The following is a 143,447-nucleotide window of genomic DNA, read 5'->3' as shown; positions in this document are numbered from 1 at the left end:
CTGGAGGTGTTCAAGGGGAGATTGGACGTGGCACTTGGTGCCATGGTCTAGTCATGAGGTCTGTTGGGACAGGTTGGACTTGATGATCCTTGGGGTCTCTTCCAACCTTAGTTATACTGTGATACTGTGATGCTAAGGCTGCTTTTCCTACCTAGCTCAGAAAAAGCAGTTCTCAAATAATTTCTATTGTGTTGAGACTGAAGACAGTGATTGAAAACCTCTTTGCAAATACATTTTTGTTGAGCTGGCAAAAGACAACACAAGGACACTCTGAAACTGCTTTATATTTTGCCACTGGTAGGAGATGGAGTTGTTTAGGAAAGAAGATTACTCAACAGGCAACTTACCCACATGCTGTCTCTGCTCACTACAATTACATACTCTGCCACATATATCACCTTGTCCAGAACAACTGTCTGCATACAAGTTAACAGCAAAACCACTCCCAAAGCTGTTGTGAGAAAGGAAAACAATGCCCACATTGTATGTTGTAATTCTTTCCTATCAGTCACTGGCTTGCACTTCATGCTTATTATTCATGGAAGGGGTCATAGGATGGACCATCTTTCCTCTTTTATGCAGGACTGTTTAGGTTTCTGGTCACAGATTATGCATATGAAAGGTTTTTGTTTATAAACCCATTATGTAAACTCCTCTGTATGATTCTCTTCCCATTTACATAAAGCTTAGATTGCTGTAACACAGCAATTCTGCTCATCTAGCCTGAATAGAACAGAATAAACCAGGCTGGAAGAGACCTTCAAGATCATCTTGTCCAACACATCATCCAACACCATCTAATCAACTAAACCAAGCACCCTGTCAAGTCTCATCCTGAACACCTCCAGTGATGGTGACTCTACCTCCTCTTTGGGCAGCACATTCCAATGGGCAATCACTCTCTCTCTGTAGAATTTCTTCCTAACCTCCAGCCTAAGCCTCCCCTGGTGCAGCTTGTGACTGTGCCCTCTTGTTCTGATGCTGGTTGCCTGGGAGAAGAGACCAACCCCCACTTGGTTATATCCTCCCTTCAGATAGTTGTAGACAGCAATAAGGTCTCCTCTGAGCTTCCTCTTCTCCAGGCTAAGCAACCCCTGCTCTGCTCTGCTCTGCTCTGCTCTGCTCTGCTCTGCTCTGCTCTGCTCTATTCTATTCTATTCTATTCTATTCTATTCTATTCTATTCTATTCTATTCTATTCTATTCTATCTCTGAAGAAAGTACATAGGGAACAGAAATTACTGAATCTTGGATGGATGTTTATCAAACCACATGACATCCTCTTCATAAGATCAGTTCTCTGCCTAGTGCCCAGTCATTTCTTGCATGACCTGCATATACTGGTCATTTTGATATGTTTTTTCCCTACATTACTGGTCCACACTGTGATCTTTTGTTGCATTATTGATGGTAACCTTTTCCCTGCCTGCTGTCTTGTTAGTCAGCCATTGTTTTGACCTCCTGGCCTTTGTTATCCAGGAGGAAAATGTCAGTGGACAAACTCCTAGCTTGTTTGGTGCCCCTTCAAGAATGCTGCTCTTGTTTTGTGAGGGTTTTTTTTTTTCTACCTGAGGTAATTTATAGCAACTGCCACCCTTGAAAGTGCAGCACACAAAGGTGAGCTTATAATTATGGCTAAAGGCAGATCCCTGAAATGTTGAGCTTTGCCTTAGTGTTGTGGTTTGCATCAGAATTACAAATGAGGAAAGTATGGGATGGAGGAGCAACAAAACAGCTGCAGGAGCCCATAACCAACTAACCAACCAACTGACCAGCACAGTCCCCCCCCACCGGCCTGACCCAACACATGCTCAGAGACATGCAAAGACCAAAGCTTTCTCTGGAGAAATGCTTGTGGAGGGATGGCAGCTAGCATTTGTCTTGTTCCAGAGGTTTGATTGAGGTTTGGTTTCCTCTTTTTTGGGTGTTTCTTTTCCTCCATGGCAAGTGTGTGATTGCCTGATGCTCACCAGTGCTCCTTGTGAGGTAGCTGCCAATCTGCTAGGAATTCCAGATCAGAATAATAATTGCAGGATTAGCCTGGCTCTGCTGGATGTTGTTACTTTCCTAGTGTTTCCCTTGGGCTTTGTTAGAAGTCTTTTGTGAGTACTTTGCTTAGATGGGGAGATGAAAACAAATACTTGTTTTGCTCTTCCAGCAATCCTCAGCTAGGAGAAGGGCTAGGACTATTAAATTTTCTACCTGGACACATTTCCACTCATTTACTGTTGCCATTTTCCACTAAGCACTTTATTGTAATGAATATTACCGAAGGATCTGGGGCCTGATCACTAGAACTGGCAATGAATATTTGGAGCTGGTCTAACTGCTGCTGCTTGTTGACTCCAGTAATTTTGGATCATGCTCAAAGTGCTCTCTCAAGTCATTCAGTGTCTGCTCCTCTTTCCAGTGAAATCTCATCTTGGTGTAACAGATGCTGAGGGCTGTTTGAAGAGTGAGGCTGGAAAGCAGTGAAGGGGAAAGGGACCTTGGGATCCTGGTGGGTGGAAGGATGACCATGAGCCAACAACGTGCTCTTGTAGCCAGGAAGGCCACTGCCATTCTGGGGTGGATTAGAAGGGGTGTGATCAGTAGGTCGAGAGGCTCTCCTCCCACTCTGCTCTGCACTGGTGAGGCCACATCTGGAATATTGTGTCCAGTTCTGTGCCCCTCAGTTAAAGGAAAAAACAAAATGTATATATATAAAAGGGATCAGGAGTGGTTTAGCCTGGAGAAGAGGAGGCTCAGGGGAGACCTTATTGCTCTCTACAACTGCATGAAGGGAGGTTGTAGCCAGGTGGGGATTGGTCTTTTCTTCACAGAAAGAGAGATTGCCCATTGGAATGTGCTGCCCAGGGAGGTGGTGGAGTCACCATCACTGGAAGTGTTTAAAAAGAGACTGGATGAGGCACTTGTTGCCATGGTTTAGTTGATTAGATGGTGTTGGGTGATAGGTTGGACTCAGTGATCTTGAAGGTCTTTTCCAACCTGGTTAGTTGTGTATAATTCCATAAAGACAGTGAGCTACTTGAAAGAGTCCAGCACAGAGCCATGAGGGTAGTTAGGGGAGTGGAACATCTTCCATACGAGGACAGGCTGAGGGAGCTGAGGGCTCTTTAGCTTGGAGAACAGGAGACTGAGAGGAGACCTCACCAATGTTTATAAATATGTAAAGGGTGAGTCCTGAGAGGATGGAGCCAGGCTTAGCTGGGTGGTGCCCAGCGACAGGACAAGGGGCAATGGTGGATGTTGAGGCATAGGAAGTTTCATGTAAATATGAGGAAAAATTTTTTCACTGTGAAGGTGACAGAGCACTGGAACAGGCTGCCCAGGTGGGGTGTGTGGAGTCTCCCTCTCTGGAGATACTCAAAACTCAGCTGGATGCATTCCTGTGTGATCTGGTGCAGGTGATCCTGCTCAGGCAGGGGGGTTGGACTGGATGATCTTTCGAGGTCCCTTCCAGCCCCTGAAATCCTGTGATTCTGTGAAAAGGAGGAACTGAGTTATTTGTCAGGAGATCTGATAGAGAAGGAAGAGAATAATGCTGTGGGAAAGAAGATGTAATCTTAAATATTTACTGCTCCGTCGTCGCTGTCTCAGGGCTGATTTAATATGGCATGAGGAAAAAAAAATAATAGTAAACTGTACCCAACACACTTTCATTTTATATGAAAAAATAAATTTAGCTGCAATCCAGCAAATGTTTAGGAAAGTAACAGATATTGTCTTGGATAAAGAACCTGAGATCAATATCGCTAACTTGTTTAAAAGGAGCTAAAGTTGTCCTTTTATTATATGTTATAAATAATATTGTCCTCAGGATTGTGTCCTCAGGCAAACAGATCAGGAACTCTTTTGAGGAGCAGAATTTGAGTTCAGTGTGTTCAAGATTTTGCAGCCTGTGTCTGAGTGCATTGCCCTGGAAATGTGTCCAGTTCTGGGCCCCTCAGTTTAAGAAGGACATTGAGACGCTTGAACGTGTCCAGAGAAGGGCCAATGAGGCTGGGGAGAGGCCTCGAGCACAGCCCTGTGAGGAGAGGGTGAGGGAGCTGGGGTTGTTTAGCCTGCAGAAGAGGAGGCTCAGGGGAGATCTTATTGCTATCTACAACTACCTCAAGGGAGGTTGTAGCCAGGTGGGGGTTGGTCTCTTCTCCCAGGCAACCAACACCAGAAGAAGAGGACACAGTCTCAAGCTGCACCAGGGGAAGTTTAGGCTGGAGGTGAGGAGAAAGTTCTTCCCAGAGAGAGCTGTTGGCCATTGGAATGGTCTGCCCAGGGAGGTGGTGGAGTCACCATCCCTGGAGGTGTTCAAGAGGGGATTAGATGTGTCACATCAGCCATGGTTTAATAGTCCTGAGGTGTTGGGTGACAGGTTGTACTTGATGATCTTCGAGGTTTCTTCCAACCTTGGTGATTCGGTGATTCTGTGTACCAGCCTGACTGCTTAAAGAGCATGGGCAGTTTTCAGGCAGGGTAGAAGTGAAGAAGTTGTGATTTGTTCCCCCATAAACCCTGCTTCAGGTGTAACAATGTTTGAGCAGGCAGTGACCAGCCTAAGCCAGGGTAGTGTTCCAAGAGCAAAAAAGAGAGAAAGCTGCAAAACCCAGCTTGGATAACTCTCAGAGATGAAGCACAGCTTCTCATTAGCTATTCTCTGTTATCTGTTTGGTATATGCTGACATTGGTGTAAGGACCTATCTGGGATCTGTGTGGATGCTGTTACGTCCCCATTCCCCAGATCTTTGTCTTTGTGGCTTTAGTTTGTCAATTAGACTTACATATAAAATGCCAAGAGCACCTTTTGTTACTATTTTTTTAGCAGTGCTCTGTCTCTGACTGTCCAGGCTGCCTTCTGAAGGGAGCTAATTAGAAACATAGCTCTAGGGGCAAGGATTAGAGAGAAAAGACTCTCAATGAGGGTCTGTGCTGAAGCAGGAGAATAGTGGTCAGTAAAGGAAAATCAAAGCAATATGATATTTTCCCCTGACTCTTGTTTCTGTTGTCTTCCAAGGGGTCCTACCATGAAAAGCTTACTCAAACACTCATGCATCTAAGATCTCATGTGTCCCTACATGCAAGTGCAAAGTGAAAGAAAACCCCATAACCCTACTGAATAGTTATGTTAAAGGTTGTTTAAAGCCTAATAATAATTTAAATAACCTGGAAAGTTACAAATATATGCACCATTAGAAGATGCTTATTTGGCCTCAGTTGTTGTGTGGATATAGATCAGTGAGCATCAGCTTCATTATTTCTGGTTAGTCATAGAAATCCACCAAAACCCCTGAATTGTAGCATGAAAAGACCCAAGCCTAGGGTTTAGGTTGTGCTTAAGGCAAGAGCTCAGCATCTCTGTAGGGCTTAAATTCTCCTGCCCTTGTGAATTCTTCCCCAAATTGCTGTCCTGGATTTGCTGATAAGGCCAAGGTTGGTCCTTTGTCAGAGCTGAACCACCAGTCTCTGCTGGGGCTTGCTTCCAGGAGGGACCACCACCATCCCGGTCCTCCAGCACGGTTGGCTGCTCAGGAATGCAGCAGTGAATTAGCATCAGGGGGCTGAAGCTGTTGCTGCCCATAGCTGTCTGCTCCACCCCCCTGGTGGTAAACCAGCTTTGATGTCAGGATACCTGAAAATGCAGTGCTGAAAAGTGGGGTGAGTTTAGGAGTTGATTCATGAGTGGATCAGACATCCCTGCCTTGGGGGCAGCAACATCTGCTAGGCAGGTGGGCAGGAAGGCAGGGAGTGGTAGCAGCCTCAGCTGTCCAACTTTCGTCTGCTGCTGCACGTCTATCAGAGCCCTGCAGTCACAGGTTGCCCTTGATTAAAATGTCCTTCCCAGGCTGAGAGTTGCTGCTTGTCGTTCTCAGTGGCACAGGCGTTCACAGAATCAAAGTCCTGGCTTTGCTCAACATACAGCCACAGGCCTGTGGCAAAAGCAGACTCTTCCTACCAGATGAGCCTGGGCTGTGCGATGCCTCCCGCAGCCCTCCTATCCCATCCCATCCCATCCCATCCCATCCTATCCCATCCTATCCCATCCTATCCCATCCTATCCTATCCTATCCTATCCTATCCCATCCCATCCCATCCCATCCCATCCCATCCCATCCCATCCCATCCCATCCCATCCCATCCCATCCCATCCCATCCCATCCCATCCCATCCCATCCCATCCCATCCTATTCTATTGCTAGAAGCCCTTCTAAACAGTCCCTCCCCAGCCTTCCTGCAGGCTCCCCTTCAGGTATTGAAATTCAGCTTTAATGTCTCCACAGAGTTGTCTTCTCTCCAGGCTGAGCAACCTGGAGAGGTGCAGCAAAAGTCTATTACTAAAGCGGAAGCCGCTGAAAGCTGTCAGTTGTGCTTGACCAGCCTCTCAAATTCAAGTAAAGAAGCAGCTGATTTGCCTGCTGAAATTTCTTCTTCCTTTTGCAAACCCTCTAAATGACAGTGGGATTGTTTGGTTTCAGCTAAACAAAACTACTAACTAGATTGTTTCATCATCCTCAATTTATTGAATCATTGTGCTTCTAGTGAGTGCAAGCAAGGTTTGATCATGCATAGCTCAGGACAGCATCTGTTTAATGTGGGAGCTGGCATGGGTTTGTGCCAAGTGTTATTTTAGATTTAATTAGGTATTTTGTTTCTGTACAAAAGGCAAGATGTGAATAAAGGTCATCAGATAGTTAATCTGTTTCTAGCTCTCTGAAGTAAGCATTAGTGTTGTATTAGTCAGATACAGTGGTGGGTGTGTTCTTACTTGACCTATGGCTCTCCTTACTCCTTTCCTTCCAGCCAGGGTCTCTCTCTTATTCTGCATGAGGTTAGTAGGTGAAGGTAACTAAAACAGATCACAGAATCATAGAATTGTTAGGAAGGGACCTCAAGGATCATCCAGCTCCAACCCCCCTGCCACAGGCAAGGACACCTCACACTAGATGAGGTTTGTCAGAGCCAGTCCAGCTTGGCCATAAAAACCTCCAGGGATGAGGCTTCTACCACCTCCCTGGGCAACCTGTGCCAGTGTCTCACCACCCTCATGGATGGAACTTCTTCCTAACATCCAAGATGGTATCTCCTGTGTGCTTGCATGCAGTTTAGGGTGGAGAAGGCACTACAGCCATGGACAGACTTGCACTAGTCCCCTGGCAGACTCCCCTGAACCTCTTTTCCACTTGGACCTTGCTACACAGCATGTCCCAACATACTGTAATGAGGAATTAAGATCCCCAACTATGATCTGCCTTGGAAGGAGAGCGTGGAAGAGCAAAAGCACTGCCAGTCCCAAGTCCCAGAGTGCTTGGATTTCTGCTTTGTTTCTTCCCAGCTGGTTCTTCCCTGGCTCCTGTTGAGCTTTATATTCTGTTCAGCTTCTGCTGTAAGAACTGTTACTGAGGGGATGTAAATGAAGTTGTCAACCAAATGTTTTCATCTCATCACCTTTGAAGCTTCACTATTTCTTATGTTCCATCATTATTTTCTCCTTTATTTTTTTTTTCTCCTTCAGATCTGTTATCCTAAGCTTGTGCCTCAGGGAAGGGTTAAAATAACGTGTTGACTTCTGGAGTTCCTATCTCTTTTCTCTCTCTGCAGACCACAAACAGGAGTTGGAGAGCCAGGCAGGGTGCATGGAGCTGTCAGACTGATCTGGGTTCCCTTCTTTGACTTTGAACCATGTCTGTTGGAGCCTGGTCTTGGACTACACCTCTCTGGTGCCCAGAGTGCAGGCAGTGCTGAATGGCACACCACAGCCTCACCTCCAGTCTTGGGCTGCTTTGCCATCATGGTCTCAGTTTCCCTACTAATAATTCCTGGTTTTAAACAGCCTATCTTGTGATGCTAAGCCAACATTCTCTACAGTGACTTTAGGATTTCCTACTAGTACTACCTAGTTCAGAGCCACAACAGCACAGGTGCTCTGGGTTGCTGTTTCCATGTGTTTCAGGAGGCAATTGCCCATGCAACACTTAGCTAGCAAGAGGGTTATAATATGCTAACATGCAGGTCTTTTGCCATTCTTTGCCACTAGCTCAGGTTTGGTTCACCTGAATGATTTTCTCACAGACAGTGTTTGGCACTTCACTGTCTTCTCAGGTAACTGATTTATGCAGACACCAGGGATGTAGAAGTTAACTGGAAAAACATGTTTAATTGAGGACAGAATGTAACATTTTGGGCTCAAAAAAGGGCCATAAAAATGATCAGAGGGCTGGAGCACCTCTCCCATGAAGAAGGGCTGAGAGCTGGGGTGGTTCAGTCTGGAGAAGGCTCCAGGGAGACCTTATTGGAGCTTTTCAATACTTAAAGAGCAAGGAAGATGGGAAAGATCTTTTAGCAGAGCCTGTTGCAACAGAACAAGAATGATGGTTTTAAGCTAAAAGAAAGAACATTCATACTAGAGATAAGGAAGAAGTTTTTAACAGTGAGGGTGGTGAAACACTAGCACAAGTTGCCCAGAGAGGTGGTGGATGCCTCAACCCTGGAAACATTCAAGGTCAGGCTTGATGGGGCTCTGAGCAACCTGCAGTAGGTGAAGATGTCCCTGCAGACTGTAGAGTGGTTAGAGCAGATGACCTTTAAAGGTGCTTTCCAAGCCAAGCCATTGTATGAGCCTAAGCTACATAAGCAGGAGGAACATAAGCAGGAGCTACCTTCAGGAAGGTAGTTGTGGAGCAGAGCTTTCAAAACTTAGGAAGGAGCATGATGATACCCCACGCAGGCAGAAAAGCACACATCCTTCAGATGGCTCAGTCATTGTTGTGGTGTCTTGGAAATAGTATGGGTGTTTCTGCTAAGCACTCTCTGTCATTAAATACTGTAAGCTCTTTGCATTATTAATTGCTCTCACATTCAGTGAAGCAGGAAAACAGCCAGAGGTGCATAAGCTTAATTCCCAGTCCCCTTATATAATTTAACTAGTGCTCAGTGACCTTTAACTGGGGAATGATTTGTCAAAAGCCTTTTCAAAATCCATTTTGGTTTTTATATGACATCCATACTTTCAGTTATGCCTGAGGTTTGCCCAAGCTTAGAGGAAGGTCAAAACATGATATGGAGCAGATCACCTTGCTTCTAGCCACACTCAAAGAAATAGAATAGATCAATAAAGCACGTTGAAGCCGTTGTAATCCAGATTTTGGACATTCTTATTGCAGGTATTAACAGAAAATGTTTTCCTGAGCATGAGTGGCTGCAACAGCTGCTGGCACACAGTGCCTGAGAGCTTTCCCTGCTTGCAGGTATCATGCCTAGTTCAAAAATGGGTGGTTCAGGTGGAAGTCTTAATATATGCCTTCTTATGGTCAGTTTGGTAGGAGAAGTGAGTCTAAACCCTGATCCACCCTTCAACCTCAACCTTTAGTGGAAGCTTAGGAATTTATCACTGAGATGTACCTCTGTAGTCCTGAGGGGACAATCACCTCCTCCCCCCCCCCCCTGTTAATGTAAAGTATCAAATTATCTAAACTCTGTCAGTTTGAAGATGCTGGTGGGCAAATAACAGATAAATCATAACAAAATAGAGTGAGTGATTGGCCATTGGAATGTGCTGTCCAGGGAGGTGGTGGAGTCACCATCACTGGAGGTGTTTAGGAAGAGACTGGCTGGGGTGCTTGATGCCATGGTTTAGTTGATTAGGTGGTGTTAGGTGATAGGTTGGACACGAGGATCTTGAAGGTCTCTTCCAACCTGGTCTATTCCTCTTCCCATTCCTCTTCCCATTCCTCTTCCCATTCCTCTTCCCATTCCTCTTCCCATTCCTCTTCCCATTCCTCTTCCCATTCCTCTTCCCATTCCTCTTCCCATTCCTCTTCCCATTCCTCTTCCCATTCCTCTTCCCATTCCTCTTCCCATTCCTCTTCCCATTCCTCTTCCCATTCCTCTTCCCATTCCTCTTCCCATTCCTCTTCCCATTCCTCTTCCCATTCCTCTTCCCATTCCTCTTCCCATTCCTCTTCCCATTCCTCTTCCCATTCCTCTTCCCATTCTAATTAAACTTGCTAAAGTGCCATCAGTAGTCCAAGGATCAGAATTCATTGCTTTTGTTTAGACAAAAGCAACCCCCAAATCTTTTGTGTATTCCAGAGCAAGACATTCCCCAGGGGAAAAAAGAGAATCCAGACAGGGCTTAATGCTGGACTTCTTGTGGCATATTTCCTATCATAATAATGAACATTTCCTACTGTCACCTGTTGTATTTTCTGGCTATTCACCTTTTATCTACATAATTCTTCAAGGGTAAGTTCAGGAAATCAATATAGAAGCAACAAAAAAGGAACAACTTTTTTTTTTTTCTATCTTTTTTGAAACACAAGTTTGCTTGGTTTGAGTGGACCCTGTTATAAAATATGGTCCATGTGCCATGCATTTGGAACTATCTCCTAGACTGATCATGGGTCAAAGAAATGGAGAAGAGAATATAAATGTGGGCAAGAGGGATTGAAGAAGTTTTAGGGAAACTATTCCATCATACCTTGTTCATGTAAGAAAGAGAACCACCAGTGTGAAATATTTGCAATATAGTGAAACTTACCTAACCCCCACCCCAGTTTTTAGATGAACTGAATTTTTCTGTAGATGTTCTTCCAATTCCCTTTTTTTTGATGCTCAAAGCACTTTTGGAGATCCCTCCCAAGCCAGACCTCTCTGTGACTCTCAGGACAGTAATTCAGATTTGCCTGCATTTCATAGAAGACCAGGACTGAGGAGTCAGCAAAACAAATGACTAACATCTGATTAAAATAGCTGAGATAAAGCTTCTATAGGACTGGATATTTGTTTATGGTGTTCCTAGCCTAAAGTGTTTTACTGAGCACTGACATGTTGGGTATCTTGTGTTGTAGGGTCATGTGCTAGTTTCCTACACCTCTAGTAATTAAAGGTGCAAGAGGTCGATAAAGCAGTGAAGTTACTCCTGCCAAGCGAGGATGTTTTCCAGGGCAGTTGCTACAGTTAGTTATGGTATTTAATGTCTTAAGGGTTCAAGCTTCCAGAAGAGCATGTGAGTCTAACTATTGTCTACCCCAACTTCTTTCTGAGAGCACAAGAAACTCCACAAAATGGAAAAGTCAACCAGGCCCCTTGAGCACGTGGGCTGTTTGCAGGAAGTTTAATGCATTTTCCTCTTCTCCACTTCATCCCATTAATCTCAGTCTTATTTCTCATTACTTCTTGACATTTAGTCCTTACACATACAAGTATTTAATCCTAATGGATGCCCAAAGGGTGAAGCATTGTATGCCAACGTGTGGTCTCAGACCTTGAGGGTACATAAAGGGAGCACGATTCTGTCCTGCCTCAGCAGACAACGAGCACATGCAATCTTTTCCTCTGTGTGTGGTGTGCTGGGAACAAATTCCACAACTTTTATATTTGAGTTCTAAGGCCCAAGGCTAAATTTACAGTACTGACAGTTGCTATAGATCTAGTGTTGTTTGTGGAGTGATCTGACTTGCTCTGGAGCCTGCTGACATGGACCTCTAGCTGACGTTTCTGAAGTTAATTTCCTGAGTAAAGTCTCGAAATAGCTGCTAGAGCCATACAGTAACTTCCACAGAGGTTTTAACTTGCAATGAATTTGTCACATTTTGGAGACATTCCTAAAACAAATGCCACCTAGGTTTTACATGGTGGAATGGAATGGAATGGAATTAAACAGGTTGGAAGAGACCTTTGAGGTCATTGAGTTCAACCTATCATCCAACACCACCTAATCAACTAAACCATGGCACCAAGCACCCAAGCCAGTCTCTTCCTAAACACCTCCAGTGATGGTGACTCCACCACCTCCCTGGGCAGCACATTCCAATGGCCAATCTCTCTTTCTATGAAGAACTTTTTCCTAACATCCAGCCTAAGCCGCCCCTGGTGCAGCTTGAGACTGTGTCCTCTTGTTCTGGTGTTGTCACATCCAAAACACGTGCCTGGAAATGGACACACTTCAACTAGAGGAAACAAATACAGAGAAAGAAAGGACTTGTTGTTCACCAGTTAATAATAAATTGAGCTGCAAAACTTCAGTACTTACAAACAAAAAAGGGCACCACATTTTCTACTCTTTATTGCTGCTCCACTGAAAATCTTCAAGTAAGTCCTTCTTAATCACTCTTCTTTCTGCCCTTATTAGCACCCATAGCAGATAGAAATGAAGCTGTTAAGTGCTGGAAAGAAAAGAGCAGCAAAACCTTTTCTGTTGAAGTCACCACTGAGAGAATGCTTCCCTTTTAAAGCACATCCAAGCATAACTGCAGTCTCTTTCTCAACAGAAGAGAGACTTTTAATTGGAAAGACTTCATTTAACTGTGCCCTATTAGAGGGTGATTTGCTGTTTTCCAGTATATATTTAGAGGGACTTGTACTGTGGTAAAAGTTTGTAGTGTGTTTTGGTTTGGTTTGGGGTTTTTTTTTTGGGTAATATTATTTTTATTCTCATCCAGAAAAACTGGTTAGGCCACATCTTGAGTCCTGTGTCCAGTTCTGGGCCCCTCAGTTTAGGAAGGATGTTGAGTTGCTGGTAGGTGTCCAGAGAAGGGCAACAAAGCTGGGGAGGGGTTTGGAGCACAGCCCTATGAGGAGAGGCTGAGGGAGCTGGGGTTGCTTAGCCTGGAGAAGAGGAGGCTCAGGGCAGACCTTATTGTTCTCTACAGCTACCTGAAGGGAGGTTGTAGCCAGGTGGGGAGTGGTCTCTTCTTCCAGGCAAGCAGCACCAGAAGAAGAGGACACAGTCTCAAGCTGTGCCAGGGGAAGTTTAGGCTGGCGGTGAGGAGAAAGTTCTTCCCAGAGAGAGTTGTTAGCCATTGGAATGTGCTGCCCAGGGAGGTGGTGGCGTCACCATCCCTGTAGGTGTTCAAGAGGGGATTGGACGTGGCACTTGGTGCCATGGTCTAGTGGGCGTGAGGTCTTGGGTGACAGGTTGGACTTGATGATCTTTGAGGTCTTTTCCAACCTTATTAATTCTATGATTCTATAATCCTTCCCTTTCCTTTTTTTCCCTGAATTGGGCATAAATAGTTCCACCTAAACAAAAAGTCTGAGCAGTACTCCTTGTTTCAGGATGTCTGTGGAACAAGATCTGCATCTGTGCTTTATTTTTGCTCTAATGCAGCTTTTACATGTTGACTTTCTGGCTCTGGGCCATGTTAGAAAGCTGATTTGTCTCTTAGGTGCAACACAGCAGCAGTGTCTCAAACAGAAGCTAAAAGCATATCGCTGCTAAACAATCAAGTGTTCTCTGTTAACAGAAGCAGTCTGAAGCCCTTCATCCAATTTAAGTGATACCTGTAATAGAAGTTCTCAGTATGGCCATTGGAGCCTGAATCACACAGGATGAAAGCACCTTAAAATGGTGAACTAATATAGCTGCTTGGGACTGCAAGAAGGAGAAATTAATAAGAGACCATGGGATCAAGGCTGGCTAGCTGTGATTGAAAATTAGAAGTGTTGAGCACTGTGTGATTTCTTTGGTGTAAATGGAATGAAAGCAATTTTGAAAGCTTAACAAGTCTGTCTCCCTGTTGCTCTTTGTAATTCAAAGCAAGTGTCTTTGCTGGTAGTTTCTGCTGGAGTCTCCTGAAACTCCAATAGTTAGGGAGAAAAATGCTTTTTGTTTTCTCAACTCTAATATTTCTTTCTTCTTATTCCTTCTTAACATGGGAGTCAGGGTTAATTTTAGAGAGGAAATGCAATTTGAATTGGATAAGCAGTGGCATCTAGGTCACCTGGCATCTAGAAACTCTGCAGAATGCCTTGGAGGTCTCTTTTTGAGATACCTGGGGGAACATGCCTCTGTTTCTGGCTAGTCTGGGTGCATGGCTTTCCTTTTGGTGGAGTTGGGATGCAGTTGGAGCATGGGCATGGAACCTGCAATTGACTTCTTCAAATTATGCCTTGTTCTGAAGTGCATTGCAACATGCTCTGTCCACTCATCTATGTGATACATGAATTTAAGAAGCAAGTATCTCTGGGGTAGCCTAACTTCTGTCTCCTTAAATGCTGCATGCCTTTTTGGTCTATTGCATTCTACAAGGGCAGGAAGAGGAAACCTGACCTTTTCCCAAGATGATATATTGATTGTCCTGGTGCCATTGGACTGATGGATGATGTAGGATCAGAAGTAGGACTGCTGTGAGGCAGGTTTTCACAAACTTACAGTTTGCAGGCGGTGAAAGATAGGCAAAATACAAATGGTTCAGGTACTTAACTCCTGTATCTGCTGATACAACCTCTATATGGTTGATAGATGTGATGCAGCACCTATGTGATACCTATGGCCAAATGGAACAACAGCTGAGAGTGAAAGATACCTGAAAGGATTGGAAATGGACTGGACTCCAGTGCCTAGGTGCATATGGTTGATATCTCTGGAGGTGTTTAAGAAAAGCCTGGATGAGGCACTTAGTGCCATGGTCTGGTTGATTAGTTAGGGTTGGGTGATCAGTTGGACTTGGTGATCTTGGAGATCTCTTCCAACCTGGTTGAGTCTGTGAATTCCTCTCAAAGTGGAGAGAATTTAACAGTGACTTCCTGACCCTTTACTTTGCTAAGCTTACAATGACAGGTTCTGCTCTACTCTTCCCTTACTGGTAGTGTAGTCTGCTGGTACTTGTTTTATAAAGTCATCAAGGCCAAACCTGGGGATAACATTTTCCCTGCCACCATTACAAGGGAAGGATAGCTAGGCTGACACACTTTAACTTTTGCATAATTCATACTCAGAACTCTAATTTCTGTAACAGAAGAGTTTCATGATGCATTGGTTTGCAGGTCACAAAGAGGAGCTGTGCACTCTGTAAAGTATCCTGTTGCTTTCCTGAACACAAGTGTAAGTGAATAAACAGGAAAACATCAGGCTGGCAACAGTGAGGTTGCCAGGAGTTGTTAAAACAAATGTCTTTTTGGTTCCATGGTATGTAAGATGGAATGAAGCTGGAGGTGGGGAGATTCAGGCTGGATGTGAGGAGGAAGTTCTTCACCATGAGAGTGGTGAAGCCCTGGAATGGGTTGTCCAGGGAGGTGGTTGAGGCCCCATCCCTGGAGGTGTTTAAGCCCAGGCTGGATGAGGCTCTGGCCAGCCTGCTCTAGTGCGGGGTGTCCTTGCCAATGGCAGGGGGGTTGGAACTAGATGATCCTGTGGTCCCTTCCAACCTTGACTGATGCTAAGATCCACCTTAGAAAATGACAGCTGCCACAGCTGATAAAAATGCAAAAGTTATGGTACAGAAAAAAAGGTCTTAAGTTACCTTAGCACTTAAACAGCAGTTACCTACTGACCAAAAATCACTGCCTGCCACAAAGGGGTAGTAGATTTTGAGTGCATTGACAACCAGTAATTTACACTGTTGTGCAGCCAAAGCAAATCATCCCATTTTATTTTCAGAGAAAACCTCTCTAAATGGATGCCTATTATCAAATTAATGCTTTTATACCGAAATAAAACCAGCAAATACATTGCTTCACTAAGCACAATAGCGTTTTCCTCCTTAAGTCAAGATGAATGTATGGTAGTGAATGGGAGATGTGAGCTGCTAATGCATCACTTAGGTTCCAGCAGGGTCTTAAGTGATAAGGACTTAGTCTTGCAAGACTCAGTGAAAATGGAGGAAAGGCATTTTTATCTGTGACAAAAAATGAGTATGCTTTTGGTCAAACTCTTATTGTGAGGAGGGCTCCTGCAAGGCACAACAGGCACAAAGCAGCCTAAAGTCATCAGGCAGGAAATTTAGATTTGCCAGGGCCCCAAGAAAATTCAGGCAGAAACTTACTTCCAGACCTAGTAAGGTGAAGCTGAACTACTCAGATAAGAGAATGCTACTTGGAATAGTACCTCAGTAATTCTGCTTGCCAATCAGATCCTGGGCTGCATCAAGAGAAGTGTGGGCAGCAGGTCAAGGGAGGTGATTCTCTCCCTCTGCTCAGCTCTGGTGAGACCCCACCTGGATTACTGCCTCCAGTTCTGGAGCCCCTATTACAAGAGGGATATGGAGGTGCTGGAGTGTGTCCAGAGCAGGGCCACGAGGATGAGCAGAGGGCTGGAGCACCTCTCCTATGAGGACAGACTGAAAGAGTTGGGGCTGTTCAGCCTGGAGAAGTGAAGGCTCCGAGGTGACCTAATTGTGGCCTTCCAGTATCTGAAGGGGGCTACAAGAAGGCTGGGGAGGGACTTCTCAGGATCTCAGGTAGTGATAGGACTAGGGGGAATGGAATGAAGATGGAGGTGGGGAGATTCAGACTGGACATGAGGAGGAATTTCTTCACCATGAGAGTGGTGAAGCCCTGGAATGGTTTGTCTAGGGAGGTGGTTGGGGCCCCATCCCTGGAGGCATTTAAGCCCAGGCTGGATGAGGCTCTGGCCAGGCTGCTCTAGTGTGAGGTGTCCCTGCCCATGGCAGGGGGGTTGGAACTAGATGATCCTTGTGGTCCCTTCCAGCCCTGACTTGATTCTATGATTAGGTGTGCATTCAATGGCAATTGTTGGTGTTCTGCTTCCTCCAAACCCCTCTCCCCTGAACCTTCTTTGTACTCTCCACTCTTTATTTTTAATTAGTTCTCTTCTTTGGTCCTAACATGTAGGAGAATTAAGCCAGGCACTCCAGGCTGCTAGTAAGATCAAAATCTGTAAAATGAAATGGAGGATGGTAAGGAAACTTTGTCTGAACACTAAACAAAGGGAAATAATTATGATGGAGATCATAACAATGAGTCCTCAATTACCACAGCAGTCTGGCCACAAAACTATAAAAAGGGTGGTGGTGGGGGAAATAAAATCCAACCTAATATTTCTCATTTTAATGATTTTAATTAAACTGTGTCCTTTTTAAGTACTGCTGTCAATTTTACCACTAGGTTTATAAATCCTCGCTTTGGGCCTCAATCTGCTTTCAGATCAGGAGATGCTGTGTCCACACAGGTTTCTGTGGATTTACTTCAAAATGCCTTTGATGTAGGAGAGGTCTTTTGCCTCTTGTGGAGTCTGAAACAAACATAATACGAAGAAAGCAAGAGCTGAAAGCAAGCAGCTGCAAAACAATGGACAACAATGGAGCCCCTATTACAAGAGGGATATGGACAGGCTGGAACATGTCCAGAGAAGGGCTACAAGGATGAGCAGAGGGTTGGAGCACCTCTCCTGTGAGGACAGACTGAAAGAGTTGGGGCTGTTAACTCTGGAGAAAAGAAGGCTCTGAGGTGACTTTATTGTGGCCTTCCAGTATCTGAAGGGGGCTACAAGAAGGCTGGGGAAGGACTTCTCAGGATCTCAGGGAGTGATAGGACTAGGGAGAATGGAATGAAGCTGGAGGTGGGGAGATTCAGACTGGATGTGAGGAGGGAAAGTTCTTCACCATGAGAGTGATGAAGCCCTGGAATGGGTTGCCCAGGGAGGTGGTTGGGGCCCCATCCCTGGAGGTGTTTAAGACCAGGCTGGAAGAGGCTCTGGCCAGGCTGCTCTAGTGTGAGGTGTCCCTGCCCCTGGCAGGGGGGTTGGAGCTAGATGATCCTTGTGGTCCCTTCCAACCATGACTGATTCTATGATTCTGTGACTTATCAATGAGCCTGGGGTTTAGGTGCTACAATTAAACAAATTCAATTTCTATACCTTCCCTTAGTGTGTCTGTGGGGATGTTTGGTTTAGGGCTGTAGACATTAGTAATCTGTGAAGCTCACTGGAACTGGGTTGTGCTAGAGTTGTGCCTGGGACCCAGAAATGGTTATTTGCAAAACAAACTAAACAATATTAAGGACAAGAAAAGCAGTGCAGTAACATTTGATGCAAGCTATCCTGCTGGGCATTTTTTTCTTTTGATTGGAAACTTTTGAATTCAGGAAAAGAAAAGTTGTCCCCAGCACAGCCTAGAGATGAAAAAGTCATTCCTTCAAGTCCTTATTGTGTATTCTAAGACAAAGATCACATATTGGTTTGCTTATTTTCACTAACTGAGTCTCCACAGCATATGGAAAGCCTAAGCCATATAAAGCTAACTTTGACCAGCTCTAGAACAGAGTCATCTCTTCAGAGTGTGACTGTAGTGACAGGTTTCACAAAGGAAATGGAAGAGGCAGGAAGAGAAGGAAGCAAAAGGCCCACAGGAGCTGCTGGTCATTGAACCACAGCTACCTGTGTAGAAATTTAATTAGAGTGCTGTCACGGCCACAGTTGATTGTGTAAAGTTGCTACCCAATCTTCATTGATTTAAGAAGGACATTGAGACACTTGAACGTGTCCAGAGAAGGGCAATGAGGCTGGGGAGAGGCCTCGAGCACAGCCCTGTGAGGAGAGGCTGAGGGAGCTGGGATTGCTTAGCCTGGAGAAGAGGAGGCTCAGGGGTGACCTTATTGCTGTCTACAACTACCTGAAGGGAGGTTGTAGCCAGGAGGGGGTTGGTCTCTTCTCCCAGGCAACCAGCACCAGAACAAGAGGACACAGTCTCAAGCTGCACCAGGGGAAGTTTAGGCTGGAGGTGAGGAGAAAGTTCTTGACAGAGAGAGTTGTTAGCCATTGGAATGTGCTGCCCAGGGAGGTGGTGGAGTCCCCATCCCTGGAGGTGTTCAAGAGGGGATTGGATGTGGCACTTGGTGCCATGGTTTAGTCATGAGGTCTGTGGTGCCAGGTTGGACTTGCTGATCTTTGAGGTCTCTTCCAACCTTGGTGATTCTGTGATTTAGAAAAGAGCAACTTCTGGTTTAGGAAAACTCTTACTCTCTGCAGGGGTTTTGTTATACTCCTTTCATAATCTTTACTCACATAAAGCCACATTTAATTTCATGTTTTTTCTCTTTATCTTATGTTACAATCTTGCTAATGGAAACTTCAGACCTGCACAGCCTCCTCTATATTTGTGCCTTTTGGAATAGTTGGATTTTTTCCCTCTTTCTCCCTAGGAGTTTAAAAGTGACACCATCTTTCCCTTGCATCAGTGCTGAAAAAGCACGTTCTGACTGAGGTGCAACTGCAGACTTGAGTAATGACTTAATACCCACCCTCATCTCCTCTTGTATTACCAGAAGAATAATGTAATTGAACTATAACATCATTTTGGAAACTTATCAGTGGGATTAAAGGCAGACCAGACACATTTTGGCTGGTGTGTGACTTTCAGAGCTACTTCACACGCTGCAGAAAGTTATTAACAGGTTAGAGCAGCTATGGGATATATTTTAAAGGAAAGCTAACTGTATAATTATTTGGCTTTGAAGCTGCTGCTGGTGTCAACTGTCTAGCATTAATCTCAACACTGCATTGAAGCAGAATGGAGGTGGCTTTGCGGTCTTCCTTTGTCCTACAGCTAGAAGTACTCATGCCAGTATTGTCTGATATCACTGTTAACACACACACACACAAATCACTGCCTGCCATAGGAAAAATAACAATTAACAAAAGAAAAGAGGCCCAGCCAAGCTTATGAGAGGATTCCTTGTCAAAAGCTATCCACAGGACACGAGATTAGAAGTGCTTACTGCCGTGTCCTTATCGCAAAGGTTGTGCTTTAACACTTCCCTATTCAGCAAAAAAAACCCCCAACCCAGCACTGGCATCCCATGCAACAGCAGCAAGGTGACCACACAGCTTAGCCTTTTGCTCTGGTCATTCATATGTGGCCCCAATTCCCTGGCACAATAGATATTTCCATATCTTAGCTTACTGTGGTTGTTAACACAATAACCCCATGCAGAGCTACAGGCTGGGGTTGGAGTGGCTGGAGAGCTGCCAAACAGAAAGGGACCTGGGGGTGCTGATTGACAGCCACCCAAACATGAGCCAGCAGTGTGCCCAGGTAGCCAAGATGGGAGCTGGGGTTGTTTAGCCTGGAGAAGAGGAGGCTCAGGGGAGACCTCATTGCTCTCTACAACTACCTGAAGGAAGGTTGTAGCCGGGTGGGGGTTGGTCTCTTCTCCCAGACAATCAGCACCAGAACAAGAGGACACAGTCTCAAGCTGCACCAGGGGAAGTTTAGGCTGGAGGTGAGGAGAAAGTTCTTCATGGAGAGAGTTGTTAGCCCACGGAGATGGTGGAGTCACCATCCTTGGAAGTGTTCAAGAGGGGATTGGATGTGGCACTTGGTGCCATGGTCTAATAGTCCTGAGGTGTTGGGTGACAGGTTGGACTTGATGATCTTTGAGGTCTCTTCCAACCTTGGTGATTCTGTGAATTTCAGAGTTGCTGAATGTTTTGACCTCAGTTGCAGTGAAGTTTATCCTCTCTCTTTGTGTTCTATACTGGTATAATCTTCCTTCTCTTTTGGCATGCTGCTGGGTTTGGAGAGACAATCTCAAGTACCAAATAATCAAGAGCTGGGAATAGGGCCATGACAATTAAATGTTCTTCCTGCTATGCCATAAATTAGGGAAGAGGATTCTCCAAAGAAGACAATATTAATCTTAACATGAAGTGGAGGTAAAACTGAAAGGAACCCAACATGTACAGCATTGCTTGATTACCTATAAAGATAATGAATAATTCTGTAACCTCTTCAGTTTGATTTTAAGTATGCTTCAATCTGTGCTGGACACAGAGCTGCTAACAGCAAAGTCAAAACAGGTAGAACTGCTTCCTCATGGACCTGAAATCTTTTTTGACCTGTCATTGGTGATGTACAGTGAGATGCAGAAAGAAGACTTGAGTGTGAGGCATCTCTCAGTGGATGGTGAGGAATGCAGGCATGTTTTGTGTTATGCTTATGTTGTTATAGGGGCCCCATAAAATGTTAGTCTCCCACACTTAGAATCATAGAATCAGTAAGGTTGGAAAAGACCTCAGAGATCATCAAGTCCAATCTGTCACCCAAGACCTCAGGACTACTAAACCATGGCTTCCAGTGCCACATCCAATCCCTTTTTGAACATCTCCAGGTAGTTGTAGAGAGCAATAAGGTCTCCTCTGAGCCTCTTCTCCAGGATAAGCAACCCCATTTCCCTCAGCCTCTTCTTGTAGGGCTTGTGCTCAAGATCTCTCCCCAACCTCATTGCCCTTCTCTAGACACGTTCAAGAGTCTCAGTGTCCTTCTTAAATTGAGGGGCCCAGAACTTGACACAGTGCTCAAGGTATGGCTTAACCAGTGCAGAGTACAGGGGGACAATGACTTCCCTGCTCCTGCTGGCCACACTATTGCTGATGGAGGCCAGGATGCCATTGGCCTTAATCACATAGAGAATCAGTTCAGAAGCTATACATTGAATAGTAGGCTTGAAATGGGAATTGTTGTCCACTGGCCTGCTTTCCATTTTGCTGTTTAAGTAGACCTGGGGAGAATGAAGCTTTAAGCAGCAGATCAGTTCTGCAAAGTAATTTTGGAAGATATTAGGTTTTAGATCTGACCTGTTCCAGTGTCTTACCACCCTCAGTGTAAAGAATTTCTTCCTAATACCCAGTCTAATCTATGCACTGTTGTGAAACTCATTAGAAAGCTGGGCTAGTTCTCAAAGCTAGCTCCTTTGCTTGGCTGAGAGAGAGGCATGCAGCAACAACTTGTTTCTTCTGAAATTCCTTGTATTTCCCAGGGTCTTCTAGTCCCAGGTATGAGCAACTTGTACCTAGCCATGTTTATATGGATATTTTTTTGCCATCCAAGGGAAGCATCTTGAGTTTTTCTGCCTTAAGATTTTCTGCCAAATTCTGTCCCTCACTGTGTCACAATAATAAATAGTGTTAATTTTATGTATCTAGAGAGAAGCTTGCCATGGACAGGACCTAGCTAGCATCACTTGAGTACACACAATTACTTCAACTGATAGTTAACAACCATGGGAAATGCTTCTTCTAGAGAGAGGAAGCTTAAAAATAACCACTGACCTCTGCCTCTCCATCTGGCTGCACTTGGTATAAAGCTGGGCTGTGAAATGCCAGATAAGCAGAGGGACTACAGCACCTTTTGTTGTGAGAGCCTTTTATTGCCCAGAAGGATTATGTGGATGAGTCTGAAAAGCAGAGAAGCTCAGGGACAGGTCAGAGAGACAAGTACAACACAGGGAAATGCTGCAGTTTTTTCAAGTTCCTTCAAAGCCTCTTTTACACTTTTCCTGATGGTGTTTCCTTGTTTATCAACATTTTGACTGCCCAAAGACATGCCTGGGCCAGTATATTTGGCAGGCCACTGGCTTTACTTTACTGCTAGGTGTTACACAGATGGATGATCCTGTTTCTTGTTTCTGTTATACTGCCATTATCTGACCCTGGGTAGTGGTAAGGGGACCTCAAAGCTGTAAGTTTACCCCACCTAGATGACTCCTTTTACCCTCCTTGGGGTAGTTCATCTACTAAAAGCCTCATTCTGCCACCACCTCTTCTGGAGCAGCTTGCAATTTATCCCTCATTGATGTGTGTTGCACATCTTAAATGGGTTGGTAGGTAATCATTATCTTGAAGTGGCAGGTGGTAATTGCTGTATTAAAATTCTGTGTAGCTTATTTGCCATGCAGGACTGCAGCAGAATTGTGTGTACCTTGCCAGCAAGTTGATTAGAGATGCCTTAGGCATCATCTTTTCCCCATTTTTAGCAAATTAATCATGCATAGTTTTCACATTAACTTAAAACAGGGCAAGGGGTCAAAAGGAGATGGTTCTTGCAGCACACTCTGTGTGTCCTGTATCATTTTATGAGCCCAGTATGACCTCAGCCTGCCTCTGGTGACCCACACCTGAAAGAAGAAGTGAAGTATTGTATCAGATCCATTTTCTCCAGGCAGGGTTTCTATTCCTTGTGGAGAAGATGTAAATGAAAGAGAGCTGTTGGAACTGCTAAGCATTCATGCTGACCTTGCCAGTGCTGCAATGGTGATGAGAACATACCTTAGAACATGTCATGGTGACACCCTTCTCCTACATTAGGATGGTCAAAATGAATAGGAGAGGATAGGATAGAATAAGATAGAATAGAACAGTGTTAACCAGGTTGGAAGACACCTTCAAGATCATAGAGTCCAACCCATCATCCAACACCACCTAATCAACTAAACCATGGCACCAAGCACCCCATCCAGTCTCCTTCTAAACACCTCCAGTGATGGTGACTCCACCATCTCCCTGGGCAGCACATTCCAATGGGCAATCTCTCTTTCTGTGAAGAACTTCTTCCTAACATCCAGCCTGGTGCACTGCAAGGAAGTTGAGCTAGATGTCTAGTTCTGGGCCTCTCAGTTTAGGAAAGATGTTGAGTTGCTAGAATGTGTCCAGAGAAGGGCAACAAAACTGGGGAGGGGTTTGGAGCACAAGCCCTATGAGGAGAGGCTGAGGGAGCTGGGGTTGCTTAGCCTGGAGAAGAGGAGGCTCAGGGCAGACTTCATTGCTGTCTACAACTACCTGAAGGGAGGTTGTAGCCAGGTGGGGGTTGGTCTCTTCTCCCAGGCAACCAGCACCAGAACAAGAGGACACAGTCTCAAGCTGCACCAGGGGAGGTTTAGGCTGGATGTTAGGAAGAAATTCTTCATAGAAAGAGTGATTGGCCATTGGAATGTGCTGCCCAGGGAGGTGGTGGAGTCACCATCACTGGAGGTGTTTAGGAAGAGACTTGATGGGGTGCTTGGTGCCATGGTTTAGTTGATTAGGTAGTGTTGGATGATAGGTTTGACTTAATGATCTCAAAGGCCTCTTCCAACCTGTTCTGTTCTATTCTGTTCTGTTCTATAACTTTAAAGGTCCTTTCCAACCCAAACCTTTCTATGATTATAGCATCCTAAATAGCTGCTTTTGAATATCTTACAATACCTGGAGGAAGAGACAAAGGACAACATAGGCTATAGTAGTCACCCATCTTTACACAGGTGATGGCAATAATTCTAGTGAAGCAGTGACAGTCTTGCTCAGCTTCCCATGCTATGAGGAAGGCTTTGGTCCTGATCCAGCAGTAGGGCTACATGAGGAAGCATGTTGATTTATTTTCCATAACATTGGGTCCAGATGGGTTTGAAGAACTGACCAAGTCTTGATGTGTTAAACTATAGGTGGGAGAGACACCTGCCACGTTGGTGAACTGGTATGGATGGACAGTGACAATGGAGTAGCCACAGCTATATGAATACCCAGGGTGAAGAGGTACCAGGGCGTACAGAAGAAGGTCTGAGGCATTTCTGTTGTGTAAGTTGGTTTACATTTGTAAATTAAATCCCTGCCTTTAAGGGTTTTCAGCCTAAATCCTACTGAGGTACGTGGAACCACATGGCAGATTAAAGTTAAGCGTAAGAGGCGCTGGGCACGCTGTGGGACTCATGATGTTAGCTGTGAATACAGGAAAGGAGAAGTGGCAGGTGGTAAAAATAGAACTCTCAGGATCCTCCCATGGTCCAGAGTGATTTGGAGGCTATAAATTGGTTTCTCAATTTTAAAACCAGAGTGAAGAATGCCCTCATGCTTGTTACTCACAAGGGGAAGGTCTAAGACAGCTACCAAACTTTTACACTAGAATACCTGACACGTACTCTAAAATAAGTTTGCTGTTTAGAATTCACTAGCCTCTAGTGAGTTTTCACATCAGAGAGTGATGTCACAAGCACAAGATTAGGGTGAAAGCTATGAAATAAGCATCTGAAGCAACCTGCATGTTACTAATGAGCATACTGAACTCAACAGACAAAGAAGGGTGGACTGGTCTGTCGCTGTAGGGTCAGGGCGACGACCACAGCAATGAGGATAAAACGCAAGCAGAATCTAGAGGGAGAGCCCAGACCAGAAGACCAAAGACTCCCCTCAAGCAACTCATGTTTGTATCTCTGCTCTTAGTGTGGCTGCATGGGATTGGTTAACAAGCTCTTCTTAAGACTCTTACTGGCTAGTGATACTCTTTAAGTCAGCACACCTGACTCCTGTCTCATCTGCTATAGTTACTCGTTCAGCTAGCGCAGGTGGTTCCGATCTCATCTCACAGTTTCTCGGCCCAGGGGACTTTCCAGATTCTCATGGGAACACAGATTCATCACAGTCCCCCACACTGGTTTCCATTTAAAACAAAACAAATTGCTTGATAACTGTGTGAAAATAAAGTGATGGGTACCACCAGCATCTCTGCAGTTGGATGCTGAGATCAGGCAGTGATTACCTCATAGGGTGAGGCTCTGGAATGAGTGTAGCTAACTCCCACAGCCCTGGCTGTGCGGGTTTCTGTCTGCACTACTGTGCAGAAAGCAAATGTGCCAATTGCTTTGCTCTTTCTTTCCTGCAGCTTGTGGTGATATGATAAATAAATTTACTGTGTTCCTGATTGCTTCTGCCAGCTGGTAGAGTTACTTTTGCACTGGAGGTGGTTTATATTATAAGGTTCAGTGTTTTCTTGATGGCTCATGACAGAGGTTGTCATCCAGCCAAAGCATATTTCTTTGAACAACTGGATGCAAGAATCTGCTTGTGGACCTTCATCCCTGTCTCCTCCCAAGAAAACATGAGGCTTTACTCTTTTTCCTTTAAATCTGGCTTCTCCATTTTTCACCTGTAACTTTTGTGCTGGGAGTAAGAGCAAGCTGGGGTCAGAGTGGCTGGAGAGCAGCCAGGCGAAGAGGGACCTGGGGGTACTGGTTGATAGTAGGCTGAACATGAGCCTGCAGTGTGCCCAGGCAGCCAAGAATGCCAATGGCATCCTGGCCTGGATCAGGAACAGTGTGGCCAGCAGGAGCAGGGAAACCATTCTGCCCCTGTACTCAGCACTGGTTAGGCCACACCTTGAGTCCTCTGTCCAGTTCTGGGCTTAGTTTAGGAAAGATGTTGAGTTGCTGGAATGTGTCCAAAGAAGGGCAACAAAGCTGGGGAGGGGTTTGGAGCACAAGCCCTATGAGGAGAGGCTGAGGGAACTGGGGTTGTTTAGCCTGGAGAAGAGGAGGCTCAGAAGAGACCTTCTTGCTCTCTACAACTACCTGAAGGGAGGTTGTAGCCAAGTGGGGGTTGATTAGGTGGTGTTGGATGATAGGTTGGACACAATGATCTTGAAGGTCTCTTCCAACCTGGTCTGGTCTATTCTATTCTATTCTATTCTATTCTATTCTATTCTGAGTTACCCATTTCAGTGTACAAATGCTACTTGTTTCATAAAAAGCATCTGGCAAATTTAGATTGATCCATGAAGCCTGTCTGAATGCTTCTTTGTTGTTTGTTTTGGGGTTTTGCCTTCCCCCCCCCCCCCCCCCCCCCCCCCCCCCCCCCTTTTTTTTAAAGTTGATTTTGGATGTACATTGAGAAAGTTCATGGCTGAGAATCTCTTGAAGTGGAGCTTTTTATGCCTGGAAAACTCCACTTGAATAAGCAGGAGTTTAAGATCTCTGTGAGAATTGAACACCATTTAGATAGTGCCTTAAAGACAGCAAAAAGGTATCTCTTGAAGGGTAATATCTGCTCTTTAGACAGTCTCTGGTGTGAAGTAATTGAACAAAGAACCTATGAATTATAAGAAATGAAACAACCATGGTGTTGGGAGGAGGAGAGGGGGTGGTGAAATTCCTGATTTGTATTCTGACATCCAAATTGCTCCATTTTTAGAACCATGTCTAAGAGCAGAGTTGGCTCACATAAACTTGCCTTACAAAAGGGCATGAGCAGAAGGTAACCACACTGAAGTACCTGTCTACGGTTTCTAAGCGTAGTGTGTGAGTCTCTCACTCTCTCAATGTGCCACTTCTTCCTAGCTACAGCTCAGGCTGGCTCAGGCAGGTTTTGACTTCCAGAGAGTGAAACACTACTGATCTGAGGTTTTGCTGAGGGGATTGGTTTGAAATATTTAAGCACTACAAAGGTTTCTGACCTAAATGAACAGTGTAAGCGGCCCAGGGGTCTCCTTTACCTTTGGCTTGCCTTCCCCCCCACCTCCCCCCCCCCCCAATCTGGACAAGACTTAATGTAATCATCATAACGTGCTGTAATCTGTCTCTCAGAGGTCCCATTCAGAAACTTATCTTCCTCATCTTTGGCATTTAAGCCTGACCACTACTTCCTGAGCAGTTTAAAAAAGGAAGTGTTGGGATATTCATAGTTTGAGTGCATACAGATGTCAAATGGCTGTGTGAATGATATTCAGTGTAATAGAGAGGGAAAAAAACCATGTGTAGTAGAAATGAGTGCTCAGGGTTGGACTGGTTCGAGGGTTATTGTTTGGGTTTGGGGTTTTTTTTGTTTCCTTAAAGTTGTTGAAAAAGACATCTTAGTAAAAACCCTCTAAACTGAAACCAAGGAATTTCATAGAATCATAGAATCAATAAGGTTGGAAGAGACCTCAAAGATCATCAAGTCCAACCTGTCACCCAACACCCTATGACTACTAAACCACGGCACCAAGTGCCACATCCAGTCCCCTCTTGAACATCTCCAGTGACAGTGACTCCACCACCTCCCTGGGCAGCCCATTCCAATGGCTAACAGCTCTCTCTGTGCAGAACTTTCTCCTCACCTCCAGCCTAAACTTCCCCTGGCACAGCTTGAGACTGTGTCCGCTTGTTCTGGTGATGGTTGCCTGGGAGAAGAGACGAACCGCCTCCTGGCTACAACCTCCCTTCAGGTAGTTGTAGACAGCAAGAAGGTCTCCCCTGAGCCTCCAGGCTAAGCAACCCCATCTCTCTCAGCCTCTCCTCATAGGGCTTGTGCTTGAGTCCTCTCCCCAGCCTCATTGCCCTTCTCTGGACACGTTCAAGAGTCTCAATGTCCTTCTTAAATTGAGTGGCCCAGAACTGAACACATTACTCAAGGTGTGGCCTAACCAGTGCTGAGTCCAGGGGCACAATGACTTCCCTGCTCCTGCTGGCCACACTATTGTTGATGCAGGCCATTTCAAGAGCACAGTGCTGGAGATTTTGAAAGGATGAATGGATGGTCTAGAGCAAAAGAAAAAAAATCAAGCAAAAATAACCCCTTTTTTCTTTTTTCCTCCAGACCTGAAGTATGTTTGAAAATGACTTTTGCAAATTCACTCTGGAGATGTAGTCTGGCCATTAAAATAGTGATAGTGCAGATGTAGCTTTGCATCTTGGAGGTCTTGGAACTGCAGCTGCAGGCAAATGGTGTGTGTAGAGGGACCCAGTCTGCCAGGCCTTGAAGAACTGCTGTGGTGGTGGCACTGAGATGGTGCACAGGAGAGATAACCAAAAAATGCATCTTTCCTATCAAAATAGGTTGGACACAATAATCTCAAAGGTTTCTTCCAACCTGGTTAATTCTGTTCTATTCTAAAAGAAATGCTTCTAGAACACAAAGGTGACTAACACTGGCTGAGAATTAACCACAGACCTTTAGCCTCCCTGTTTTCCACTAGAAAAAAACCTTTTGTGTTTTATCTGTCTCTTAACTTCTAGTTGAAAGTGCACCAAGGGAACACATCAGGTTGTCATGGCAAGGCTGCAACACAAAGGAGCATACAACTAATTGATTAAATTCTTCAACCTGGAAGAATGGTGAGATCCTTTAGTTACAATGTTTGTTTCTCCAGTTTTCTTGCCCTGCTCAGCCTCCCTACTGTGTGTGAATACTCATTCCAGAACTGGGCCAAACCATGATGTCATTAACGTTTTGGAGATGTAGATGGAGGCAAAAGCTTGATGGGATGAGGCTGCAAAACGTCCAAAAGCAGTGGTGCTGCATTCTGCCTCAGTGGAGGAGTCACTCTGAAGGTTGCTTTTTATTGTGAAACCAGTTGTGTTTGTTTTCTGTCTGCACTGACTTTGGAAGCTAACCCAAAGGTGGGTTTTGTGTCTGAAGAGGCTTTGTTGGTACACACACTGGGGACAGGAGAGAATGCAGAGATAAACACGCAACAACTGAATTGTGCAACTGAATGGTCGTGACTCTGGGTTGTTCCAGCATCTCTGTGCCTTGCCTCAAGTGAGTTTTACTACACAGTCTCTGTCCTCAGAGTCTGTAGCACAGAATTTTGTTGCACTTGATGCATCTGTTAAATGGCTCCCAGCTTCCTTTATGTGTTCTTCCAAAAGGGAAGAGAACAGAACAGAACAGGAAGGGGGGGGGGGGGGAATCAAAAGGAAAAGTTTTATTGAAGGATAGAAAGAAAGGAGGATTTAAAAAAAATGGAAAGAAAGAAACTGGCATTTGTTACTTGGCTGTTCATGTTAATCCTCTTTAACACACACACACACACACACACACGTGACTTCTGCTGGAAAACCTCTCACATATTTCAATCTGCCGCGGAGCAGTGTGCTTAGTGACAGTCATAAGTACCTTTTAAACTCTCTAAGCAGTTTCTAGTCCCTCTCAGTGTCACTCACTGATTCTGTAGGCTGGCAGAGAGGCACTGCTCAGAGATCCAGAATGAAATGATAAATACTGACCCTACTTCTCTGTATTGCAAATATTCTGCTGTAACCGCTACTGGTGGTTCAAAATGACATGTCAGAAATTGATCTGTAGCATCTGAAGCTGGTTTTCAAAGGAGAAGGTTTCCTTTCAAAGTGGAATTTAATGATTTGCAGCATGTATCATAGAATCAATAAGGTTGGAAAAGACGTCAAAGATCAGCAAGTCCAACCTGTCACCCAACACCTCAGGACTACTAAACCATGGCACTGAGTGCCACATCCAATCCTCTCTTGCACACCTCCAGGGATGGTGACTCCACCACCTCCCTGGGCAGCACATTCCAATGGCTAACAACTCTCTCTGCGAGGAACTTTCTCCTCACCTCCAGCCTAAACTTCCCTTGGAGCAGCTTGAGACTGTGTCCTCTTGTTCTGGTGCTGGTTGCCTGGGAGAAGAGACCAAATCCCTCCTGGCTGCAACCTCCCTTCAGGTAGTTGTAGACAGCAATAAGGTCTGCCCTGAGCCTCCTCTTCTCCAGGCTAAGCAACCCCAGCTCCCTCAGCCTCTCCTCGCAGGGCTTGTGCTCAAGGCCTCTCCCCAGCCTCATTGCCCTTCTCTGGACACATTCAGGAGTCTCAATGTCCTTCTCAAATTGAGGGGCCCAGAACTGAACACAGTACTCAAGGTGTGACCTAACCAGTGCTGAGTGCCACCAAATGAAAACAACCCCCCAGGAATTCCCCGATTTCAGTTGTTGAGGTACTTTAGAGGAACTACTACAAGTCCTGAAAGGGCAAAGCAGAGCGCAACTATGAAGCCTCTCCTATTTGAGTGACCACAGGAGGTAATAAAAAAAACCCCAACCAACCAAAACCCAGAGATGTAGTGCAATAGATCATTTTGTCTCTTGCATTGCCAAAGTTGGAGGAGGTTCATACATTGTCAGCTGTTGTAAGTACCAGATTAATTTTAGATGCCTCAAGGAGCTGGATTTTACTGCCATATATGCCCACAGCTACAGGCACGGGGTTATTGAAGTTGTTTTTTTCTGTAGTGAAAGGTACCTTTAATGGTTTATGAGGGCTGATAGAGAGCTCTTTCACAAGTAATTATGGCTCATGAGGCCTGATAGTATGGAGAAACTATATGGCAATAGTTTTAGACCTTAAGATTGAACTCTTACCCTTGGTGATTCAGAAAACCAAAAGCTAGAAAAGAAAGGAAATGTTCAGGTTTGGGTTTGGAGTTTTTTTCCCCACAATTGATTTTTCTGTATTATCTAAGCACCAGGACTGAAAAGAAAGAACAGCTAACTGCTTGAAGTGCTGAGCTGGAGTGGAATTTATTTCTGCCTCTTTGGTGGTATCAGACTCTCTCGACACGTGCTTAAATTTTTATCCTAGTGATACTAATGAACTTTCCTGATGATTCCTTTGGTATTGTAAGAAATGAAATAGGTAATTGTCTGGAAACACTAAAGTAATTTACCACTTCACAGATCTCAGAATCACAGAATACATCTGGTTGGAAAAGACCTCAACGTACCTCCAGTCCAACCCTTGTCCCAGCACCGAAGGGTCAACACTAAACCATGTCTCTAAGGGCCATGTCCACACTCCACCTGAACACCTCCGGGCATGGTAACTCCACCACTGCCCTAGGCAGACCACTCCAATGTTTGAGAACCCTTTCAGTGAAGAAGTATCTACTAATATCTAGCCTACACCTCCAGTGGCACAGCTTGTAACCATTCCTCTAGCCCTGTCAGCAAGCAGCTGCTGGCCCCCCTCCTTGCTCCAACTTCCCTTCAGGTAATCATCAACTGCGAGAGCTTGGATTTTGCTGTGTGGAAACGCTTCAGTTAAACTGGTTGCCAATGAAGTTTGTAAACCTGTGGAAACTGGATGAAGGGTAAAACACAGAAAATAGATCTGAAAAGGAGAATCTATTTTTTGAGGTGAGTGTGGGATGAGTTGTCATGAATGGATGAGTTGTCATGAATATGCACGAGGATGTATTTTGTCATGCCAAGGTGTTATCCTTAAATCAAATGTTGATTAACTGATCTGACAGAATGTTCTTCCTCCCTGATTTTCAACTTCCAGCTAAGGTTAGGGTGCAATAGCAATTTTAATGCTCTGTTTTAAAAAAGGTAAGTGTATTAGTGACGGCTTCATGCACAACTTCTTTGTTCACTGGAAAGGTCGTCTGTAAGATTCACGTGCGTGTGTGGATTTTGCTTTGTGAAATGATGCAGTGAGAGTGGCTAAAAAAGCATAAACAGAGAGGAAAAAATAGTCCCTTGGGAATGTGACCCTGAGAAGTCCTGGTCCACAAATCCTACTGCTGCTAAAATTCTGATGGCAGGTAGTAAAACTCAGTGTGAACTGTATTTGAAATGATGCTTTAAACCAAAGAAGTAACAGGAAAGCAGTTTATGGCTGCACCTAGACAAACCTTCTGCCAGGTGATACTGGGAAGGCAAAGCTTATAAAGGGACAATGTATGAATGGAAGCATGCAAGCAGGCTGGGGGAGTGGCCATCAGTTTATGCACACAAGTGCATTTTCAACATAATTAGCTGTCTAATTGAGCATTATAATTTAACTGACACATTTAAACATGTAATTTATTTGAACGTGCACTGCTTGTAAGCTGTTTGCAATGTTTTGCTCCTCAGGATAGTGTCAGACTCTCCAAGATTAAAATATCCCCCCCTGGTTAACAGAAAAAGAATCAAGAATAATGTACAGAGGAGCCCTCAGTACCAATAAATGTCCATAATTTCAGGCCAGAAGAGGAGCATGGAAGCAAAAAAGCAGCACCTTAACTTTAAAGATCAGTGATGTACCGCACACAGCTGAGGGAGCTGGGATTGTTTAGCCTGGAGAAGAGAAGGCTCAGGAGTGACCTCATTGCCCTCTACAACTACCTGAAAGGTGGTTGTAGCCAGGAAGGGGTTGGTCTCTTCTCCCAGGCAACCAGCACTTTCAGAACAAGGGGACACAGTCTCAAGCTGCGCCAGGGGAGGTTTAGACTCGAAGTGAGGAGAAAGTTCTTCACCGAGCGAGTCGTTCGTCATTGGAATGTGCTGCCCAGGGAGGTGGTGGAGTCCCCATCCCTGGAGGTGTTCAAGAGGGGATTGGACGTGGCACTTGGTGCCATGGTCTAGTCATGAGGTCTGTGGAGACAGGTTGGACTCAATGATCCTTGGGGTCTCTTCCAACCTTAGTTATACTGTGATACTGTAACAGATTGTTGTTCTCAGATTGCTGTGCAAAGCTGACTAGTTTGGCTGGCAGCTGGTAGGAAGGAAGTTTTGGTAACCCAGAGGTTTAAACTACACTTCTGTCTTCTCTGGAGGAAAGAAGGTGTCCCTTTCTTGGTGTGGCAGACGCTGCCATTAGGTTTATGCAGGAGCTGCACTGCGAAGCTGTAGCTGAGGAACTTCGCTGAGGTGATCACTGAAATAGAACTGCTTGTTTTTTCCATTCACTCTGGCTGTGCTGGAGTGACACTGGTGCCTGCCTGCCATTTTGGCTGCTGTTTTTGTCTTGCCCTCCTCAAAACAATGCCTCAGGTATGGAAGGCTGTTTTCATAACCGAAGAGGGGCAAGGGCATCAGTCCCCAGCTCTGTGAAAGCACAACAACTGATTGCAGAGGAAAGAGCCAAAAGTCCTCTCATTCATGCATTCAGGCCCCAATGCAGATTTGAGTTCATTCTTTTTTTTTTCCTTTTTAATTTCAGGCTGCATTTGCCAAACAAAATAATTGCAAGTCTCCTTTTAACCCAGTAAACTTTTGTGCTGTTACACCTCATTATATATTTGGTAGTGCTGAGCTTCAAATCTGCTGCTTCAATTACAGAAACTGCCAACTGACACATGGAAATCCAGGATATAAAGGCTGAGGCATTCCTGCTTTTTTAGCTTTGGAATTACTTTTGCATACTCTGACAGTTCCCCTTATAAACTGAGTCAGTGATAACTACAGTTATGGAATGCAAGACAACCAATGCAAAATTCTACTGCCAAAATAGAGAAGGAGGCAACTTCTTCAAACCAGAGGTCTGGCTTTTCTCCCTACCTTTCTCTCTGCTCTCCACCCTCCTGAGTCAGTGATTATCAAATTGTTGTCCACACAACTTGAGTCCTGTGTCCAGTTCTGGGCCCCTCAGTTTAGGAAAGATGTTGACTTGCTGGAAGGTGTCCAGAGAAGGGCAACAAAGCTGGGGAGGGCTTTGGAGCACAGCCCTGTGAGGAGAGGCTGAGGGAGCTGGGGTTGCTTAGCCTGGAGAAGAGGAGGCTCAGAAGAGACCTTATTGCTCTGTACAATACCTGAAGGGAGGTTGTAGCCAGGTGGGAGTTGGTCTTTTCTCCCAGGCAACCAGCACCAGAACAAGAGGCCACAGTCTCAAGCTGTGCCAGGGGAGATTTAGGCTGGATGTTAGGAAGAAGTTCTTCCCAGAAAGAGTGATTGGCCATTGGAATGTGCTGCCCAGGGAGGTGGTGGAGTCACCGTAACTGGAGGTGTTTAGGAAGAGACTGGCTGGGGTGCTTGGTGCCATGGTTTAGTTGATTAGATGGTGTTGGATGCTAGGTTGGACTCAACGATCTCAAAGATCTCTTCCAACCTGGTTCGGTTCGGTTCGGTTCGGTTCGGTTCGGTTCTGTTCTGTTCTGTTCTGTTCTGTTCTGTTCTATTCTATTCTATGTCTGTATTGCTTTCAGTAAAGGAAATGTGGCTCTTTTCCCCAGTTTTTCTGAATGGGTTTAATATATTGAAGTCAGGTGATTATTACTAAAAGATAGATGATTAGCATGATCTCTCTGCTTAGACAATTCTCCTGTCCAGTTAAACATTCCCATCCATTTATTTATTTATTTGTGTATTTATTTATAGGCTAAATTATGACATAAATGAAAGTCTGCATTGTGCAACCTGAATAGAAAGTGACGCAGGAGTGGCTTAAGTTATCAGCTTAAATTCCTCTGGTAGTGTGACCTGTTCTCTGATAAGTGTTCACGCAGTTTACAGTGCAGCATCATTCTGTACTCCCTCTTCAAGCCTTCTGCATGCAGGAGGAGTCTCTTTTACAGGGAGGTGTTGTGCTGCCACAAAATGACTGTTGTTAACTTCATGAGCTGGTTTTACTCAAGTACAATTTGGACTTTGACTCATAGGCTGGTGGTGTACCCTGTAAGGAAGAGATCTATATACTCAGGGTTGTATACTTAAGGGGAAGGTCCCTTCTGTGTGTGAGAGGGTTAGGCAGTGTCCAGAATTTGCTTTTGCTCTGGAGACAGCTGAATAGATGTACTTTCTATGTATTGCCTCCAAATTTCAGCAGCATGTGAGAGAGAGGATTAGGTCTCTCTCATTCCATTGAACCTCTCTCTGTCACTCTCCTTGCAGTGAGGGACCTGGCCCCTCTGGAAAAGTGTCAGCAATACTGATTAGATAGTTTTATTTGAAGGCAGGAGTCCTCAAACTGTGCTTTTATAGAGTCCCCTCAACTCTCCTTGAAGTGCAAGCAAGATAGTAGCAAGGAAGAATAAAGCATTGTAGTTAATGTTTGTTTACTTGTAAAAGAGCCTATGATAAAAGTGAAGGCATTTGGGAGAAGAGCTTTTTTAATCCTTGGACTAGATTAAATGAGGGGGGGATGGAAAAAGGCTGAAACTGGTGCATTACACACAGAAGGGGGTGAGCTGGTGACTGTTTGTAAGCTTAGATGTGAAGTGTGGATTTGAAATGCGCTACTTTCTGTTGTCCTGGGGACTTGACTTCTGAGGCACTGGGTAACCCATTCCTCCCCACAAATGTGGTGATGGGGAAGAGGGCAGATTTCTGACATGGTAGCTGTTTTGGACACAACTGTAAAGTCTATGGCAGACAAGACAGAGACACCCTCCTTGTGCCCATGCTCCACATGTGTCTGCTTGTGGTGGTTTGAGCCTTAACTGGGACTGAAGAGCTCAGAAGGGGACATGGCAGAGAAGCAGGGGAACCAGCGGCAGTCCTTGTCCAGGCAAAAGGCAGAGTCCAAGGGACCTAATGGCTGCAGTATCCTCCTTTTTATAGCCTTGCTGGGCAGGGAGGGGGAGTGGAACAAACTTTAGTTTCCCAGGGGGAAAACACTCTCCAGGGAGGGCAAAAGCTCTCACAAGCTTTCCCCCCCTGCTTCCAGGATGGACGTAGCCCATCACACTGCTGTACATTGTTTTCTTACCAATGTCACAAAACATGACAAAATGTCTATGCTTCAACAGACAGGGCCTCTGAAGAATATATTGTGAATGTGGAAAAGAGGAACTTCACTTTCAAAGAAGAAACAGAGGCTGACCTCAGCACGGAGATGCTTTTCTCTCTTGAAATGTGGGGGTAATATATGGAGCTGCACCGGTAGGAATTGCTGAAGTGCCTTGGCAGTGCTTCAAAAGAGTGCCCTTTCTGATGGAGTTTTTAATACTTCAAGAAGACATAGCATGCACATTTAGATGCCAATAAAATGATTCCCTGTAGGATCCATAGGCTGCATTTCAATGCTGAATTATGATGACAGTGTGAACGATTGACCACCAGCCGCCACCGAAGCATTCCTGCCCACACGTGCTTTTGCTTTTCTGCAGCTGGATCTCTTCTTGTGGTAGAATCTGTCACCACTTCAACTCTTAATTGAGATGCTTCTGTCAGACTCTCTCAGTGCATATATTGTACCATTGCTTTTGATGCTAAAGAACCCCTTAACCACCTGGCAGTTTATTGACTGCAGCATGACCTTATTGCATTCATGACCTGCAAGAGGCCACAGCCAAGACTTGTTCAGTCTCCAGACAAAAAACTCCTACATTAAATGAACCAGAAGTGAAATCTATAGATGCACCTATTACTGCATCTGGCAATTGAGGGAGGAATGAGAAGGGAACTAAAAATCCCATTACAATTATTCTTGGGTAAGAATGTAGTTTTCTGTTTCAGAAAACCCAAATAACTTAGAATGTATTCTCCATCTAGTCTAAGTTGTATGCAACAGGGAGGGGAATGAGCTTGCTAAACCTAACAGGAAAGAAGGGTGACCTTCTGCTTAGGGTGAGAATAAGGGACTGGAGTTCAGATTGAGGCAAGTGAACTGACAGATTTCCCCATAGAATTGTTAGTAAATTAAAAGTCATTGTGCCCCTGTACTCAGCACTGGTTAGGCCATACCTTGAATACTGAGTCCAGTTCTGGGTCCCTCAGTTTAAGAAGGACATTGAGAGTCTTGAAGGTGTCTAGAGAAGGGCAACGAGGCTGGGGAGAGGCCTCGAGCACAAGCCCTACAAGGAGAGGCTGAGGGAGCTGGGGTGGCTTAGTCTGGAGAAGAGGAGGCTCAGGGGAGACCTTATTGCTGTCTACAACTACCTGAAGGGAGTTTGTAGACAGGTGGGGGCTGGTCTCTTCTCCAATGCAACCATCACCAGAACAAGCGGACACAGTCTCAAGTTGCACCAGGGGAAGCTTAGGCTGGAGGTGAGGAAAAGTTCTTCTCAGAGAGAGCTGTTAGCCATTGGAATGTGCTGCTCAGGGATGTGGTGGAGTCACCATCCCTGGAGGTGTTAAAAAAGGGACTGAATGTGGCACTTGGTGGCATGGTCTCATAGTCATGAGGTGATGGGTGGCAGGTTGGACTTGATGATCTCTGAGGTCTTTTCCAACCTTATTGATTCTATGAAATGAAATCGTTGCTTAAGTTCTTGAAACTTCCCTTTCCTAGGTTTTGGAGAGATGATTTTGGTAACAATTCAGTGGTTGAATCTGTCACACCTGGGAACTGGGGTGAGTATCTTTAATCCTTTTTGGATTGAAAAATACTTGATTCATAGTGGAAAAATGTGACTCTCATCACTACCTGGTCAGACACAGGGATAAGACAAATGCCTCAGGGTCCTGTTTCTTGTATGCATGACGCTGTGTAAATTGTATGAATAATACAACAAAAGCTAATTGAGAATAATTAAATAGCTGAGCCCAAATTGTTATAATCTAGGCAGCTATAGAATCATAGAATCAATAAGGTTGGAAAAGACCTCAAAGATCAGCAAGTCCAACCTGCCACCCAACACCTCAGGACTACTAAACCATGGCACCAAGTGCCATGTCCAATCCCCTCTTGAACACCTCCCGGGATGGTGACTCCTCCACCTCCCTGGGCAGCACATTCCAATGGCTAACAGCTTTCTCAGTGAAGAACTTTCTCTTCACCTCTAGCCTAAACCTCCCCATGTGCAGCTTGAGACTGTGTCCTCTTGTTCTGGTGCTGGTTGCCTGGGAGAAGAGACCACCCCCCACCTGGCTACAACCTCCCTTCAGGTAGTTGTAGACAGCAATAAGGTCTCCCCTGAACCTCCTCTTAATTTGGGTTTTATTTTTATATCATAATCTTTTTAGCTAGTGTAAGGAGTTCTCATCAGGAAGAGAGAAGTGAGCTAGGGAAGAAAATGTTCTTGGTGCTGTTTCTATCTCTGGCTTGGTTTTCTAAAGTGGTCATAGAATCATAAGGTTGGAAAAGACCTCAAAGATCATCAAGTCCAACCTGTCACCCAACACCTCAGGACTACTCAACCATGGCTTCATGATTTATTATTATTATTTTTATTTTAACTAGCACTGATCAATTCTGTTCACATCCCCAGCCTACCCTGAGACACCTCAAGTAAAATTCTCCCTCCATGAAGCCAACAGCAGTCTGGCCATTGTACCAGGTATCTGGAACAAGCAGGTTGGATGGAAAATTACTCTGAGGTCTTGATTTCTTGAAAGCTGTGAGCTATCTCAAAGTTTGCATCCAAAAGCCTAAGGAACAATAACACAGTGACTCTGAACATGGTTGTCTCATTCTGCTGCTGAGTAATGCAAACACATAAAACTCAAGAATAATATTTATGTACAGCATTGCTTTGGTTCTGACTGCATATATCCTGAATATGAAAAACGAGGTGGTATAAAACACAGCCACGTCTTCACACACACAGGGCTTCAGTAAGAATTGGCTTTGCCTCATATGGAGCTTGCTTTCCTGGCACCAGGTGCCAGTGATTCTTGTCCAGTTCAAAAAGCACAACAAACTAACTAAAAAACAAAAATCAACATTACAGTGTCAAAATATTTAACTGAAATCATCGTGCCTTTGGAAACAAAGCTTTAATTGTGTGTGTTGGGGGGAAAGTAGGAGACAAGAGACAAGGAGAGAAGAGACGAGAAGAGACAAGACTAGAGGAGGTTGGATCAAGATCATTGAGTCCGACCCATCATCCAACACCACCTAATCAACTAAACCATGGAACCAAGCACCCTATCAAGTCTCCTCCTAAACACCTACAATGATGGTGACTCCACCACCTCCCCAGGCAGCCCATTCCAATGGGCAATCACTCTTTCTCTGTAGAATTTCTTCCTAACATCCAGCCTAAACCTCCCCTGGTGCAGCTTGAGACTGTGTCCTCTTTTTCTGGTGCTGGTTGTCTGGGAGAAGAGACCAACCCCCACCTGGCTACAACCTCCCTTCTGGTAGTTGTAGACAGCAATAAGGTCTCCTCTGAGCCTCCTCTTCTCCAGGCTAAGCAACCCCAGCTCCCTCAGCCTCTCTTCATAGGGCTTGTGTTCCAAACCCCTCACCAGCTTTGTTGTCTTTCTCTGGATTTCTGGGATTTCATTTATTCCTTTATTTCCCAGATTAAAATTGACAGCAGACTATCAGCAGATTGGAAACAGGGAAGCTTTCTGAAATATTTGTCTTCTAAACTGCTCTATCACTGCCTGCAGTCTTCCTGGAACCAGGTTTATAGCTGCCTTTTGTTGGAAGCTTTGGTCTGAAAGTAGAAACAAGATCACTTGACTTGGTTTTGGATTTCTTATTGGTGCTTGTCTTATTTTTAAAGCCTCTGAGCTGGATGTCTATTTCATCCCTCCTCAACTTTTGTTTTTCTTCTAAATATCTTCTTTGTATCCAGCACGAAGTGGAATGCAAAATAATGGAGCAGTTTGTGAATCTCTGACTGCAGAACAAGGCTCCCCCCGACATTCTCGCCAGTTCCATTTTTAACTGAAGCTTTGACCTGCAGTAGAGACAATAACAAATTGCTGTATTCTTCTCCCACTTCATAACTCAAAGACCTACCCCAAGCTGCTGAGGTGGTTGTGTGCTTCATGATTATACAATTCTCACTGAACTCCCAGTGACACCTTAGTTCTTAAGTTGCTTACAGGTTATTTAATCCATACACACACCCCCCCTCCCCCCAGCCTAGTTAAACTCCCTCTCAATACTACAACAGGATCAGAAAATCCCCAGCCAAGACTTTTGAGTGCTAGATTATCTACATGAAACAAATACTTTTAGGTATTTTGCTCTCCTTTGACATTTGAAACCAGACTCCTGCCTTCCTACGGGGCTGCTTTCCGAGGCTCACAAACAGCTTGGCATTATAGAGAGAAGACTCAGCTCAGTTTTCTAAACAACTTTTTTCATGCCATGCCACCCACACAAAGCAGTTTGGGGCTTTCCTCGCCTCTTCAGTCTTGATATACTTCCCTTTTTTTTTTTTTTTCCTTATTCCCATGTCTCCAGTCAGTGTGGCAATGTGTGGCCTGGAGGCTTGGCTTCTGACTCCTTGGATTTGCTCGATGCAATAAGCTGATATACAATGCCTGGAAGGATTGTCAAGGTATGCTCACTACACTTAGAAATTAAGGGTATTTTGTGGGCTTGAGAAGTGGAAGCTCGAGTCCAGGCTTGAATTTGAAGTCCTTGACTTTGCTCTGTGTGTTGTAGTGTTCCCATAAAGGGGAATGTTTGAGTGTGTGCCTGTTTAGTAGCATTCCCTGAGGGAAATATCAAATTGTAGCTTCTTTGGAAGTGGAGATATAACTGGGTCTAAGTATTTAGCACAAGGAGATATAACTGTGTCTAAGTATTTAGCACAAGCACTACTAGTGTGGAAAAGAAGACACTGCAGTACCATTATTCCCTGTGAGGCTTCAAGATTTTATTTGCTGGAGTATTGTGGTGCAGCTGGCAGGAAGGTTGTGTTGAACACACCTCTGAAAAGTTCCAGCAGCCCAGCTGGTCCTGGTTGCCAGAGCCCATGATGGTGGCAGGCAACCAGCATGAGGAGCTGACTCCTACAGTAAACAGTTCATCTCTTTGCAGGGTGTAGATTTAGGAGGACTTGAGGGGTTGCTGATGAGGGTCTCTCTTAGAAAGAAGCAGTGGAGAGGTAATTTGAGGCTGATGGTGGGATTCAGATGGAAACCATTTCACAGTGATGATCTTAGTGATGCTTTAAAATGTGTTCAGAGGAAAAGGTCTATGAATTGGGAAGGGGGGAGGGGGGCACCAACCCACAGAAAAAGAATAAAAGGCTGTGCACAATGCTGCCTGCCATTAGAGGGTGAAGTTTTGTTTTCAGAGCATCAAATAATTTCATCAGTCTAAAGAAGAATGCACCTTCTACCTTTTGTTCTGCTTTCAGAGTGGATTGTTATGGAAGAACAGGGCAGTTCTGAGTGTTGGGCAGGGTAAGCCCTGAGCTCTCCAGAAGAGCTCTCTGAGAAGACAGAGGGCTGAGTGTTGTGGTTGCATAGTGATACCATGCTCCTTGCTCTGTGCTGAATAATTCAGAGGAAAGTGCCTGATGGGCTACAAACATTCAGAACAGGCTTTGTAAGTATGCTGTGTAAAGGTGGGCAGCAGAGAGCACTGTGCCTTCTCCAGCTCTGTGCCCTCCTGGGAGCTAGGCTCAGGTGATAAAGAACACTCATGAAATCGTCAAAACATAACAAACAATACCCCAACCCCAAACAAGTATTCCCCTATCCTGAATGGAAGGGATAATTGGACCACAAAAGAGGCAAGCACCCTTTTCCCTGCGTGGGAGAGCTTTAGTAGCTATGTCCAAGGGGCAAGCACACATTCTTCTGGCTAGTGGTCAAAAGAAATTTGAAAGCCATTATACTGTCCAGTGTTTTTGCTGAATAGCTGATGCAGACAGCTGGATTGCTGGGAGCTGCCTCAGGATTGTCTGGGAGGTTACTGAGCTTTTGATTTGGTCTTGGAAGCATCTTCCCGTGTAAGTAAAGGGTAAGCATTAGTTAGGAATGATAATCTTCAATCGTTAGATGCTTTAAGATGGTCATGTGTTTCTTCATGAAACAGCCCTTGAAAATTAAAGATCATCAGCCCAACCCAGTTCTGTGGTTAATGGGTTTTTTCCTGGTTTAATTTCAGCTAGGCACTCGTTTCAGTTTTTTTTCATCCTCATATTGAAAGGTGCGGTGGGGAAAATAATCCTGTGGGTCGCACCAGCTACTCGTGGCTTTACATGCAACTGGTGCCGTGAAAACCGGCTCGTTTTGGATTCTGGGGAGACCAGAGGAGGTCCTGCCTGCAGTCGATCTGTGCTGTCACCTCTGGCGTGTGGTGGAGGGGGAAGTCACTTCCCAGAAAGGCTGGGCACACGGTGCAGTGACAACAGCAGTGTGAGCCGTACAGAGAAGTGAGGAAGGAGATGGAGGGAGAAGCAGCATGTGCTCAGAAACTAGGCAAGCTCTACCAGCTTGTAGTCAAAACCTGCAATCACTTTGGATTTTGCCTGTGTGCATTTAAAGCAGATAAGCTGCTTTCATACCTTCTTTTATCTCAGTGCAAATTATTATAGGCAAGTTATAACTGCAAAGATGAGGCTTTAAGAACACTGAAGGTTTACAGCCACCGTGTGCTAATACTCCAGGATCTTTCTCACATGAATTTGAAAGCACAATAGTGCTCTGAGCTCAGTCATTCCTTTTCAAATGATAAGATGTTTTACCTTTTATCTTTTCAGCCCCTCAATCCTGGGTCCTAATTAAGCAGTAACTGTAAAAGCAGTAACGGCAGTAATCATTTCTCTTTGCACTGATCTGATCTGAAGCCACGAGCAGCTGCAATAGTTATGCTAGGAAGGACTTTTCCCCTTCGGCATCTGTTGCACAGGCTGTCCCTCAATTAGGTTACAAGTGCTTGAAGGCTTTCGATTTGTGCTCTGTTTTCTGAGAACGCTTCTCTTTTTAGCAGTTTAATGTCTCAGGTTTGAATTTGAATGGGCGGGCTGGGAAACAAAAGTATTTATGCACCTGATTACCTCTTTATCTGGTGAGATAAGCTCTACAAAAAGCACCACCCCCTCTTTCTGACTCCGGAGCCACTGGAGATCCCACGCTCTGGGGTGTTGTCCTCCTCCTGCACACGAGGTGGCTGCAAATCTTAGCAGCAGTTTTTAAGGGGAAGTGTGGTTGACACATTGCTTACCAACATCCCAGAAACCACGCCGCCTGTGTGGGAATGACCCTTCCGTGGAAATAACCCCGGGTTTTTCCTTAGGCTGATTGAGGTGTGTTGCCGGGCAACTCGGGGTGACAAGGGGGCTGTGTTTATCCTTTCGGCATCGACAGGTCCCTGTAGAGATTTCCCTGTGGATTTCCAGGGAAGTAACATAGACATGAAAGAGGCTGATCAGCTGCGGCGCAAGAAGTTAAGCCTCGAAAAGTTCACTTTCGTTAAGAGGAGTTAGTGGAGAAAGAAATTGGATTGGACCCAGGGATGACGAATCCTGTTTGATTTCTTTCCCCCTTGCTCTCTGACGAGCTTTGTGTTTCGGCAGGCTTTTGTTTCTGGCTCTGAGTCGCTTTAAAAAAATTTGGGAGTGTGTCTCAGGGGTGTCAGGGGTGATGTACTCAGCCCGATTGGCTGGGCTTGCTCGCAAGTGCTTTGTTCTTCCTACCACCCTCAGGTCGGTTGTGCAACATGCCCATACTGTTAAAAAGAAAGGGGGGGAAGGGGGAAAGGAGAGAAAAAAAGAAATGCTGAGTAATGCCAGAGGTTTCTCAAATGGCTGATGCAAACCTGGAGAATTTGCATCATCATTCAGCTGGAGTAACTTGGTATGACAAGAGCTTAAATACAAGTCCACGCGGAAGCTGAGCTGGTTTCCAAAGCTAGGGCAGTACCAGCTGGCAGTGTGAAAGCGCAGGTGTTCCTGAGCTGGGCTCGCATCACGGTGAAGCCCCAGATACGTTTCAGGAGCTTGCTACCTGTGTGTTAAGAGCAGCTGGAAAGATAAGAAAGCAGGAGACTTCAATAGCTGGTTACACAGAGAGGGGAGGGTGGGGGGGTGGGGGAAAATCCTTGAGTTTCTGCTGCAAACTTTTTTTTTTGTTGTTGTTGCCCGTGCTTGCCGTTGGTGTGCTGGTGGCACTGTAGCATGCTCAGGAAAGCTGCTGTGACCACGGTCTCTAATGGAAGCTACTTGCAGGGGCAAGCTAATGGCAGGTTGCCCTCTATGGACAGCGGACAGCCAGCCCAGGAGGGAAAAGTTGTGCTGAAGAAGAAAGTGACACTTTTGAGGGGGATATCCATCATAATTGGCACTATCATTGGAGCTGGCATCTTCATCTCTCCCAAAGGCATTCTGAAGAACACAGGCAGCGTGGGCATGTCCTTGACTGTCTGGACAGTGTGTGGTATCCTTTCGCTCTTCGGTAAGTCCCTTAAAAGTTTCTAATTGGTCCAGAGGGGTGGCCAGTGGATTCTTGCTGTTATTTTGTCTGATTTTGCTATTGGGTAGCAAGGCACAGTGTGGAGCTTGAGGACCAATAGGGCTACAGAAGTTTTGCTCTGCGTGATAGGTTGCATGGAGGGCACAGATGTTTGCAACCGCTGTGTCCCCAGAGCCTGCTCTGTAAGGACTGGAAGCATAAATTGGTGTTCCTTATGGCTCCCTGAAACAATCAGGAAGAGCAACTGTCCATTTTATGGTGCACGGTGTGCTGTATGTAAAATGCTTTTCTTCTGGCTGTAAGAAGCAGTCCAAGGTTTGCTTGTAAGGCCCCTGGCAAATGGAGGCGCCGGTCAGTCCACTCAGACACCACCAAAGTGTTCAGACAGCTTGACCTAGTTCCCCAGAAGCTAGAGCAAGGTCTGAGAGGAATAATTCCCACTGGACATAAGCTGTGTTGGCATGAAAGGGAGAAAAATAATAACATGAATAAACCCTCTTCCCATTCTTGTTACTGCTCTTTACTTTGTTCCTTGCTCGTGGTGTTGCCTGGAAAGATTGCACTGCAAAAAACAATGTGGTGGAAGCAAAGTTGTGATGCAGGTTTCGTTGCTGGCATGCCTGTGGTGACAGTTTTTACTCATTTGGTGTGTTTTGGAGAGTACTGAATTCTGGGGAGTACCAGTTTATTTGTTCTGTGCACAAAGCCCCAATTCAGAGTGGAGAACCCCACCCTGGCCTCTGCGGGCCAGAGGGTCCATTGACCTCCTTAATGAGTTAATCTCATGGAAGCTGAAGAGCTAACATGAAATATTGGCTTGATTTAAACCAGAAATGATTTGTTTTCTGGCAGGAGAGAAGGAGGACAAACAGGGACTAACACGTGTCTGCTTAATAGGTGGAACATGCAAATGTCACCCTGTGTAAATTGGCTCTGAGCTTAAAAGAAACACAAACTGTTTGCAGACTAAGCCCACCCAAGCAAAACAGACAGCCCAGGCAAGTTAGGATCTGTTTTGGTCAGATGTTAACTGGATTGGTACAGTGTGCAGCATAATCTCTTGTACAAATGTGGAGGTCCTGCCTGTAATCAAAAGTGCCCTCTAAACCAAGACACAGTCTGTAACCCTCTCAGAAGATCTTGGTCTTTACATTTAATCAAACTAAAAGTTTTTTTCTCAAGCATTGCATTTCTGATGTGAACTTTAATAGGAGTAATTTTCTGGCTCTGTAGCAAAGTCTGCAGGAGAATAATTAAAATCTGGTTTATTAGATAGGATTTCTAGGTCATTTTATTCAGATCTCAAGTTATGAAGAAGCCTTGTAATATGGCCCAGAAAAAGATGATATCCCTCTGAATGGGCCTGCTATGATTATTTCCATTCCCTGTGTGACTTAATTACAACCAAATCACAGGCAAGGTTCACTTAAGGTCTTGCTTAGGCTGTGTGTGTGACATGTATCAAAACACAATGCATTCTCATCCTGAACCTCAGCACAGGAGGCTGGCAAAAGGAAACTCGCCAATAGTTTGTGTTCCTGGTTTTTGTTTGGTTTGGTGTTTCATTTTCGGTGTGACTGTAAGGATTCCTTTAAGTACATGTGCAGGTGAAATGAGGAATAGTAGATACAAGCTGCCCTGCTTTTGGAAAGCCTCAAACAGAGCATGTGAACAAGGATGGAGTTGATGAGGATGAGGTACAACTTCAATGGGCCTGCACATGCTACGTGGTTTGGATAACTGTGGGCTGCAAGGACCTGAGCTGAAAGGAATTCATGGATGTTGCTGGTGGTAACTTTACAGGATGCAGTGTTCACAGACTTTGTTACTATTTAAATCTGGTTTCTCAGGCTCTTCTAAAGGAGCTGCCTCCATTTATTAGATGTGGTACATGCAGCCCACCCATGAAGCTGAGAATCCACTGACAGTGTGACTGGGTGATGGCTTGTGAAGCAACGGCAGCAGATAAGTGCATGGGTGAAGGAGGTTTCATGCAGGTCCTTGTAGTTGCAGTGTGCTTGTTGCCCGCTCTGTAGTGGCAGAGGTCATGCATTGTGCATTGTAGGAGCTGCTTCTTGCTGAGAATGTCACTAGCACATGCTTCAGCATGGCCTGAACCACTTCTACATGAACTGATGCAGCAACATGATGAAGATCTGGGGGTTATTTTAGTCAGTGAAAACGATGTGTGGTTGGTTGAAATTTCCCCCCTGCAACGTTAGCTTTGCCAGAAGCAAATGCCAGCTGTATTTACAGGCAAAACTACAATCTACAACAGAATGCAATGAATATGGACAAAATATTCAGTGCTTACAATATTTACAGGCATTTACAGTTGATAAACAGCTTCTGCTGTGAAAATGTGATCTGTGTTTAAGGCTATGCAGAAATGAATTGAACTCTCACAGCATTAGTAGTGCACACAGCACCACACCAGTGTTGAACAGCCAGGGCTAAGAGGGTTGATGGAAAGCCAGGGCTAAAGCGTTCCCTGAATTTTGTATGTAAGATACTGCTGAGGAAAATTCTTCATCTGCAGTTCCTGCTTCTGAATTTTGACCAGCTGATTGTTTCCCTCATGGCTGAGGAGAGCTGATGCAGTTTGGGGGCTTTTCTTCAGAGGCTGACAGAGGCATCTCTAAGGCTGGAAGGAGCTGATCATCACTTGATAAGAAATAAATGTGTGAAGAAAGCTTTCACTCAGCAGTGCAGTCAGGCTGGTTGGGAAGCCAGGGTAGCTGGCATGACACAGCATTGTGTTGTCCCTCCTCACGAGACTCAGATGAGTAATGACACGTGTTGACAGCAAATAGCTTGTTCAGTGCCTTCCCATACAAATGTAATGGGGTTTGTGTACAGGTTGGGTAACTGCAAGTCTAGCTGAATGAATTAAAATCTACAACACTGCTTGCAGAGTGTTATTCACATATACCAAAAGTAGTGCCCTGGTGAGACCTCATCTTGAGTGCTGCATTTAGTTTTGGGCTCCCTGGTTTAAGAGGGACGGGGATCTGCTGATGAGGGTCCAGAGGAGGGCCATGAGGATGATTAGGGGACTGGAGCACTGCCTTATGAGGGGAGGCTGAGGGACCTGAGGATCTTTAGTCTGGAAAAGAGAAGACTTAGAGGGGGTTTGATAAATGTTTATAAATATCTGAGGGCTGGGAGTCCGGAGGGAGGGGACAGCCTCTTCTCACTTGCTTCCTGTGATAGGGCAAGGAGCAATGGATGTAAGCTGCAGCACAGGAGGTTCCACCTCAGCACAAGCCGGAACTTTACTGAAAGGGTCACAGAGCACTGGAACAGGCTCCTCAGAGAGGTTGTGGAGTTTCCTTCTCAGGAGATTTTCAAGGCCCATCTGGATGCATTCCTCTGTGACCTGAGCTAGATTGTATGGTCCTGCTCTGGCGGGGGGGTTGGACTCAATGATCTCTTTGGGTCTCTTCCAACCCCTGTCATCCGGTGAACCACAGCTCCAGTGCTTAGCTTATATAGGCATTGAAAGGTACTTCTGGATATCTCTTGTGATGCCACAGTTTAATTCTCACAGGTGCCCTCTGCTATGCTGAACTAGGAACATGCATCAAGAAATCTGGTGGTCACTACACCTATATCCTGGAGGCCTTTGGCCCATTACCTGCCTTTGTGAGAGTCTGGGTTGAATTACTCATCATTCGGTAAGTGGATCGTGGCTTCTCAGTGTTGCCTTTCTGATGGCATTACACATTCCAGTCATTGAGGACAAATCTCCAATACATGAGGGGCAAGACAGCCCCAAAACTATATCTAGATCAATGAGCTGTGTTCTTTTAGCATGGTTGCTTCAGAGAATTTAAAATGCTATTTTGCTCATCAGCACAGCAGCATTCAAGAAGACACATGGGCATGTATGGGGGGAAAAAAGTGATTCTAAGGAAACTGACACATAAATCCAGCTATTTGCTTTAATTTTGTTACCTTACTGTTCTCCATTAATGTCACTAATAATGCTAACACCTGTACCTATAGTGGAAGAGGGAAGTCACCTTTATATTTCCTCAGTCTTGACATTCAGTTGGAGTGGTTGCTGTTACCTGCGGAGACAGGAATAACTGGGGGTGAAGCTATTGCCCAGTCGTTTCTAGAGATCATAGAATTATTAGGGTTGGAAGGGGCCTCAAGGGTCATCTAGTTCCAACACCCCCTGCCATGGCCAGGGACACCTCACACTACAGCACGTTGCTCACAGCCACATCCAGCCTGGCCTTAAAAACCTCCAGGGATGAGGCTTCCATCACCTCCCCGGGCAACCTGTGCCAGTGTCTCACCACCCTCATAGGGAAGAACTTCTTCCTAACATCCAATCTGAATCTACCCATTTCTGGTTTTTCACCACGAGGGCATCATGTGTTCTTTATATGCCATTTCAGGTCACCATTTTTTGTTTTATATGGGATGCTGGAGAACTTAACTCTTGATTACTATGAAAAACATTAACTGGCCCCATAAAATAAACATTATGTACTTAGATAGCAACAAATGTCTAAAGTGTTGGTTTGGTGTGGTTCTTGCAGGAGAATTCCCATATGCAGAATCATCAAATCATGCCAAAGAAATAGTCATAAAACTCTGAGTTTTTAATTTCTTGTTATCTACAACATTGCTGAGGCTGGAGAGCTCGTTGAAGTGTAGGACAGGGCAACCCACTCTTGCAGGGTGACTTGGGGAATGCGGCATTCCTGCCTCAGGCTAGCTAGCACTCCTTTCTCCTCTCTTCCACAATCAGCAAATTAGTCACAAGCCTCATTTCCAATCAGAACCACGTTTACATAATGTTGACAAGTTCTAGCACAGACCATTGAGTGTAAAAGCACTGACAGTGCTGAGTCATAGCGAACCCATAAAGCCTTATCTTGCTTCCGGAGGAAATCATTGTGTACCTCCTCCCCACCTTTGAATTGAGTGCAGCATTTCTGTCAGACGTGATGAAAGGGCTGATGTCTTAACCCTGAGCTTTTTGCCAGAGAAAGGGAAACCAGGCAGAGGAAACAGACTTAGATGACTTCAGTGTGCGGAGCAGCACGTTGTGAGCACAGCTAAATTGTTGCACATCACAGAACCGACGAGACAGCAGTGTTAGAAATCCCCCCTCTTAAACTGCACCTTACTAGGCAAGGGGGCTCTTACTGAGCTAGACTTTTAATGGGTGTTTACCCACAATAAACCAGGCTTTGTGCATTCCTCTCCTTGCAAAATTGTGGTGTTTTTACATATGACACTGCTCCAGGAGCGTCAAGCGCTCTTAGTCATCAGCACCTGCCCCACACCCAGAAAATAATCACCTAGCATGGGAAGGAGCATCAGTGGATTCTTTAATCATCAGATGTGAGAGGCAGCAAGGGAGGTGTGCTTGTTATAACTTGTGGTGATCAGAGCAGCGCTGCCAAAACTCTGCCTAGAGTTTTATATGCGGCTCCTGAACTGGTAAACTAATTGGCTGCTGCTATCAAAGAATTTGAGACCTAGCATGTATCTAGTTGTTTTTTCCTGGGTTATTTTCTTTTTCCAGTAGATGAAGTTGCACAAGCATTTCTCATCCAAGCTGGTTTTATTTCTGAAGAACTGAAGGGTCATCACACCCACAGGCTGGTGGAGCAGCAGCAATCAAATGAACATTTCCTGCTCTTGTACATCTTTTCAGCCCTCGTTTTACAGCCTAAGACACACTTAAGCTCTGCCCACATCCTGATTAAACTGTGCCAGCATCACCTGCTGTTTTACTGTGCCTTACACTGGGCTGCTCCTCATCCCGTGCGAGTAGGAACTTGTTTTCTCCCCAGAAGTCACGTTGTGGGGATGTTGCATACCGTGACTGAAACGTAAACACAGTTTTCAAAGAGCTGAAGGTGTCTCTGTCAGTGCATTGTCTGTGCTGCTTTGCTGTGGGGGTTGCTAAACACGGGCTGGGTGAGAGTGTGCTGCCAAGTGACTCACACACCTGTGGTATGTGCTGGGGCACAGGTAGCTACTCCTCTCCCAGTGGAATTTTGTGCTCCCTGTCCTTCCGTGAAAGCTGCCAATGCTCTTTGTGTCTGTGCCTGAACGTATAGCTGCTGGGGGCTGCCAGCCTGTCTTTTGGGTTGCAGTTAAAAGGGAAATGCCACAGTCCTTCAACTTCCACCTCCACTAATTAGCTACACTGCCAGCAACATCTTTCCCCAAATGTGGGAATACAAGAGGCACAGCTATTTATTAGAGGTATCATTTAGGAGCTATGTTTCAGCACCCACTGCCTGTTTCAAGATGTCCTACTTAAAATGAGAGGGGAAAATCTGAGTTCTGGAAAAGAGGTGGTAAAAAAAATCAGACCAAACCAAAAAAAACCCTGGAAAAGCTCCAAAGATCTGATCTTTGAGCTTATCTAAGACATTTCAAACTCAGAATAGAATAGAATAGAATAGAATAGAATAGAATAGAATAGAATTAACCAGGTTGGAAAAGACCTTTGAGATCATGAAGTCCAACCTATCACCCAACACTATCTAATCAACTAAACCATGGCACCAAGCACCCCATCAAGTCTTCTCCTAAACACCTCCAGTGATGGTGACTCCACCACCTCCCTGGGCAGCACATTCCAATGGCCAATCTCTCTGTCTATGAAGAATTTCTTCCTAACATCCAGCCTAAACCTCTCCTGCTGCAGCTTGAGACTGTGTCCTCTTGTTCTGGTGCTGGTTGCCTGGGAGAAGAGACCACCCCCTACCTGGCTACAACCTCCCTTCAGGTAGTTGTAGAGAGCAATAAGGTCTGCCCTGAGCCTCCTCTTCTCCAGGCTAAGCAACCCCAGCTCCCTCAGCCTCTCCTCACAGGGCTGTGCTCCAAACCCCTCCCCAGCTTTGTTGCCCTTTTCTGGACACCTTCCAGCAACTCAACATCTTTCCTATACTGAGGGGCCCAGAACTGGACACAGGACTCAAGGTGTGTCCTGACCAGTGCTGAGTCCAGGGGCACAATGACTTCCCTTCTCCTGCTGGCCACACTGTTCCTGATCCACGCAAGGATGACATTGGCCTTCTTGGCTGCCTGGGCACACTGCTGGCTCATGTTCATCTTACTATTGACCAGTACCCCCAGGTCCCTTTCTGCCTGGCCACTCTCCAGCCACTCTGACCCCAGCCTGTGACGTGTCTTCTCTAACCAAACATGAACAGACCACTGGACCTCTTAAGGTGCAGACAACGTCTGACCTGACGTGCAGTTTAATTTGCCGTTGATATGTGTCAGTGCCAAGGCTTCTGGCAAACAGGTAGCCTGCCTCAGAAAGGCTGTGTGAATACTGGGAGCTTTTCAGACTCATAGATGCAACAACTACATGCCCACCTGTCTTAACATTTCTCTGTTTCATGCTAGGTGCTGTCTGTACTTCCAGGATTCCTGCTTTTGCTAGCAGTGCTGGGAAGCTGTTAGTCAATAAAAAGAACAAGTTCTATTTGCATTTTAGGAAATCCCATTTTCATTCTTCATTTTTGTTTGTTTTGGTTTTGTCTGTCTGCTTGTTGGGTGTTTTTTGTTTGTTTTGGTTGGCTGGGTTTTGTTTGGGTTTTTGGGTTGGTTGTGGGGTTTTAGTTTGGTTTTGGTTTTGGTTTTCATTGTCTCAGATTTCTATAGACTTAGATAGGTTTGGGATACTTGGTAAAGAGGAATTCTTAGCTTATGTGAAATGAATTTGCTTATGTCTCTGAGGGGTAGGATAACCCTGGCCATTCAAATTCAATCCTCAGCAGCTTTTATTCAGAGTTTTGCCCATTCTGGCCATGTTCCCTTCAAGGGAGTGAATGAAGAGTCCTGTTGACACCTTTGCTTTCTGGTTATGACTGCTTCACAATGTGGAAGTTGCAAGAGTGGCCCTGGTACGATCTACCTGGCCATTCAAATTCCATCCTCAGCAGCTTTTATTCAGAGTTTTGCCCATTCTGGCCATGTTCACTCCAAGGGAGTGAATGAAGAGTCCTGTTGATACCTTTCCTTTCTGGTTATGACTGCCTCACAATGTGGAACTTGCAAGAGTAACCCTGGTAAGAACTGTTGCTGTCAGGAGCAGAATCACTGAGGAAAGCTGAGCTGCTCATGGTTTTCTGCTCCATCCAGGAATCATGGTGCACAGCGGCAGAGCTACAAGCAGGCACTAAAATTAAGCACAGGTCTCAGCTCCCTGATAGAAAGCTTACAGCATGACCCCACAAAAACATCATTTATGTGCTACTGCTGATTAATTTTGTGACTTTGTTGTTGTTTCCCCTCCAGCCCTGCTGCCACAGCAGTGATCTCCTTGGCATTTGGACGTTACATTTTGGAGCCTTTCTTTATGCAGTGTGAGATCCCAGAACTTGCAGTTAAACTTATTACAGCTGTTGGCATCAGTAAGTACCCAATTATAGGTTGCAGAGAAGGATAAAAATATTTGGGGGGAGGGAAACCACCAACCCAAACCCAATGTAATTGCATCTTGAACAGGTAGTTGCTTGATGTGAATTGTTACAAAATAACTGTGCCTCCAAAGCCAAGGGCATCAGAGTGACTTTCTGCCTGGGTTTTTGTGTGTTTGAGAACATACAGAGCACTAAAAAGAATGGCAGACTTTATTAATGGCAGAGAAAAATCTATTGCCAAGGCTGATTCTGTTGCCACTTGAATTAATGGCAGGACTCTCATTACTTTTGTGGAAGCAATTTCAGTCCCTAAGAGATGGTGAGCCAGTGCCAGAGATATGGAAGAATGATTACCTGATTTTTAAATGCTTTGCTCTACCTCTCTTTTAGGAGGCAATTGAGTGCCAAGTATGATGCCACGATGAAATGTAGTTCTCTTGAGTGGAGCACAGGCAACATGAGATCATCTTCCTTAGTCCCACTCAGTCCTTCATGGCAATAAAACCTACTGAGGCATTTGCAGTTCAGAAAGCAGGAACCCAACTGGTCACTCTGGGAGCAGGGTGTACAGCTTGGGGAAAAATGCCTGGCTGTTACCAGCAGTTTCTCCTACTCTCCCTAACTTCACATTTAGGGCTCCAGGGAACTGATAATTGATAGTGGAAGGAGGCCACCGTGAGAGCAGGAGCCTCACAGTGTGCCTAGCCTGGTGTGGAAGGCTGAATGAAATCCCAGCTTCACAGAACAATAAGGGTTAGAAGGGATCTCCAGAGATCATCCAACTCCCCTACCAAGGCAGGATTACCTCAGGCAAGTCACACAGGAATGCATCCAGACAGGTCTTGAAAGTTTGGGAAGGCACAAATCATGGGGCTCTGGAGCCATGTGCCTGCAGGCACTAGAGGATGTTTCCAGTTCTGTCTGGTCACTGATGATGACAACGATGCTCCACATTCACATTCAGCTGTGCTGGGAGGAGAGGGAAGAGCGGACCTGAGCAATTAGTAACAGATTGTGCCTTTCAGTTCGGTCAGTGCATCTATCAGAAACAAAAAAGGACTAGGAAAAAGGAATTAAGACGTGCAAAATGATCCAAGGCACACAGGAGAGCCCTTTGGGTTTGCACAATAAGGAGTTAGATGTTTGGGGTTGGTTTCTTTTTTTTGCTTTCTTTGGGGTAGGAAGTTCAATTGACATTGAAATTTCCAGTCTCCAGGTTACTGTGGCCTCCTTTTTTACCCCTGTAGATCTCCCTTGATGAGAGATTCCTTCTGCCAGGAGTGTTAAAAAAAAATACCAGCATGTGACCACGTTTCCTTCTGACTCAATTATGCACAAACTATAGGTTTCATAGGAATAATTGAATTAAGGGCTTGTATTTTGAGGTCAACGACTTTTTATAGCTACGTCTGTCTAAAATGTTTCAGTGCAAGGTAGGGGTGAAACAGATGTTCAGTAACTTCAAGGTCACCCAGACGGAAGGAATGTTAAGTGAGGACTCCATCAAAGCGTTGTGTTAAGCACATCTGACTGGAGCTCAAAAAGTGAACAATGTGAAATGGTTTTTTATTGCTTTTCCTGCAGTTGAAAACCTGCATGATAAGCTGGGGCTTCACAAAGTAATTAAACAAAGAAAGTAACATTGTGGGGCGGGGTGGAGCTCCGCTGAAATAATTACAGCCTCAAGGGAGAGAGGAGTTTGCAGCAGACTGCTCCTATGGTGAGCACAGGTCTGGACAGAGCAGGTAGGATGAGCTGTTATTTCACCAGAAGAAGGGATTCTTGTAGCAAGCTTGCCATGGTGAATGGGATGGCGCTGAGCAAAACAGTGACAGGTCAGCTTGAGTCTTTGGTCTTTGCAGCACACTCTCCAGTGAAGTTTCATTGGTGGCAGCTTTTGATTATATATTTTGCTTAAGCTTCGGGATCCCTGAGTGTCTGACTGTGATGATATGAATTACAGAAATGATTCTATGATTCTATTGGAAAAGACCTTTAAGATCATTGAGTCAAACCATTATCTATGCCCTTTAGCAACACATCTCTGTGTCTTTTGAACACCTCCAGGGATGGGGATTCAACCACCTCCCTGGGCAGCCTATTCCAGTGTTTAATAACTATTTCACTGAAGAATTTTCTTCTAATATCCAATCTAAACCTCCCTTGGTGCAACTTGAGGCCATTTCCTCTCCTCCTTGCATGGTAAGAATTAGCTGTTGTGGTGGTAATCATTCTGAATGTTTTGTACTGTGTATGTAGGCAGTGGTAGGTAAGATTGAAGTGTGTTGAGCTGAACAGACTCACTGGAGCCCTGATGATTTTATAATCCAATTTAATGGTGTCAGAGGTAGTGTTTGCTTCCAGTCAAAATTTTAAGTGAATCAGAAAGACTTCTGTCTCACCCACTCTTGGTCCTTTCTCCCTCTGGTGCCTGATCACAAAGTGCTCACTGGTTCTCTCACTAGGGAAAGTGTTGGCAAGCACCATTAAACTCTGTCCTTGACTGAGACTTTGTCCTGCAGTTTCACCTCGTTCCTTCTGATCATACTAGAAAGGGTAGGAAGAGATTTAGAAAGCTCTTTAGGTCATCCCCTGCCCTAAAACACCATCAGTGTATCGAAACAATTTCTGGCAGATGTTTGTCTCAATTGGTCTTAACACCTCCAGTGAGAGAGTTTCCAAGGTCTCACTTAATACTGTAGCCTTTTATATTTTTCCATCCTTGTCACAAGATGGCTTTTCTAATTTATTTTTCTTTCCACCTAAACCTTCTTTTCTTCAATTTCAGCTTATTAACAACAGGTTGCCTGGGATGGATACAGCCAGGGTTGTAATGGGGAATTGAAAACGCTCTTGCTTCCTCTACCAGCTGCAAACAAATGCTTCTCCTAGAGGGGCTACAGCCCATTCTACTCCCCACCATTCCACCTCACTGCCTCTGCAGTGAAAAAGAAGCAACAGTGCTGCAGAGATGAGAGCTGAAGTGGAACTACTGAAGGTGGTGCCCTTTAACAAAACCCCCCTAATTCTTGGTTTAGTGTCTATAGGAAGAAAGCATGTGCTGGGCACAAAATTCCCTTCCACATCACAACTGCTCTGAGGGATTCTGAGCAATCTGCCAAGGCAAACTTTCTGTTCCTCAGGATGGAATTTGAAATAAAAATCACCCCCCAGAAAGTCCAAATCACAATATGGCTGTTAGAGACAACCCTGTCCCTGAAACCCAAGGCCAACAGATCTATCAGTGCTTTGCTGGCCAATACTCAAGCCCAAAGGTTTAATGTCACATGTAGTGTGCGTGGGAGTCTGTAGTAAGTTCCTTTTCATTCCCCCCTCTCCTCCCCCCACCATCATAGCAGATGTTGCAGATGTTGCTCCTTACCACTGACTCTTTTCAGACAAGCGGCTTAAATTAAGACATCCCTTGGCTTGCAGAGGCATCAAAAAGCTGCTCTGATGGGTGCTTTTGTGCCTTCGTTTTAATTGACTCATTAGGATCTGCAAATTGAGGGTATTTCTTGCTTTGTGTGAATGCCTTGACCCTAACAGCCTGACAAGTTAAGGGAGGGCAGTTTCCTTGGTTTCCTGCTGAGGCACTGGTACCTATATTCTTGAAAAGTAGGCCAGGATGTAATGCTTGCTGCTGCTTCTCCCATTACATTCCCTTATCCATCTCTAGCTGTGGCTGTGTGAAGGAAGGAAAGCCTGACAAGCACTGTGATCGATGTTAGCATTGTGTTGGATTGTTCTCGAACCTCATTTTGGTCTCCCTCCATCCTCCCCTCAGTTAGGATTCATCTCACAGTTAGTTTAAGGGATTTGTCTGGGCTCCCCACAGGGTTAGTGGAGAAAAAGAGGAAGAGACACTTCCTGGAGGCAACTCATCTCATGAGTTAGGTATCTAAAAGAGGTGTTTTAGGAGGTAAGTGTCACTTCCCTGAAGATGGAGCCAGGCTAGGCGCTTGGCTTTTAGTTAGCAAAGTCAGAGATGAGTCCTCCTTTCACTGTTCTTTTCTTTGGGGCATTGCTGCTTCCTTACCAGCTTTGCTGTTATCCTGTATCAATGCATCTGAAAGCAGTTTCTTGAAGTATCTCCATTCATAGAAGAGAGTTACTGAATAATGACCATAACTTCAAGACATAATTTCCCTCTCAAACCCTGGCACAGGTGTCATATTCTTTTATTGCTCTTTAGTAGCTATCTTCATGGCTCCTCTGCTGCCTTTCACTCTCCAGTTAGAATAGAATAGAATAGAATTAACCATGTTGGAAAAGACCTTTGAGATCATCAAGTCCAACCTATCATCTAACACTATCTAATCAACTAAACCATGGCACCAAGCACCCCAATCAGTCTCTTCCTAAACACCTCCAGTGATGGTGACTCCACGACCTCCCTGGGCAACCCATTTCAATGGCCAATCACTCTTTCTGTGAAGAATTTCTTCCTAGCACCCAGCCTAAACCTCCCCTGCTGCAGCTTGAGCCTGTGTCCTCTTGTTCTGTTGCTGGTTGCCTGGGAGAAGAGACCAATCCCCACCTGGCTACAACCTCCCTTCAGGTAGTTGTAGGCAGCAATAAAGTCTCCCCTGAAATGTTTGGCTGGCTTGAACTCATAGTTTGAGGATGGAGAAGGTTTTGACACAGCCTGCTCACAAGCAGGTTGTCCTCATGAAAATAACCTTCTTGCTTTCCCCTCCGCCTTCTTCTTTCAAGCCAGTGTAGCTCTTGCAGAGATCTACCTGGCCAGCAGGGAAGGTGATGAGTTTCCATGTGAGCTGGTGTTAGTGTTGGGACTAGTTTGCCATTCAGTGACATTCTCATATGTATATCAGGAAGGTGAAACCAATCATTAGAACACCTGGAGGAGAGTTGTCTGCAGGGAGGATGCTCATGTTACCTGTTCTGACCTGTGTAAAGTAGCAGATTGCTGCAGTCAGCTTGAACTCTGAATAAGCTGGATGTCAAATTCCAGATACTTTCTTAGACATAACATTTCTCCTTGACATTTTCTTGTGGCCTGGTCTCTGCCTGGGCTTCATCCTCTGGAAAAAAAGTAAAAACAAAGAACAATATCCTGAAATTTCTTGGAAGTTTGGAATAATCCAGTGCCATAAACAAGCACTGGGGTTTCTTCATAACTTAATGCTGTTGGTCAAATGAATATTTTAAGTCTGTTGCTTAAATGACAGTTCTTAACTTCCCTGGTAATCAAGCCCCAGTAAAAGAGGGGGGGTGTTCAATTAGTGCTAATATTCAGCAGCAACTTAAAGAGGTCTTTAAACATTTAAATGAGTAAAACTATGCCAGGGTGGTATTGGCATAGTAGAGGAACAAGTCAGGCCCCTGGGATTTTCTGCCAAGCATGGGTATCCATAGAGGTAATACAGCAAAAATAAGTATGTGGATCTCAAGTATCTGAAGGGGGCCTACAAGAAGGATGGGGAGGGACTTCTCAGGATCTCAGGTAGTGATAGGACTAGGGGGAATGGAATGAAGCTGGAGGTGGGGAGATTCAGGCTGGATGTGAGGAGGAAGTTCTTCCCCATGAGAGTGGTGAAGCCCTGGAATGGGTTGTCCAGGGAGGTGGTTGAGGCCCCATGCCTGAAGGTGTTTAAGACCAGGCTGGATGAGGCTCTGGCCAGCCTGCTCTAGTGTGAGGTGTCCCTGCCCATGGCAGAGGGGTTGGAACTAGATGATCCTTGTGGTCCCTTCCAACCTTGACCAATACTATGATACTATACTGAGTGGTGCTTTGCAGAAGCCCAAGTGATTCCTTTGGCAGTAATCCCTCAGCTCTGAAACACAGAAAATCTAGATCTAGAGATCTTGAAGGCTTTTTATATTTTTTTGGTGAAAGATTAACATTAAGTGAGGCTGTGAGTTTCTACTTTGTTAAACTGATCACTGAGAGTGGGGCTCCCTCTTTACTACTTTGTTAAACTGATCACTTGAGCGTGGGGCTCTCTCTTTTCTCCTGTGTTAAACTGATCACTTGAGAGTGGGGCTCTCTCTTTTCTCCTTTGTTAAACTGATCACTTGAGAGTAGGGCTCTCTCTTTTCTCCTTTGTTAAACTGATCACTTGAGAGTGGGGCTCCTTCTTTTCTCCTTTGTTAAACTGATCACTTGAGAGTGGGGCTCTCTCTTTACTCCTTTGTTAAACTGATCACTTGAGAGTGGGGCTCTCTCTTTTCTCTTTTGTTAAACTGATCACTTGAGAGTGGGGCTCTCTCTTTTCTCCTTTGTTAAACTGATCACTTGAGCGTGGGGCTCCCTCTTTTCTCCTTTGTTAAACTGATCACTTGAGAGTGGGGCTCCCTCTTTTCTCCTTTGTTAAACTGATCACTTGAGAGTGGGGCTCCCTCTTTTCTCCTTTGTTAAACTGATCACTTGAGAGTGGGGCTCCCTCTTTTCTCCTTTGTTAAACTGATCACTTGAGAGTGGGGCTCCCTCTTTAATCCTTTGTTAAACTGATCACTTGAGAGTGGGGCTCCCTCTTTTCTCCTTTGTTAAACTGATCACTTGAGCGTGGGGCTCTCTCTTTTCTCCTTTGTTAAACTGATCACTTGAGAGTGGGGCTCTCTCTTTTCTCCTTTGTTAAACTGATCACTTGAGAGTGGGGCTCCCTCTTTTCCAAATAAAAGTTCCAGGAGATACTTTAAAACCCAATTATTTATTTCTCCTTCTCCTTTTCTCCTGGAATTCTTATTTTGTTAGAAATACCTAGAAATTGCATGGAAATCCAGCTTACTTAGAATCCTCTCCCTTTTTTTTTTTTCCATGAAACAAAGCCCACTTTTGGTTTAAACTGAGAAGAATCTTTTTATGATATATTTTTTGGCCTTGGCAGCGAACGGAATCTGTGCATAGAACTTGGGATAAATCAGTGGGTTCTGCTGCCAGCAAGCTTGCACCATGCCAGATTCACAATGCTATCTCATACAAACTAGCTTCCAGACCCTGGCAGGAGATAGCAATTCAATGATTTTTTTTTGCTTTTTTATGTGTCCCAAGATGTGTGATGTGGCTGATGGTAGAGACAACCTGGAGCCCTTCAGAGAATTTGAAGTACTGGAGGACAGTGATGAGGAGCTAATGAATTAGCAGGAAAGAGGAGCTAGCAGCTTGGTTTGCCTACCTTTGCCTTTACCTGCAGCAGAGGGGGAAAAGGGACTTTTCATCCAGTGAAATGATTCACATTTTCCATTCTTTCAGATTTTGTGGTTGGTTTGGGGGTTTGTTTGGGTTTATTTTGTTTGGGTTTATTTTGTTTGGGTTTATTTTGTTTCTTTTCTTTCCTTCTTGCTTGTTTCTTTTGCTTGTGGTTGGTTGATTTGGTTTCTGGGTTTCTCTGTTGTTTGTATGTTGGTTGGTTGGTTGGTTGCTTTGTTTGTGGCTTGCCTTTTTTTTGGGGGGTCCTTTCAGTTTTTTGTCCCTTTTTTATTTTTAAATATTTAAACTCCTTTATTGATTTTATTTTGCCAGGGCAGTTGCTTAAATAAGCTAGACAAACTGGCACCCAAACTGTGAGACCTCCCATTCTCCTGTCAGTCAGTGCTTTTGTCAAGACTGGAAGAGCAGAGTGGCTGGAGAGCTGCCAAACAGAAAGGGACCTGGGGATGCTGATTGACAGCGACCTGAACATGAGCCAGCAGTGTGCCCAGGTGGCCAAGAAGGCCAATGGCATCCTGGCCTGCATCAAGAATAGTGTGGCCAGCAGGAGCAGGGAAGTCATTGTGCCCCTGGACTCCGCACTGGTTAGGAAACACCTTGAGTCCTGTGTCCAGTTCTGGGCCCCTCAGTTTAAGAAGGACATTGAGACACTTGAACGTGTCCAGAGAAGGGCAACAAGGCTGGGGAGAGGCCTCGAGCACAAGCCCTATGAAGAGAGGCTGAGGGAGCTAGGGTTGTTCAGCCTGGAGAAGAGGAGGCTCAGGGGAGACCTTATTGCTGTCTACAGCTACCTGAAGGGAGGTTGTAGACAGCTCCCTGTCCCTGTTGATCTCTTCTCCCAGGCAATCAGCACCAGAACAAGAGGACACAGTCTCAAGCTGCACCAGGGGAAGTTTAGGCTTGAGGTGAGGAGGAAGTTCTTCCCAGAGAGAGTTGTTAGCCATTGGAATGTGCTGCCCAGGGAGGTGGTGGAGTCACCATCCCTGGAGGTGTTCAAGAGGGGATTGGACGTGGCACTTGGTGCTATGGTTTAGTAGTCCTGAGGTGTTGTGTGATGGGTTGGACTTGATGATCTTTGAGGTCTCTTCCAACCTTGGTGATTCTGTGATTCTGTGAAACCCTTCCTGAAGCTGAACAAGATATGAGCTGAGTGGAAAGGACATTAAAAAAAAAAAACCCTTCTTGCTAATCTGTGTGTGTGTTGGTGAGGCACAGAGCTGGGCTTTATTTTCAAGAAGTGAAAGGTCTTTTTTTTTCCTTCCCAAATTCCCAGCATGGACAAGCATATTACCTGCACTCTGGTGTTTGTGTATCTATGGTGGTACAGCCATAAGGGGGGAGAAAGACTGGGAAAGAGAAGTGGGGTAAATAACAACACAGTGAGTGTTAAGTTTATGGAGGGCTTAAGTTGGAATGAAAGAGTTTAATGTGATTATTAACTTGTTATTGTCTTATGGAAATGCAAAGCTCTACTCAAACTCTACACAAACCAGCACTGATACAGAAGTCTGGAATGGCAGGAATGGGGCAATTAATTTCTTTCATCCAAGGCAGGGTCCTATCAGCCAGTCATCTACCAAGAGCTAACAATTCTGGTTAAACAAAGATGTAATGTGGTGTGGAGGGAGCCAGGCAGAGAACAAAAAGGTGGATGGGCTGCACAGTGGGTTGGATTGAGGGGCTCAGCTTCAGCCTTTCATGCAGCATATGGAAGAGGAATGTGAGAAGTGAGAGCTGGAGAAGGCTGTTGGAGTGTATTTCCTTCAGTGTATTAGGAGCTATTGTATGTGTGGCCTCTCTGCTGGCAAAGAGGGTTATTTTTGGGGGGTGGTAATTTCAGTGTTCCTTTCTGACTTTTCTTTTTCCCCTTGCAGCACTGGTGATGGTCCTGAATAGCACGAGTGTCAGCTGGAGTGCCCGCATTCAGATTTTCCTTACCTTTTGCAAGCTTGTAGCTATTCTGATAATTATAGTCCCTGGAGTTATCCAGCTAATTAAAGGTATGAAATGAAAAGTAAATGCTTTTAAAGTGCTTTTATCTTTACCCTCCCCAGTCTTTCCCCACCTGCCTCTACCAAATAATGCTTATGGCAGCAAAATCTCTTAATTAGTCGGTGCTTGCTTAACTCAAGCCCTGTACTCTCATGTAATTGATTAGCAGTGGAACTACACTGGGATGAACTGGTATTTCTTTCAGCATGCCAATGAGGCTTTTCAGATCAGACTTGGTTTGCAAATGAGCAACATGATTGCTCTTCTCTGTGCTGTGCTTTTAACCTGAACTTTGTGAAAGGGACAGGATGGAGCTTAATGACGGATGAGCATGTCCCTCCCAAAAGCATGTGCCCAGTCCAGGCAGAATATGACTCCTTTGACTGGGCTGATGCCTAGTGCTGTTTGGTAGAGGTTGTGTGGTGGAAGACTGGGCTCAGAATTGCAGAATACATGAAAGAAATAATGTCATGGACGCCCTTCTGCCACTCTGTGAAGTTAAAGGTGCTGTACTGGCAAGGGAAACTGTAGTCAGCTGTTGCTTTCATGGGCTCCCTGCCTGCAAGCAGTGAATGCTCATGGTGCATGCATGCTTTACTCCTAAGTAAAAACCCTAAAGCATACAGATGCCTGAGCCCTGTCAGCACTGGGTGTGAGGGCTGGCAAGCCCCAGCTCACTCTCCTTACAACACCACCAGACAATAACTACACAAAGACCAGCAGCCATGTGGCACAGAGGGTCAGAACAGGCAGCTCTTCATAATGAATTGGTGGCAGATATTATCTAACAAAAATTATCACAGTTGTTGGCTCTCTCCCTGGGGATGCTCTTTTATGATGCTTCACAAAGCCTCCTGTCTGAGTCAGCAGCACAGTGTTGGGCTCTGTGGTGAGCTCAGTTTCTTGGGGACAAGCAGCTCTCTGTGGTTAGCAATGGACTCTGAAATAAAAGTTTTCCTGTATAGCACTCTGCTGATTCACTACTTCTGTTTTCATGTTTTTCACTTCCTTTCTGGTAATTGCAATGCCTCATTTCATGCCCAGAATTTCTTTCTGCTCTTGTCTGCCCCATTTTCCTTAGACCTTTGGAGCTTACCAGAACCAGGTTTGGATGGGGTTTGCTGATCTTAAGTAGCTCAGATATGGTCCCTGATCCCCACCAGAACCTTCCTCTGCCTGCAGCTTTTCTCTTACCTAAAAGGGCTCCACTTCAGAGGACATTTTGATTGAGAGTTTGGTGAAAACCAAGTAAAGGGTGGAGGATTTGACCCATTGCTAATATAAGCCAGAATGAATTCTGCTTCTTCCTGCTCTTTCTGTGCAGAAGAATCACTGCTTCCCAGGAAATCTGGGATACTGTAGGGAGATCTTACAAACCACAAAGCACCTTGTGAATGAATAAGAGCACAACCCAACCCCTAAATGCTTGCATTTATAGATGGGTAATTCTTACTCAGTTTAAGGGTAATACAGTAGGGAGTTATTAAAGGTGGCAGGGAGTTACTAAATGTTTCAGTGGTAGAAATGTTTAAGATGCTGGGTTTCTTGACCTTAAGGCTGCTGCTTGTGAGTGAAATGCCAGCAATGTTCCTTTTGATTAAAATGTTAAGCAAGTGAAATTTTCCACAGCAAAAAGCCACCCAGCTCCCTCTGCTCTTTCATGTTGATGCAAGTCACTGCAGGAGATGACAGTGCCACGAGTGTCATCAAGCTCAGAATGCCTTGAAAAGAAACCTGAATAGGTCAGATTCTGCCATGGCTTGACTGGGGACACCATGAAACCTTTCACAATTGCTGGCACATTACAGCTGCAAGGGTTGGGTCAGAAATTAAGGTCAAGGGCAGAACGTGAAGTCAGTGAACTGTTCGGTGATTAAATGTTCCACAGTGTGATATATTTATTTGTTTTAAGGTAGTAGATGACCAAAGAGCTTGTTTGTTGGGTTTTTTTCTCACTGTTGTTTTTGTTGATGTTTCAGGAGAAACCCAGCACTTTAAAAATGCCTTTGCAGGGAATGATGCCAGTGTTATGGGATTACCACTTGCTTTCTATTCAGGAATGTATGCCTATTCAGGCTGGTAAGTATTAGTCCTGAAAAATAAAACCAAACCCATAAAACTAAGATGTTCTAGCACAGGTTTTTAATTTTTATGGAGAAATTAGTAGCATGTTCTATTCTATGGTTTGGCCAGACTGCATCATGTAGTGAAAGAGTAGATCTCATCGGTGTTGCATGTGCTCAGCGGTTACTCTGCCAGCAACTCTGCAAAGGGTTTTCCTTCTCCACTGCACAAGATATAAACACAGTAAACAATAATAACAATAACAGTAATAACAATAACAGTAATAACAATAACAGTAATAACAATAATAATAATAACAATAACAGCAATACCAATAATAGTAATAACAACAAAACAAACCAGGCTTTTATTTCTGCTCTCAAGGCCAGAAACAAGAAAGGACTCTTCTTCAATTTTCATGAAGTATGTTGATAAAAGGGGTAATGGAGCTTTAATTTCTGCTGAGCAAGTCAATAGGTACATGAAAAACAAATCTATGCACTGTTACAAAGCTGTGTGGGGCTCAGCCTCTCCTTTGTAAAAGCATCCTTTGTAGAATAAGAAGCCAATCACACCAACATCATATAGATGGCAACACAAGATAAAGAACTTAGATTCTTAGGCCTCTTGCACTGAAAGAATTGGACCCCACTTAACAAGAAATGCAGCTGGCTTCCACAGAAGTCAAATGCTATTGACTGTGAGCAGAGATAAGAGAATCTGCCTTCAAGTATCCTGCTCAGAGCCTGCTTTCAAGTTCTTCCCTGCTCCCCCACCAAAGAACAGGAGCAGCTGGTTTGAAAAGTGCTGCCACTCTTCAAATCTGCCTCGCGATTTATTCGTGCTTAGCAAGGGCTCCATGTTGCACAGTGCCAATGTGCTTTTGCAGCAGCAGTGTTGGGGGGAGAGAAAAAGACTGCTATGCACAGAGTGGGCTTATTTTGAGATAGCTTTGTCTGCAGGTCTTCCCATTCCTTTCCACAGCCTCTCACAGGCAGCCAAGTTCTTTACCTTGCACAAAAGGTGAGGGCTGAGAGATAAGGATTTTATTTATTTAATTCAGAGGGACAAAGGGCCAAGCATTGGAGTTCTCTGCCTGTCTCTAACTCCCTGGCTGCAGGAGCATTATAAACATGAACACTGAAGTACTGAAGAGAACTTTTATATGAAATGGTGGTGTGGGAAACCCAAGAGAGTCTAAGGCCTTTATCTGTGATAGATATATAAGAAAAGAACCTGGCATTTTGAAGTCTCAACGAAAACTGAACGCATTGTGCAGGGAGTCTCTTCACTTCTTCCCTCTCTTCCACAGAACTGCCTCTGTCTCTCACACCCAAACATGTGATAGCTTCTCCCTTTTAGAATAACCTAATTGTATGGTTTTACATGAAGGCAATTTTCAAAGCTCTTGGTATTATTCATCACCCAGGCAGAATTTGTTTACTGTGAAGGGTTGCATCAGAAATGCTGTTAGCCTCTCGCCTTTTCTCCATTCCTTTCCACTTCCCACCTAAAATTCCAACCCCCTACAATAAAAATCCTCTCTGTTTTTTCCTTTACACCTTCTGACTGTTATTTCAAGGTCCTTATTTGCCACTTATAAATGAAATCATCAGGAAAAGACCTGATCTGGCTAGTGGTTCTTCTCAACTGCCTATTTGTCTTTGTCACCAGCTCAAATTGATTGCCTCAGAGCACAGAGGAGCAGACCATTAAGTGGAGTGTCAATACCTTTGCACTATCAGTTTCATGGGCTAAATCAATCCAATGAGCTGAATGTGAAGGAGTGTTGCAAGTCTTGATGTTGTATCCTAGGATGCATGCAGAATTTTGTGCATAGTCTATGAGGCTATTGACTCACAAAGAGACAGCTTTAAAGAACAAAACAAGAGTGGTATCTCTTACATGCATGGGTTCATCCTGCAAAGAGCAAGTGTAGACTCTTTGGTATAGAAGATGCTGGGTGAGAAAGGGCAAGTGGAGAAAAGAATTCAAGGAAGTATGTTTTTGAATCAAAATGATCACATTTTTGTCAATTTATTTCTATCTAAAAGGAGGATTAAGAGCAGAAGGAATCATAGAATGTGTTGGGCTGGAAGCTTCTTTCAAAGGCCAGCTGGTCCAATTCTCCTGCAGTAAGCAGGGACATCTTCACACAGATCAGATTGCTCAGCATCCCATCAAGCCTTGAATGTACCCAGGGATGGGGACTCCATCACCTCTCTGGGCAACCTGTTCCAGTATTCCACCATCCTTATAGTAAAGATCTTTGTCCTAATGTCCAGGCTAAATCTGCCCCTCTCTAATTTAAAGCCATATAACCAAACCAAGAAATAGTTGAATTTATTAGCTGTCAGAAGTCATCTCCCCTGTGAACCATCCCAACTTCTTTTATTCTCTCTGCCCTAGGAAGCTTAGGAGCAGGATCTCAGGTTGTAGTACAAGATGGCAAATCTGGTTTTATGGAGTTTCATGGTGGGTCACAAAGTCACATTTCACAAACTGTGAGCCAGTACTGACTCGCTCTACTAACCTACATCTGGCCCAGGACTTATGGTGGAGAAAAGTTCACAGACTTCCTACCAGATCAGGTGCTGTTTGTCTCTCACTGTAGCAGTGTGGGGTCAGATGTCATTTGTCTTCCTGTATAAAAGCAGAAAGCCAGCATAAGCACTGTGTTGACTGCTCTGTGCAATTAGCCAGGATGTGACTCTGTGCCCATATCTGAGCCAGGCACATCAGTGTGATCCCAGGATGCTCAGACTTAGCTTTAATGAATGCAGAACAGAGGGTTCAGTGACCTTGAGGCTCGTGGTTGCTTTGTATGCAGGGCTGTGCCTGGTGAGCAGCAGGCATGAATTCCCACACCCAGCTGTCCCTTGCATGCTGCTGGAATGCCACCAGAGCGCTCCTTGTACTACCGGAGGTTGTGCAAGAGCACGCTGGGTTAGCAGCCTGGCTTTAGGATCATATGCAGCACACTAGTGTCAGAATCCTAGTTTTTAGGAGGATTTCTTTTTGAGGCTTCATTTATTTTTATTGTTCAGAAGTCCTTGCTGTGTACCCTGAAGAGATGTTTCGCCAGTATAACCTTCCCTGGTGAAAGGTTGCAGCCACAAACAGAATATGAGGCTTGAAGGGTGCATGTGCATAGGAACTGGGGCAAACCACAATATGCCTGAGTAAACTGGGGAAAAAGAGAAAAAATATCTATCTACAACCATGTTGCATAGCTTTAACCTTTTTCTGCTGTGCTATCTTGTCTGAGAACGTTCCTGAGTGTGGGGATGAGGGAAGGTTACATCTTGACTCTTCTTAACACAAACACGGGTCTCCCAAGTCTATTGTAATTAAGAGCAGTGCTCAACAAAATGCATCCTCTTGATTCTTTAGGGAGGGAAATAGAGGCTCAAAATCCACCAAGCTCTTGTAACACACTTTCTGTCTCTTTTCTAGGTTTTACCTCAATTTTGTCACTGAAGAAGTGGAGAACCCCGAAAAGTATGTGCCTGGTTTTATTTGTGTTCTTTTAAGTAATGGTTTTGGCTTCTGAGAAATGGTTGTAGAACTTAAAATGCTACCAACACAAAAAGCAGCAGTGATCTTCAGAAATTCTGCATGCTGGTCAAGTTGCTTGCTGCTTTCCAGCAGATCTGGTATCCATTTGAATTGCAACTGCTTGAAGATTTGCTATTTTTGGCCTGTCGTGACCTTGTTATGTATTCTGCTTTTATGTGCACGGAAAGCAGAAAACTAAGGAGGTCTCCAGGGCTCTGATTCTCCCCCTCCAGCTACAAACAGCTATCAGGGGCTTCTTTCAGTGGAAGTTGCTGGTATCCTGTCAGGGAAACCTTGCCCACGAAACTTATCTGCTGCAGTATTTGGCAGTTTTGCTGTGTTTAAATATTAATCAAGTGCTTGGTTCTACTTAAGGCATCTCAGAGCTGCAGGGTCTTGAAGGCACACAGCACAGCTTCAGATCCAATTAAGCCCAACTGGGGATATTGGTAGGAGTGTGCTATGAATCAGTGACAAATACAGCACCTGTCAGTAGAGTAGGGAAAGAAAAGCTGTCCTGTTAGGGAGAATGGGATTTGGCACATCTATTTTGGTAAATATGTTTTGGTATGTGTAGCCAGGAAGAAAACAAAGCTAGCTTATTTGAAAAGTTCAAGCAAACAAGCCTGGTCAAAGCAAATTGTGAATTAATGAGCAGGAATAGAATAGAATAGAGTAAAACAGGTTGGAAGAGACCTCTGAGATCATCGAGTCCAACCTATCATCCAACACCATCTAATCAACTAAACACCATGCAGCCCATCCATTCTCTTCCTAAATGCCTCCAGGGATGGTGACTCCACCACCCCCCTGGGCAGCCCATTCCAATGGGCAATCACTCTTTCTAGGAAGAACTTCTTCCTAACATCCAGCCTAAACCTCCCCTGGTGCAGCTTGAGACTCTGTCCTCTTGTTCTGGTGCTGCTTGCCTGGTAGGCATTGTTTCGCCTGGAAGCATTGTTTCGCCTGGAGAAGAGGAGGCTCAGGGGTGACCTCATTGCTCTCTACAACTACCTGAAAGGTGGTTGTAGCCAGGAAGGGGTTGGTCTCTTCTCTCTAGCAACCAGCACCAGAACAAGGGGACACAGTCTCAAGCTGTGCCAGGGGAAGTTTAGGCTTGAGGTGAGAAGAAAGTTCTTCCCAGAGAGAGTTTTTAGCCATTGGAATGTGCTGCCCCGGGAGGTGGTGGAGTCACCATCCCTGAAAGTGTTCATAAAGGGATTGGATGTGGCACTTGGTGCCATGGTTTAGTCATGAGGTCTGTGGTGATAGCTTGGACTTGATGATCTTTGAGGTGTCTTCCAACATTGGTGATTCTGTGGTCCAAGACTTCTGCTGCTGCAGGGGGTTTTGGGGAGGATGAGTTAGGAGCCAGAGTCTTGGTGATGTGTCAAAAGCATTTGCTGGAGGCAATGTAATTTGCAAATCATCCTGTGGTTGCCATCCATACTGTGTGATGCACAGTATGCCTGCATGTGCTACCACCCTTTGGGACTTCTCATATGCTTCTTTCTCTGCAGTTCTCTTGACTTGTATGGTGATTAGCTGAACTTATTGGTAATTTTCATTGCAGCTATTCATCTCTCTTGGGTTGTGTTGGCCATTGATCTTGTGGTTTAGCTCAGAGGAATGCATATTTTTGAATGTGCTGTCCTCTGCTGTGTAGGACAGAAAGGTGTAGCTCCTTTATTTATGGATTTATTTATTTACCTAAGCATTCATTGAAGCATGTTGTGTCACAACTAAGTAAAGAGATGTGGGCTAGATTCCAAAGGTTTCCTCACTGCAGCTGGGATGTGAGGGAGGAAGACACCCTCTTTTCTCCCCCCATCTTGGGGGAGCATCTCTGTTCTCCAGGTTACCCTTGGAGAGTTGCTGAGGTGAATTCTCTTCCCCTTCTCCCTTCTCCCTTCTCCCTTCTCCCTTCTCCCTTCTCCCTTCTCCCTTCTCCCTTCTCCCTTCTCCCTTCTCCCTTCTCCCTTCTCCCTTCTCCCTTCTCCCTTCTCCCTTCTCCCTTCTCCCTTCTCCCTTCTCCCTTCTCCCTTCTCCCTTCTCCCTTCTCCCTTCTCCCTTCTCCCTTCTCCCTTCTCCCTTCTCCCTTCTCATTGTGCTGCTAGCAGGGATGCAGGACAATAGCCTTTCTGGCTGAGTGTATTCTAGGATGGCTCTGTCTCAATGTTGAACATGGAATGTTGGCACAAAGCTGTACAAGCTTTCCTTTATCCCTCTTTTTCTTGGGGTTGCAGTTTCAGAGGATAAAAAGTGAAGATGCCCAGTGTTTATAGCAGGGTGCTGGGATCGCGGTCTCCACACAAAGTTATGAATATTACAAAGTTACAACAGAGGAGACTGAGATGTAAAACATTGTCAAGTAAGAGGCAGATCATGGCAGGGAAGTGGATTGTTACCAACTGTGCTGACAAGAGACTCTGTACCACCTGTAAATGGGGATTCTGGCCTCTGTAAACCTGAAGCATGCAATTAAATGAAATGGAATATATGTTTTTAATCCAGTTGCCACCTGTGAATGGTTTGGTTGGAGAGATCCTGCTGCACAGGGGCCTGTTCCAGCACCATTCCCAAAGACACAGGGCAAAGGAATAGTGTGGACTGATGCCATGGGCAACTGCCTTGGCTTCCACCACACAGTGCAGGTGTCAGATGAGCCACTAGTTGCCCTGCTGTTGGAGGCATTTACCAGAACTCAGTTGCTTCTTTTCTGTGACGTTTTTCTTTTAGTTAAATGTTGTCTTCTCTTTCATTCTTGTTGTATGCCTTATGTTAAAGGTTGCACATAGTGCTGCAGGGGTATTATGCAGCTGGGTTTAGTAGGGAAGATGGAAGTATAGGCTCGAACCCCTTAGAGCCTCTAACAGCTCCAGCTGTGCAATTTGTAGTGTTTGTCAGTAGCTTGGGATGCAAATTACTTGCAGCCACAGAGGTGAGCACGGTGACACCTCCTGAGCTGTGCATGCCAAGGTAAATGTTTGTCTGGGAATCAGTCACAGTTGCACATTTCCAGGTGTGCAGCAGCTTTTAAAGTACCTGTGACAGCTGGTGCTGAGATGAACGATCGGCATGGTCCCCACAGCAACCAGCCCGCTGCAAACCCACAGCGAGGGGTGCTGGGAGACCTGGGCAGGGTAGAACAGAAAGACTACCAAAGAGAGGAGTTGCAGCATAGCTGCCCAGGGCCCACACTTATGGAGGCTTTGAGCCTGTTTTCATGTGCTCATGCTTGTGGAGACCTGGCTTTGAGCCCCTATTTATGTGGTGGGTCCTGGACTCCCTCCCCACTCTTGTGATATTGTGGAGGGTGAGAAGGGTCAGAGCTCAAAGTCTACCCTGAAATACACAAGAAGGTGGAAATATCTGCTTTTAGACAGGAAAGTTTTCCACATAGGAGTTGTTTTTCTTGGTATGGTGTGTGTGGCACCAGGAAAGCTTGCTGGAATCCAGCAAGTGCCGCTGGAAGTGTAGGGGAGGAGGGGATGCTCATGACCTTGTCCACATGAAAGCCTCCTTTGTGCTCCTGCACAGCGCTGTTTGAACAGGCAGACAGAGCTCCCGAGGGCTTTGGGAGCATGTGTAGGTGCAGCAGTCTGCCCAGGCACAATAAACTGCAGATTTAGGACTATAAATAGGATAAATACTGCGGGCCTGAGGCACTGAGATACCTAGGTGATATGAAATCCTAGATGGAGCGAGCTGACACAGCGACAAGGGAAGTGAGCCAAGTGGAGAGCAAATGCCCTTTGTGCTGTAGAAGGCAGAATGGAAAAAAGGGGAAGAAATAATAATTTGAAAGTGAATGCCACTGCTTTTCAAACAGACTTTTGGAAGTAGTGCTGAATTCTCACTTTGGAAATGTCCCAGTTCCTTCTTTTGTGCAAGAAAAAGGACATTGTTGTAACCCCAATTATCATAAGATGTCAAAGTAGCTGTTCCTGTGTCCTGCTCAAACCCCCTTTTGATGTTTCATTTGTAAGCCTGGACTCATTTCTTTATTCATCTCTGTTAGAGTGCTTCCCTCATACAGCATTAGCAGGACCTGAAGCAGCATAAAGTTGATGTTTGTTTTGCAAGGATCTGTGGCTGCAGCGTTCAGCTGCCTTGAAGGGACTTTCCCTTTAGAAGAGCCTAAAATAATTTGATTATCAAGGATATATGGAGCAAGGTTGAAGTGCAACAACAAATTTCTTCTTTATTCTTGAAAACTGCTTTTCATGTGTGTGCTTGGGTCAGTAGTGATTGCTGTTTGCAATGAAATATCTGAATAATCCTTGAAGCAGAGCTTCCCCCATCTAACCTCACACAGCCACGTCACATGCAGCTTTCATCTTCTGGATTTTCTTACATTCCAAGGATCAGCCCTACTCCAACTGAGGTCATATTGTATTGTCTAAATACTAAGTGGATGAAGGAACAGCCTGGGCTCTGAGAGAATTTGTCACCTGAAAATTGACAGGAGCTGTGTTGCCTGGAGCAGTGAATTCAGAGGACTGGAAATCAAGCATGTTGAACTTTCAAACTCATTTCTTAGACACAGTCTTTGAGCTCATCTGTATTCTTGAGCATCCACTCTGTGCTCTTAAGAAACAGACCCTAAAAGCAGCTCATGCCCGAACAGCGCTTTGCTCTGCCTGGGAAGGGAGGAGGAGAGTCCGGGATCAGTGCTGACGTTTGTCAGCAGTTTTGACAGGCTCCAGATGAGAAAATAACACAGGAGTATTTTAACATTACAGCAGAGTCTTTAGAGTCTCGTCAAAGTCAGGGCTAGGTTGTGTCAGATGCTGGCCAAAGGGAAGCCTGCCTTCAAAAATTACCTTCTACCTGATGAGCTTGAGTGCTTGATATTGGGAGGGAAAGAAAAGAGTATTTCACTTTCACAGAATCAATAAGGTTGGAAGACACCTCAAAGATCATCAAGTCCAAGCTGTCACCACAGACCTCATGACTAAACCATGGCACCAAGTGCCACTGGTGATTCCACCACCTCACTGGGCAGCCCATTCCAATGGCTAACAACTCTCTCTGGGAAGATCTTTCTCTTCACCTCGAGCCTAAACTTCCACTGGTGCAGTTTGAGACTGTGTCCTCTTGTTCTGGTGCTGGTGGCCTGGGAGAAGAGACCAACTCCCTCCTGGCTACAACCACCCTTCAGGTAGTTGTAGACAGCAATAAGGTCTCCCCTGAGCCTCCTCTTCTCCAGGCTAAGCAACCCCAGCTCCCTCAGCCTCTCCTCATAGGGCTTGTGCTCGAGGCTTCTCCCCAGCCTGGTTGCCCTTCTCTGGACACGTTCAAGAGTCTCAATGTCCTTCTTAAACTGAGGGGCCCAGAACTGGACACAGTACTCAAGATGTGGCCTAACCAGTGCAGAGTACAGGGGCAGAATGACTTCCCTGCTCCTGCTGGCCACACTATTCTTGATGCATGCCAGGATGCCATTGGCGTTCTTGGCCACTTGGGCACACTGCTGGCTCATGTTCAGGCGGCTGTCAATCAGCACCCCCAGGTCCCTCTCTGTTTGGCAGCTCTCCAGCCACTCCGACCCCAGCCTGTAGCTCTGCCTGGGGTTGTTATGGCCAAAGTGCAGCACCTGGCACTTGGGTTTGTTGAACTTTAAAGGAAGGGAAGCTAAAACTTGAATTCCTTAATGACTTCAAGGAAGTTTGTGATCAAATGGGCAACCAGAGGTATCGATTCACAGTCCTCCCTTAACTCAAAATCATATCATCTCTTCGGCAGTGGAAGCTTTTGTTGGGATTGTTGAACTCACGGAATATTTTTGCTTTAGTGGTCTTCAGTTGTATAGAATGACAGATTCTGGAAATATTTTCCAGCAGAATGCAGTTAGAGCCCTTTGCAGTTGCAGTTCAGTATAGCTGCTACTTGGCATGAGTCTTCTTTTTCTCCTCACCCACCCCCTTCTCTTCCCATATTTTGGGCCATTTCATTTGCAAATATTCTGTTTCTGTTTGTAAAATAACTTTGGTCCAGCCCAGGCAATCTATCATTGTTTAAAAAGTTACACAGTGCAAAGAACATGTTATTGAGATGTATAGTGTTTATAAGCCTGGGCTCAGATTGATAAATCATGTCTTGTGCTGTTGAAAAGCCAAGAAATGAATTGCTTTGCTATGACCTTGGGGTCTGAGATTAGTCAGTTTGTCTATTAGATTTTTCCAGTGTTCTTCTCACTTCATTTATTTCTGCTTTTCTAAGGGAACCAAGAGGCAGTAGATGCATAGCAAGTCACCAAGGCTTGATGTCATCAGACATTTTCTAAACTCAGGATATCAAAATGTTTCATAGAATCTCATTTCATGTTGGGTTTAAGTAATGTGTGTGTCGTGTCTAATTAATCCAATGCTTACCACTCATTTGTATTAATTAACTTTAAAGTCACACTTTGCATCTATGAGGACTGAGAGACTTGTGGTGCTAGAGGATTTTTTTTTTCAGGGTTTCTAAGTGCTACAGAGATGCAGATGGATGGGAGGGGAATGGTGGCTAAGACACTAAAACTCTTCCAGCTCCCTGGGTGTTTGTAGCCATCTTATTTTCGGTGGTTGACATTGGGATACCACCCCTGCCTCCAGAATCAGTGAGAAACTTGAATTGCACTGCTGCTCACTGCCATTCTAGAGCCCAATTGCTTCCAGTAATCATAACAATGACAAAGTTTTCATAATGTTGAGAGGATGCCAGACTTTGCTATTTCCACCTCTGCCTCTTAGTTAGTTTTGTTATTTGTTAATTTAATGACAGGCTTGACTCTGAAGAGGAGCATTGATATTGATTATGTTAGACACCAGAAAAGGAATAAAGGCATAAGTTTATCTCCCTGGATAGGATAGGGTAGGATAGGATGGAATGGAATGGAATGGAATAGAATAGAATTAACCAGGTTGGAAAAGACCTTTAAGATCATCGAGTCCAACCTGCAGATATGCTGTCTACCATTTCAAACACATTTCATCACTGCTTGTTATTCAGGAGAGACAGGTGATGTAGCTGAAGCACTGAACTGGGACCCAGGAGAACTGGCTCATGTACAAACTTGCTGTGAGAGTGGAGAGTGGCTTACTTATCTTTTATCCTCCTGTTTCAATCCTTTTCCTCCTCTTCTTTCTTTCTCCCTCCTCTTCTTTCTTTCCCCCTCCTCTTCTTTTTTCCCCCCTCCTCTTCTTTTTTTTCCCCCCTCCTCTTCTTTCCCCCCCCCCCTCTTCTTTCCCCCCCTCTTCTTTTTTCCCCCCCTCCTCTTCTTTTTTCCCCCCCTCCTCTTCTTTTTTCCCCTCCTCTTCTTTTTTTTTTCTTTATCCACTTCATGGAATGAGAGAGATCACCTCCTGCTTCATTTTTTTAGAATATTATGTCCTTCCAAGGTCAGGGATAAGCCATGAGCTGGAAGAAAACACACAAAAAAAAGAGTTCATTTGGATTTATAATCTGTGTGCCTGTTCTTTGAACTGAGTGGCTTAGCAGACTTATTAAACCCTGGGTGTAGCTTCTGTAGCTCCTAGTCTGGTAAGGTCTCACATGGTATCAGTAGAACAAGGATGTGTACGTAGGTTCCTACACAAGTAACTAGCACCTGAGAATATTCCCCTTGGGGATGAAGCCTTATTTTTCAAGAATAGAATAGAACAAACCAGGTTGGAAGAGACCTTCAAGATCATGCCCAACCTATCATCCAACACCACCTGATATTGAAGGTCTCTTCCAACCTGGTCTGGTCTATTCTATTCTATTCTGTTCTACTAAACCATGAAACCAAGTACCCTATCAAGTCTCCTCCTAAACATCTCCAATGATGGTGACTCCACCACCTCCCCAGGCATCACATTCCAATGGGTAATCACTCTCTCCGTGAAGAATTTCTTCCTAACATTTGGTCTGAACCTCCCCTGGCACAGCTTGAGACTGTGTCCTCTTGTTCTGGTGCTGGTTGCCTGGGAGAAGAGACCAACCTCTGTCTGTCTACAACCTCCCTTCAGGTAGTGGTAGAGATCAATAAGGTCACCCCTAAGCCTCCTCTTGTCCAGGCTAATCAACCCCAGCTCCCTCAGCCTCTCTTCATAGGGCTTGTGTTCCAAGCCCCTCCCCAGCTTTGTTGCCCTTCTCAGGACACGTTCCAAGCCTTTCTCACAAAGGAGCTGAGCATAGCTGCAGTTCATTCCCTTCGAGTGTGACACTGGATGCAGGTATCCTGCCTAGATAGAAGCAGAATAACTTCAGTACCTTGGGGTTTGAAAACTTTCTTCTGTTAGTCTGTTCCACCCTCTTGTAAAGCATACATCTGACTCCAGTTCGTTTCCTTCACGTGTCAGGTTACAGTGACAAGCATTCAGTGCAGAAGTTATAGGATTACACTGTGATATTTTGCATGAAGATAATCGAAAGAGACAAATCCTAATCTCTCAAATATTTTGCAAAGCCTGTGTGCTCATGTGGATTCAGCAGATTACCTTAAAGGGAAACCCAGGTCAGTTAAGTCAGCATTTGCAATTCCCCCTCCCCTCCCCCCCGCCCCCCCCCATCAGTATTTTATTTGTTGTGAGTTATTTTCAATTTGTACACTTACTCTTCATGATGGGATGAGGAGGTTCTAATTTCCCCTCCCCTCAGCTATTTTTGGCTGCCACTTAGTGGAACTCTTGTTCCTAACAGCATAACTGTTTTCTGCTAAGCATCTGAGATCCTAGAATGTCCAAACCCTGTTGAATCCAACATCCAACATCATTTTCCACAGTGAAGTTGTGCCCTGTGCCAGGGGGTAAAATGATAGGTTAGCACTCACAGATTCAGAGCTTTCACATCTTTTCATGGGGAGCTGGCTCTGCCAAATGGCAGGCCACAAATTAATGAACTAGATCAAATACACTCAAACAAAAGCAAGTATGGGTTTTGCCAGTTGTAAATGGTATGAAACCCCAGTTATTTAAGATGGAATTCAGTTGTGCTTGTGTGTGTTTGAGAGGGAGAAATAGACAATTACTGCTCAGAGGGGAGCATGAAACTGCTCTGGGTATAATGAACTTTCCTCTACTTTTGCTGTCTCACCAACCTCATTAACTACTTGCTGCTTACATGCCTCCCATCATCAACTTATTTGTTATATATATATATATATATATATATATATAATATTAATGACTCATAATTCATTTCTGCAACTATATATTTTCCTCTTGTGTGATGCTTTTTGGTGGGTTCAAGCTTCTGCAATCTCATTGCAGGAGCTTATTTTGTTCTACTTCATGAAACAAAAGAAAGGATGCTGCTGCTTCTCTAGCTGGAGAGTCTCCTATGAGTGGGATCCAAATGCTCTGAGTGGCTTTGCTCTTATTGATATATATACGTATGTATGTATGTTTAATGTCACAAAAACTCTTAGTTTGGGAGAATTTAATTACCCTCTGTTTTTGTACACTGGGGTTTCTCAAACTGTGCCCCTTGAAGACTCTGGGTGCGATGGCAGGCTGAGAATTCTCTGACAACATGCCATGTGGAATCAATATAGGCATTAGCTGTGGCATGATATGCTTCATAAATACAATTTATTGGGAGGAAGGAGCAATTATTGCTGAATTTTGCACTTGATTTCAGCTAATTTTTTTTTGGTGATGGTTTGAGGCAGCTCAGATTCAAAACCAATTACAAAGTTAGGCTGAGAGAAGTATAGGAAATACTCTCTGGCCAGGTATATCTGAGCTTAGACGTGGTACTGTTGCAGACAGATTTTCTTGCAGTGCCTCTTAATTCCTAATGGGGATGATGCTGGCAACTCAGTCAGGAACAAGAAGGTTTTATACAAAGCTACACAGCTTCCTTCAGGACATATTGCTTTTGCTGCTGCACTCTCCTGCTTGACAATGAGTGGAGCTTTTAGAGTAGCAAGTAAGAGGATCTTGAAGGAAGAGGCCATGCTGGAGCAGCAGATGCTGTGGCAGGTTTGGCTGAATCCTGGCTCCACCTTAGTTCTGTCTCCAGCTTCTCCTTCTCTCTCCTTTCCCCATCCCACCTTCCCATCATGAGATGTGCTGTACATGCCCTAATGTTCACAGTCTGTTTTTCCTGTCGAGCTTGGATACAATTAAGTGAGCTACATGCAAGACATGCAAATGTTTCATGGGCTGCCACTTGCTTGTGAGCCATACTTGGGGCCTGTCTGTGATAGGACCTGGTGAGAGTCACTGGATGTACAAAATATTTCAAATCAGGTGGAGTAAATGAGGGAACCTGTGATTTCAGCTGTGTTGGGAGATTGAGCTCAAACAGGAAAGCAGTCAGGATGGAATGGAGATTGGTAACCCAAATTACAATCCAAGTGGCTTGATTATTTTGTTAAGAATTCAGTTACATTAAATTGGATTTTTGGATTTGATAATGTGGATTATTCTGTGCTTTTGTCGAGCAGATTTCTCTTCAGCTCTGCAATTTTCAGGAGTTCCAGCACACTAGTTACTATGTATGGGATCTCATAATTAACTCTAGCTGTGGAGTCCATTTTTAGCTCTCATTTTCCCCGTTCTCTGCTGTTGAATGCAAATTCCTCCTGCCACACTTGGGTGTCCCTTGGCCCACAGGGGCAGTGGATCCTCCTCAACAGCAGTGCCATGTCATAAGAGAGGGGAAACAGCACAGCTGGAAAATCATGGAATCACAGAATCAACCAGGTTAGAAAAGACCTCAGAGATCATGAAGTCCAATGTATTACGTAATACCTAACACCTCCTGACAACTAAACCATGGCACCAAGTGCCATGTCCAATCCCCTCTTGAAACCTCCAGGGACGGTGACTCCACCACCTCCAATGGCCAATAACTTTCTGTGAAGAACTTCTGCTCACCTCGAGCCTAAACTTCCCCTGGCACAGCTTGAGACTGTGTCCTCCTGTTTTGGTGCTGGTTGCCTGGGAGAAGAGACCAACCCCCACCTGGCTACAACCTCCTGTCGTGCAGTTTGAGCCTGGAACGATCCCCATGCATGCAGAAAGACACTGCAAACCTGAACCCCCCTGCCTTGTCTTTCCAGATGCATGCAGAAAGACACTGCAAACCTGAACCCCCTGCCTTGTCTTTGACACATGCACTCCATGTCTGTGCAGTGCTTTGAATTCAGCAGAGCAAAATATGCAGACAGCAGAGGGGCTGGGAAGATGACTCACTGCATGAATTCACCTGTCATCTGGAAATGGGATCGCAGAGAGAGAGGCTTCAGCAGCAGGGATAACATAGGGACTGCAGATTGCATTGGGCACTGTTCCTTATCTCTGCAGAGAGTGGGAGGCAGCTGCTGGGTGTGCTTATGGATTCCAAGAGGCTGCATGTTTTCCTTAGGCATTTAGTTAGGGACTGACCTAGTGGATACTCTTGCAATCTGTAGCTTTCATGAACCTGCACATGACGTGCTCCATATATGTTGCTATTTCTATTTCTTTTTCTCTAGTGTTGGTTGGGTTTTTCCCTCCCCCACCCCATGCTTTTCGGTGCCTGTATCAGTGCTGAGTCCTGTGGTGCAATTCCACACCGGAAGAGAGATGATCCAGTGTCTTTGTCTTTGGCAGCTGCTTTGTAAACACCAATTTAGCATTTGAATTGGTTCAGGTGACTTCCAATCGTTCTAATGGGGGGGTTCTACATATTGGCCACAATAACCCCATGCAGTGCTACGGGCAGGGGTCAGAGTGGCTGGAGAGTGGCCAGGCAGAAAGGGACCTGGGGGTACTAGTTGATGGTAAGCTGAACATGAGCCTGCAGTGTGTCCAGGTGGCCAAGAGGGCCAATGGCATCCTGGCCTGGATCAGGAACAGTGTGGCCAGAAGGAGCAAGGAAGTCATTGTGCCCCTGGACTCAGCACTGGTTAGGCCACACCTTGAGTCCTGTGTCCAGTTCTGGGCCACTCAGTTTAGGAAAGATGTTGAGTTGCTGGAAGGTGTCCACAGAAGGGCAATGAGGCTGGGGAGGGGTTTGGAGCACAGCCCTATGAGGAGAGACTGAGGGAGCTGGGGTTGATTAGCCTGCCGAAGAGGAGGCTCAGGGGAGACCTTATGGCTGTCTACAATCCCTGAAGGGATGTTGTAGCCAGGAGGGGGTTGGTCTCTTCTCCCAGGCAACCAGCACCAGAACAAGAGGACGGAGTCTCAAGCTGCACTAGGGGAGGTTTAGGCTGGGTGTTAGGAAGAAATCCTTCATAGAGAGAGAGATATTGGCCATTGGAATGTGCTGCCCAGGGTGGTGGTACAGTCACCATCCCTGGAGGTGCTTAGGAAGAGAGTGGATGAGGCACTTGGTTCCATGGTTTAGTTGATTAGAAGGTGTTGGATGATAGGTTGGACTGGATCTCAAAGGTCTCTTCTAACCTGGTCTGGTCCATTCCATTCCATTCCATTCCATTCCATTCCATTCCATTCCATTCTATTCCTGCCTTCCCTCCTACTCCACAGCAGTGGAGGTCTCTCTCTGGGGTGCCAAGAGTCTCACAGGTTTGCAGCAGCTGGCTGGCTGGCAGAGAGAGTCAGAGTTCAGCAGAGTCAGGATGTGATAAGGCTATGTGGTAGCTGCAGTTTGGGCCGGTGGCTGCCCTGGCTGTCTCTGCAGTGGCTGTTCAGTTTGTGTCGCAGCGAGCCCCATCAAAGGTCACTTTTTTTCCAGCCCTTATGGCTTGGTCTGCTTGCTGATGTGATAACCTGCTGAGTGCAAGGTGTGTTTGCTTCCCTTTTTTCTTTCTCTGTGTTCCCCTCCCACCCCCTTTTCTTTTCTTCTATTTTTTTCTTTGGTTTGTTAGTCTGAATCATTGTCACTATGATTCAGCCCTGCTAAGGAAGTAAAACAAATGTTTATTCACAGTCTCCCCAGGTACTTGGCAAAATCCTAATCTGCTTTACCAGCAGGCTGGTGTAATGTTAACAACACAGCCATGGAACCTTCAAAGTTCCCAATGCTCTGCATTTTCCTTCATTTCCCCCACGTGAATTACATGCAAGGCTGTTTTAACATCTATTTGTCTTGCACTGAGGGACACGGCGGTACCCGTGCAGAAGAGTGACAGTACTCTCTTTATAGGAACCCTGAGCTGCTCAGCAGAATATTCATTGCAGGAATAAAAATCTCTTGCAGGACTGATGTACTGCAGAAGGTCCAGAGCTGTAAAACACTGTGTTTTACTGGAGAGATCATGGGTCTCTCAGGGCTAAGCCAGCTCTTCTCTTGGCTGCAGTGCAGGTCCCAGGCTCTCATTCAACATTTCCATTCCTTTTTTTGGTGTTTCATAAGCAGGTGGCCTGACTGAATTTACTGGGAGAGAGGTGAGACAGCAGTGCATTAGTGGTAGATAAAAAGTGAGTAAAGTCACCAGATCAGTTATAACCAGATGGAGCTAAACCCCCAATTGTCCAAGCAGGGATCAGTTAAAGCTATGTCTATACACAGATAAAGTCAGCCATGATGCTGAATCCTCTGAGCCAAACACACCAGGCCAAATCAGCAAACATTTGGTCTGTGTAGGAGTTCCTGGCTTGAGAAGCATTGTCTCACTGAAGGATGAAGTATTGTCTCTCTGCATGCTAACACAGGACCTGAAAACCCTGATTGTGCTCGGCTGATAACTGCTATCGGACCACGCTCTGGGCTAACAGCTGGATGAGGTGACAAGGTGTGTGCCCACCCGAGGTGGTTCAGAGTCTGCAGTCTGATAGAGAGCACAGTCATTGTGGCTCCCTCCATGGCCTCCACACTGATAACCCTGGGCCCTATGGGGTTATACTCTTTGTGAAAGAAAGCAAGTGTGGTTTATACAACTTAGGGTGCTGATAGCGCTCTCCAGTGTGGGCAAACCTCTCCTGGGTTTCCCCCTTCCTACTTTGTCCTGGTTTCAGCTGGAAGAGAGTTAGTTTTCTTCCTAGTAGCTGGCAAAGTGCTCTGTTTTGGATTTAGTGTGAGAATAGTGCTGATAACACACTGATGCTTTAGTTGCCACTTAAACAGTGTTTATCCCAAGCTAAGGATCTTTCCCATGCTTTGCCAGCAAGCATGTGCATAAGAAGCTGTGAGGGAGCATGGTCAGGACAGCTGACCCAAACAAGCCAAGGGCATATTTCATACTGCAGGACATCCTGCAGGGGGGGAGATGCCTGGGAGAGGCTGATGTCTGTTTGGGCATTGGTCAGCAAGTAGTGAGCAATTGCACTGTGCATCACTTGTCTTTCTTGGGCTTTATTTCTCTTTATCTTCCTTTTCATCACAGCCATTTCTATTTTATTAGCAGTATTGCTATTATATTTTAGTTCTTAAACTGTTCTCATCTCATCCCACAAGCTTTGCTTCTTTTTTTCTGGGAAACAGGAGCAAGTGAGTGGCTGTGTGGTGCTCAGTTGCTGGCTAGGGTTAAACCACAGCACACTTTAAACAGGAGCCTGGTTTCTTCTGACACTGGTGCTTTTGTTTCCTTGTTTACCAACGGCATTAGCCACGGGGTGGGGGGGAAGCAATTCTGAGCACTTGCCTTAATGCTTTGATCTGAGATTTAAATCTGGGTATCAACTAGCACTGAAATCTCCCTGTAAAACCCAACAGAAGCCAAGAATTGCATGGGTGAAGAGCAGTCTTTGGGTACTGTCAGTGTTGGTTACCTCCTGTGCGTAGAAAAAACGTGAGTCTCCCAGCCCTTTTTCCTGTTACTTGTGAAAGCAAGCCAACACCCACTGCCTATAGAGGGTTACATATGGCAGAGACTGCTATTTGGATTCACAGTGTGGTGTTCTGATCTGTACTGTGTCTGCAGAGCCTCTTTGTGCCCCTTTTGTTTCCTTTCCCCTTTAATGCTGAGCCTCAGAAGTGCAGGGTGCTAAGGCAGTGTAGGTAAAGCACAGTGTTATCCCATAAGCTGTAACAGCAGCTAGCTTGCCATTATCAGTAACCTTTTGTCAGAGCACCATCTAAAACCTTCCTAGGCTGCTGCTGGCAACTGGCAGAGAAAGAGAGCATATTTTTTTGCTGGTATAAAATGCAAGACTGGTGAATAAAACACAAATGAAGGAAAGCAAAGGGTGGTTCATTCTTTACAGGTGCAGCAGACTGGAGGTTTAGGACTTCACAAACAGTTACTAACATGTGCCATGCCATCAAGTGTACTTATCCTTTAGGGCAGCATGGGCAAAACAAGAGAAGGAATATATTCCACTGGTTTCAGCTAGCAGAACATCCTATTTGACTTTCTCAGTCTTTTTGGATGACACACTCCAGGGGGTTGTCATGTTGGATTGCTCAGCTTTAATAAGTAGTGAAATTGCTGGCTTGCACTTAAGACATGTAACAGTCATATCAGAACAAGACAGTTTGGCTTTCTGCAGCATTCCTGTAGATGAGCACATCCTTTTCTCTGTGACTGCAGAATTTCCATCAGGGGGCTGTAGGTGCTTCCTGGCCAGGGAGTGCTCAGAGTCTTATTCCCTTGCACACCCTTTCTCTCTTTGTGATAACTGGTTTGTGTGTGTGCTTATAGGTGGACTGGTGTTCAGTGGGATTGTTTAGCCTGGAGAAGAGGAGGCTTAGGGCAGACCTTATTGCTCTCTACAACTACCTGAAGGGAGGTTGTAGACAGGTGGGAGTTGGTCTCTTCTCCCAGGCAACCAGCGCCAGAAGAAGGGGACACAGTCACAAGCTGCACCAGGAGAGGTTTAGGCTGGATGTTAGGAAGTTCTTCATAGAAAGAGAGATTGGCCATTGGAATGTGCTGCCCAGGGAGGTGGAGGAGTCACCATCCCTGGAGGTGTTCAAGAGGGGATTGGATGTGACACTTGGTGCCATGGTTTAGTGATCATGTGGTCTTGGGTGATAAGTTGGACTTGCTGATCTTTGAGGTCTTTTCCAACCTTATTGATTCTATGATTCTGAGACTGGGTTGCTTACAGTGCAGTTTATACTTTGATATTTGACTGTGAGTGTGTTGGAATCTGAAGTACACAGTGACAGTGATGTTTTACTTAAGAGAAGGATAACGTTAACAACCAACCCATAAGGGGTTTCAATCATTTAAATTCCAGTACAGCCTATATCCATGAACTGTAAACTAAGAGGATTTATATAAGATTATAATGGCTCCAGAGGAGCTGTGAAGTGAATAATCTGCATTTTACAAGTTGCACTGCTGTGGTCTATTATGTCAATCCTCATTCACTTGTAGCACTTGTTGTCGAGCAAGCACTGCTATTTGCATCTTCACCTTGTCACTGCATTGTGCTCACTGCCAAACAACAACAACAAAACTGAACTACATAATAACAGTGTTTAATTTTTGGTTTTGAAGTATGATGGAATGAAATGCCCCTTAAAAAGTGTCATTTTCTTATTGGCATTTGAAAAGATCTCACAACAATGGGGAGATCTCCTCCACAGATCATGAGAACAGGAGCACTCGAGCCTGACAAGAGGTTTAACTTCTGTGTGGGGTTATTTTAAAGCAAAGGAGGATTTGTTTCACCCTACAGTGTAGGAATGCCAGGTGCTTCTGGTTTTTTTTTCTTGTCTATTACAGGGAAAAAAACCACCACCAACAAAACCCCCAACTGCTAAGCAAAACCAGATAAAAGTAAAGATTCTATGTATTCTATGTATTTATCTCTAAAGAGCATAGGAGACCATGAAATTCCTTTTCCTTGGGCAAAACTTAATTAGAGGATGAGCTTCTTGTGGGTCATAGCACAAAATATTTCTAGAGATGTGGGAAGATAAGAGGAATCATGTTAGGATTGGTGCTTGGTGCTTTACTTCAGTTGCAGGCTATCCCAGATACAAGTAGGTCCCAACTGTAGGTCACCTGGGGATGGTGTTGATCATTGTCAGAGTCAGGATGCTGTCCTGGAGTGTAATGGATTATGTTCTTTCTGCTCCAAACACAATGATTTCCCCCCACAGTGGCCCAAATCCTGCCATCTCCTTTGTGGTTGTTTTGGTTACTTGAAACAAGCCTTGCAAGCACTTCTTCCAAGCTAACACAAAACTCTGTCCTGTTCCACAGTGCTGATGCTTTCTCTAGGCTCTCTCTGTTATGAAGGCTGGAGGTGGACTGTGTGCTATGGAGCTACTTTTTGAAGGTTGATTCTGAGTCAGAGACAGTGCAGTGAGTTCTGTATAAGCCATCATTACTACTTTTGATTCAAGATGTTTAGCATGGAACAGTCATGCACCATTGTTGGATGATAGGTTGGACGCGATGATCTTGAAGGTCTCTTCCAGCCTGGTCTGGTCCATTCCATTCCATTCCATTCCATTCCATTCCATTCCATTCCATTCCATTCCATTCCATTCCATTCCATTCAAGAGCATGCAATTGCAGCCTTAAAATCACAGAGAATCACAGTGACAGGGGTTGGAAAGACCTCCAGAGATCATCTACTCCAGCCCCACTGCTAGAGCAGGTTCACCTAGAGCAGGCTGCATAAGATCACATTCAGCTGGGTTTTGACAGTCTCCAGAGGAGGAGATTCCACAGCCTCTTTGGGCAGCCTGCTCCAGTACTCTTCTCAAAGTAGTTTTCCTTATCATAGAATCATATAATCAACCAGGTTGGAAAAGACCTCAGAGATCATCAAGTCCAACCTTTAACCTAATACCTAACACCTCCTGGAAACTAAACCATGGCTTCAAGTGCCACATCCAGTCCTTTTTTCAACATCTCCAGGGATGGTGACTCCACCACCTCTCTGGGCTGCACATTCCAATAGCAAATCACTCTTCCTGGGAAGAACTTTCTGCTCACCTCAAGCTTAAACTTCCCCTGGTGCAGCTTGAGACCATGTTCTCTTGTTCTGTTGCTGGTTGCCTGGGAGAAGAGACCAACCCTCACATTTCAGGAAGCTGTAGAGAGCAATAAGGTCTCTGAGCCTCCTCTTCTCCAGGCTAAACAACCCCAGCTCCCTCAGCCTCTCCTCTTCATGATCAGATGGAAGCTTCTGTGCTTTAGCTTGCAGCAATTGCTTGCTATCACTGGCCACCATTGAAACCCTAAGTCTCATTGAACATACTGCCCAAAAGCACTGAAAAAGATTAATAATTCTGGCTACTTCATGTCACTACCCAAACTGGAAGGAACTTAATTTGCAGAAGGGTTTCAGTACTACTTCTCTAAGAGTTTTGTTTAAGATTTCTCAGCTTGGACAGAGAAAAAGACAAATCCTGATGATTTTGGAAATATTGTGTATTTTTCTTCCTCACATAGTATCATAGTATCAGTCAGGGTTGGAAGGGACCACAAGGATCATGTAGTTCCAACCTCCCTGCCATGGGCAGGGACACCCCACACTAGATCAGGCTGGCCAGAGCCTCATCCAGCCTGGGCTTAAAATAAAGAAGAAAAAAAAAAAGAAAGAAAAAAAAAATCTGCTCTTCTGTGATTGTAGTTCCAGTATTACAAAGTTTTAGCAAGAGAGGATTTCAGCTTGGTCTCAAAACACTGAAAGTAATAAAAGAGAAAAAGCTGATACGCCCATTTGAACTCCACTCAAGTCCCTCCAGATACTGCATGCTCCAAAGGCATAGGACACAGACTCAAGCTGTGCCAGGGGAAGTTTAGGCTTGAGGTGAGGAGAAAGTCCTTCACTGGGAGAGTTGTTAGCCATTGGAATGTGCTGCCCAGGGAGGTGGTGGAGTCACCATCCCTGGAGGTGTTCAAGAGGGGATTGGACGTGGCACTTGGTGCCATGGTCTAGTAGTCATGAGGTGTTGGGTGACAGGTTGGACTTGATGATCTTTGAGGTCTTTTCCAACCTTATTGATTCTGTGATTTCTGGAGTTCTTTGTCAGAACTGAGGCATTTATGACAGAGTTATTTCAGTGTGCTGTATGTGCTGTCCCACATCTGTAGCCAGCCTGCTAGGCTATCCTTAGCAAGAGCCTCATTTCCTTGCTTTCTTCAGGGAAAACTATTTATCTGCTGGACTTCATGTCCCTTCATGGCAGCGCAGCATTGTTAGGACATCTCCTTTTAATTCCATTTAAGCTCTTTTGTATCTTTTTTTAAAATGCTAATGCTTGAAGGCACCCAGAGTCACCAATTTTTCCTCATTTTGAATTCCTTCAGAAGAGCCCTTTCTTGGTAAATGATATTTCAGTTTCCATGGCGCTCCCCATTCGGAGCAGCTGCTCCTTTCATCGCCGAACGGCGCGAGTTTCATTCACGCCGAAATATCAATGGCAGCATCCAGCAGCAAATTGCTCCTCTGTGATCCTTGGCATTGTGGAAGCTTTCCTGCTCAAAATTAAATGTCAAGGAATTTAGCAAGTATGAGAAACCTGAATCCTTTTGTGCACACACACTCACAGACAGACAGACGTGCGCTCCTCCCTCCGTCCCTCTGTGCACCTGAGTCTTCCCTTGTTACCGTAAGGAGTCATTAATATGGGATCAGTGATACTTCCTAAAAAGTTCAGCAGCAGGGCTGAGGAGGTGGTGCTCCCTCCTGTACCCTCTGCTAGAGCCAAGTGAGCTGTTTTGTATTCAGGCTGCCTGTTCCCAGGCTTTGAACTTGAGCAGCTCATTTTGGGAATGATAGCAGCCTCACCAGCCTGCTCCCTTCCATTACTCAAAGCACAGCTTTGCCATTTGCTGTGCCATAAATCAGGAACATATGTCCTCAATATAGACAATAGAAATACATATAGATCAAGGCAGGGCTCTGTTTCCATGCCAGCCCAGCTGCCTGCAAATGCATGGGTACTTGTGGTAGCATGGGAAGGGTGCTGTGACAGGCAGCATGGATTTTAGTGGGATTCCTTTTGTAACCACTGGAATCTCTTTCCCTGGCCATGACATTATTGTTATGTGGTAGCTGCTGTCTGATGGCTTGGGTTTCCCAGCTATGAGACCTGATCCACCCATTTTCCACCTCAGGTTCTCTTGTTTATGCTGCTAAATATTCCCTCCCAACTACTGCCAGTGCTCTGCCAGCTGCTGTCCTTGTGCTCCATGGGAAAGTGGCTCTGCAGGACAGCAGCTCTGCCTGCTTCTGTCTGCAGGGAATGTCAGGAGACTCTGTTTCCTGAGGAAAGTGATTCTGCCTGGGGAAAGAGGACTCTGTTCATGAACCAGGTGCTCAGGGGATTAATAATTTAAAACTCCTAGGAGAGCCCCCTGTAATAAATAAAACTACTTGTAATGCAGAATTACATCACACCCTTCTTTCTACATTGAAGTCTGGCAGTGAGGTAAGTGTCTGTCCAGAGCAGTGAAGAAGAAGTTGGACCTGTGATCCTGTTCTAGGTAAGGCAGCTTGGAGGAAGGGCTTTGAATCACACCTCTGCTCCACTTCCTTTCATTCACCTGCTAGGTACAGGCAGGAGTTCTGCTTTTACAGCCCAGTGTCAGGTTTGTGGTTATGGCTTCCCTGCCTCTAAGCAAGCACCATGAATTACTATTGCTTCTCATCATAATCTGTGCTACTGGCAGTGCTGTAAGCACTTCCAGCAAATAGGCCTCAAAAGAAAATAAAATGCTGGAGCTTCTGAAAGAGCAGAAGTGCTCCCTTCACCTCCCGGTTGAGTGGGAAATAGGCAATAAAAGTCAAATCTGAGTTTTGGGATCTGTGGCAGAAAAGGTCACAAACTTCCTAGAGTATGTGGAAGTTCCCCACAAATGAAACAAAGAGAGGATGTCAAAATCAAAGCTGGTGAGGGGTTTGGAGCACAAGCCCTGTGAGGAGAGGCTGAGGGAGCTGGGGGTGCTTAGCCTGGAGGAGAGGACACTCAGAGGAGACCTTATTGCTGTCCACAACTACCTGAGGGGAAGCTGTAGCCAGGTTGGGGTTGGTCTCTTCTCCCAGGCAACCAGAACCAGAACAAGAGGACACAGTCTCAAGCTGCACCAGGGGAGGTTTAGGCTGAAGATGAGGAAGATGTGATTGGCCATTGGAATGTGCTGCCCAGGGAGGTGGTGGAGTCACCATCCCTGGAGGTGTTTAGGAAGAGACTGGATGGGGCGCTTGGTGCCATGGTTTAGTTGCAAGTTCTGAGGTGCTAAATGCAGATCCTTTGCTAGAGGTCCTGAGATCAGTTGCTGGCTTCATTTCCAGGCACCTGTTCTCAAATTAAGTCTCTCAGATTCTCTGATAATGAATGGAATGGAATGGAATTAATCAGGTTGGAAGAGACCTTTGCCATCATCGAGTCCAACCTATCATCCAACACTATCTAATCAACTAAACCATGGCACCAAGCACCCTATCAGTCTCTTCCTAAACACTTCCAAGGATGGTGACTCCACCACCTCCCTGGGCAGCCCATTCCAAAGGAAAATCACTCTTTCTATGAAGAACTTCTTCCTGACATCCAGCCTAAACCTCCCCTGGTGCAGTTTGAGACTGTGTCCTATTGTTCTGGTGCTGGTTGCCTGGGAGAAGAGACCAGCCCCCTCCTGGCTACAACCTCCCTTCAGGTAGTTGTAGAGAGCAATAAGGTCTCCCCTGAGCCTCCTCTTCTCCAGGCTAAGCAACCCCAGCTCCCTCAGCCTCTCCTCACAGGGCTGTGCTCCAAACCCCTCCCCAGCTTTGTTGCCCTTCTCTGGACACCTTCCAACAAGCCAATATCTTTCCTAAACTGAGGGGCCCAGAACTGGACACAGTGCAATGCACACAACAGGAAAGAAAAGACAGCTTAGGACCTTTAGGTCCTTGGGAGGGGTGAGATTTTGGGTTATGTTCAATGCAAAGGCAAAGCTTGGCCTGATTGTTCCTATGTCTCTTGGAAACAGCAGTTTGCAAATGAGGCGATGTGAAGACATCAAATGCTGACACTTGATGGACGTATGGAAATCGTTCATCATGAGCTGACTGAGAAGTCACAGGGGATGAGTTCTATCTTGTTTCAAGTCTGTGTTCACTTCTCTTAGAGATCCTAAAGAAAAAAGTTTAAAAGGAAAAAAAGAAGCACCCATTTTGCTTGCAGTTTGTATTATTTCAGCAGTTCTGTGTACTGCCTCTTCCACTTGCTTTCTGGTTCCTCACAGTGCTCACTCACTTGCTGGACAAGTGACATCCATGGCTAAGCAGAGACAGCATGACTTATATTTAGTGTTGTAACCTCCCAAGTCCTTTGTGGTCTTAACTGTCATCTTTCATTTCTCCTGTGTTGGCTTAGTTTTCTTTGGGAATTCCAGCAATGTTATCCACCCCAAGCAAAAAGATTCAGGATCCTGCTTGAATATGAGGTGTCTCCCTAGCTGGAGTCCAAGTTTCAGAGGAATTCATTCTGCTCTTCAAAGAAAGGCTTCTCATAAAAGGCATTGGCTTGACAAGTTAGGGCTTGGGCTGTGGCATAACTAAGACACTCTGGTGAGATCTAGCTTGCCAACCTGAGTTGGAGCAGTGTGTGACCATAGGCAGGTTTAAATCTCTACTCAAATTAGGCAAATTGCCTTGTGAGAAGAAGGGAGTTGGTCTCTTCTCCCAGGCAACCAGCACCAGAACAAGAGGACACAGTCTCAAACTGCGCTGGGGAAGTTTAGGCTTGAGGTGAGGAGAAAGTTCTTCACAGGGAGAGGAGTTAGCCATTGGAATAGGCTGCCCAGGGAGGTGGTGGAGTCACCATCCCTGGAGGTGTTCATAAAGGGATTAGATGTGGCACTTGAAGCCATGGTTTAGTAGTCATGAGGTGTTGGGTGACAGGTTGTACTTGATGATCTTTGAGGTCTTTTCCATCCTCTTCTATGATTCTAAGCCCTCATTCTGTCCGGGGCTGTTGACAGATGTGCTTCTGCCTGGGACTTCATCTGGGAAGGTTTGCCTGGTAGGAGATGTTATGGAGAACAGCATTACCGTGTGCAGTTGGTACCTTTCTAGGTCTTCACTTTTAGCCAAGAGAGATTTTGTGTTAATTGGCTTTTTAGGAAAGCCTGCTGGAAAGGGCATTGCAAACATTTGAGAAGTTAATGAAATCTGCTGCCCTTCCCAGCACACTTGTAATGCAGTTTGACCCTATGAAGTCAGTTGGTCATAGACGACCCCTTTTATGAACTGTAACCAATTATAATCCAAACCAGTGACTGGGAAGTAAAGCAAGCAATTAGGCACAGCAGAAGCCTTATTCTTCTCTTGCTAGGTGTTAGCAAGCAAGAAGGTTTTTTAAATTACAGGCTGTGTCTGATTTTTCACTCTGTTCACCCAGTGCCATGCTGCTGGCTCTGGCCAGATGTCAGAGGTACAGAACCAAGGCATTGAAATGGAGAAGGGAGCCCTTTAATGCTCGCTCCAGCAGTAATGTCTGTGGAGCATGTGGTGGTGTAAATGAGAACACAGCTTAATAGCTGGCCTTTCCCTTTTTTTTTTTTTTTTTTTTTTTTAATTTAGTTATTTATTTCTTTCTCTTTGCCTTCACTTCTCCCCTGGAAAGTCACAATCAAAAGAAGATGAAGGGAAGTCACAGAATTCAATAGCGTCTGAGCGGCAAGCCCACAAACAGCAGCTCTGGTCTGCAGCATATGGCTGGAATACATTGGGAGGTAGTGAAGGGGGAGAAGAGGTGATCTGCTGAAGAGAACCTTCACCACAATAAACAAAATAATAATGGCTTGTTGCTAAAGGCAGCCGTTGCCAAGCCCTCTATTAACATTTACAAACACATGGATTCAAGAGGTGCTGTGATGATTCCCATCTCTTTTGTCTCTCTCTTCCTGGCTTTGATTGTGTCCTAGGAGGTGGCCTCCTTTGAAGTTTTGCATCCTTCTTTTCTCCTAACAGATGGGTGAGATTGTAATTTCCCCCACACACACATTAACATGGTGAGAAGCATTTGGTACCTTGGTGTCCTGTAGGCTTCCTTTTTCCCTGAAAAACATACATCAGAGATAAGGAAGTTTGCTGTTAGGGTCACACAATGATCAACTGGGAATGGCAAGGGATAGATTGGACTCTGTAATGCAGCTTCATTAAGCCAAGCCTATACATCTTTTGGCCTGAGTTTATTTAATTACCAGGATGCTCTTGCTGCTTCCTGTATTGCATTTGGAGGGAAGGGATGCCATCCAGAGGGGCCTTGACAAGCTGGAGTGGTGGGCACAAGCCAGTCTCATGAGGTTCAAGAAGACCAAGTGCAGGGCCCAAGTGTGGCCAGCAGGTCAAGGGAGGTGATTCTCCCCCTCTAGTCAGCTCTGGTGAGACCCCACCTGGAGCACTGCATCCAGTTCTGGAGCCCCTATTACAAGAGGGATATGGATGTGCTGGAACGTGCCCAGAGAAGGGCCACAAGGATGATCAGAGAGCTGGAGCACCTCCCCTATGAGGGCAGACTTGCCTTTCAGTTTTGTCTAAATCTCTCACCAGAAGCAGTGGCTAATAAGCAGCACTCAGAGGGGCTGTGTGCCAGTGTACAGCAGTCCTCTGAAGGTCTGCTTCTGCCAGGAGATGGATCAAGATGCAACCTGAGTGCTTGTTTCATTCAGAAGCCGAGGACTCGGGAGCTTAGAAGTCACAGCATCCCTTGTGCTGCTCCAGGCATGAGTTATGATCTGCAGGCTTTTTAATGAGTAGTGCTTGCTGACTAGTTCTGCCTTGTTTTGGGAGGGTTTATTCTTCTCTTGAGCTTTTCTTTTGTTCTTGGTATTACTATCCAAGGGGCATAGTGCTCTGCAGCATAACAAGGCAACAAAAACTATGAGGGCACTGGAGCATCTTTCTTACATGAGGAGAGGCTGAAAGACCTGGGGGTGTTTAGCCTGGGAAAGAGAAGCCTGTGAGGGGATCTTATCAATGCATTTAAGTACCTGAAGTGTGGAGGTCATGAGGATGAGGCTGAGCTCTTTATGGTGGTGGTCAGTGATAGGCCAAGGGGCAATGAGCACAGAGTAGAACAGAGGAGGTTTCACTTGAACTTAAGGAAAAACTTCTCTACTCTGAGAGTGCCAGAGCAGTGGAACAGGCTGCCCAGAGAGCTTGTGGAGTCTCCTTCTCTGGAGGCTTTCAAAACCTGCCTGGGTGCTGTCCTGTGCAGCCTGAGCTAGATGATTCTGCTCTCATGGGGGGATTGGACTAGATGATCTCCAGAGGTCCCTTCCCACCCCTACCATTCTGTGGTTCTCTGAAGGGCAAGACCTGCCGTGCTAGGAAAATGGTCCTGTTTGGAAGCAGGATTTGGGGGTTTTGCCCCTTAGTTTTTAATTGCCATTTTGTTTTGGAGGAAATTAGATCTGGATATAAATTAGAAGCAAGTAGAGCAGGCAGGTGTTTGGTGGGAGTTAGAATGAGCAAAGACTTGTTAAGTTTAACAGTGTGCTTTCAGTCACTTAAACGGTATGTGTGAAAATAGTTCACATTTCCTATCTTGGACTGGAAATAGCTTTATTTTAAGGTTGGAGTAAGTGCAGATTTATCCAATAGCTTAGTGGCTGAAGCATTCATCTGTGATGCAGAAGATTTAATTAAATTCTCCATTCTGAGAGGCTTTGAAACTATATAGTCTGACCTTGAATAAAAGATGCAGATTCAATTTTGTTTACACCCAGGTCAGGTAAGAGGCTTAACCAAACTGGTTGCAAAATAATCTGGCAACTGACCTACAAACCAATTTGTTGTACATGAATTATCAACACACACTTCTGCAGGATTACTTCAGCCAGTAAATTAGTGGTTCTGACAGCAGCACAACACTTGTATTCTGGGCTGTTTGTTCTGGTCTTTGCTGTTGCCTTCTCCATCAACAAGCACATCTTGCAAGCTGACTGGCTGCCCTCCTGCCAGCTGCTTTACTTGCACAAGGTAGCAATGGGTTAATGAGAGGAGATCTGAGGAGAGACCTTATTGTAGCCTTCCAGTATCTGAAGGGTGCCTGCAAGAAAGCTGGGGAGGGGTGTCAGGTAATGATAGGACCAGGGGGAATGGAACAGAACTAGGAATGGGTAGATTCAGATTGGATGTTAGGAAGAAATTCCTCACCATGAGAATGGTGAGACACTGGAACAGGTTGCCCAGGGAGGTGGCAGAAGCCTTATCCCTGGAGGTTTTGAAGGCCAGGCTGGATGTGGCTCTGAGCAATCTGATGTAATGTGAGGGGTCCCTGCCCATGGCAGGGGGGTTGGAACTGGATGATCCTTGAGGTCCCTTCCAACCCTAAGAATTCTCATCAATATGTATAAATATCTGAGGGGTGGGTGTTGAGTGGAGGGGCCCAAATTCTTTCCAGTGGTGTACAATAATAAGACAAGAAAGAACAGGCACAAGCTTGAACATAGAAGATTTCACCTCAACATGAGGAGAAACTTCTCTACAGTGAGGGTGATGGAACACTGGAACAGCCTGCCCAGAGAAGTTGTGGAGTCTCCTTCTCTGAAGACTTTCAGAACCCACCTGGACAAATTCCTGTGCAGACCTGAGTGATCCTGCTTTGGCAGGGGGGTTGGACCCCGTGATCTATGACTCTATTGATCTCTGGATGTCCCTCCAACCTCTAATGTACTGTGCTACTGTGTGATTGTGACTTCTTAGATTTGAAGCTGTACTGTGGTCAGATCCTCTTACACAGGTAGCCGTGCATCTGGGTTAACGGCAGGTGGCTTCTTAGGAGTGCAAGACGTGATACTGTTCCAGTTCAGAGGCTCCTTTCATCTCCACACAGACATAGCAATGTCAAGGATTTCTCTGATAAATAAGGAGTAGTAGTGAAGAGGACCTTTTAATTCTGACCCCCTCCCTGTGTTTGAGGAACAATACCAGACAATAATGGATCTTCCTTGGGCTTCCTGTCGGGCTCAGCTTGAAAATCAATATGAGTAGGCAGCTCAGGTGGGCCATGCTTTTTTAGTGTGGGAAGCTTATACAGGACTTGTAGGGGAAGCATGAGGACTACAACCTCTTTGTGTCCCCAGAGGACTCCTCCTTCAACTGGTTTCTTGCCTCTTCATTATAAACCTATCTGTTTTATCGAGATGGTTCTTGTTGAGCTGTGTTTATGATTTCCCCTCCCCACTGGTAGTTTCTAACAGCGATATTTTTGGGCTCACCAAATGTGCATTCACCATCATTAGTGGCTGCTTCTCATGTTGTTTGTTTCATGTTCAGGGGAATAGCAACCAGATTGCAAAATAATGAGCTACCTTGTGTATTTCAGAAACATACCCCTCGCAATATGCATTTCAATGATTATCGTCACAGTTGGCTATGTGTTAACAAACGTGGCTTATTTCACTACAATCAGTGCTGGGGAATTGCTGCTTTCAAAAGCTGTAGCAGTGGTAAGTTGCAGAAGAAAACCACCAAGCTATGTCCCTGCTGCAACAGTTGTGTCTGTTGACATGTTGTTATTTGCAGGGGACGAAACTGGGGAGGCGGCGGGGGTGGTGGAGGGGTTGGGGGGCACATGCAGTCAGGCTTTCTATGGCTCCTGTTTTACACCGTGCAGTAGCATCCCAGGGAACTCAGTCTGGGGTTTTTTTTGACTGCTGAATGGGATTGCACTTGAGGCCATCGACAGCACTGGTAATGTGATGTTAGACTGTATTTATTTACCTGATATTACAAAGTCAATAGGACTTGAGTTTTACAGCCAAGTACCTGCCTGAGGAATTCTGTGCTAAACTGGAGGCTGAGCTCCTGGGGAGCAGGATACACAGACACTGGTGGAGGTGGGAGCTCTCAACTGATTTTTGTCTTTTGGATAGCACGAAGCTGTAATGCTCTGCATTAATGTGCATCCTGAGTGCTTAGGAAGGGAGTTGCTGTGAATGCTGGAGTTCATTTGGGAAGGAGCTGCAAGGCAACCTGGCTTGGAAATACTGCTTTGATTGTTCTTGCTGAATTGTGGTGATGACACTGATTTTTATATTTCTGGTACCTGACTCATAATGAGGAAATAAAAATTTCCATTTACTTTCCAGTAGTGACATTGCCTGTGGCTATTTCAGTGGATGTGGCATTCAAAAAAATGACCAAATTCTGTAGCTGATGGGAGCTTTAGAAACAAAACATTTTGCAGACCTAAAGGAAATTGTACATGTCTCCTGTGGTGCCCCAAACTCCAATTTAGGCTTTTTTCTGGTAGCTTAGTGCAACAAAGTGTGGATGGGTGGACTCCAGTACTGGGGAGCATCAGCTAAGTAAAATGAAGGCTGCAGAAAAAATGATATTAATTATGCAGATGAAACCGTGACCCATGCAGACAGGATCATCTTTTATGGAGTCATAAGGGTCTGAACTGACATAAATCAGGGCCTGCTTCTACCTTGCCTCAGGTGATGATCTTCCACATATAGCCAGGAGTAGGGGTGGGAGACCTCATCTGCCCAAGAGAAGAGGTAATAAATGCACAACACAATGTTCAGTGGAGGATGGAGACAAGGAATCTCAATAAAACTTACCCTAGTTATGAAAAATGGTTGATAGAGTACAACAACTTTCATGTTTCATGAAAAATAAGATCACTGTATGTTTTTCTTTCCTCTAACAGACCTTTGCTGAACGACTCATGGGAAACTTTTCTTTAGCTGTACCAGTGTTTGTTGCCCTCTCCTGCTTTGGATCTATGAATGGTGGCATCTTTGCAGTCTCCAGGTGAGTGTTGCTGCTATTAGCGGGGTTTAAAGGGCATGGAGAGTTACACTGAAGGTAAGGAAGTAAGGGGCAGGTAGAGTAGGATTCATTCCTCGAGCAGGAAATGAAAAATGACTGCAGTGTTTACCAGGTGTGGGGCTCTTGCTCACTTTGGTCCTGCTGAGGTTAGTATCTCATTGTTAAAACCCTTTGGAATGGAATGGAATAGAGAATGGAATGGAACATAATAGAATAGGGTAGGATAGGATAGGGAAGGATAGAATAGGGTAGGATAAGATAGGATAGGGTAGGATAAGATAGGATAGGGTAGGATAAGATAGGATAGGGTAGGATAGGATAGGATAGGGTAGGATAAGATAGGATAGGATAGAATAGGGTAGGATAAGATAGGATAGGATAGAATAGGGTAGGATAGCATAGCATAGCATAGAATAGCATAGCATAGAATAACATAGTATAGAGTAACATAGCATAGAATAGAATAAACCAGGTTGGAAGTGACCTCTTTGAATGGTTTGGAAACTGATCCCTCTGAGCACAGCACTTAATTAATGGCTGCTTTGTTTCATGTGAAGGAGGGAAATTGGAGGGAAAATATGAACTAATTCCAAACACTGATCATAGTGTAAGGTAAGGAGGGGACACCTTCAGAGATGACTTTGATTTCTGTGTACGGGCTTCTCCTGCTAGTCTTTTTGTTCAGAGCACCTCAAAGAAGCCTAAGAAGTGTTGCTGTGCTCTGTGACTTTCATGAGCTGCTTTGCCTAGTCCCAGTAATGAGCACATATAAAGTCTGTCCACATTTATTTCCCACCAGGATGTTCTTCGTCGCATCCCGCGAGGGTCACCTTCCGGAAATTCTCTCCATGATTCATGTCCGCAAGCACACTCCTCTGCCAGCTGTCATTGTTTTGGTAAATCATACAAACAAATGTTCCTGCACAAGAATTCATATTACAGGCTTGCTCTGGAGGATTTGAACAGAATTTGGGCACTGCTTGAGTCTTGTTTATTAATGTGTATGTGGGCTTTTGGGGCAGGGCAGAGGACAGCAAAGACAGGAATGAGATTTGAGAGTTGTTCTCATTCCATCATCTCTTCCTTGCTGTCTTGTTGGTAGCCCTTTGCTGCCTATCACTGCAACCTCATTCATGTCTTCTTGCCCTTTATTTCTAAGGACCAGGCAGGGATGAGCTAGTCCTCCTTCAGAGAAACAAATTCCAGTTAAACAAACACTGGGCCGGTTCCCTTTCAGAGAAACAAATTCCAGTTAAACAAACACACACAAAAAGGGATTCATTTAACTGGAAGTGCAGCTAAACACCAGCATCTGGGAGCACCGTAAAGGCTCATTATATACTACCTTATAGTGAAAAATGCAAACAATTATGCACTAAGATAATGGAAGGGGAGCCCTCAGAAGTGCAGTGTAGCGGTGATTAAAAAATGAGAGGATGTGTGCCTGAGCAACAGTCTGTGAACTGTCTAAGGAAAACCACCAGTATTATAATGGAAATTCTATTACTGGCTTGTAAAATAGCTGCAGAGCTAAATGCTGGCCATGTGCTTGCATTGCAGGCTAATTTGTGTGGTAAAACGTTAGGACAAAATGTCAAAATACCGACCTGAAGCCTCAGCTTGCAGAACACGAGAAGGATTTTCAGTTACCTTGAAGCTTTCATAATCATAGAATCATAGAATCAATAAGGTTGGAAAAGACCTCAGGGATCATCAAGTCCAACCTGTCACCCAACGCCTCGTGACTAAGTAAGCCATAGCACCCAGTGCCACGTTCAATCCCCTCTTGAACACCTCCGGAGATGGTGACTCCACCACCGCCCTGGGCAGCACATTCCAATGGCCAGCAACTCTTTCTGTGAAGAGCTTTCTCCTCACACAGAGCCTAAACTTCCCCTGGCACAGCTTGAGACTGTGTCCTCTTGTTCTGGTGCTGGTTGCCTGGGAGAAGAGACCAATCCCCTCCTGGCTACAACCTCCCTTCAGGTAGTTGTAGAGAGCAATAAGGTCTCCCCTGAGCCTCCTCTTCTCCAGGCTAAGCAACCCCAGCTCCCTCAGCCTCTCCTCATAGGGCTGTGCTCCAGACCTCTCCCCAGCCTTGTTGCCCTTCTCTGGACACATTCAAGAGTCTCAGCATCCTCCTTAAATTGGGGGGCCCAGTACTGGACACAGGACTCAAGGTGTGGCCTAATCAGTGCTGAGTACAGGGGAACAATGACCTCCCTGCTCCTGCTGGCCACACTATTCTTGATGCATGCCAGGATGCCATTGGCTTTCTTGGCCACCTGGGCACACTGCTGGCTGATGTTCAGCTGCTGTCAACCAGTACCCCCAGGTTCCTCTCTGTTTGGCAGCTCTCCAGCCACTCCAACCCCAGCCTGTAGCACTGCATGGGGTTGTTGTGACCAAAGTGCAGCACCTGGCACTTGGACTCGTTGAATGCCATCATGTTGGACTCTGCCCATCTGTCCATATGTGTGCATACAACCACAGGCTTCCAAATATCAGAAGTTAGGCAATGTGATTACAATGAAAAATTCTGGTGGCATTCAGGGGAAGTTTAGGCTGGAGGTGAGGAGAAAGTTCTTCCCAGAGAGAGTTGTTAGCCATTGGAATGTGCTGCCCAGGGAGGTGGTGGAGTCACTGACCCTGGAGGTATTCAAGAGGGGATTGGACGTGGCACTTGGTGCCGTGGTTTAGTCATGAGGTGTTGAGTGACAGGTTGGACTTGAGGATCTTTGAGGTCTCTTCCAACCCTGGTGATTCTGTGACTTTACATAATTATTTTCTTTGCATTTCATTCCTCTGGCCTAAAGCAGTGACACCTTTTGGGTGAGTTGCACTGGCTGTTTCCTCCAGAGTGAAACACACAAAACCTAGTGATAGATAATTCTCTTTTTCCCCTGGAAGGTGTTTTCTGCCATTGCATCTGATCCTGTTACATGAGTGCATTGATTTCCTTTGAAAAAGTCAGAAAGAAGGCTTTCCTTCAAAGACTGTCATTTTTTCCCCCCTTACCTTATTGCAACTAGAGCAGCTGCAGGATAAATTCTTTGTCGATAAGTCTGTGTTTTAGCATTTCCCTATCTGATTTCTCCTCCAAAGGTCTGCAGAGTGTAAGAAATGAAAGAGCTCTTGAGGAGAAAGTGAGAAAATGAACATGGGCAGTGTCGGAGACTTCTTAAATATAAAAGCAATTTTAGGAATTAAAAAACTGTGTTTATGCCTCTGTGTGTCTGTCCTGGTAGCTGATATGTGCTTATGTAACAGCTTCAAGAAACTATGCAATTTGATTGTAACCCTACTTGGTTTAGTTTTCTTGATAGCTCTCCTTCACTGTTCATGCCCTTTCTTGCATTGCCATCATTAGAACTGCAATTTTAAACTTATAGAATAGAAATTAGAATAGAATAGAATAGACCAGACCAGAGCAGGCTGGAAGAGACCTTTGAGATCATCGAGTCCAACCCATCATCCAACACTATCTAATCAACTCAACCATGGCACCAAGTACCCCATCCAGTCTCTTCCTAAATACCTCCAGTGATGGTGACTCCACCACCTCCCTGGGCAGCCCATTCCAATGGCCAATCTCTCTTTCTGTGAAGAATTTCTTCTAACATCCAGTCTAAACCTCCCCTGGCACAGCTTGAAACTGTGTCCTCTTGTTCTGGTGCTGGTTGCCTGGGAGAAGAGAGTAGCCCCTGCCTGGCTACAACCTCCCTTCAGGTAGTTGTAGAGAGCAATAAGGTCTCCCCTGAGCTTCCTCTTCTCCAGGCTAAGCAACCCCAGCTCCCTCAGCCTCTCCTCATAGGGCTGTGCTCCAAACCCCTCCCCAGCTTTTTGCCCTTCTCTGGACACCTTCCAGCAACTCAACATCTTTCCTAGGGGCTGAGTCTATATAGCAGAAATCTTGCCCACTATAATTCACTGATAAAACTTCCCTTGACCTTTACAGAGAAGAAGTTTGCTTAATATCTGTGAGTAAAGAGCCATGCACTTTGTAAGTCATTAGAGGTTGGAAGCCAGAGACCCATATTTGAAATATTGATCCTCCTGGTTCAAATCCATGCTGCCTTCACTGCTTTAAAAACAAACAAAACAAAATAAAAAGGAGGGGGAGAGGAGGGGGCTGTGGGCCTAGATAACTAACACAAGTTAGTTTTCATTAGCCAAACATTTGGCTTGGGGTTTTACCTCATCTGCAGTTCATTTGACCTGTTGCCTCCTTGTAAACCTAGAGGGGCTGTTGCTGCCAGGATCTTCCCTTGCTCTGAACAATAAGGACTGTGGTTAAGCTGACTCATTCCTTCATCCCCATCTGCAAGGACTGTGTCTCTGCCAGCACAGGGTGTCTCAGGCAGATTTGATCCAAGCAACAGATATGCTGCTTTTGTCCAGAGACTAGCCTGAAACAGATCCCTGTAGCCTATGCTAATTATCTGACCCAAGGTGCAACGCTCTAGTTTCTGTGTAAGCCTTTACCTGCCTCACAGAAGCCTTGTAGCTCAGAGCAGCTTTTTAATGAGGGAATGTATTTATTCTAGTGTCCCTTCTCCTCCTTACTGTTCAGCAGCCACCTGAGTGACAGCTACATGCTTCTCTCTGCTAAGAAAGGTTTGCATTTCCGATGTGTGATAAGTCTACAACCTGCAAGGCTGAAGGACAAACTGCAGATACAAGCTGATATCAACCTGGTGTGCCCAGCTGGCATCCCATGGTGTGTAGCTACTTCTGACCATGCCCTCTTTGCTGTGGCCTCCTGGTGCAGCCTGGGGGACTAGAAGTCTTTTTTGCTTCCACTACACACCTAGAAACCTCCACTTTTGTGTGATCAGATGTGACCAAAATTTAACTGCTCTTATCATTTGCCTCAGCAGTGAGTGAGGACAACTGCAGTAGGCTAACCTATTTGTCCTATATTGATTGAATTTGGTCTCAGGGGACAGCTAGGTATCAGTCACACACCTGAGTGCATGCCAAAGGCAGACCTGAAGTCTGTGGCCCCCAGATGTTTCTGTGAAAGGCTGTGCTGCCTGTTTCTGGTGGGGGAGAGAAGGCATTGCTGCTGTAAAATAATAGAGATCAATCCACTAAACCCCTCTTATGCTCTGAATTTCTTTTGCAGCATCCTCTCACAATGATAATGTTATTCACTGGGGATCTCTACAGCCTCCTGAATTTCCTCAGTTTTGCCAGGTGGCTTTTTATTGGACTGGTGGTTGCTGGGTTGATTTATCTCAGATATAAACGTCCTGATATGCCTCGTCCTTTCAAGGTAACCTCTGCTCTCTCTTGTTTTGCATGAATCCTTCTCCCTTCTATCTCTCATGTAGCCAGACAGTAAAAATGAGCATTTTCTTATGCTAGCCTCCTTGGGGTTTTTGTTTGAGGAAACCAGGGTAAATAGAGAATGGTCTTTTGCACTGAAGGATCTCCCTGTGTTTTCCTGCATCCTTCCCTGGCTGGGTTTCCTCCTGAAAGAGAATTCCTGCCTATTCCCTGGGGCTTGGGGGGCAGCCACTGAAGCTGCCATGCCAAAGTGAAGGTGTTTGCTCAGTTTTGCCTGTCAGCTTGAGGTAGCATGATGCAAATTGGGTGTAAATACCTCTAGTCCTGTGTAGGCAAACTGCAGATACTGGGGTTTGTGTGCCAACTTGATTTTTGGCCAGCCCTCTATTTAATAACTCCTTTGATAAAGGCCTGAACAATTTTGCCACCAGGATTTGTGTCAAGCATTAATATTAAACATTAATTTCAGTGCCTCTCTTGTATGGAATGTGCCAATTTAGTGTCCAAATAAGTTACTGCTATTACTGTGCCTGGCTCATCGAACAGCAGCTGTTTTGGCCTTGGCTCTACCATTCTTATTGCTTGCTGTAAGTAATATCTTACAGAGGAAGTTGTCCCATTGTGTATCCAGAAAGATAATGTCCATCATGAAAGAAATGGAGGATTCAATCCCTGTTTATGTATTGCCAAGCAGCCTATTTTGTGGAAAAACCTAAGAATGTGCTGTGGGTGTATCTGTAAGCAAGAAGGTCAACAGCACAACCTATTTTTGCTTTGATTAAAGAAAGAAGGAAGGAGAAGAATTCTTTGACAGCGCACAAAAGAGGAGCAGTAATGCTTCAAGGCATGAAAGGAAGAGCATAATCTCCAAGGAATTCTCCATTGCACTGAGCAGCTCACAAGCCATGCCTGCAGGCATTTCCTTCAGAGAGATGCTAACGTGGGGATTGTGGTGGTGTGGGGGTCAAAATGTGAGAGAATTAATTTGGTTTTGTTGTTGGGTTTTTAATTGTCCTTTCAACAGTGTCACTGATAATGCTATCAGCCACAGAGGCAAGAAAGTGCTTTTTTTTCCAGGAGCTATCAGCTACATAACCCTATCAAATATCTTTATCACTAGTCAAATTGCTGCTTAATTTGCTCCCTTCCTGCTAGATTTTGATTTTTACCTTAGGAGGAAAATCAATAGGTTCTTAATAGTTTTAAAAGGTGACTTGAGCTCCTGGTTGTGTTTTAAAATGTTTTCTAATAGGTAATTATCAAAGAGGAAATCTTTACTGCGGGGAGAGCTGCTTGCTTATTTACTTGGGGATTAGAGGAAAGACTCCTCACAATGTAGCTTATTTACAGCCCTTATATTTCAAAGGATGTAAAGCACCATAGTGTTTTAGTGTGTAATTAAAAGAGTTCTGTGGAGCTCACCACGCAGCACTCTACAGTTTCTGTAGTCACTGACATTTGGTGTGTGTTCTGGATGCACATATTTCCCCAGCACTCTCCTGTGCTGCTGGGCTTTGCCCAATTTGCATTTCATGGAACATTCCATGTCATAAGCCCTCAACAGTCAGGTCAAAGTGAAGTAATAGCTCTTTGTGTGGTTATATTTCAGGTGCCTCTTTTTATCCCAGCATTGTTTTCCTTCACCTGCCTCTTCATGGTTGCACTGTCACTTTACTCTGATCCAGTGAATACAGGGATTGGATTTGCAATAACTTTGACTGGAGTTCCTGCTTACTACCTCTTTATTGTATGGGACAAGAAGCCAAAGTGGTTTAGAAAGCTCCTAGGTAAGTTCTCGTGGGACTCCTCTACTTTATGCTGACTCTGGGAATTTCTCAGGACTCCCCATCCCGTGAAATCCTTCCAGCTGATCCTTTCAACTGCTCTGAGCTGGGAGTGACAATGCAAGTATCTTCTCAGTGCATGCCACAGCATTGGTGTGCAGGTTACAATCAACTCCGCTACCTAACGAGAGATGTGTACAGCAAGCCTGCTCTTCAGCCAGTGATTGACTTTATTGACAGGATTCTCCTGCTCCCTTTCTTCCCCTACAAACATCTGCTTTGTTTTAAATCACCCATATCCCTCCCCTGGCTGTTGCCCTACATCAACAGAGACAGCATTACACTTCCAGAATTAGTTTAGAGCATAAACATAGAATTGTTAGGGTTGGAAGGGATCTTAAGGATCATCCAGTTCCAACCCCCCTGCCAGGGACCCCTCACACTGCATCAGGTTGCTCAGAGCCACATCCAACTTGGCCTTAAAAACCTCCAGGGATGAGGCTTCCATCACCTCCCTGGGCAACCTGTTCCAGTGTCTCACCACCCTCATGGTGAGGAACTTCTTCCTAACATCCAATCTGAATCTAGCCATTTCTAGTTTTGTTCCATTCCCCCCAGTCCCATAATTACCTGGCACCCTGAAAAGTCCCTCTCCAGCTTTCTTGTAGTCCACTTCAGATACTGGAAGTCCACAGTTAGATCTCCTTGGAGCCTTCTCTTTTCCAGGCTGAACAGCTCCAACTCTCTTGGTCTGTCCTTATAGCAGAGGTGCTCCAGCCCTCTAACATCACAGTTGTGAAGACAGGAAGGGCTTGCAGCTCCCATCTTAGACATCACACTTGTGATGACAAGATGAGCTTGGTGCTCCCATGTGTCTGTGGACCACAGAGGAGTGTTTGGAATGGGACAGGCTGAGCAAGGCTTGGCATCCTGGACTGTATCGGGAACAGTGTGGCCAGTGGGAGCAGGGAGGTCATTCTGCCCTGTACTCAGCACTGGTTAGGCCACACCTTGAGTCCTGTGTCCACATCTGGGCCCCTCAGTTTAGGAAAGATGTTGAGTTGCTGGAAGGTGTCCAGAGAAGGACAACAAAGCTGGGGAGGGGTTTGGAGCACAGCCCTGTGAGGAGAGGCTGAGGGAGCTGGGGTTGCTTAGCCTGCAGAAGAGGAGCCTCAGGGCAGACCTTCTTGCTCTCTACAACTACCTGATGGGAGGTTGTAGCCAGGTGGGGGTTGGTCTCTTCTCCCAGGCAAGCAGCACCAGAAGAAGAGGACACAGTCTCAAGCTACACCAGGGGAGGTTTTAGGCTGGATGTTAGGAAGAAGTTCCTCATAGAAAGAGTGATTGGCCATTGGAATGTGCTGCCCAGGGAGGTGGTGGAATAACCATCACTGGAGGTGTTTAGGAAGAGACTGGATGCGGCACTTGGTGCCATGGTTTAGTTGATTAGATGGTGTTGGATGATAGGTTGGACTCGGTGATCTCAAAGGTCTCTTCCAACCTGGTTAATTCAATTCTATTCTATTTTATTCTATTCTATTCTATTCCATTCCTATGGCTCCCCACTGTGTAGTAAGATACACTGTGCCTGATACATCTCTATGAAAATTGTTTCTCTGCTTCATGGAAAACAGCTTCTGTGTGACTTAGCTGTGGCATTTCACACCTGAAATTCACTAAAAATAATTTGTATGCCATTTCTGAAGCTTTTCTAAAGCATTTATTGCAATTCAAAATGTGTTGGTGAAGGGTTGTTTGGAGTATTTTTGGACAGGAATCAGTGTCATTTATTACAGCTCCCCAGTTTGTCTTTTGAGTTACTCAGCGTGATAGGTGTCCAGAGAGAGGCAACTTTCAAGCCATGAAACAAAAGCACAGACAAAACATTTGAGGGATGCAGGAGAGTTTATTAAGCACTGTGGAAAGAAAAGGCTTTTCTTTTGCAAAAGGAAAACTCAGCCCATGAAAAGTTTCCAAGCAAAAATCATTCATTTGCAGAGGTGCTGAATAAAAAATGCCTCTTGTCTTTTGTGCTTCATTTGGAAGGGGTGATTTCAAATGAGCTGCCCACAGTAATACCATGGGAGTTTTGTGTGTGTGCTATCACACTATAGACCTTACCTGGGTAATTTTCTTTATATTAATATGGAGGAGAGGAGAGGAAAGGAGAGGGGAGGGGAGAGGAAAGGAGAGGATGAACCAGGTTGGAAAAGACCTTTAAGGATCATCAAGTCCAACCTATCACCCAACACCATCTAATCAACTAAACCATGTCCCATGACAGGACAAGGGGCACTGGGTACAAGCTGGAGCAGAGGAGCTGCCACTGCAAGAGAAGAAAAACTTTTTCACTGTGAGGGTCACAGAGCCCTGGAGCAGGCTGCCCACAGAGGTTGTGGAGTCTCCTTCTCTGGAGACATTCAAAACCTGCCTGGATGTGTCCCTGTGTGAGCTGCCCTGGGTGCCCCTGCTCTGGCAGGGTGGGGGGTTGGACTGGATGATCTCCAGAGGTCTCTTCCAAGCCCTAGCATTCTGTGATTCTGTGATCCTATCTGTTGTAGGATCTGTGACTCTCCCTCTCAATTCCTGCTGGGAAATCCACAGACAATAGGAGAGAAAGGATTTACAGAGCACATTATTATTATTCTTGTTGCTGTTGTTAATTTTAAATGGAGATGGATTTTATATCCACAAAGTTATAAACTACTTAGAGTGTCCTGCTCCAGTGCAAATGAAAACAGGCAAATGCAAAAGGACATTCTGTGAAACAGCTGGGGGGGTGTTGTCTATTTATTATTTCTCAGCCTTGACATTTAGGGGACCAGGAAAAATTTCCCTCATCGAGCCCAGGAGATTTTTTGGTACTTTAAGTGAAGCCTCAGAGGTTTTGAAATTCAGTTACTTGAATCTCTGGCCACAGGATGCCAGTGTTGAACTGTGTTACTTGGGTGAGGGGGAAAAAAAAATCATCTCTTTAAGGTAGACTGGTTAGATGGGAAGCTTTATTCTGCCAGCTGCAACAGGGAAGGTGAATCTTCCAGCTTTTCAGATGAGACAAAATTCTCCTTCTCAAAAGAAGGTCTGGTGCCTGTGTAATATCTATGGGTGGACAGAGTGTGCTGGCTCAGAGGACAGCAGTGGTTGCCAGTCCGGGGACGAGACTGCTTGTGTGCTTGCAATTATTATTCCCAAAATAACAACAGCAAGGAAGGAAAACTGATGCTGACAGTTTGGAGGTGGAGCAGAGCAGAGATTTACTTGTTAAATAAATAGGGTTTTTTTTTCTTCCCTTTCTTCACAGTAGAAGCAATAAACCTTCTGTGTGGAGTCTGGCATCGTTTTGTGAGTGTTAGGGGAGCTCTACTGCATAGCCCCAGAGCATTTTTCAAAGGTACTGAATGAGGACAAATTCACTTAAGGTACCTCCATGAGATATAGTAAAGAGAAGCCACTGGGCAGCTGCAAGCTTGCTATTCTGACCTTGAAACAGTATGCATTAAGTGTACACAGGCATGAAAGAGTCACTCCAGACATGAGGTAAAGGAGGAGAGGAAAAGATGAGATTGTTATTTAAGAGGCAGATTTTTGCCAGGGCAACTTTCTGTGGGAAGAGAACTGATTTTTCTAGACAAAGCAGAATGTTTGATCCAATCTACTTACACTTCAACAAAGCATTTCATGTAGTCCCCCAGCAGGAGTGGGAGCCTGTTAGTGTGAGCACAGCACTGTGCTAACAAGGTTATTCCCTGGCTGCTTCAGCTGCACGGCTCAGCGCATCAGCAGGGTGGTGCAGGGCTCTCTACCCATTTGCAAAATCACCTCGTTGGGGAAGTGGACTTGTTTAGCTACCCAGCATGCTTTGGAGATGAGAGATGACTGCTGCTCAGAAACCCCATGTGGGATGCAGGCTGCTTTAGTAAAGGACAGCACTGGTGCAGACACAGCCCACAGAATCAGAGAATGGTTTAGGTTGCAAGTGACCTTTAAAGGTTGTTGAGTACTGTGTCCAGTTCTGGGCCCCTCAGTTTAAGAAGGACATTGAGACACTTGAATGTGTCCAGAGAAGGGCAACAAGGCTGGGGAGAGGCCTTGAGCACAGCCCTATGAGGAGAGGCTGAGGGAGCTGGGGTTGCTTAGCCTGGAGAAGAGGAGGCTCAGAGGAGACCTTATTGCTGTCTAAAACTACCTGAAGGGAGGTTGTAGCCAGGAGGGGATTGGTCTCTTCTCCCAGGCAACCAGCACCAGAACAAGAGGACACAGTCTCAGGCTGTACCAGGGCAAGTTTAGGCTGGAAGTGAGGAGAAAGTTCTTCACAGAGAGAGCTGTTAGCCATTAGAATGTGCTGCCCAGGGAGGTGGTGGAGGCACCATCCCTGGAGGTGTTGAAGAGGGGATTGGACGTAGCACTTGGTACCATGGTTTAGTAGTCATGTGGTGTTGGGTGACAGGTTGGACTTGATGATCTCTGAGGTCTCTTTCAAACTCTGTGATTCTATGATCATCTAGTTCAATCCTCCTGCAGTCAGCAGGGATATCTTCAACACAATCAGGTTGCTCAGATCCCCATCCAACCTGACCTGGAATGTTTCCAAGAGTGGTTCTTCTACCACCTACCTGGGCAAACAGTTCCAGCATTTCACCACCATCATTGGGAAAAAATTTCTTCCTTATATCTCCTCTAAATCTCCTTTGTCCTGTTGCAAGAGGTCCTGCTGAAAAACGTGTCCTCATCTTTCTTGTAGGCTTCCTTTAGCATTGAAAGGCTGCAATAAGGTTTCCTTGGAGCCTTCTCTTTTCCAGACTGAACAACCCTAACTCTTTCAGACTGGCCTCATAAGGGAGGTTCCATCCCTCTGACCCTTTCTGCAGCCTCCTCTGGATCCACTCCAACAGATTTCTTTTTAGGGTGTCAGGTAGTGGTAGGACTGGGGGGAATGGAGCAAAACTAGAAATGGGTAGATTCAGATTGGATGTTAGGAAGAAGTTCTTCACCATGGGGGTAGTGAGACATGGGAACAGGTTTCCCTGGGAGGTGGTGGAAACCTCATCCCTGGAGGTTTTTAAGGCCAGGCTGGATTGGGCTCTAAGCAACCTGCATTAGTATGAGGTGTCCCTGCCCATGACAGGGGGTTTGGAACTGGATGATCCTTGAAGTCCCTTCCAACCCTAACAGTTCTATGATTCTATGATTTTATGAGTTCATGTCTTGTGCTCACTCCAGAGCTGGATACTGCAGTTGGGATCTCACCACAGCAGAGTTGAACCCCACATGAGATTAGACTGGAAATTGGGAATAGGTTTTGTAAGAATCAAGGGAGGGATGTTGAGGAGCCAGAATGAGTAGCAGGATAAAAGATCCAGCCTGAAAATGAGTATATTTCTGAAAGGAATTGCAGGATGGAGCAAAACCCTTGAATGGATTACTCAAGAAATCCTCTCCAAGGCTGAACATCTTTCTTCTGTGCATTTTGACTGCCTTTGGTGGCATTTACATTGTCCATTCTCCAACAGCCCCCCATATGTCTAATTGCTCCTCCATGGCTGCACCTCAACACAGAGCAAAACTACTGCAAGAACACGGAAGAGTGGCAGCCCCTGGCTCCTGCCACAGTGAGAGCGAGGTCTCGGACAGGATCTTGAAATCACAGACAGCTCTCAAGGTGCCCAGGCTGTCCCCCTGCTGCCATGCCCCTTTCCAAGAGCTGTTGCACCATAGCTCAGCTTGACAGAAATTCTATTTCTTCTTCCTTTGCACATCCTCAAACCTAGAAGGGGTGGGACAGCAGGGGTAAAGCCCTGCTGGCTTCTTGCTGCTGGCTTTCATCCTGCCCTTCACCCTGACAATGCTCAGCCTGGCTCTGAAGTCCCTGCTGAGGGTAGGGGAGGGAGGTGGGAGGAAAATGCAGTCCCTGTGGACTGTCAGCCTCTCTGACCCCATCAGTATATAGTCTAAGGGCAGCCTGGCTTTGCACTGAGCTGGTGACCTCCAGAGAGAAGAGCAAATGATGGTAGAGTCTGCCTTAGACAGGAGAGCAGGGAAGTTGTTTCGGTTCATCTCTTCTGTGAGTTGCAGTGTTTTACCCTCCTGGCTTTACACTGGTGTAAATGCTGACATGTTGTGCTAGACAAGGCAAATCAGAACTTTATCTTACAACAACTCCTGCTTCTTTAAAGGGGGTTACTAAACAAAAAACAGTGATAAGCTAAAGGAATGGTGAGAGAATGCCCTTTTGCTGTTCTGTACATAAATTAACTGTGCCATTCAGCAATCACTAACCTAAAACCCACCCAAAACACTTTTCCCTTTCCCCCCTCTTTCCCCCCTCTTTCCCCCCTCTTTCCCCCCTCTTTCCCCCCTCTTTCCCCCCTCTTTCCCCCCTCTTTCCCCCCTCTTTCCCCCCTCTTTCCCCCCTCTTTCCCCCCTCTTTCCCCCCTCTTTCCCCCCTCTTTTCCCCCTCTTTTCCCCCCTCTTTCCCCCCCTCTTTCCCCCCGGCACAGATGAATTAACTTGTTTTAACTCCTCCAAGCTTTTACTGCAGCAATGTAATTTTGTTTAAAACTAAGCAGTCATGCAGAACAGCCATTCTTTAAGGTAGCCTTTAAATGCATGCAGAGCTTTATGGAACAAGTTTATACCTCCACACCCTTCCATTATTATTGTGCATGAATGGCCTTGGATCAGAGGCTAAGAAAGCATAGCTTAAAAAGACCCAACAAGCACAAAACAGCAGCACACACACCACCCCCAGACTGAACCAGGCATTTAAGTCATGTATGCATCTGGCCCATATGGCTGCTGCGAGCTGTGCAGAAGGCTCTACAAGAGCTAAGGTAATTTCCCTGTCTCTTTCTGCCTTCTCCTTTCCCCCAGCTCCTTATTTCCCATGTGTATGTTCTGTCTTTGCAGACAGGGTAACTCTAACACTGCAAATCCTCTTGGAAGTTGTCCCATCAGAGGAAGACCAGAAATCATGATCTTCACGTGCAGCTTTTGGCTTGGTGTCTCATTTCAACCTGAGGAAGAGGGTGGGAAGATTCCTTTCCCCTCCCCGATGTTCTACCAACTGGAGGAACAAGTCACAGCTGAGATGGATACTGAGCAAGTCAAGCTACCAGAACTGTATTTTATGATGTTGCAAACTTTTTGTTCATGTAGTTGGTTCGTGTGTAGAAAGCGAGACTTTGTGCTGTGAGGGAACTTCTCTCTCCACTCTTTCTTTTGTTACAGTGTCACACTTTTTAACAAACCATAGCTTCCTCAGACTTGGAGTGTGGTTGCCTTGCAACTGAAAATAGGCTTCAGCAATGTGTAAGTAGCAGTCAGGTGTACTGGGAAGAATGTACCCTGCTTGCTGTCCCTGAAGAGCCCAACTCTCGCCAGGGAAAGGGCGAGATAAAGCTCTGCTGAGTTTCAGTTACTGATGCTCTTCCTGTCACACTCCCTTTGGCAGCTCAGTTTGACTTCTCTTGGCTCGCTGGGAGCACCAGCAGGCCGAGACAGAAGCCCAGCTGTTTCCACCACACCTTCATGGTGACAAGTTCAAAGTGCCTTCACTCCAGAGTTGTTATACTGAAGCTGAAGGGAGCACCTTCAGAGAATTAATCTCTCTACCAGTGGGGCAGGAAGATATTTTAGCCCACGGTCAATAATTTCAGAGACATTTAAGTTTCTACCAGTCTGGAACTGATGACTTGTTTTACCAATGTTTCTCTGTGTACATATGTAGAGGAAATACAGCAACTGAGTGATCACCTTCAGATGAGTCAAACCATTTGAATGTGACCTCTGTTGCTGAGTATTTTCTCTCTGGAGGCATAGGGACCTGCAGTTTTCAGTCAGGCCAACCTGATTTTAAAGTTTCCTGTCCTTGTTGGTGGGCAGAAGTGAATGATAGTCACTGGTGGGAATACTATATAGACAGGGCAATAAATGCAGTAGCTTTTTATGGATAAGATATAAGGCAAGCTACAACAGATTTGTTGATTTGAGTAGGATATGCACCTAATCTGAGGGCTTTTCATCCAAGCACGCTCCAATTAACTGGGCTTTGAGATGCCATGGAACAGGTGCTGTGCCAATGCCTTCTTCCCGCTTCTCTCTCAGCAGAAGCAGAGAAAGGCCATCAAAACTAATAAAAACAAACTCATTTCATCTTCAGGATGCTGTTTGAGCTGAGATTTGGCTCAAGCAGGAGCTGAAGTTTTACCCTTTTTACAGGTAGCTGTAGAGAATGAATGTTTTTAACGCTTAGAAACGGAGTTTTCTATTGTTAGTCGAAGACTACTCAACCTTAAGATTAAGGTTTGTTTGGTTTTTTATCACTCTGTTAAGAACATAATGCTTCAATATTGAATGCACTACCTTGTTTTTGAGCTGTTTTGTGTGTTTCATGAAAGCTTTCATGGAACTGAGTAATGTTGAACTTCCTGAACCGGGAGGAAAGCACAACTAGTAGCCAGACCACTACAGTAAAGGGAGACTGTCTTGTGTATGTGTTGTATATATCCAGACTAGAGAGCACCCTTGGGAGGGTGCCCTGGAAAATGTCCTCCATTTGTACTTGGTTTTCTTTCTCATATTTCTGTGGTGGCATTTCACAGAAGCAGGGGAAAGAGAGTGTCTGGTTATGTGGGAATGCAGTAATGTTAAGGCACAGAAAACATTCTGCCACGTTTTTGCCTTCAGTGTTTTCTGTTTACACAAGTGAAGTGTTCTCTGAAACTTCTCTAGGCAAACATTTTGAGAGTGGCTGTGATGACAGTGTGTGTGTGTGTGTGTTTAATTTGCATTTGCATGTGGGTCACAGTTCTGCTTTTGAGACCACCTCAGCTGGCCAAGGTTTGGCCTTTGACATCACGGAGCATCTTCAGAACACACCAACTGCATCTCTCTCTGCTGAGAGTCAACTGCCTGACAGCCTCCAGGAGCACACCTACCACACTCCTTTGCTAATGGATGTTACGTGCATGGGATCCCACCAGAGGCGGTCCAAAGCAAGGCATCCTAACCACTGCTGGTGGGGACGCCAGGTTTGTCAGCACTGTTTCCTCCCACTCCTCTTGTGCCACATTACTTGAAAGTGTCAGTGTGGGCAGTGTTCACTTCTAGAAATAAATGAGCTCTGTAAATAGAACTGAGTGGTGCTTTATTTTCCCATTGTGGACTGCTGAAGTTCAGAAATGTTTCTGAAGCTAGATTCAGTGACCACCTTTTGCCAGGTTTCCTTCATGTGAGGAGCTGATTTGGCCCAAGGGAAATCCTCATGACTCACTGATTGTGAAGTTCTGTATTTTAGGAAGGGGAAAAAACAAAAACCCCAACCCCCAAGCTCCTGCCAAATGAAAAACCTCCTTATTTCTTTATTTGAAAATACACAGAGGTTCTAATTTCAGCTTTAGTTTCTTTAGCACATGCAATCACAACATAATCTATTGAAATGGAGTTCCCCCTGTGTTGTAAAAGTCAGCATTAAAGACTTTTATTACATCTGGAAGTGAAGAGCATCTTCACAAAGGGAGGAAAAACAGGTCACAAAATTTTTTTTTTATAGCCCTGAGTTATTTTTTTTTCCCCCAGCCTCTTTAAAAGGTATTTTCCTCAGAGTCATAAAGGAAATTTTGCTGGACTAAAGTATAAACTTCACATATCAAATTTTTCTTATTAGGGCCAATGGTCCCTGACCAAGGGAAGCTACTTCTGCGGGGAACTTCAGCTATCCTTGATTTGTCTTTTTTCTTCTCTCTCTTGCTTCCTTTTACCAACTAGACTGCTGAAATCCAGTCCTTCCTTTTTGTTTAGGTGGGTGCTGCTGTTTATCTTTGCTGATTTTGCTGCTCTTCTAGGGCAGAAGTGTCACCGAAGACAACAGAAATGAGCGTTTTCGTGTCAGCAGCAAATACCGACAAGGTTCAGTACAGCACCTCATAGAGATGCTGAGCTGTTGTTCACCCTCTGAAGCCTGTGAAGATGCTGAGCTATCTTTGCACCTCCTGATCTGGACTGCTATGTGGCCTAAGGCATACATTATTTTATCAAAGGGGCATGCTTTGATTTCTGAAGCCTGCTCCCATCTCTGCAAGGACACAGTGTGGCTGAAATTTTCTCTAGTGCTAAGTGCTGCAGGTCTGTCCCTGCCATCCCTTCCCATCCTTGGACTCTGCCACAGCTTTTGAGGACCTTTTGTATGGGAGCCAGAGGACCCTCTCTTCTTTCCTTACACCAGCAATGCATGCCTTGTCTGGACCTAGACTTGCACAACAAAGCTGGCAAGGGGTTTGGAGCACAAGCCCTGTGAGGTGAGGCTGGGGTTGCTTAGCCTGGAGAAGAGGAGGCTCAGGGGAGACCTTCTTGCTGTCTACAGCTACCTGAAGGGAGGTGGTAGCCAGGTGGGGGTTGGTCTCTTCTCCCAGGCAATCAGCAACAGAACAAGAGGACAGAGTCTCCAGTTGCACCAGGGCAGGTTTAGGCTGGATGTTAGGAAGAAATTCTTTATAGAAAGAGAGATTGGCCATTGGAATGTGCTGCCCAGGGAGGTGGTAGAGTCACCATCACTGGAGGTGTTTAGGAGGAGACTGCATGGGGTGCTTGGTGCCATGGTTTAGTTGATTAGATAGTGTTGGATGATAGGTTGGACTCAATCTCAAAAGTCTTTTCCAACCTGGTTAATTCTATTCTATTCTAATTCATTGCTGCTGCTGTAGGTAAATCCCTATTATACACAGGAATCAAAGGTGGGGGAGAGAGAATTGAATTTTTTTAATGAGGTGCCTGTGAGCTGATAAAATCTGAGTTGGATATGTTGTGTGAAACACTACCAGAGCCACCCAACAGAGCTTTTCCTGGGTATTGTGCCCTTTTTGCAGTGTTGAAGATGGACATTTTTGGTCCAAGACAGAATACACTGAGGGGTCCAATGTGACGGGCAGCTGCAAAGTTTTCAGGCTGCTTTTTATCATGATGGTGTGGGGTTCATGAAGCAGTAGTGCTGATAGGCAGCACCTTCCCAGGGATGCTGTGGCCTCTGGCTGTGCCTGAAGAGCAAAGATGCTTTAGCACATGGCCTGTCCCCAGCTCCTTGCCTTGTCAATCAGCTCCCAGGCTGCAGCAGTTCCCTGTGTAGTGCTTTAAGTTAACCAGCATTGATTTTGGTCTGCCTTAAAATACTTCACCATCAATCATGGTGTTTTAGGAGCTGGCTCTGGAGCTTCTTCACAGTGGAGAGAGAGGTAGGTAGCTCAGAGCTGTGGCTTCAGCAGCTGAACATCCGATGTCTCCTGGGAATGTCTGCATTTATGTATATGAATATATTGCCATGATATATGTTCCATTTATATTTTTGGGAGGGAACTTCTAAGTGCTTTTGGGAGAACACATTAAAAATGAAGCCACTGCCATAATCTTTATGCCATATTTTCAAGTGTTTGCTAACTTTTTTCACCCTGTACAGAAACTGTTGCTTATTTTGGCTCTCAATTGTACCTTTCACAAGTTGTCCTTTCAAAAGTTGACAACTTTTGTGGGTGTTGAGTCCCAGCACCCCTTTGGGAGAGAGTGTATCCATGTTCTTTGCTGTGAAAACTGGCTAATTAAAGCCAAGTAGGCCCTGGAACAGGCTGCCCAGGGCAGTGGTTGAATCATCATTCCTGAAGGGATTGAAAAGCTGTTTCGATGTGGTGCTGAGGGACAAGGTTTAGCAGTGGACTTGTTGGGTTAATGGTTGGATGCAATCTTAATGGTCTTTTCCAGCCTGAATGAAAATGATTCTATTCTACACTAATGAAGCCATTTAGTCTGATATGATATAAGTATGGAGGTGATTGACATCAGCTGTCCTAGGGAAAAAGAAGCCTGAATAAAGTGAGGATGCATCCCATGGCAAGGCAGGCATTTAAGATAGGTGAGACAAACTGATCTCTGGAATTCCTCATAGCTCTGTTTTTCTTGAAGGAGGAGATGGGATGACTAGTTTGGGTGTGCTTAATTTGTTAGATGCCTAAGCAGCAGTGAAATGAGGCTTGGGTTATTTCAGCCAGTAGAATCATAGAATCAATAAGGTTGGAAAAGACCTCAAAGATCATCAAGTCCAACAAGTCCAGTATAATAACACTACTAAAAGCTCTTATGTTCTAAATGTTGAGGATCACAATCATCCCCCTAAGAATCACTTCTTTTCAATTCAACTTGCAATACAGATTTCATTTGACTAGAACTCCCCACATGCTTTCAGATTTTCCTATCTGAATGAAAACCAACCCCTCCCCCCAAAAAAAACCCACCTCAAACAACTTTACCTGCAAGAAGTTCATCTGCCTTGGGTTGTGTCTGTGTAAATATTTCCCTTGGCTGAATGTGTGTGCTTCTGCTTTTTACTTTTCAGAGGAAAACCAGTCTTTAGTTGAAGAATGTTTTCCAAACCTTGTTCTACAGCAAGGCAGATGTTACCTGTGTCCACAAGGTAGGCAGCTGATTGTGTTGATGAAACAAGATGAGAAGGATTTTCTACAACATTCAGTAGCTCCACAGTTTTTGGTTCCAGCATTAGGCAGACATCAGGATCCAGGCAGATTTTAATCAGCACAGGTCTCAGAAAAACAGGTGTTGATCTTTCTCCAGGAGGAAGTAGATCTTTTCCCAACATATATCTATCAAACATCATGTTTAATGACCAGCAGAGCACAGATGGCTCTATAGCAGAGCCTGTGGCAGGGAACTCACTGAAATCCAGTGCAAAAACTGTATTTGTGTCTGGGAAGGATGCAAAAGACCGAGTCCAGCATTTTGAACCCAGAAAGAAATGGTCAGGGAGACATGTAGGATGATGTGTGATAACTCCTGTGTGATTCCAGGGCTGCTTCCTGAGACTGAAGGCTTTTCTGCAGTGACTGCAGTGTTTGTGTGGCTGCAGGTACAGATAAGTAACAAACATCAGTTCAGGAACATCAATGAGCCTTTAGACATTTATAGAATCACAGAATTTTTACCTTGGAAAAGACTTGTAAGGTTGAGTCCAACCCTTAAAGCTGCACTGCCATGTCCACCACTGAACCATGCCACTAAGCACGGCGTCTGCAGGTCTTTCAAATAGCTCCAGGGGTGGTGACTCACCCACTTCCCTGGGCAGTTTAATTGGCTTACACTCTCAAACTTACTCAACTTACATACAGTCTGCAAAGGTGGTTTTATTTTTGTGCAGTTGTCATAACAGCAGTGAGAGGAAACATCCTAAGAAAGTGTACTTGTGCCCATGCCAGCTCTGGACTCTCCCTCAGCCTGGCTCTCCCTCTGACAGGGCAAGTCCCTACAGAGGGCTGGTCCTGGCAAAGGGAAGTGGCAGGGTGGAGATATTTTTGAGCCCAGCCAGGAACTCTTGTCCTCAGAAGATGGCAGTTGTCACATTTTTCCCCTTTGGATGTCCCCCCCCTGCACTCTTTTATCCAGTTCTCAGTGGTGATGAGTTGGGAGTAACTCAGAGAAGTGTCCTGTGAACACCTCCTGCTGACTCGATGAGAGTTGGCAAGCTGGTGGTGAGTTTCCTGCTTGCCTTCAGAAGCCAATGGATTTTTCCTGAGTGTTAGCTCATCTTTGATTTGAGTTCTGCTGTTGCCTTTTGTTTTTGGCCAAGGAACTGCTGGGGAGTATGTCTACAGCTGGCACACCAACTCTGTTTACATTTGCTTTCTTGTTTGCTGTCTTGTTTGCTTTTTATTGAAAGGAAGTTCTGAAATAATTGTTCTTTTCCCTTGAAGTGCAGAGACCCAAAAGGATAACACAGGTTTTTTTCCAACTAAAGTTTGGCTTTATCAGGAGAGAGTTTGGATTCTCTTTACACCCCCTGTAACAGGAATGCCTACAGTGTTGTGATCTGAACCTAAGCTTTGATATCTTCTGAATATGATAATGCTGATGATCCAGCATGGTTGTAGAAGCACTGTGGCTAGAGTCAGTTGTGTGCTTCTGTAGCTCATCCTCTTCTTACAGCTCAGGCTACGAAACTTTCCCCTGCTAAGCTTTTCTGCAGTGTTTCTGCTCCCGGGAATTCAGCTGGATCTCCTTTGAAAGGGAAATACCATCCCTTCCTTCGGGGTGCACCTCACCATCAACAGTCAGTGCTTTGAATGTTAACGAGTGACCGTAGCTGCAGGCAGCTGCCACGCTGAGCCCAGACCTTGTTCTCTTCAAGGGGAGCTGAGCCCTGGGCTTTGTGAAGTAGCTAGGCTAGCTTTTGCCATCACCTCTCTTGTACTTACAAGGCTTTATAACATTGTTACCTAGGAATTTTGGTGCCTTTTTTCCCCCCTCTCCTTGTTGTGAGAAGTTTAAATGTTATTGGACATTCCCCCCACCCTGATTTTACCCTGTACTGCTGGCTCTGCCTCAAGTAAGCCATTTGATGCAGGTTTAGCTGCCAATATCTCTTTGCCACTCAGTCATTACACCGTAATTGGATCTAAAGTACGTGTATAATTTGCTGCTAGCAATTCTGGCTTGTCTTAATTATGACATCCAGCTGATTTCTAAGGATACTAATCAATGAACATGCATAGCACGGGAGGCAGATGAATGAGGAAGTCTTCATGAGAACTTGAGCTTGCATGGTAAGTATATATCAAGCTGTTAAAAATCAAGCCCTCTGAGGATAGGCTGAGGGAGCTGGGGTTGCTTAGCCTGCAGAAAGGAGGCTCAGAGGAGACCTTATTGCTCTGTACAAATACCTGAAGGGAGGTTGTAGCCAGGTGGGGGTTGGTCTCTTCTCCCAGGCAAGCAGCACCAGAACAAGAGGACACAGTCTCAAGCTACACCAGGGGAGGTTTTAGGCTGGATGTTAGGAAGAAGTTCCTCATAGAAAGGGTGATTGGCCATTGGAATGTGCTGCCCAGGGAGGTGGTGGAATAACCATCACTGGAGGTGTTTAGGAAGAGACTGGATGCAGCACTTGGTGCCATGGTTTAGTTGATTAGATAGTGTTGGGTGATAGGTTGGACTCTTCCAACCTGGTTAATTCTATTCTATTCTATAAAGTTAGGATCTCTGGCTTAAAGTGGATTGGAGCTTTCAAAAGGGCTGGTGACACGGCTCAGGACACAGTGTGTGCCAGGCCTGAGCTGGTTTGGACTTCACCAGGGAGGTGGTGGAGTCACTGTCCCTGGAGGTGCTCAAAAAAAGATTGGGTGTGGCACTTGCAGCCATGGTTTAGCTGTCATGAGGTGTTAGGTATTAGGTAATCGGTTGGACTTCATGATCTCTGAGGTCTTTTCCAGCCTGGCTGATTGTATGATTCCATGGTTTAGGCTGTGTATATGTGTGCATTCTGCTACAACTGCCAAAATTTTGGGGAGAAAGTGAGAAAACTCTTAGAGGTGTAAACATGAAGTCCTAGGCAGACAATGATCCTTCCCTCTTCCCCCCACTGCTTTCTCCTACACTCACTCTGACTGAAGGTTATAAATAACTTCTCACTGAACACATTTCCTTTTGGTGTCTCCTCTGCAAGCCAGCTCTTTGAGACATCTGTATTTAATTTTAAGCAAGGTGCTATTCTTGCCCATCTGCTTCCAGTTTCTGGGGTGTTTCTTTCAAGCCTTGTATTTCTCCTCATCTGTAAACTGTCACGCCACAGCAAACCAGTTTCCCAGGCTAGAGCAGTGCTTTTAAAAAGCAACGTGATCACAAGTTACGGCCACAGAAGGATCTAAAGCCTTTCCAAGCAGCTCCTCCCTTAGAGGCTCGTATAGTTTTGTTTGCAGATTGCAACTGGAGGATCTTAAAGCTTATCCCATCAAATACTCTGCTCCCCTGGGGGCATCTTGGATGTGCTGCAGTGTTTTCATAGAATCCTTGCACCCAGCACCCCACTGGGTGATACGGCCAACTTGTGTTAGGAAACCTGGGCACATGATGAAGCCTGCTAGAGGCTATTAAAGCTCGCTGGAGGCACTGCTGGATTTTGGGCCAACTGAAAGACTATCTGCACAGCAGTGACTGTATGATTAGGAATCTGTGCATGCCTAATTGCTTGCATATTTCCAATTCCCAACAGCTTCATTGAAAAATATGTTCTCCATTTCTAGGGGGGACAGTTCAGTTTCCCTGGGCTTGTTTTCTTCTTTCTTTTCCTTCCCCCCCCCCCCCCCCCCCCCCCCCCCCCGCCTTTCTTTTCTTTTCCTTTCCCTTTTTTTTTTTTTTTGGTTGAGATTTGGAGCATCACATTCAGCCCAGCTCTCTCAGGTATTCTGATTGCCAGTGAGCTTGGGACAGGCAAAGAAGCTTTTAAGGCAGTGCTTGCTGTATTTTTGCTTGACATACCGCACGGCGCGATTCAATATTCATAAATCACCTTTGGCTGCTGTTAGTATTTCACAGCTCTGTTTGCTAATTCCTGTGCCAGATATGTTTAAACCGAATCACTAAATGCCAGGAGATTCAGTGCTTGCTCTGCATGCAACAGCTCACTGCTGAACAAAACTCCTGCACTTTGTACTGATGCTAAGCCTTAGCTACCTTTGATTTTCTAATAAATATATGAGTCAGAGGCAGGATAAATCAGATCCTGTGCTGTCAGCTTGGCAGAGATGATTGATCATACCTTCCTGACAGCACTGCATTTGACTGCAAGTCTCATGCAGCCCTATTTTAGATCATACAAAGGCATCTGGATGATGAAAAGCACACTAGCTGGGAAGGCAGCACACAGTGCTGCACCAGTGTCATATTTATCCACTGGGATGTATACTCTAAAATGCTTCAGGCTGTAGCTCATGCTAATAATTATCTCTTGTGTTGAATACACCTTGACCCATTTTTATTTCTTTATCCACATTTTCAACAAAAATTGTTTTTACAGTCCTTTCCAAAATGGATATGTAAAGCCTTTATCTAAAGCAGACATATGTGGATAATGAAATGCCCTGTCTCCAGGCTCACTTAGGACTGCTGCTTATAGAAATGAGATCATCCTACATTAGTCAAGATGTTAGGTGGTCACCCAAACACTCCTCTTGTTCCTGCTTCAGAGAAAAAAAACAACCCCAACTGTCTAGATGGGGATCAGAAACAAACCAGTCCTACAGACCCAGGTTTGATTTGCTGCTGTTTGGCTCCTGGTGATGCATGTCTGCACCAAAACTCTGTGCTCAAAGCAGGCTGAAACCCAGTAGCTTACCTGGGTAGAGGGAATGCAACCTGTGGCCATCTCCCCTCCCTGGGGCTTGTGGTTGTGAAGTTTGTGTAGCCACTCTAACAAGGATGCTCATTTGGAAGCTTTGCTCATGGGGAGGTTGTATTTCATTCCTCTTATGGATGTGCCTGCATACAAATCAGAATGGTGCAGTACAGTGTGTGGGGGTTAGTTCTTCTTCTTCTTCTTTTCTTATTAACCACAGGTTTTCCAAAATGCCATTTGAGATGAGGGTGGTGAGACACTGGAACAGGTTGCCCAGGGAGGTGGTAGAAGCCCCATCCCTGAAGGTTTTTAAGGCCAGGCTGGATGTGGCTCTGAGCAACCTGATCTAGTGTGAGGTGTCCCTGCCCATGGCAGCTGGGGGCTGGTCTCTTCTCCCAAGCAGCCAGCACCTGAACAAGAGGACACAGTCTCAAGCTGCATCAGGGGAGGTTTAGGCTGGATGTTAGGAAGATATTCACAGAAAGAGTGATTTGCCATTGGAATGTGCTGCCCAGGGAGGTGGTGGAGTCACCATCACTGGAGGTGTTTAGGAAGAGACTGGATGGGGTGCTTGGTGCCATGGTTTAGTTGATTAGAGGTGTTGGATGATAGATTGGACTCGATGATCTCAAAGGTATTTTCCAACCTGGTTAATTCTACTCCATTCTATTCCATTCTATTCCATTCTATTCTACTCTACTACCCTACCCTACCCTACCCTACCCTACCCTACCCTACCCTACCCTACCCTACCCTACCCTACCCTACCCTACCCTACCCTACCCTACCCTACCCTACCCTACCCTACCCTACCCTACCCTACCCTACCCTACCCTACCCTACCCTACCCTACCCTACCCTACCTTACCCTACCCTACCCTACCCTACCCTACCCTACCCTACCTTATCCTATCCTATCCTATCCTATCCTATCCTATCCTATCCTATCCTATCCTATCCTATCCTATCCTATCCTATCCTACCTCGAGGTCCCTTCCAACCCTAACAATTCCATGATTCTGTGTTCAACTTGCATGGCTTTAATCTGGCCTTCTCTTATGCTATGCCTACTATTTTCTGTCTCAGCATGCACACAAATGGGTGGTTTAGGGCTAGCAATACAGCGCTGCATTCCTGTGTTGCAAGTTTAAGAGAAATCAATAAAGTATTATTTAATGCATGTCAACTTCATTTTTAATACTATTTCTAAAGTAAATTGCAGAAAGCACATAACCATCCACCATGGGATAATAAATTGATATAGAATGTGTGGGGGAAAAGGCAATAAGCCAGAATCATTAGAAAGCTCAGTGCAGCACTCCAGCAACACAAAGCGGTCGTAAAGCCCAGGCTGGAATTGCACACAGCAAATGGTGTACACCAGTAAATCTGGCCCTAGTAATTTTACTGCCAATGACATACAAGCCAGAAAAACATTTAGATAATTGAAATTAACACTTTTAACAATGATCTATAAAGCAGTGAATAATAATTAGGAGGGGCTTTTGAGTTCTCGGCAGTAAATCTACAGGACTCCAGAATCTATTTTTTCTCCTCCCCGCCCAGTGTAAAAGAGACCAAGTAAGATGGATCCCCTTTTCCTTGTGCAGAGATCCTCTTTTCCTTGTGCAGGGATCCTCTTTTCTTTGTGCAAGGATCCCCTTTTCCCTGTGCAGGGAATCCCCTTTTCCTTGTGCATGGATCCCCTTTTCCCTGCACAGGGATCCTCTTTTCCTTGTGCAGGGAACCTCTTTTCCTTGTGCATGGATCCCCTTTTCCTTGTGCAGGGAACCTCTTTTCCTTGTGCAGGGATCCTCTTTTCCTTGTGCAGGGATCCTCTTTTCCTTGTGCAAGGAACCTCTTTTCCTTGTGCAAGGAACCTCTTTTCCTTGTGCAGGAATCCTCTTTCCCTTATGCATGGATCCTCTTTTCCTTGTGCAGGGATCCTCTTTTCCTTGTGCAAGGAACCTCTTTTCCTTGTGCAGGGATCCTCTTTTCTTTATGCTGGAAACCTCTTTTCCTTATGCAGGAAACCTCTTTATTGGCAAGGCATCAAACCAGCCCCTCTTCCCCCTCCATTTTGCCAAACACTACAGCTCTGCATGAAGAGAAGGCTTGTCATTTTGAACTTGGAACAAAGCTGAATGGAAAAGGGAAAGCTAATAAAAGGGAGATACTGGAAAAAACATAACACAGATTTCTTTTTATTTTTTAAGGGTTTTTCTTGGTTGGGTTTTTTTTTTGACTGATGCAAATCTGCACCTGTGTTTGCTTGCATCAAAGTGGCTGTGCACACTGGGTCATGCAAGCACAGCTCTTGGAGAGCTACAAATGCTGCTGCAAACTTTGAAGTCCTCTGGAGGCTGTAACCACTAGTACAAGGCTTTGGTTAGTCTGTTCTGAGGCTCTAAAAATGAAAAAGTTTTCTGTTCCCTATTTCATCCATCCCATATTTATCAACAATGCTCTTAAGCTATAACCATTTCCTTTCTTTCTAACTGAAGTGATGAAGGAGAAGATTGCATCTGTCAGGTAATAAATCAGCTTTTTGATGTTGGATCAGTGGTTGGAATACTGTTTGGGCACGTTGTTGGTCACTGCCTGTCATCGTGCTGCTTCCCAAAGGCATCTAATGCAGAGCCTTCTATCCAGGGACCTGGGGGTGCTAATTGACAGTGGCCTAAACATGAGCCAGCAGTGTGCCCAGGTGGCCAAGAAGGCCAACGGCATCCTGGCCTGTATCAAGAATAGTGTGGCCACCAGGAGCAGGGAAGGCATTGTGCCCCTGTACTCTGCACTGGTTAGGACACACCTTGAGTATGGTATCCAGTTCTGGGCCCCTCAGTTTAAGAAGGACATTGAGACTCTTGAACGTGTCCAGAGAAGGGCAACGAGGCTGCCTTGAGCACAGCCCTATGAGGAGAGGCTGAGGGAGCTGGGATTGTTTAGCCTGGAGAAGAGGAGGCTCAGGGGAGACCTTATTACCTGAAGGGAGGTTGTAGCCAGGAGGGGAACCAGCACCAGAACAAGAGGACACAGTCTCAAGCTGTGCCAGGGAAAGTTTAGGCTGGAGGTGAGGAGAAAGTTCTTCCCAGAGAGAGTTGTTAGCCATTGGAATGTGCTGCCCAGGGAGGTGGTGGAGTCACCATCCCTGGAGATGTTGAAGAGGGGATTGGACATGGCACTTGGTGCCATGGTCTATTCATGAGGTCTGTGGTGCCAGGTGGACTTGGTGATCTTTGAAGTCTCTTCCAACCTTGGTGATTCTGTCAGCAGAGCCCAATGCAGGCAACCAGCCTTTGTAGTGAAGCTGGGAAGAAGTCTGGGTGTCAGGGGGAACACTGCCCTGAGGGGTGCTGTGCACATGGGTCAGCTGTGTCTCTGTGGATTAGAACCAAAACCCTAGCTGAGCCCTTTTCAAAACTGAGCTGCTTCAAGCAGTCGTCGCAGTGGGTCTGAAATCAGTTTTAGTGCCTGGGTTCTGGGTGGAATTCTGGCCATCGCTTCCCCAGCTATCAATCTGAGCTGCTTCATGAATACCAAATTCATTTCAGGGGGAAAAAAAATAAAAATCAGATTCAATAAAACAATTTCTGTAGGGGAAGCAGCAGTGGTGGGAGAGAGACTGAAATATGGGTTTGCATTAAATTCCCTTTTTTGCTAGATGATAGGGATGCTTCAGAAGTACTACTGCAAACATTTTAAAAATAAACCCCAATCCTCCAGACTTATATAAAACCTTTTCAATCTAATAAAAGCAGGTAGGTGTGTGAGAGAGGGAGAATAAAGCATTATGGGTCAAAGCATCGCTTAAGAGCAGCGCTCCGTGTGCCAACGGTGAGCTGCTGGCCAGTGGCCATGAGTGAGGAGCAAGTGCTGCAGTGGGGGAGCTAGAATCATAGAATAGAAGGATAGGATCAATAAGGTTGGATAAGACCTCAAAGATCATCAAGTCCAACCTGTCACCCAACACCTCATGACTACTAGACCATGGCACCAAGTGCCACGCCCAATCCCCTCTTGAACACCTCCAGGGAGGGAGACTCCACCACCTCCTTGGGCAGCACATTCCAATGGCTAACAGCTCTCTCTGTGAAGAATTTTCTCCTCACCTTGAGTCTAAACTTCCCCTGGAGAAACTTGAGACTGTGTCTTCTTGTTGTGGTGCTGGTTGCTTGGGAGAAGAGACCAACCCCTTCCTGGCTACAACCTCCCTTCAGGTAGTTGTAGACAGCAACAAGGTCTCCTCTGAGCTTCCTCTTCTCCAGGCTAAACAACCCCAGCTCCCTCAGCCTCTCCTCACAGGGCTGTGCTCGAGGCCTCTCCCCAGCCTCGTTGCCCTTCTCTGGACACGTTCAAGAGTCTCAATGTCCTTCTTAAACTAAGGGGCCCAGAACTAGGCACAGTACTCAAGGTGTAGCCTAACCAGTGCTGAGTCCAGGGGCACAATGACTTCCCTGCTCCTGCTGGCCACACTATTCTTGATGCATGCCAGGATGCCATTGGCCTTCTTGGCCACCTGGGCACACTGCTGGAAGTGTGGAGTTGGGCTGCCACAATTTTGAGGTGCTGCTCTGAGAGTTACATCTCTCTTCCTGAGCATCTCCAACATCAGCCTGCCAGGGGGTGACACCATGGAGAAGTTATCTAAAAGGAATCTATGGTTAAAATGCCTTCTATCTAAGGTAGCCATAATTCAAACTGGAAGGTGTATTTAATGGGTTTGGACTGTATCAGACAAGGGAAAGCCATAGGGCTGATATCATTAAAAGCAGCAAATCCATCCTAGTAAAGACAATGGATTTAACCTGGTTCTAATGTTTTTGATTAGCTTTTCTCCTTATGAACACTCTGATTGTTTTAGCTGAAGTGTTTTTGTCCCTGGCTGGGTGGAGGCAATGGGAGGCAGAAGCTGCAGAGTATCAACAGAAGCCAAGCCATCATCAGCCCCTGAGGAGATGCAGCCTGTGACCTGCTCTGCTGGGTGCTTGCTCTCACTGTACCTGGGGGGGACTGATGAATTTAAAGAGAGAAAAGTCTGTGGAAAAACAGGTGGCTCTTGAGAAGCCCACTCAGAAACCAGTGTTTGCAACAAATGTAAGCTCCTGGAAACTTGCAAGCCATCAAGTCTTTTATGCCAAGCTACAATAAGCCACATAAATAAAAGAAATAGGTCCCCAAACCAAAGGTATCAGCGTGGCCTGTATTCCTGTGCTTCTGTCTCCAGGGGTGGGTAATTAATTCAGCTCCCTGGAGAGGCAAGCACAGCTCAAAATAACAATTCTTTAAAAAGCCTCATTTCCTCAGGGCAGTTGCAAAGCTGGCTTATTTTAAAAGGCTGGAGAAAAGAGTTAACAGTAGGGAGACAGGCTAAATTGGGGATCAGGGCAACAGACAGAGTCATTGCCTCTAAGAAAGAATGGGCAGAGTCTTTTCCCCATGAATTGCAAGTCATGGTGATGTGAAGAGGCAACTGCAGGCTTAAAGTCCACCTAAAGGAGTATGTCAGAGAGGCAGATCTTTCTCTCCTTGCCAGAGAAAACCAATGGCTGACAGATGAAACCTGAGGGCAGGTAAGAGATGCCTGGGGGCTGATTGACAGCTGGCTGAACATAAGCCAGCAGTGTGCCCAGGTAATCAGCACCAGAACAAGAGGACACAGTCTCAAACTGTGCCAGTGGAAGTTTAGGCTTGAGGTGAGGAGAAAGTCCTTCACTGGGAGAGTTGTTAGCCATTGGAATGTGCTGCCCAGGGAGGTGGTGGAGTCACCATCCCTGGAGGTGTTCAAGAGGGGAATGGATGTGGCACTTGGTGCCATGGTTTAGTAGTCATGAGATGTTGGGTGACAGGTTGGACTTGATGATCTTTGAGGTCTCTTCCAACCTTATTGATTCTATTCTAAGTTATATTGACAAGGACTGAGTTGAAAAGGGGTCAAAGCTGCTGTGGCATTCATTTGTACACATGCAGCATGAACATTCACATAAACCTTTTGATTTTCTGATTTGCCTTTTGTATTTTTTCCCTATCTATGTCCAGGAAAAAAACCAAACCCAAAACATAGTTTGGATAACTTCCACTACAAACCTGGTTTGGCTCTGTGTGTGTATTCCAAGAGCCTCCAGCCACCAGACGGGACCAAAACAAGCAAGAAATTGAGACCCAGATGTTTCTTTGTATTCTGTGAAATCTAACTTCCTTTTGTTTGTTTGTTTGGTTTTTTGTTGTTTTGTTTATATAGAATAGAATAGAGTAGAACAGAATAGAATTAAGCAGGTTGGAAGAGACCTTTGAGATCATAGAGTCCAACCTATCACCCAACACCATCTAATCAACTGAACCATGGCACCAAGCACCCCATTCAGTCTCTTTTGAAACACCTTCAGTGATGGTGACTCCACCACCTCCCTGGGCAGCACATTCCAATGGCCAATCACTCCTTCTATGAAGAGCTTCCTCCTAACAACCAGGATAAACCTCCCCTGGCACAACTTGAGACTGTGTCCTCTTGTTCTGTTGCTGGTTGCCTGGGAGAAGAGACCAGCCCCCACCTGGCTACAACCTCCCTTCAGGTAGTTGTAGACAGCAATAAGGTCTCCCCTGAGCCTCCTCTTCTCCAGGCTAAGCAACCCCAGCTCCCTCAGCCTCTCCTCACAGGGCGGTGCTCCAAAGCCCTCCCCAGCTTTGTTGCCCTTCTCTGGACACCTTCCAGCATCTCAACACCTTTCCAAGCAGGTTTGTTTCATTTTGGTTGGTTTGTGTAGTTTTGTGTTTGGCATTTTTTTCTTGCTTGTTCCTTTTGTTTGCTTGTTTTGTTTGTATTATATTTTGCTTTGCTTTTTTTATGATGTCAATGGGTGGTGCAGCTCTGTGAACACAGAAGTTGTTGTGCTGGCTAAGAGCAAAGGGCACTCTGTAACCTAGTGTCCTGTGCTTGCCCATAGCTTTTCTTTTGAGTGCAAAAAAAAAACCTATTAGAAAGGGGGATAGACACTGCTTCCCTGACTTACCTCCCAGTGATCTGGGGTGAAAGGACTCCCCAAGCTAATGACTGCATCTGCACTATGGTATATAACAGCTGTGAGGAACATGGTCTCAGAGTATGCACACTCTCTCTCCTTTTTGAACCTGTCTAGGATAGTTAGTTAGGCATTTTTGTGCTGTTTCTGTGTAGTTGACAGGATAGTATTTGAAGCTTTGAGTTGTGGGTTCTTTTTTTGTTGTTGGTTTTTTTCCACCCCCCCCTTCTGTTTTGGTTTCTTTAATTTCCTTCCAGGTCAGAACTACTCATTAGAACAAACCCCTTATCAGCCAGGATTCAGGAGAGGCAGCAATGTTCTTAATGAGTTGTGTGACAGGTGTTGTTTTGGCCGTGGCTGAGGGAAAGGCACACACCTGTGCCACGTATAAAGCACTTGAAAGAAATAATTGAGTGTTGATGAGCTCCCATCAGAATGTTCCCAGCCAAACATTCCTCTTCAGACTCTGCAGTGGCTGAGATGAACTTCACAAAATGCCTGTCTGCAACAGGTCCCTCTGCCCACAGGCATGGCCAGAGTCAGTCACTTCATCTTGTGAAACTTTCAGGTAAGAAGTGGATATGGGCTTTCATCAGGCACTCATACAAATCATAGAAACAGAATTGGCAGGGCTGAAAGGGGCCTCAAGGATCATCCAGTTCCAACCCCCCTGCCATGAGCAGGGACCCCTCACACTAGATCAGGTTGCTCAGAGCCCCATCCAGCCTGACCTTCAAAACCTCCAGAGATGAGGCTTTTACCACCTCCCTGAGCAACCTATTCTAATGTCTCACTAGCCTCATGGTGAGGAATTTCTTCCTAACATCCAAACTGAATCTACCCAGGATGTGATTGGCTTTCTGGGCTGGATGATGCTGAATTCAGAAGACAAGGGCAACACATATCCTGAGACAGGCTCTTTGCTGGCCAGGCACCCACCATATTGCTCTGCAGGTGCATCTGAAGTGCATACAAACCACTTCTCTCTTTACTTGTGAGGGTGCACTGCCATCCCTGGGAGTGGGGCAGGTAAATGTCCTTACAGCACTGCTCTTTTGAAGACACTTCTGTCCTGCCTTTCTTCACCAGGAAAGTTTAGTGTAGTAGACTCTGGAAGAGTCTTTCTCCCCACTGACCATGGAGAACAAACAGCCTTAGGCTGTGGAAGAACATAAGCTACACTTTGGACTTCAGGGCAGCTGAAAATAGATGAGGTAAATCTCACTCTTTGAAGTAGTAGTGATAAACCCAACAAGATTATCCATCCAACTAGCAGTGTGTGTACTGGGGTAAGCAGCAGGGATAATGTGCTGAGTGAGGAAAGAAAGCATCTTGCTAGCCAGGGGTGCTTCAGCCCTGCTCCAGAGGGTGGGTTGGTGCCTGTCACTGGGGCAGAGGGAGTGACCCCCCTTTCATTGGTCTCATAGTGAGTGAGTTAGGGAAATACTATTTCTTTCCTTTCTTGCAGCCAACATCAGACCCAACAATTTAATGGAGAAGGTGCCAAATATCCAGTGATCAGAGCCAGTAAGGGGAGCCTCCAGTTCAGACCTTCCTCCTTCTTCAGTGCTGCTGGAGACCTTCTCTGTCCCTTCCCTTCAGGCTGGCTGCTCCGTTTCATCCAGACCCTTCATGTGGTCACTGCAGGGAGAGGTAACAACAAGTGCTCCAATGGGAATTGCTTTGACATTCCTGGCCATAAGTGGGTTTGCTTCCCATATTCATTGTCTCAGGTACAACTCAGTGCAAAATGGTGCAGACAATGAACCAAAAGTTTGCTTGCTGAAACAAATGGGCACTTCAGAGAGAAATCTACTCCTTTGTGCAGAAGAAAGGCAGCATTAAAAACATGCAATCAGTAAGGATAAGAGGAAAATTTACTGTTCACATAGGAAAATAATGCTTTTCAGCTCTACCCCAGTTACTAAAGGTTCCCATTCATCCCTGGCAATGAGATCAATTTGTGCCGAAAATTCAGTCCTCTATGCGTGGATTGGAAGTGATCTTATTAGTGTTTTACTACATCAGGTCTGATAAACTCCCCTATCTATTTCAGTTAAGCTTCTATTGATCCACTTAAGGGATCAATTTGGCTTTCATTATTTTCTGAGGGGTGATTTCATTTGTCTCAGACTGAAGTTATGAAAGAAAGTGTAATTTAGCAAGAGGGGGGGGTGTGTGTGCATGCCCTCTTTCACAGACACACACACACATGTTCATGTGGCAGTGCTGCCTGGATGAGGCTTGGAATTTACCCTCTTGTTTCTTGAGGGGAGAGGATGATCTGCTGGAGAACAGTGAAGCGGAAAAGGACCTGGGGGTCCTAGTGGATGGAAGGCTGACCATGAGCCAGCAATGTGCTCTTGTGGCCAAGGAGGCCAATGGTATCCTGGGTTGTATTAGAAGGGCTGTGGTCAGTAGGTCCAGAGAAGTTCTCCTCCCTCTCTGCTCTGCCCTGGTGAGGCTGCATCTGGAATATTGTGTCCAGTTCTGGGCCCCTCAGTTCAAGAGGACAGGGACTGCTTGAGAGAGTCCAGTGCAGAGCCACAAAAGTGATTAAGGGAGTAGAACATCTTCCTTACCAGGACAGACTGAGGGAGCTGAGGCTCTTTAGGTTGGACAAGAGGAAACTAAGGGGTGACCTCATTCATGCTGATAAAGATGTAAAGGGTGAGTGCCAGGAGGATGGAGCCAGGCTCTGCTGGGTGATGCCTCATGACAGCACAAGGGGCAATGGTGGAAGTTGAGGCATAGAAAGTTGCACGGAAACAGGAGGAAGAATTATTTCACTGTGAAGGTGACAGAATACTGGAACAGGCTGCCCAGGGGAGTTGTGGAGTCTCCTTCTCTGGAGATATTCAAGACTCACCTGGATGAATTCCTGGGTGATCTGGCAGGGGGGTTGGACTGGATGATCTACAACTGTCTACAACCTGAAGGGTGTTTGTAGCCAGGTGGGGGTTGGTCTTTTCTCTCAGGCAATCAGCACCTGAACAAGAGGACACAGTCTCAAGCTGCACCAGGGGAGGTTTAGGCTGGATGTCAGGAAGTTCTTCACAGAAAGAGAGATTGGACATTGGAATGGGCTACCCAGGGAGGTGGTGGAGTCACCATCACTGAAGGTGTTTGGGAAGAGACTGGATGGGGTGCTTGGTGCCATGGTTTAGTTGATTAGATGGTGTTGGGTGATAGGTTGGACTCGATGATCTCAAAGGTCTCTTCCAACCTGGTTAATTCTCTTCTCTTCTATCTCTTGAGGTCCCTTCCTTCCAAACCCTAACATTCTGTGATCCAATTCCTGATGCTGTAGTTGGATCAGACTTGCTGGCTGCCCTGCAATATAGGTATGGAAAGGACAAGTTCATGGGTAACAGAGGCTTTTCTAAGTTCAGTTGCAGTGAAAGCTCCATCTGCCAGTCAGAAAGGGCAGTACAAGTGAAAGATTTCATGCTTCCAAAAGACAACGGAGTGTGGCTGAAGAAGGCAAAAAATAGGTGTGATGTCTAAGCACTGGATAAATGTCAACTGCAAATAAAGTCATTGCTGTCAGGAAGGAGGATGATTTCTTCTTTTCTGTATGAAAATGATCAGAGGGATGGAGCAAGTATTCTACTAGGACAGGCTGGGAGAGTTGGGTTTATGCAGCATGAGGAAGAGAAGGCTCCAAGAAGAGCTTATTGTAGCCTTTCAGTACTCAAAGATGACTTAGAAGGGAGTTGAGGGTAGACTTTTTCAGCAGGACCTGTGGCAACAGAACAAGGGTTAATGGTTTTAAATGAAACAAGGGGAGATTCAGATTAGATATAAGAAAAAAGAGTTTTTTAAACAGGAGTGGTGAAACATAAAACTGGGCTGCTCAGAGAGGTGGTAGATGCCCAAGCCCAGAAACATCCAAGGTCAGGTTGGTCAGGCCTCTGAGTGACCTGATCTAGTGGAAGATGTCCCTGCTTATTGCAGGTGGGCTGTGCTAGATGCCTGTTAAAGGTCCCTTTCAAACCATTCCATGATGATTCTATGATTTTTGCCAGGTGAGTTAGGCAATGACCAGAAATGGAGGAGAGGAGGGAGGGAAGTACTGTGAGAAAAGTCTTTTTCTGTGGTATCTTGGTATATACAAGTGGAGACAGAAATGGCTCCTAGAGGTGTAAAACAGAGCCAAGACCTTGGTGTATGTGAGGGTTCACATCTTGCACTCCTATCAGATGAATTTCCCCCCACTTCTCATGGGTAATGACTGGCTCAGGACCATGCCTCCCATGGCTGCCACTATGAGGAAAGAAACAACTGCACAGGTAAGAGACTCCACTCATGGTGAATTTAAAACAATTTTTCAGCACTGCCATGGCAACTAGGCCTTGCTGCACTTCTTCTCTGAAGTGCATGAAGTTGAAGTCATTGAATAATCACAAAAAGAGGTGTCAGAAAGGCTCTAAGAAGTTCCCCTGCTGCATTGTTTTGCTCTGTAGAGGTGTCATAGGCTAGTTCCTTTTATTTATGGGTATATTGGCATAAATTCTACTGCAGTTTTTCACAAGCTGTTTTGCTATAAGACTACTCTGTTGCTTGCATTCCATAGTTAGAAGAAGTTATTAGCAGAAGACCCATGAATTGAATTCATTACACTCAGTATCTTTCATTCAGCCAAAAGCAACTGAGAGTAAGAAGCTGAAATCATCAAACACCTTTTCAGGTTGAGAGCTAGACCTCTTGACTAGAGGTTTGAGGACTCTAGGCCACCTAATGAAGGCAATTGGCACTCTCCATGCAGTGTCTTGCTTTGAGTTAAATACTGTGAATACATTTGCTGTAGGTTAAGGGAAATCAAGAGTTAATTGGTATAACCACCAAGAAAAGTCCTCCAGAGAAGAAGCTGAAATCATCAAACACCTTTTCAGGTTGAGAGCTAGACCTCTTGACTAGAGGTTTGAGGACTCTAGGCCACCTAATGAAGGCAATTGGCACTCTCCATGCAGTGTCTTGCTTTGAGTTAAATACTGTGAACACATTTGCTGTAGGTTAAGGGAAATCAAGAGTTAATTGGTATAACCACCGAGAAAAGTCCTCCAGAGGCTAGAGAGTCCCAGGGGGGATGGGCAGTTTGTCCCAGGATATTGTACAAAGGGAAGGGAAGAAAGAAGTGCTGTAGGACCATGCAAAAGTCAGTCACACAACTGCTGTGGGGAAAGAAAGGGCTGTCTTGGAATGTCAAATCAAAAAGAAAAACAAAAAATCAGAAAATCAATGGAATCAATTCTAGAAGCCATCTGGTCCCTATATGGCAGGAATTAAGAGTATAAATACAACTATCTCCTTCAACCTTTCATCTGTGGGAAAGGTGAAACTTGAGGCTGTGACATCCTCCAGTACTCATCTCATTAGTCATCTTACTATTATAATTGCTATTGCTAGGCTAGATGCCTGCACTCCAGCTTTCAACCTACCCCTGGTGAACAGGGAGTGGAATTAATCAGCTCTCTCAAGGCTGGCTGTCCTTCTGAAAGATGTCATCAAAAATCCAACCACATTTTGTGAGAGGGGGAAGGCTGTTGTTCTGGAAGACTTCTTTCAATGTCACTGCAGTTTTTTCACATGGGCCTCAGGTACTGGACATTTTCCTAGCTCTGTCTATGAAACAAGTTACCAGGCTGGATGTGGCTCTGAGCAACGTGATCTAGTGTAAGGTGTCCCTGCCCATGACAGGGGGGTTGGAACTAGATGATCCTTGAAGTCCCTTTCAACCCTACCAATTCTGTGATTGATCCTGTGTCCCTATGATGCAACATTTTGCCAAGTAGGACACCCATCTGAGCCCAGGGATCACTTTGTACCCCACACAACAGAAAGCTCAAGCCCTTATCTTTCAGTCCTTGCCAAGCCAACAGGGTGTCAAATCTCTCTAGACATGAAATCTGGCTTACAGGTTAATACCAAGTGTGTTGAGTAGGACAGGGGCCTGGGGACATTAGAGATAACAGATCTCTTGCAGTGTTTGTAGCACTCCAGGAGAAAAAAAGCAAACCTCTCTCACTGTACACCATGGCACCGCACCATGCTTGTGAGGGGTTTGGAGCACAAGCCCTGTGAGGAGAGGCTGAGGGAGCTGGGGTTGTTTAGCCTGGAGAAGACGAGGCTCAGGGGAGACCTTATTGCTGTCTACAACTACCTGAAAGGAGGTTGTAGCCAGGTGGGGGCTGGTCTTTTCTCCCAGGCAACCAGCACCAGAACAAGAGGACACAGTCTCCAGCTGTGCCAGGGGAGGTTTAGGCTGGATGTTAGAAAGAAGTTCTTCATAGAGTGATTGGCCATTGGAATGTGCTGCCCAGGGAGGTGGTGGAGTCACCATCACTGGAAGTGTTTAGGAAGAGACTGGATGGGGTGCTTGGTGCCATGGTTGATTAGATGGTGTTGGATGATAGGTTGGACTCGATGATCTCGAAGGTCTTTTCCAACCTGGTTAAATCTATTCTATTTATGGCCAGGAAAATGTGGCCAGAAAATTTAAATGGCAGAAATAGCAGCCCAGACCCCTATCAGCCTCAGGATAACAGTAAAGTAAAAATCACACTTTCAGGATTTGGCATGTACAAGCAATCTTCTTTAAAACCTCCAGGTTCTACTGCTGGTGGAATAACTAAGGCAAGTTTGGATCTTAAACCCAGGAGTGTCTAATGTCATTTGTAAATGTGTTGCAAGTACCACCCCTGCCCTCACCTACAAAGAAAATGTTTACTTCTCTTGAACTGTTGGCTTAAGGCCTTTCCCCCCCCCTCACCACAGATGCATGCATATTTATCTGCACAAATGCTGAATTGCTGTTATGGAAAAGCATTGTTCGGGAACAATTAATTCGTTTCACTCCCAGGTACCACTGTAATGACCAAACCCAGCTCCAGGGTTAGAGAAATACAGACCTTGAACTCCTGGTGTTCCTAAGCAAGGAAAAGTATGTATTTTAGCACTAGTGGCTGAAATTTATGGCATTGAAAAAAAAAGAGCTGGCTAATGGCTGACTCAGCAGCACGTACTTGCAGCATGGCAGAAGAATGCCTAAATTATTTTTGAGGGGAAGAGCATGGCATCTAAATTAATACAGGGGAATTGCCTCATAAGTCATCTCTACAGTTGCTCTGCACTCCACTAGGGAGGGGACCAGAGTTCAATGCCATACTCATTTTGCAGATGCAGTACTGATTCATCTGGTTTGGATTCTTCGTGTCTTATCGCGCAGGCAAGTTGTAACGACACTCAGATTAAGCAGCACACCAGCTAGACCATTAAACCCACCATTAAATGCAAGCTACCTTCAAGGAGCCTACTTCCTACACTGTGAGGCTGTGCAAGTGCTGCTGATGACTCCAGTGAAAAAGCTGAAATATTGTGTATTCAAGCCAAAGAGAAAAGCCGTGGGAGAAGCACACAGGAGAGGGCAACGGTGCACCGTTATTTGGTGTGGGTTTCCTCTGTCTGGAGGGAATGCAAAGCAATTACATTTTAAAGCATATGCTCAGCCCAAGTGTTGCATTGTGTAGACCTGCTCTTCAAGCTCACTGTGAGCTCTCTGAAGAAGGCAGTGCTGGAGAGTAGAGAGAGGGGAAAGCAGAGGTTTCTTTTCACAATCATGAAGCATTCAGAAGCCCTGGAGCTTTGGATATTATTATTAGTAGTAGTTGTTGTAGCAATTTTAATATTTAGGAGGAAAAGAAGTATGTGTGTGAAACTGGAGAAGAAGCCTCCTTGAGAAATTCATGGAGACCCTGACCTGTGGAAAACCTGGAGGTGGGAATCTGCTCTTGTGGCTGTGAATCGTGGAATAATTGATAGCCTCTCAGCAGCAAAGATGCTTTCAAGACAGACCCCAGGTTCCTGAGCCTGGAAACCAGTCGCACTTCTGAGGGTCCCTCCCACCACAATCAGCACCTTTCTGTTTAGTATTTTGTGTTTGAGGAGCTTGATGCCTTTCAGTGAAAACTTGTTTTGCTAGAAATGCTCTGGCTGGCTGTGTTTGGGGTATTCTCTCTGACAAGCTTTGGCGTTTATTAAGACACTTCTGGCTTTGTTCCAGCAAGGCATGGCCTCCTTCCAGCCTGCTGTTAATGACAGTGCAGGAGTGACACATTCCAGTCTGCTCATTATTGTACAGAAGAAACCAGCTGCACAAAATGGTCTGTTTAACAGTATGGAAAATGTAAACTTGACAGGGTTTAGAAGCTGACCAAATATAGTTTAGGTAGCGGCAATTCTAAGAGGCATAATGCGATGACACGTTCCCGCTTCTGTTGGGCACAGGATTCACTTGAGAAGGAATAGTGGAGAATGCCTGGCTTGTAAGTGGTATTGCTTGTAAGGAGGCAGCTGATTTCTCCAGAGGGTTGTTTGATGAAGGGGTGATATTTTGCTCCCTCACTTTTATTCTGTTTTTAAAGGTTTTTTTTTTAGACTAGAAACTCTCGCTGCTACAAATTATAACCTTCCTTTGCTAAGCAGATGTTTCATTCTTTCTGATAGCTATTCAAGGTTTTAGCACTTTGTGCAACACTTTGTAGACTAAGAAAATGCCCTTTAGCTCCCAGCATATCTGTTTTGAAATTCATTGCTTGCACTGTTTGTATGCTGGCTGGAACACGACCGGAACAGAGTCGAGATGCTGATGACACGCTTGAGCAAAAGGAAATCATCTAACCCAAGCTACTCACTACAGCCCTGAAAATGACTGAAGTGCACCGGGGAAAGCAACAAGCAGCAGCTCTCTTTTAGAAATGGCTTGCTTTTGAGGCTGCTTTTCTCAAAGGATTCAGCTAGCAGAACACCAGGAAGAGCCCTGTTATGAGCCGAAGAAAACATCTCTGCAGCATCCCTTCAAAAATGGGACTAATTCCTGTGCACTGTTTTGTTGGCTGGACTCCTAACAAAAGCTTGAAGATGGTACTTAAATGCTGCAGGAAGTGCAGAGGAGGGCAAGAAAAGTGTACTGTGGGGAATTAGATAAATGTGTTATGTATGAGAAGTGGTTTGGAGAGTACAATATCTCCAGGCCTAGAAAGAAGGTGACAGAAGGGGATCTAATTGCATTACATAGTCCCTAAGGAGGTTCATGTAATAATGTATGACAGAATGTGTTCACACTTGAAGGGAACAGATAAATAATCCATAGACCTTGTTAGAAAGGAAGGAATGAAAAGTTCAGACTATGCATGAAATCCCTAGTATTTCTCCTAGAAGGCTCTCCACAGCATAAAAACCAGGCTAACAAATAAGAATAAATCTTATGAGGAGTGACTGAGGGAGCTGGGGCTGTTTAGTTTGGAATAGAGGAGGCTGAGGGGAGAACTCGTTCCTCTCTACAACTACCTGAAAGGACATTGTAGAGAGGCTGGTGCTGGTCTCTTCTCACAGGTAATTAGTGATAGAACACGAGGGAATGGCCTCAAGCTACAACTGGGTAGGTTTAGACCAGGCATTAGGAAAAAAATTTTCACAGCAAGAGTGGTCAGGCATTGGAATGCTCTTCACAGGTGTTCTGCATTATCAAAGCAACTTCTCTCTTTTGGGCTTATTTCACAGATTGCATGGGGTTGGAAGAGACCCTTGGAGGTCCTCTTGTCCAATCCCCCTGCAGTCAGCAGGGACACCTCCAACTAGGCTGCCCAGGGCCACAGCAAGTCTGGAATGTGCTGCCCAGGGCGGAGTCCCCAACCCTGGATGTGTTTAAAGGTGGCTTGGATGTGGTGCCTGAAGATATGGTTCAGGGGTGAACCTTGTAGAGTAGGATTTTGGGTTGGACTTGGTGATCCTGAGGGTCTTTTCCAACCTGAATGTTTCTGTGATTCTGTGAAATGAAATGATTATACTAGGATATGTATATATATACACACACACACACATATATATATACATACACATATATATACATAGGCAGGTGTGTTTCAAGGACTGATTGCATTAGGTGACCAGAGATGGAAAGCATTTGATGGTCTATCACAACTAATGCACAAGCCAGGGTGTTTCTGCCTGCCTATCCACATTTTTTTTTCACTTCTGTTGTGCATGTGCATATCTGTGTGTTATTCCCTTCTTCAATTTTCTTGAGCAATGAAAAGAGCAGAAAAGATTTGCCTTTTCACATGACACAGGGTTTCATGACCTAATGTCACCAAGGACCTTTTTGTGTTCTGGTGCCTTGGAAGTGCTGTGGGGCTGTGAGAGAGAGGTAGCCCTTTCTTTTTCCAGGCAGATGAACTGTGCAGCATGGCCTTAAAAAGTCTCCAGAGAAGGTTCTCCTGGAGCAAGGAGAGAGAATTCCTGATGAGTGGTGACAACCTTCTTAATAGCAAGCAAGTGTACCCTTGCTGTTTGTCCAGTGCTCCCAGGTCAGTGCCCTCAGCTGGCCTGAACAGAGAAGTCCACAGAGAGAAGTCACAGAATCAAGAGAACAGTGAAGGCTGGAAGGGACCTCTGTAAATCAACTAGTCCAACCATCCCACTAGAGCAGGATCACCTAGATCAGGATGCACAGAAATGTGGACCAGGTGAGTTTTGAAAGTCTCTGGAGAAGAAGACTCCACAACCTCTTTGGGCAGCTTGTTCCAGTGCTCCAACACCCTCACAGGAAATAAGTTTCTCCAAAGTTCAAATGAAACCTTCTGTATTCTAGTTCATACTCATTACACTTATCCTATCATTTGGCATCACTGAAAAAAGCCCAGCCCCATCCTCATGACCTCCACCCTGTAGATATTTACATATCTATCTTGGGCTTAGTCCCTCTGAGCAGAGGCAGATATCAGCTGAGCTTTAAATGGCATGTTTGCAGGGGCAGAGATTAAGGCCTTGGAAAGAATGGAGCTTTTGTCATGTGCTCTTTTTTTCTGTTTATTCTGCCCAAGTGGAAAAAAAAATAATCCCAAAGGTGGCAAACATGCTGTAAGGAGGGGAGCAATGGAGCCAAGACAGTCCATGGCAGCAGGGTCACACTGTTGTGAACTACACATTGGGTTTTTCAAAGTGTAGACAAATTGCTCTTGGAATTGTGTCCAGCTGCAACAATGACAGACATGCTTACAGAGGAGATAACGAGGATTGCTGAAGGCAAAGCAGTTGCACTGTAGAGATTTTTACACTGGGAGGTTGCTCTGACTTTGTACATGTTGCTGGCCAGCAGGAGCAGGGAGGTCATTCTGCCCCTGTACACTGCACTGGTCAGGCCACACCTTGAGTCCTGTGTCCAGTTCTGGGCCCCTCAGTTTAGGAAAGATGTTGACTTGCTGGAACACATCCAGAGAAGGGCAACAAAGCTGGGGAGGGGTTTGGAGCACAAGCCCTATGAGGAGAGGCTGAGGGACCTGGGGTTGCTTAGCCTGGAGAAGAGGAGGCTCAGGGGAGACCTTCTTGCTGTCTACAACTACCTGAAGGGAGGTTGTAGCCAGGTGGGGGTTGGTCTCTTCTCCCAGGCAACCAGCACCAGAACAAGAGGACACAATCTCAAGCTGTGCCAGGGGAGGTTTAGACTGGTTGTTAGGAAGAAATTCTTCATAGAGAGTGTGATTGTGCATTGGAATGTGCTGCCCAGGGAGGTGGTGGAGTCACCATCACTGGAGGTATTTAGGATGAGACTGGATGAGGCACTTGGTGCCATGGTTTAGTTGATTAGATAGTGTTGGATGACAAGTTGGATTCAATGATCTCAAAGGTCTTTTCCAACCTGGATAATTCTATTCTATTCTACCACAAATGGGAAGGGTTAAGAAGAGATGTTTGGATTAGCAAATGTGTTCCAATGGTATAGGGTTATTTATTCTGAGCTATGCAATCACTTGAAAATATTTTGAAACTACAGCTGAATTTTCTCTGCTAACTTGCAGTCTATTTATTCTCTCTTTAACAGGTTTAATTGGTCCAAGCAGTAGAAAATGACCTTGTCAGAACAATGAATTGTTCTCAGATGTCTTGAGAAGTGCACAGAGTGCATCTAAATCTGGAAAGCTCAGAACTGTTTGTGAATCATGGAGGAGTGTTCTTCATGTGCTTCCTGGCTCTCTAATACCAGCAGGTATTATGATGGCAGGCAATTAACTTTCCATCACAAAGCTTTAAGTGTTGCTTTGAACTATATATCAAAAGAAATTGTGTATCATCTGTCACTGATGTCCCACTCCGTTGAGTAGCTCCCATTCCTCAGAGCTGTCACTGCCAAATGTTCCTGTGCTGGACGGAGACAAACCCAGTTCCTGGTCAGTGATCTATTGAAGGGGCTTGAAGGGTGGCATAGGTACTGTGTGCTAGATGGAGTTGCTGCCAGGTTAGGGAGTTCTGTTTGTTTGTTTGTTTTTCAAAACTGGAAAATTTCTAGGGGACTTTTAATTAAATTTTTACTTTCTTTTTGGTGTCAGATCTGAGCTGATGCACTGATTGGTGGTGGGTGGCCAGGCAGTGGTTACTCCGAGTCAAAAAAAGGAAGTAGCAGTTCTCACTCTGAAAACAGAATTCCTGCATACATAATAACAACAACCCCAGGCAGTGCTACAGGCTGGGGTCAGAGTGGCTGAGAGCGGCCAGGCAGAGAGGGACCTGGGGGTGCTGGTTGACAGTAGGCTGAACATGAGCCTGCAGTGTGCCCAGGTGGCCAGGAAGGCCAATGGCATCCTGGCCTGTATCAGGAACAGTGTGGCCAGCAGGAGCAGGGAGGTCATTGTGCCCCTGGACTCAGCACTGTTTAGGCCACACCTTGAGTCCTGTGTCCAGTCCTGGGCTCCTCAGTTTAGGAAAGATGCTGAGTTGCTGGAACATATCCCGAGAAGGGCAACAAAGCTGGGGAGGGGTTTGGAGCACAGCCCTGTGAGGAGAGGCTGAGGGTGCTGGGGTTGCTTAGCCTGGAGAAGAGGAGGCTCAGGGGAGATCTTATTGCTGTCTACAACTACCTGAAGGGAGGTTGTAGCCAGGTGGGGGTTGGTCTCTTCTGCCAGGCAACCATCACCAGAACAAGAGGACACAGTCTCAAGCTGCACCAGGGGAGGTTCAGACTGGTTGTTAGGAAGAAATTCTTCATAGAGAGATGATTTACCATTGGAATGTGTTGCCCAGGGAGGTGGTGGAGTTGCCATCATTGGAGGTATTTAGGAGGAGACTTGATGGGGTGCTTGGTGCTATGGTTTAGTTGATTAGATGGTGTTGGATGATGGCTTGGACATGATGATCTTGAAGGTCTATTCTATTCTATTCTAATGTATATGTTATCCCTGATTACATGTTCCTGGAGGTGAAGACCATCCCTGTTAAGATGCTGACATCTTCAGGTACTGCCTTTTTGATAAAGTGTGAGGCAGCTGAGGTGTCTGAACCTGTGCAGCATAGAAATACAACAGAAATGAGGGTTGCTTTTACATCATTTTTTCCTGGCATCAGTTTTATGTTTTTATGTTTGTTTCTCACACACTAGAGATCTACACCATCTCGAGCAAATTTGGCTTGGAAAAGGCCAGCAGAGTGTCTAGAATGAACTGACAGGAGTGCCTGCTCATCACTCAAAGACCCAAGTTCCCTGCATGGACTTGCTCTGATAGGACCTTGTCTGTCCCAGTGCCCCTGGCCATATTGAGGGAGCCTAAAGTGAAAGATCACTTCCAAGGTTTCTGGTGCATAGAATAACTACTGGAGGGGATTGGTGTAGTGTACCAGATGACTAAGGTCACCCCTACTGTGTTAGCAGGCTGTCAGTCTTCAGTGTGGGGATGTTATTTGGATCTGTGATGGCCATAAAAGTGGGCAGAAAGAACATCTGAAAGGTCTTGGCTCAGTAATAGTCATAGCCTCCATGCTACAAGCAGCTGCATCCTCCTGCCTGCCTTCTGCCCTTAAATCCCCCTCAGAGTTCTGGGCCAGAATGCACCAACTCCCTCCAATATTTTTACATGACAGCATAGCTCAAAACCACGCTGGAGTGTGTGTTTGAAACCCAGTTAACCAGCTAGTGCTGGGGAAAACTCCAGTGTGGTATGTTTGAAAGAGAAACCTGCTGCTGCGAGGTTCTGTCGTGTAAGGTCGCGTGATCAAGAAAGAAGGGGGGGGTGGGGGGAAAGTGCAGAGTGTTTAATTTTAATCTAGCAGAAGTGATTTTAATTTGAGGTAGGCTGCTGAAGGAAAAAAAAATAATAAATTTATAGACTTTAATTGTAAAAAAGAGAGAAGCCTTTTGCTTCAAAGAGCCCATCAGCAAGCTGTCTTTCCTGTTTTATCAGTAAGCAAAGCTGAGAGCAAATAACAGATGGGTCCGTCCCTCAGTGCCAGCAATGAATGCTCATGAAATACAGCACAATCTCCCTCCAGTGTGTTATGGTTTTTAACAGTAGCAGTAGATGTGGGGCAGGATGAATAACTAGCTGAGATCAAAGATCCCTTTTCCTCCCTCCCCCCTCCCCTACTGTGAAGATGGCAGTGACTGGCATTTGGGCAGTGGCTGCATTGTGTTGGTGTGATTGTTGAAGCAGAAGACAAACAGCTTCAGCAGATGTGTGGAACAGGTCTTAAGGGGTGATAGGAGTATGAGGAAGGTTTTTAAGCCTGAATTCAGCAGCCCAAAAGAGAATTAAAAAAAAAAAAAAATCCAGTTCTCTTACTGCCACATCACCAGGGAAATAAGCCTGCTCTAGCCACAGGGAAAACTAAGATGCTGGTGAATGCTTCAAGGGATTTGCCAAGACCCCAGTGCGGTGTGGGGCTGTGCGTGTCCAGCCTGCAATAGTTCTGTGGTTTACCAACAGGCAGATTGTAGCCCAGTACTGTCAGCATCTAAATCTCACGTGAGGGCACTTTCTGTACCAGACTAAGAGCTAAGTCTCATCTGCAAATTCTCTGTCTGACTTTCCAGTTACAAAATGTACAAGTGATTTGCATCTGCTCGCCGCTGGTTTCTGCTTAGCTGCCTGGTTGTTATTCTAGCTGTATTTGATAGAAAATGCCAGAGGGCCAGACCATTAAGTGGTGTAAATTAACCAATTGCAGCTGCTTCAACTCACTTTCATAAGCAGGGATTCTGGGCCCTTTGAGTTCATGTGTCCATGTTCACAAACTTGGATTGGTTTAATAGAAAAGTAATGTGGTGTATTTGCAACCAAATTGGAAGAGGCAAATTGCAATGGTCCTTCAATTGAATCACAGGATCATTAAGGTTGGAAAAGACCTCTAAGATGGGCTAAGACTGGGATGGTTCAGGTTTGGACTTCTGAAATAAGTTTCAGAGCTGTGGGACAACAACCCCATTCTGTGCTGCAGGCTGGGGTCGGAGTGGCTGGAGAGAAGCCAGACAGAAAGGGACCTGGGGGTACTGGTTGACAGCTGGCTGAACATGAGCCAGCAGTGTGCCCAGGTGGCCAAGAAGGCCAATGGCATCCTGGCCTGGATCAGGAACAGTGTGGCCAGCAGGAGCAGGGAAGTCATTGTGCCCCTGGACTCAGCACTGGTTAGGCCACACCTTGAGCACTGTGTCCAGTTCTGGGCCCCTCAATTTAAGAACAACATGAAGACTCTTGAACGTGTCCAGAGAAGGGCAACGAGGCTGGGGAGAGGCCTTGAGCACAGCCCTGTGAGGAGAGGCTGAGGAAGCTGGGATTGTTTAGCCTCAGGGGAGGCTCAGGGGAGACCTTCTTGCTGTCTACAACTACCTGAAGGGAGATTGTAGCCAGGTGGGGGTTGGTCTCTTCTCCCAGGCAAGCAGCACCAGAACAAGAGGACACAGTCTCAAGCTGTGCCAGTGGAAGTTTAGGCTGGAGGTGAGGAGCAAATTCTTCACTGAGAGAGTTGTTAGCCATTGGGATGTGCTGCCCAGGGAGGTGGTGGAGTCACCATCCCTGGAGGTGTTAAAAAAGGGATTGGACGTGGCACTTGGTGCCATGGTTTAGTAGTCCTGAGGTGTTGGGTGACAGGTTGGACTTGACGATCTTTGAGGCCTTTTCCAACCTTATTGATTCTATGATTCTGTGATTTATTGAAATTCTCACACAGCTTACAGCTCAAAGTCAAGTTGTCTTCACTTCACCATTACAGGAGCTTCCAAAAGATTCAGATAACCAAATTTTAGTCACTAATTTTAGCTTGGATTTGTGTTGAGTTTAATTTGGGTTAAAATTTGGACTGCTATATGAAGTCTGAGGAGGTAAGATTTAGATCAGGAATTCTTTACAGTAAGGGTGGTAAGACACTGGAACAGGTTGCCCAGGGAAGTTGTGGCTTCCCCTTCCCTCTAGGTGTTCAAGGCCAGGTTGGATGAGGCTTTGAGCAGCCTGGGCTAGTGGATGGTGCCCTCGCCCATGGCAGGACGGTGTGGGGAAATGGATGCTCTTTAAGGTCCCTTCCAAGCCAAACCTTTCTGTGAATCTATGAATATCTGGCTAAGTTTTTTTTCTTCTCACTGAAAGGACTAGTAACTTGCTGGGCATGTGTGCTAAAGAGTAGCCTGGGTTCTAAAGCCAATTCTCCTGCAGAAGGAATAAAATCTGAATATTTACCTTACCAGTACTACAGAACAGAATACTACACCACTACCCAGAAGAGCTATTTGTATCCATCACATATAAAGAACCAGCTGGGAAAAACCTGGTGATAAAACACTGTGGAGGCATTATGGAGCAAAAAAAAGAGAAAAGGATGAGTGTTTTATGATACCTTCAGACT

The 143,447-nt window shown here is 45.3% G+C and overlaps 1 protein-coding gene across 1 annotated transcript; it reads left to right on the top strand.

The window, feature by feature from the left end:
• The first annotated feature begins 43,488 nt into the window (after positions 1–43,488).
• Positions 43,489–110,848, top strand: SLC7A11 (solute carrier family 7 member 11). The gene is made up of 12 exons (XM_009896727.2): positions 43,489–43,765; positions 47,334–47,460; positions 52,070–52,185; positions 61,243–61,368; positions 63,340–63,439; positions 66,881–66,925; positions 94,076–94,199; positions 95,411–95,514; positions 96,332–96,428; positions 100,661–100,810; positions 102,434–102,611; positions 109,515–110,848. Exons 1-12 carry the CDS (start codon positions 43,489–43,491, stop codon positions 109,580–109,582), a joined length of 1,512 nt encoding a protein of 503 aa, XP_009895029.1. The 3' UTR covers positions 109,583–110,848.
• Positions 110,849–143,447: the final 32,599 nt, after the last annotated feature.

Source organism: Dryobates pubescens, chromosome 24 (assembly GCF_014839835.1).
Source record: "Dryobates pubescens isolate bDryPub1 chromosome 24, bDryPub1.pri, whole genome shotgun sequence".
In the NCBI taxonomy this organism is placed as follows: Eukaryota; Metazoa; Chordata; class Aves; order Piciformes; family Picidae; genus Dryobates; species Dryobates pubescens.
Note: the sequence above shows the minus strand (reverse complement) of the source record. Positions and strands in the feature narration are given on the sequence as shown.

Bases quoted from the DNA above. Each gene is read 5' to 3' on its own strand.
- SLC7A11 (XM_009896727.2), top strand. From the start codon at position 43,489: ATGCTCAGGAAAGCTGCTGTGACCACGGTCTCTAATGGAAGCTACTTG. The intron at 63,440-66,880 runs GTAAGTATTAGT...TCTCTTTTCTAG, and splicing joins ATGTATGCCTATTCAGGCTG to GTTTTACCTCAATTTTGTCA. The intron at 66,926-94,075 runs GTATGTGCCTGG...TGTGTATTTCAG, and splicing joins GAAGTGGAGAACCCCGAAAA to AAACATACCCCTCGCAATAT.